This window comes from Mirounga leonina, unplaced genomic scaffold, assembly GCF_011800145.1.
Source record: "Mirounga leonina isolate KUSES-001 unplaced genomic scaffold, KU_Mleo_1.0 Mir_168, whole genome shotgun sequence".
Classification (NCBI taxonomy): domain Eukaryota; kingdom Metazoa; phylum Chordata; class Mammalia; order Carnivora; family Phocidae; genus Mirounga; species Mirounga leonina.
The window spans coordinates 36,476,748-36,601,129 of record NW_023270426.1 but is presented as its reverse complement, the minus strand read 5'-3'; the positions used below and the strand labels follow the sequence as shown (position 1 = coordinate 36,601,129).

The following is a 124,382-nucleotide window of genomic DNA, read 5'->3' as shown; positions in this document are numbered from 1 at the left end:
CCCCGTAGCTGTCTCCAGGAGGCTTGTTCTTACAGCCACCCAGAGAAACAGATGGATTGGATGGCTGGCTCTGCTGACCTCTGGCGGCCTGCCCAGTCCCCTGGGCATTCCAAGGCCCCACCTTCCACCTGGCCCGTGACCTTCGACCCTGGCCCTGTGGCCAACGCGAAAGTGGGGGAGGTGGGGGGGGGGGTAGTGTAGGTATCAGGCTGCCCGGGCCCAGGCCACAAATGAAAGAGTCACTTGTTTCATGCCTCCTGCTCACGTGTGAGGTCCTCGGAGCCGCAGAACTGGTATTTCTCCAAGTCCTGGCAGCTGACGTGGCTGTGTAGACAAGCTGTACTTACACTGGTACATGTGTATGTGGGGTGCATGGGAGGCGGCAGCCTGGCTTCCGGTCCCAGCCCTGCCATCGACTCACTCTGGGACTTCTAGGAACTGCTTTGCCTCTCAGGAGCCTCAGTTTCCTCATCTGTGAAATGGGACAGCAGGATCCCTGGAGGTGCTCGGGCAGGGGTGGGGACTGAGGTGCAGGGCAGGGGGCTGCTGAGGAGGCAGACAGCAGGCATCCTCTATCATCCTCCACGCCACCACCCCTACAGTCAACGAACACAATCCCACATGGATCTGTCTTATATTGTGTACATGCACAGAAGATTTTCTTTGAAAAAAGGTTTCTCTTGCTTCTAAAAACCAATAGAGTAGGCTCTCTCTAAGTGACCTTCTGAATTTATTATTCTATGATTTCATGATTCCAAAACCAAAGTTCAGACTTCACCTTTTTGAAGGATTGCGTGCTCCTTGGGAGGGCGAGACATGGTGATATGTGATGAGATGTTTCTGTTACTGAAGACTCTTCTGCAACCTCCCAAGGGGACATATAAAGTTTCCAGAGCCCAAGACCCCTCCTTTGTTACACCTGATAAAGGCTCACATGTTAATTATTTAGCCACAGGTGCTAACTGGAAGGAACATAGCTGTATAATGAAACTGCCTTGAAAACATTTCCGCATTGGAACATAGGCCTCTTGCAATTTAAACATATTTTTTCTTCTTTCCTATCAGCAGTTATTTTATGGACTGGGCTTAGCCGACTTAGCAACAAAGGGCACTGGATTGGTGAATTATTCATGTAATCTACATTTCCTGGCTGTTGTGGATAATTGACAAGTGTCATGTCACCTTTTACGAACGTCCCACAATTAGGGACTATATATCAGCGTTTGACTTCGAAGTAAACCTCCCTTTCCAAGCCAGTTTCATATTTTATTTACAGCTTGGTGGAGTTTTTGACTTGGCTGCCTATTTCTCTCACTTTCGATTCCAAGCCTTTTGCTCCACTTAATATAACCAGGAACATTTAAATAATAAGACTCCCTCTCAGTTTGCTGAAGGCAGTCTCATTGCTGCTGTGTTTTATTCATTCAGCCATTATGTTAGTAAATTTTTTGATTTAAGAAACCTAGGATAAAATGCAGCTGTAAGAAAACCATGATATAAATCTGTTTTTATGACTTGTTTGGTTCACAGGGAAAAAACTAAAAGCAAATCTTCCCAGGGTCTGACACAAGCTGGAAACTGCAGGGAAAGTTAGCTAGTTAAAGAATATGATTTACTTAATAGGAGCAATGGAACATTTCAGATCTCCACCAGAGTTGGGAGTTTTCTAGCATTAGGAATAAAGCCAAGGTGAGTTCTATTTAGGCCCGGTGAGAAAAATCCGGTAAGAAAATAAACCTGGAATTGATAACCCTGAAGACTAACGAGAGGACATAGCCGTACATTAAACACACTGAGTGAAACAGAACCTTCGAAATGCTCTAGGCCCACCTTTCCACTTTTCCTAACAAGAGACGGAGGCCTACGGCCCGCAAGGGCTTGCCACCATACCAACCCTCGTGAGTGAAAAGCTGGAAGCTGGGTCAGCCCATTCCGATTCCAGCACTTTGCTCTGCGATGCCACGGATCATTCTTGTTACCTCTCCAGCATGCACGCCCCTCTTCTGCTGCCCACTGGTCCTTGGGAGAAGTCACCTCATTCTGAGTTGTGTGATTTGCTTGAAATTATTTCAGGCCGACTCTAGGTGTGAACATGATGCACCAAGTCCATCGGTGAATCCATTTTCCCAAATGGATGCTTGGAGCATGGCCAGGTGACCTAAATCACATCCGGGAGGGACAGTGAATCCCAGCACTCGTGTAGATGCTCCTGGAAGAGATGTTCTGTCCCGCCAGACTGGGGAGTGTAGGGCTCTGAGGTCCACAGGGGCTACAGATCTGCTCCCTCCGGCGCGAGGCTGAAGCCACCCAGAGGGGGCGGGGAACTGCGCCACGGGACGCCCGAGGGTGACTCCCGCGACACAAAAAGTACTGAGCGGCGAGCGCAAACCTTGGTTAAGTAAACATATCATTCATCTTCTGAACTGGGACAACTTTGAGAGCCAAACAGGGCAAGACATACGCCAAACCAGGTCGGATGCATGAACAGGGCGATGCTGGGCAAACAGGAGCCTATGTTCGTCCCTGCTCTCGGATGGCGTCGTCTGACCTGCTGGATTTGGCCTCGCCCCTGGAACAAGCTGGCTGAAGTAAGTGGGCACTCTCTTCGGGCTTCTAGTTTAGGTGGCCACGAACTCACTTCAGCGTCGAAGCCCCGTGGAGTTAGGGGTTTTGTACCTTGCACGTAACTGACACAAAGACGCTGCTTCCTGTTCTGCTTTCTGCAGTCTTGTCCTCTAGCAGGTTTGAAGCTTGTGATGAAAGGTAGGAATTTTATGCTTTCCTCTTAGTAAATGTTAAACTTTATATTTAACATTTCACTTCAAATAATAAACGTGAGCACTTGCAGAGCCTTTACAGTTTGCAGAGGGCTTCCGCGTTAACTGTCGGATTTGCACGAACACCCTTGTGAGACGAGTAGCACCCCGGTGCCCCTGGCTCACGCGGCGTATGCGCAGGGGTGACTTCCGGCAGCGCCCGGAGCGCCCCCCACCGAACTCGCTTGCCGGCTCCCGTGCTGGGACTCCGCCAACAACGGCCAACTTCGGGGCATCGGCCTGGCGCCGCGGAGCGCGGGGCTGGGGGAGGGGCGCTGGCTCCAGAGGGCCGCCTCCAGCTCGCCCGCGTGGACGGCAGTCCGAGGCTTCCGACTCGCTTCCTCAGTTCATCCCGTTGTTCCGTTCCGGGGCTTGGGGTGAGGCGCTCCGCTCCCAGTGCGGTCTCTTCACACCGGCAGACGTGCCTCAGAGCCCGCGGCGCTGTGAGCCTCCGAAAGAGACTTCCCGGAGCAGAGCTGCCATGGCCAGGCCCGGCCAGACGGTGCGCGTCTCCGGAGCCTGTCGGCCCCGACACCTGCCCTCGGCACGAAGCTTCTCGAGGACTCCAGCATTTGCGGTGTTCCCCGCTTAGATGCGGCTACGTGCCGCGCCCTCCCTGGGCCCCCTCACGGCCCCCCGCCCGCCGCAACACACACAGCTCTGCTTCTGCTCATCCTGCAGCTGGCTTCCGTGACTTGTCCAGGCCTTTCGCTCCTCGAGGGCCCCTGTATGGCATAAAGGTACTGCCTCCCTTTACCACGGTGAGAAGCGAAGGCCTTGGAATGTCTCGTGTCCTAGAGTCCTGTGGGCTGGCCCGGTGAGCACTGCCTGTGCTCTTCTCTGGTCACTGCTGTCAGACCTAAGCTCCCACAGCGCAGGGGACACCGACAAAGCCTGTTCCCAATTATGATCTCATTTGAAGGCACTGGCTGGATGGCGTGCTAAATGCTGTGCCTCAGCAGAGAGAGCTTGGAGAAGGGTTGAGTCATGTGAAAACCCTGGTGGCAGCAACCTAATTTCCAGTCCTGGGGCTTAGGGGAAATTAGCCTGGCTTTATAGGGCTTGCCTTCCAAGCTTAAACCCACTGGCTGTGAGCAAATGCCACAATCACCTTAACTGTCAAAAAGCATGGAGCCACTGAACTGCACGATAAAAATAAATTTGCATCTTTGATATTCAATGCATATGGAAAAATTGAGAAAAAGAAATTCTTCTAGTAACATTTCAACTCAAATACTTGGAGACCGCTTTTCTCCTTTTTCAACTTTTTATCTAAATTCTAATTCACTAACATACAGTGCAATATTGGTTTCAGGAGTAGAATTCCGTGGTTCATCACTTACACACAACACCCAGTGTGGAGACCGCTTTTCAGTTGCAACCGCTCTGACCTCCTGTGAGCTGGGAAGGAAGGGAGCGGTACTGACAATGGTGGGTTCTACTGAGGCCAGGCTGCACTGTCCACTCTCAAAAGAATGTCGTTTTGGTTTTCTTTTTTTTTTTTTTAAAGATTTTATTTATTTGAGAGAGAGAAAGAGAGAGTATGAGAAGGGAGGAGGGGCAGAGGGAGAAGCAGACTCCCTGCTGAGCAGGGAGCCTGATGTGGACTCGATCCTGCGACCCCGGGATCATGACCTGAGCCAAAGGCAGACGCTTAACCCACTGAGCCACCAAGGCACCCCCAGAAGAATGGTTTTAAGAATCATTTAGGCTTCATTTTCAGGTAGGTTTTCATACTTGTGCTTGAATATGGGCCACGTCAGAGCATCTGAGCATTCCCTTGCAACAACTTAATGAAGCAAGTTGATGGTAGAGCTGGAAAGCTGCCCTCTCTCTCCAGGCTGCCCTCCTGCAGTGGCAGCTCCTGGGGGGATAAAGGGTCCTTTTCCAGGAGGATTCAAATCTGCAAGGGGATTTGTGCCCCCCCCCCCCCAGTTTTTCCAACAGAGGAAATTACGGTGACTGTGCTTTGTATTGCTTTCCCACGTGCGAAGAAAATGCAGTTACAGTAAATCAACCAAAACTTTCTTTTTTTTTTTTTAGTATCAGGATGAATGTGCTCAGGCAAGAGGTGTGGAGCATAAAGTCATAGTAAAGGCCACAGTCCCAGTTCCATTTCTGAGCTTGTGATCTGGCTGCAGGTCTGATCTGACAAATAGCAGGAAACAATCCACTGCAGTTTACAATAATGAGTTAGATTGGTAAGGATGGCTAAGGCTGTGAGAGTTCAGAAGAACTGGAAAAATCAGAGAAGAATTTGGAACGAAGGGGAAACTTAAGCCGGGCTCCAACAGCTGGACAGGAAAAGGAGGACATTCCAGCTGAGTAGAATGAGAGCATTATGGGCCACAGGGTGGCATGAATGCAGGGGCAGGGGCGGCGTTGCTGCCTAAGTACCATTAAGCAGCTAGGGGTCTCCCATAGAAAGTAAGCAAGAGGTTTACCGAATAAGCTTCTCAATAGAGGAGGTGTGAACAGCTCATAAGGTTAGGAATAAGAGGACCCTGCCATAAAAGATAATGTGGCAAATCCGGCCACCATGAACTGGGACTCAGCCGTAGTTAACACATATCAGACTGTGACTCAGAATCCTACTTCTTGGAACATCCAGCATCCACACCGAGTCAGACTGAAAAGTCCTGATATTTTCAGCTGAGGCGCAAACTGGATTTTGCACAACTGACTTGATTGCCATGTCGTCATTAAGATGACCCCCAAAAGAGACTAAACATTGACAATATGTGAATTATTTAAAATTTTGGACTCTTTGTGGCAGGTATCCTAGGCCCAAAGAATACAGAAGTAATGAAAACGCGAAGCATTAGGGGTTTAAGGGCTGCTTATTTCTGAAAGCCTGAGGTGGCTCGGTTCTGAGAACTGAAGGACAGTGGCTAACATGGTGACTTAAGAGACAATCGATTATGGTAGAACCCCCATGGGGTCTACGTTTCCATCAAGCTAATCGCCAGTCTTTCCTTTGCAGGAGGTGGAGTGACTGAATGTTGTGGATCTCTCTATAGCAAAGTCTGTCAGTTTGACCATGTTTAACATTTAAAAAGGTTCAGCTTCACATATAGAAAACAGGTGGACATGCTCCAGCCATCCCACCCCGATAAATCGGCCTCTGGTGTGGGGAACCGAGCCCTAAAGAAGGAAGCATTGTGTGGAGACGGGCCATGTCTCAGGCAGAAGTCAAGTCAAAAAGCCAGATATTCTATCCAAGGCAACTTGAAAAAGTGGAGAAAGCCCCAGCATATGCAAATATCAGACGGTGGGGCCTCACAGCAAATGAGTTCCAGTACTTGCAAGAAGAGCAAGCAAGCCATTGGCGGAAGGTAGGAAATCTCCTTTCATAAATATTAAGGAATTTTTAATACAGTATTTAGAGACAAGGAAATGGGAATAGTTAGCCCTTTCTGTTGGTTTCTTTTAAACTTCTGCTCCCAAACGTCTTTCTATGAGACAATAATTTTTAATATTACTGGAAAAACAGAAAAGCCCAAAGGGACCAAGTGAAATATTTACAACTGAGTGAAAACAGGAAGAAGAGAAAATGCTTTGACACATATTGAGACTCTTGGCTGCAAACAACAAAGGTTCTGTCAGGTTTCCTGGGAGAAACAGGAGGCTTACCAGGAGAATGCACGTGGAGGGCAAGCAGATGCTGAGCTACCAGGAAGGACGGCAGGTCAGGGGTCTGGTGCTCTCCCCTCTCTGTCCCATAGGCCCCTGATTCGGCCTCTTCTCTCCCCTGACCACCTTCACAGCTTCCTTGTAGTTTCTGCTCCCTCAACCCGCATGCGCAGGCCGCTAGCGCTCTCAGGCCCCTCTCTAAGTGAGACCCTTCCGTCTGAGCTCTCTGCTACTAATGAGCACATTCTTGCTGCACTTTAACTTCTTAGAGGACTGAATCTGCCCGGCCCCAATCACCTGTTGGTGCCAGGTTACGTGATAGGCCATTTTCAGCCAATGCAATGGTCAGGTGTCTGCCTCTGGTCCAATTCCTAGGAGCAAATGAGCGGTGGGAAGTTAAAGGATGTGTTCAGGGCATTTCTCATTAGAAACGGCTGTGGTGGAACCAGCTCTGATTGCAGTCTCTATTAAAAAGTAATGATAACCAGCTCTTCTTCAGGACTAGCAAATGTGCTCTTAAACTTGAGCTTCAGGACATTTCTATTATTTTATTCCTTCAATCATTTATTCATTCTGACTCATCTTCTATCATAAAAGATTTGAGGTGGCTTACAAATCTATATATAATAAATAGGGATCAAATAGTTGAGAAATGTAGGCAAATTCTTATTTTTCTAAGAATAGAAAAATAAAAACCCAGGGACAAAATTTTCACCACATAGTACATAAAACTCAACTTTGGAAAATTACCAAAGGTAGGCCTTGAATTTGTCTCTAAACCTGAAACCTGCCAAGCTTAATAGCAATTGGCTAGATACAAGGCCAAAGTCCTGGCAGAAAATGTCATTTACATTCAAATAGGTTACTAGCCAAGCCTGTGGAAGCCTACCCCTCCAAAGAGACAATCACTCTCTCGCTCTCTGTCTCTCTCTTTCTTTTTTTTTAAAGATTTTTTATTTATTTGACAGAGAGAGAGACAGCGAGAGAGGGAACACAAGCAGGGGGAGTGGGAGAGGGAGAAGCAGGCTTCCCACCGAGCAGGGAGCCCGATGTGGGACTCGATCCCAGGACCCTGGGATCATGACCTGAGCCGAAGGCAGACGCCTAACGACTGAGCCATCCAGGCGCCCCTGTCTCTCTCTTTCTAATAATTTCTGGGCCACTGTGATGGGAAAGGAGACTCCAGATTAGGTCTCAAGGCTTCCTCTGGTTCTGATCTCTTAAGGATGGTTGAGATTTCATTGACCAAGCAAGAGAACAAATCACTAAGATGGCAAGATTTTATGTAGCTAAAACCAAACTCCAACACAACTTCAGTACATTGAAGGCTTACCCCTTTCCCTCCTCCCAAATGGAGACATGGTTTGAAAGTTCAAAAGGCTCATCATAAATTTCTCACTTCTTTTTTATTGTTCATTGTAAGGCAAGAAGTATATAGGACGGCTGGCTCAGTGATTTTTCCACTCTCCAGTTTTTTGCCTATAGCATTTCTGACATTCTCAGATCTTCTGAGGCTCTTTATTTACTTTTTTCTTTTTCTTTTTTTTTTTACTTTCTTTTGATTATAGAGCAGCAAAAAGCACTAGAAAGCTTGGCCCTGGTGCATAATGGACGAGTTCTATCCTAGAGTACCAGGCCTGATATGTCCGGGTGAGATGCACTGTGGGAGCTCTGGAAAGGGAAAGGGGATGTTCCTTCACAGGCTGGACTTGGGAATCATTCTATTTTAAAGGACAGCTGTTGTTCAATACTCATTGAGCGGTGACCATGTTCTAAGCGCCACAGAAGCATGTATATGACTTGACATTTGAAAAGAGGAGACTAGTTTTTATAGGAACCGGTTATTTGATACGATGATTGTATGGAAAGGGGTAGAAAGGGATTCTTGGTGCTTTAACTCTTGCTAACTGAGAAAAATGTCACATAGATTGCCAAGATGGTGATCCTGAAAAACCATTTACAATATTCAATTAACAATAATTAAGGAACTCAGTGGGAAGCTCCTTACTGACTTGCTAAATAGCAAAAATTTGTACTTGGCATTCCCAGTGGGTGAGAGAAAAGATAATAAGTACCCAAAATGTAAAGACAATCGAAATGAAACCAATTATGACAAAATTATATTACTCAAATAGAAACACAAGTCGAATCAGGAATATTTAAGTTTTTGACAAGAAATATTAAAAAGAGATACAGTAACGTTTTAGCCATTAATTGATCATCTAATCTAGTGTAGTTCTGGGAAGGGAGCTGCTTTATAAACCTCCAAGTTTTACATATGCTGATAAGGGACCACAGTCTATTATAACAACCTCATATCTTTAGGAGCTAGTAAAGGCTAATTTTCTGTTAATATAGTTAATAATGAACCATAATTGATTCTATTACCAATGGTCTCGAAAAGACAGTTAGCTAGTCATTTAGCCCATCTTTTGACAATCACAGACTCAAAAATACTAATGCTAATTTGATTTACTATATTCAACTTTGCAATTTTCAACTATTCTCCACCAGCTAATTTCCTAAGGCATTACAACAAAGACTCTTTTTTTCTCCTACCTTTTTATAGGTTTTCTCTCCTGCTTTGTTACGATCCTTCGCTTCCCCAATAATTTCCCCTCCTCCACATATTTGAAATGGTACAATCAACCTCAGATTTGAAATAATCCTCCAATATCCAATCCAGTACAAGTCAAGGGTTGTCTACATATGCTTATCATGGAGGAAATCTAAAGCATGGAAGACTTCTTAGGTTTCATTTAATCCAACCTTCCCATTCCTCCATGCATATGTATTTATATGCACATTTCGCACTGACAAATACTTAACTCTACAAACCTAACCTAGTCTGATCTCTGGCAAGGAAAAAAAACAAACCATAGTATATTCATCATTAATCCAGCAAGCATCTGTAGAAGTTTTCCTCTGGTGGACTCTTGTGTATGTCCAAACCTCTGTCGGGCGAACTGAATCTTTGGGTTTTAAATATTCGGTTTAAGTATTTAATACTTTAATATTTTTAATATTAAATATTTTAAATGATTGGTTTGAAAATTAATAAATGAATAATAAATAAAACCTTTAAGTATGTTTGAACAAAACCCTCATATTTATTATCACAGAGCTAAGCTCAATCAATCTTTTCATATGAAAATAACTCTGAGGAAGGCATAAATCACAGCGATCTTGCAGAGGTAAACCTATCTGTGTGTATGCGTGTGTGTGTAAATATAAACAGATGTGTATATATATATAAATATGTTTTTCAAAAACTTGATCATACTTTTCTGTGGCTTGCTTTTTTTCTTAATATGTTACAAATATCTTTCTATTCCAACTAATAGATACCAATTTTACCAATTTAATGGCTACATGATGGTATGGTTGTAGTTTACCTCATTTATCTTCTGTTGGTCAACATTTAGGCTCTTCTGGTTTGCTTGTACACACATTTTTACATACTTATCTGAGATCTACTCATTCAACTGGGATGAATTTCTGCAGGTCATAGAGTTAAACCTTTAAATATATATTGACAATTCGCCCTCCAGAAAGGTGGTTTTATTTTGCATGGGTAGTGTATGAAAGTGTCAAATAACCCATCCAGTACAACTCAGGTTTTTCTTTATATGATAGATGAAAAGAGGTATCTGGTTCCATTTGTATTCTTTGGTTACTAGTAAGGTTGAAAATGCTTTCATATGTTGAATAGTCATTTCTCATTTAGTAAATTCCCAGATCATGTTCTTTGTTCACTCTTATATAGTAAGGAGACCCTTTATTATGTACATCTTCAGTCTTACAAATGCTTTTCCTGGTCCGTATTTGGCTTTTAAACTTGTTCCCAGGATTTTTTTCTGGCTATTTTTGTATGCTAGTTTTTAAAAAATAAATGTTAAAATCAGTTTTTAATACATTTCAAAAAATAATTCCATTTGGGGGACTGATAGAGGTTTTGTCAAGTTTTGAAAACAGTTTTAAATGTTGGGTATGGAGGGCGCCTGGGTGGCTCAGTTGGTTAAGCGACTGCCTTCGGCTCAGGTCATGATCCTGGAGTCCCGGGATCGAGTCCCGCATCGGGCTCCCTGCTCGGCAGGGAGTCTGCTTCTCCCTCTGACCCTCCCCCCTCTCATGTGCTCTCTCTCATTCTCTCTCTCTCTCAAATAAATAAATAAAATCTTAAAAAAAAAAATGTTGGGTATGGACTCTGGGCAATGGAAGCTCCTTTGGCCGTCTATCATTCATTGAGTGCCTCCATATGGCAAGTGCTAAGCTAGCCGTCATGGGGGCTACTAGAATGTTTACACCTGATCCCTGTCTTCAGATCTATGCAGAACAAACAAGCAACACAACTCCTCACAGTTGACTATGAGTAAACATGAGAGGATAGGATAGCGGTAGCTTTGGAGTTGAGAGTCTGACAAACTGGTTGTTGAGAGGAACTTGGGGGGAGATGTGTGGTTGCTGGTGAGCCAGTTGGTTTGCTTCAGTGGCATGACTGGTTTAACTTGGGGATTTTGTAGATGAATGTGCCACCTTCAATTACACCCTGTGTCTCCTTCAGGGTATATATCTATTCTGATCCAGTAATGGATTCTCCCTTGGAGCAGAGTGCCGACTTGGTCCTACTAATCCTGGCCATCAGGATATTTTCTTCACTCAAACAAAAGCAATGACCTGATCTAAGGTACTTTACTAGGGAGAACGCCTGCCGATCTCTAAGATTTCCATCAAAATCATAGTTTGCCAAGGTGTAAGCTGACCGCATCCTTTATAGGCGTGTGGATCAGCCAGCTGGCAAGTCCTGGCCACTACTCTCGCCAGGCAATCAGCCAACAACACAGCACTCTGAGCAAGATTCATTCCCACTGCAACATTTATTCTATTTTATTTTCTGAGGTGTTAGCTGCATTCTGTTAATTGGGACCTTTTGCAAAGTCTTTCAGACACTTTGAAGTGTCCGTTCTCCCATCAATTTCTGGTGAAAATTTATAGTCCTGTCACATGGGTCTTCAGCAAGAAATCTGTAAAAAGAGTGAAGGTGATTTTTTTTTTCCTTTACCTAACTCAGTGTAGCAGAAATGAGGCAGTGGAACTGTCAGTCATTTCTAAGGATGCCAATTTTCACTGCTTGACAATCTGAAATGTAAAATTTCAGCTATTTGATGATATGCCTGAACATAGCCCATCCCCCGGATCCGATGATAAGTGTTGAACAGCAGGTTTGGGGCCCTTTGCTTAGGCATGATAATTTAGGGAAATAGTTAGCTCATCAAAATTGGCTGGGTGCCCTGTTTTCATATTATCCAGACAGAAGTCACTGAACCACAACTTTGCTGCTTAGAAACAGGCAGTAAACGGGAGGGAGTGGGGAACTATGAATAGTTACCATAACCAGTCATGAAGTGCACTTTACACTCAAGGATGAACTATCACATGTTAAGTTGTACCCACAGATACGTCTGGGAGAGCACTCCACAGATCTGCTGGCCGAACTCTGGTCTTTGCCAGCCAGCTGACCTGAACCAAGACCGAGGACGCAGGGAACCAGAGGTTCTTCGCATGTGAGAGAGAAAGCCAATTGATGGCTTCTAAGTTCTCAAGCTCCGTGTTCTGAGGACTTGGTTGAAGAACTACATTCATCATGTCTCCATTTGGTTAGACTCTACTTTTAAAATGTCACTCTTTAAAACGAGAAACCTAAAACTCATGAAGCAATGACTATTTATTCAGTCTCCGCATGTGGTTCAGCAGAGCATGCCCTCTGTCTCACCTTAAGAAGTTCACGTGCTCACAGTGGGTGAATAAAGGCCGGGCACAACTACCCATGGGCTGAGATAAGAGAGGTGAAGAGGACTGTGGGGTTTGGAAAATCACAGATGTGACCCTTTCCAGCTCCTTTGTTCGAAGACTGAGCCCGTGAGAGCTGGCTGGAGACTGCAAGCGGGTTTCATGGAGTATTCGGCATTTGCTGAGAACCTTGCACGAACGTGAGATTTCCAAGAGATGAAACTGAGGGAATTCTAGGCAGAGAGAACAGAATAAACACAGATGCAGACATAAGGAAGTTCAGACAATATTTAAAGAATTCCTGAACTCAAACACCTAGAGACAACAAATCCAATTTGTTTGCAATCCAGGTTAAGGTATTAATTTATCTTTTCTGCAAATATTTATTGACTACCCACTGTGTAGGACACACCACACTTGGCGCTGTAAGACATCCAAAGATGACTCAGGAAGTTCAAGTATAGGTTTAAACTAGGATTTTAAATAATAAAAGAAATATATGCATATTTTGCATAAAATATGGAAAACAGAAGAGGACAAAGAGCTAAATTAAAAATCACCTACCTTATTTAAGTTTATAGACTTTGAAAGTAATGTCTCATCTAGCACACAGAAGCAAAGATATAAATTTGGATGAATACAGAAGCAATCACTGATTAGCTCAAAGCAACATTTAAATTGATCTTTCCAGTGAAAAGGCATTAGAAAAAGCAATCTAAAGAACACCTGTTTAGATGCAGTAGAATCAACAATTAGGATCTTCAGGGAATGAGGAGTTTTCAGCTGCCTTTACTCCAACGAGAGGCAATAGAGCTTAGCATTTTTATTACTGTAATCAAGAACATTAAGGGGACCAGAGGAAAATATTCACACCCACCTCTTAATCTTCAAGAGGAGGCAAGTCCCTTAAGCCACTCACTTAATTAAGCACAGGCTGGGGTTGGGGGAAGGGGTCCTCTGTAGGATTCTCCGTGTGACTCTTCCTCAGAATCTGGGCTCTAGACTTTAGAGTAAAAGAAAAAAAAAATATGGTTTCAACTTCCAGACCCAAGGAGACCCAGGCAGTGAATGTGACTGGCGTAGAAGCGGAAGAGGTATGCTCAGTGCCTCCATTTGGCCTCTAGTCTAGAGTGGGGGGTGCCATCCCCCAAGTGTCCGTGTTCAGTGGGCGCTGCATGACTCCGGGGAGCGGCATTCGCAGAGACCCTGATGGGCGTGCCAAGCGAGAAAGCGTGGCTTCACCCCTTCCTATCCCCTCTTCAGATGCCTTCCTAACAGTAACAGAAATAATGGTAATAACAGCTAGCATCTATTTAGCGCTATGTGCCAGATTCCATGCATTTTCCGTGCAAAATCCCACTGATTCCTTGCAACCACTCCATGAGCAAGTAATATAAAGATCCCCATTTTGTAGATACTAGAGTGATCACCCAATAAATGTATTATCCCAACTGGGACACTTTTTGAGAGCAAAAGGAGGTGCTGTTACTGCTGATAGTGGGACGACAGGTGTAAACCAGGACTGACCCAGGTGAACCAGAGCACGTGGTCCCCCTGCAGATAAGGCTGCTCACGTGCAGAGTCAAGGCCAAGGATACTTGGCAGTGTTAACCTCAGAATGTTTCCACTGAACAGCTTTCGTCCTTGTGCCAGGCCTTCCTGTGCTTCAGTGTTTTTATCTGTAAAATGGGGGTGATGAAACGACTTCATACAGTTATGGAAGGATTTAACCAGGGTGAAGTACCTACGGGATGGATAAGAACTCAAAGCAAGAGCCACTAAAAACCTCAGTTCCCTCTCTAGTGCCCCTGCAGAGTCCAGGCCTCCGGAAGCTCAGGCAAGGCCCTTCACTTCTGTGGCCCTCAGCTGGTTCGGGCAGGTAAGAATGGGGCTGAACTGAGGGCAAACATTCCTTTCCGCTCGGACATTCCTCCTTCTCTGATTCCTCTGGAGTTCATCTATGTTCACCCACATGCAAGGAGAGGAATGCCCCCCTCTCTTCTGCTTTTAGTTCAGAGAATGGAGTCCTTTTGCTTATGCTTACTTTCATTCTCTAGTGCTTTCCCTACGTGGTGGAAATGGTGAACCTGGGAGACCTTTCTCTCCCTTCTTCTTTCCGTTACCTTTTGCTTGTGCTGGAGCTCCTGATGTGGCTCCCTTTTCAATGACAGGGAGCAAGCTGTCAGGCTGGTCAAGGAATCCCGTTTGGATCACGCCTATGACCTTGTCCTTTCTTGGAGTCACAAAATGTCTGTATGAGAAAAAATAGGCTACAAATTGCATTCAAAGGTCACATTATAATGCCTATGTGAGGACCATTTTTCCTAAGAACAAACACTGGAATTTCATTGAGAATGAAACACAGGAATGAATCAAAGGCAGTGGGCGGAAGGAAGAGCATGCAGGCTTGTGCTTAGGAGATGGTTCCTCGCTGCCACCACCACAAACCCTCGGGGCAGGGTGGCCTCCAGAAAAAGGCAAGGACACTGGAGCATGCTTTTTCCTTTCCTCCTGCCCCCCCTCCCTTCCATATCTCAAAGATAGTAATGGAGCACCAATGATGTGGCTTTCAGGAACTGTGCTAGGCTCTGAGGGTTGGAGTAGAGGAGAAAGTGGATAGACACAGTCTCTGCCTTCACAGAGCTTCCATCTTCGGGATGAGAGAGAGGAAAATCTAATTACCACATGAAAATGTGTCAGTGGGACCCTGAGAAGCACCGTGGAGGAGAACTACATCGTGCCATAGTGAGGTCTGACCTAGTTAGGGAGGCCAGGCAAGGTCTCCCTGAGGAAGTGGGGAGGCTCCTGCGGAGACGGGAAGGATGAGTCGGCATTCCGGGCAGAGGAAGCAGCTTGTGCAGAAGCCCTGAGGTGAGAGGAAGCTCTGAGGGTTTGAAGAACTGAAAGAAGGTCAGAGTGTCTGGAGCTCTGAGAACAGGGGGATGGGGTACAGGATGGGGCTGGAGAGGGACAGAGGGCCTGTAGTCCTCTTTCAGCATTTAGGATTTCCCTAAAAGCCACGGGGAATTTCTCCAAGTGTTTTCAGCAGGAAGTTGAAGGATCAGAGTTTATTTGAAGATGATTGCTCTAGGAAAATAGGTTCAAATGAGTCAAGAAAGGAAGCGAGGGAATAAGGAAATAAGGAATCACGGTAGCTAATGTTTATGGAACATGTTTTACTACGGGCCAAGTATTGGCCTATGAACTTTATACACAGCTCATTTAATCCTCACACAGCCCTATGGGCCAGACGCTACTATCCCTCACTTTTCACGGAAGAGGAGATTGACACACAGGAAAATTGGGCCAGCACTGGTTAGCTAGAAAGTGCTGGAACCAGGCTGTGACCCAGCGGTCCATCTCCAGATCCCACAGCTCAGCACTCAGTCCCGACAGCACAGATGCTCCTTCCTGTCCTCAGGCCAGGCAGGAGCCGAGGCAGTAGCAGGGGGCTTGTCCCTGGCTAATAGCTGTGGACAGACAGACCCTACAGCTATTAAGTGGCAAGAACTGAAAAGACTCAGGCCGGCAGCTGGAGTGAAGAGAATCCCAGGTTCCTGTGTGGGAAGAAGGTGGGAGGGGTTGCAGCAGAGGGGGCTCCGGATGGGCCCAATTGGAGGTGGGGAGCTTGGGTGGATTGTAGGGACCTCCTTACAGTTCTGGACCTAAGGAAAAGAAGACAGCTTTGGAAACCCAGTGTGAGCGCTCAGGTTTTCTTACCTTCTTCTCCTCTTAGTGGGAATTCTGTGCGGTCTGCTAAGACTGAACCACTTAATTCTCTTCTTTTAAAAGCTAGGCCTCCGCCATTTCTTTCCTGCTTCATTTATTCAACATGGTGTTTAAATTCTTTTAGTTGGTAAAAGGTTTGCTTTCGCTCTGACTGCATTCCTAGAAATTCTGTCTGAATTTTGCTTGGATTCACATGCCCCTGGATTGCATCCCCCCTTCTCAGAATTAATCTGAACAAATAGCCATGTTTTCTAGCTTCCAAACACTGTTCCAAACGACGATTGATGCTCCTAATTCTGACGCTGGTCAGCTTTGAGCCTCAGAAGGTACACACTGTTTTATCTCAGCGGTGCACTTCAGGTATCTATGTGCTCAAATTTAAGCAAAATGAACTGTTCTTACGTACAGCTGCCACTAAAATACATTTTTAAATACACAGTTCCTACTCTCTTGCCTCAAGATTAGTTTTGGAAAACTTGCTAAAAAACAATCTTCTTACAGATTTTAAGTTCAAACTACTGGACCACACAAACCAACTTGGCAGAGCTGTTCTCTGATACACATATGTGCATTTACACACACACACAGTTTTAAAAAGGAAGATGAGGGGATGCAGTATTGCAAAATTTCTGTAAATTCTAAAATCTATCACCAGACAGACAGTTTTAACAAATTAGTCAGAATTATAATTCTAACTTTGTAGGGTACCTCTGGCTAAGCTATCTCTCCCCTAATGATTCCACAAAAGCAGCTAGACTCCATTTAGGCTTCTTTGTTAAAATGCATTGGGAAGTGGGGGTAGATCGTGCATTCATCAGTTCCTGTAATGATTACTGGGTGCTTACTAGTGCCAGAGACTGTGGGAGGGGGCACAGTGATGTGCTAGAAGGGGCATAAACTCCATCTTGAATTTCAATCTTATTGGGAGAATCGGACTAAAGAAGCAATCAAATTCAGAGTTCCTGGAGGAAGAGAGCTGTAAGCCAAGACCTGAAGGATGAGTAGAAGTTATCCTGGAGAAGAGAAGAAGGAAAAAGAAGAGGCAGAGGGAATGCCATATTCAAAGACTCAGAAGTGAGCAAGAACGGTGGACATTAAAGAACTGTGAAGTCCAGTAGGGCTGGGTCTTAGAATGCAAGAGAGGGGTTGGTGAATGAGACCAGGTCCCAAAGGGTCTTATAACCATGTTAAGGAATCTGGAATTTATCCTGAGGGTAGAGGGAAGCCCTTGAAAGGGTTATAGCAGGGAGTGTGGAGAATCGAATGAGGAGAAGCTATTTTAATGACCCAGAGAAAATGGTGGCCTGAAATAGGATAGTAGCTGAGGGGAAGATTCAAAGGGTTACTGGGAGGTTGGCCATAGGAGAGCAGGGGAGGGGCGAGGTGACAGGACAACTCCCAAGTCTCTGGCGTGGCCAACTGGATGGATGACAGAGCCATCCACTGAGAGAAAGAGGGCATGGGGTACCTGATGGGGGGGGGAGGGGGCAGAGAGAGTGGTGTCAGGTTTCTGCAGGCTGAGGCTGAGGTGCCTATGGGACACCCAAAGTAGATGACCACTACCAGCAAGGTAGTTATTTAATTCGCTAGTTAGTTATTGAGGCATCTAGACTAAAGATAGAGACATGTAACTGAAGCTAGCTGAAGGAGCAGATGAGAATGTTCAAGAAGAGGTGTCCAGTGATTTTAGCAACATGGAAGTCACTTGTGATTTTGAAGGGGCAAGTTCAAGGAGGGTGGTGGAGACAGAAGGCTGGTTGCAGGGTGAGCACAGGGAGAGGAGCAGGTAATAGGCAGCGTAGGCATCTCTTTCAAGAAGTTTAACGAAAAAGGAAAAGAAGGTCTGGGGCAGCTGCTGGTTTTAGATCTGGGAGACTCTGGTGAATTTAAGTATCAATGCTAAAAATTCAGGAGGGAAGAAGGGGCTGAGAGCTCAGCAAAGAGAGGCATAGGGGAAGCTGGGGATGACATCCAGGGACTGGGGAAGGTAAAGAAGGTGGAAGGATAAGTGTGGGAGAGGAAAGAGCATAGGCTTGGCTGTGGGGACGGGCTGAAGATGTTCTCACTGAGGTTTCTATTTGTCTGTTAGCGCAAGGCAAGAAAATCTGTTAAGATGGAACTTATTCTTTTCCTCACAGTTAAAAAAAATCCCAAGTAAAACAAGATTTCATTTTTTTACCTATCAGATTGGCCAAAATAAAAATATTCACTAAGTCCACCCCACTATGAAGGATACCTTCTTTAATCTATTTCTCATGCATACACAAGAGTGTCTACTAGGGAAAATGAGGGTTCATTTTACTGATCAAGGTGAGTGGCCACAGGGGCCGGCCGAGAGGAAGCATTACTTCTGGGTGTGTCTGCGAGGGTGTTTCCAGATGCAATTAGCATTGGAATTGCTAGGCTCAGTAATGTAGATTGTCCTCCCCAGTATGGGTGGTCATCACCTAATCCGGTGACAGCCTAAGCAGAACAAAGGCAGAGGAAGGAGGAATTTGCCCGTTTTTCTTGCCTCACTGCTTGAGCTGAAATGTGTCATCTTCTTCTGTCCGGGGACTGAGATTTACACCATCAGCCCCCCTGGTTCTTAGGCCTTCAGATTTGGGCTGAATTACACCACTGGATTTCCTGCGTCTCCAGCTTAGACAGCGTATCTTGAGACTTCTCCATCTCCTTAATCGTGTAACCAGTTCCTCATAATAAATCTATGTGTCTATATATATCCTATTGTTCTCTTTCTCTGGAGAACGCTGACTAATATAATGCCCATGCCCATTTTTCTACTAGGTAGTTGGTCTTTTCCCTATCGATTTTTAAGAGTGGAGAAGGTTTGAAGTAGGCTTTACGGAAGAGAGAAGACATGAAGAGGGTTGGTGTTTAGGGCAGCCACCAGGCTGCATCCGGAGCTAAGTACAGAGCTCTGCAGGCCTCCTCACATTGAATAGCTTTTCCCTCAACTGTCTGTTTGCAGCCTGGCCTGTGATTTCTTTCTCCTAAAGGTTTACAATTCCCTGAGGCCATTGCTGACCAACAGGCCTGCAGTCCGAGTAGGAAGGAAGGAAGGCCCTATTCTTTTGAGTTCCCATTGTCAGCCTGTGGGTGGGTGGGAGGGAGGGAGAAGTGCCTAAATCCCTGAATCAGCTCCAGGAATGGACTCGGGGCCTCGTTGCTGGGTTTTGGTGTTTACTCTGGGCACCAGTTTCCCCTACTTGATCTAAAGGGTGTGGCCTTCCAGACCCCCAGTGAACCAACCCACATCAGCTCTACTGGACACTGGCCTTCTGGAGGCAGATCTTGATGCTGCCTGCCCCAGCTGGGTGCCTTCCTCCGTGTAGTGACAGCTGCTCTCTTTGTCTACACACAGTCCTAGGCCCAAGGGCCAGACAGCACAGGGCTGAGGATGCAGGCAGGGTGGGACTGGGCTTCCTCAGCAGGTAGCTGTCTCCCTCCCGCCCTTTTGCATTTTCCAGAGTCCCACAGATGGGAGTTCGGAGCCTGGAAGGCGTGAGAGGCCAAGTTATGGAAAAGTAAATGGAAAGCCCAGCACGTACCCTCTCCCAGGGCAGAACTTCGAGCTTCCGGCTACTCAGGAAACCTCAAAGTGGTGTGCAGTGTTTTGTAAAGCTGTCATCACAACATTCAAATCACAGAGTTAAAAATGGCCTAAGTAATAAAAGGATAGAAACACATTTCAATCATTTATTAGCACACGGGATGTGCCAGGTGCTGTGCTAAAAGGCTTTACATACATTGGCCCTTAAACAACCCTATAAGATAGTGACCATTATTATCCCCATTTTACAGATGACAAAAGTGGGGCTTAGGGCTGCTAAGTAACTCTCCCTAAATCACAGGGCAAGTAAGTGGCAAAGAAGGCATTTGAACCTAGCGCTAATGTGGAAACTCGCAAACCCAGCATTAGGCTAGGGCATTGTGCGTCCTGCTGATCCCATCAGTGCAGATGTGCCCAGGGAGGCCCTAACTGACTGGCGAGTATACTTGACGTTGCTCAATGCTCTGCAGATTCCTCTTTTCCTAAGAAAGAGCCCTGCCTAAGAGTTCTGCCCCAGGAAACTCAGTCACATCACAGGTTTTCAAAAACAGACCCACCTTAATAAACAGACACTTTCCCTGAGTCCACCTGAGCCTCTCTTGTTTGGTGACCAGATGAAGGACGTGCCCTGGGTGCATGATGGCTCCACCCACTGCAATAATTACAAAAAGGGAGATTCACATCACAGGTCCTAATATTCAAATGCATTAGAAAGGCTAGCATTTTTCAGCTAACCTTTCATAACCATTGCTTTTAGATTCCACTTCTTTATTTTTTTTATTATGTTAGATTCCACTTCTTTAATTAAAAATAATTTCTTGTCCCCACCTCCTATCCAACCCTTTTGCTTGTGAGTGGAGGTTGAAGCTTGGAATCCTGGCATCCATGGAGATTTGACTTTGAGCTAACAGGTGCTGGGGTGCAGACCCATAACTAGAATCCAGAGGGACACATTATTTTCTTTTGCAACCCTCTTGATGGCTGAAGGTGCTAACCATGTCACTATGTAGCAGGTGAAAAGGAAATTGAGCACAAAGAAAAAAATGACACACCCCTCAACCCACTGTTTAAAAAGACCAACATTCAAAACATGTGGACTGTGGAATTTTTTTTTAAACTTTTTACTTTTATTGTTTAGGTTGACGCTGATCTGAAAGGATCGCCTTTCTCTGTAATATGCACTGCTGTAACAGACATTTATGAAGACTGAGCCACATGGAAATGAGAAGATGCTCCTACCAGCAAATTATTATAGTCGGTTAACTCCTCCAAAAGATAGGCAATTTTGTAAAATTGTTCCAGTATCTGCTTCCCCTTTGTCTCAAGAACCCAACATTTAGAAAATCCCTTCAAAATTTCTTAAGCCACAAGTAGTACATGCCTTCCGAAATGCTAAAAATGCCAAAGCAGTATTTTGATTTTCAATGCTCTCTCTCTACTGCAAGTTCCTGCGTCATTATTGTAAATGTCCTCGGGGTGGGGAGAAATGAAGCTTTTTTTCCATGGGTAGCGGAGGTGACTCCAATCATAATTTTTGGTTACTAATAAAGAAAAGTGCAGCCAACTGAAATGGCCCAAAATAAATTGTTGTTGAAACTAGCATTTTTAAAATTGGTATAGTTGGAATCTCAAAGGCTTAGAACTAATTTACAAATGGTAAGTCACAGAGGAAGCTCAAAGAGGCCTCACCTTCCAGGTTGGGATCAAGGAGCACAGCTTGGCATCCGGTGGGTCCCTCTTTGAGCAAGACAACAGGGACTGCCCGGATGGGGTTTCTAAGCTTGAGGAATACACTTCTTAAAGTCCTTTATTACTTTCTGGTTCTGTTTTCTATCTTGAGGGGGATAGGCGTACAGGGGCAAACAAGGAAGGGAGGAGCAGAAAGGAAAATATATCGCCCAGTTAGAGAAACTTGATGGCATAATATCCCAATGGATGTGAACTAAATTTAATTGGCAACTGTGCCCAAAGAAGGTCACTTCAAGAGGAAAATTCCAATTTGTGGAGTGCCAGGATTATAGAGGTCAATGGCAACTCCTCTCAAGTTCTAAGAGCTGTTCCTTCGGTTCTCTGCCCTGCCCCTCTGTCGCCAGCCCATCCTCACTCTTAGGCTACACTGTGATATGATGTAAAAGAAAGCTATGTCTGAAGAACATGTCCTCCCCAGGAAAGGCATTACATTGTCTGTGATAGGGGAGCCAACAGTGTCTTTGGAGACAGGACCAGGTATGAACCCTGGCTGTCCCAGGTACAGCTACGTGATGCAGTCAAAGTACTTAACCTCTCTGAGTGTTAGAATGCTTGCACGGAGCACTGGGTGTTATACGCAAACAATGAATCATGGAACACTATATCAAAAACTAATGATGTACTGTATGGTGACTAACATAACATAATAAAAAATAAAAAAAATGAGTGTTAACACCAGTCAGAATGGCTAAAATTAACAAGTCAGGAAATGACAGATGTTGGCGGGGATGCGGAGAAAGGGGAACCCTCCTACGCTGTTGGTGGGAATGCAAGCTGGTGCAGCCACTCTGGAAAACAGTATGGAGGTTCCTCAAAAAGTTGAAAATAGAGCTACCATATGATCCAGCAATTGCACTACTGGGTATTTACCCCAAAGATACAAAAGTAGGGATCCGAAAGGGTACGTGCACCCCGATGTTTATAGCAGCAATGTCCACAATAACCAAACTGTGGAAAGAGCCAAGATGTCCATCGACAGATGAATGGATAAAGAAGATGTGGTATACATATATACAATGGAATATTATGCAGCCATCAAAAAGAATGAGATCTTGCCATTTGCAACGACGTGGATGGAACTGGAGGGTATTATGTTGAGCGAAATAAGTCAAACAGAGAAAGACATGTATCATATGACCTCACTGATATGAGGAGTTCTTAATCTCAGGAAACAAACTGAGGGTTGCTGGAGTGGGGGGTGGGGTGGGAGGGATGGGGTGACTGGGTGATAGACACTGGGGAGGGTATGTGCTCTGGTAAGCTCTGTGAATTGTGCAAGACTGTGAATCTCAGATCTGTACCTCTGAAACAAATAACGCAATATATGTTAAGGAAAAAAAAAAGAAGAAGAAGATAGCAGGAGGGGAAGAATGAAGGGGGGAAATCGGAGGGGTAGACCAACTATGAGAGATGATGGACTCTGAAAAACAAACTGAGGGTTCTAGAGGGGAGGGGGGTGGGAGGATGGGTTAGCCTGGTGATGGGTATTGAGGAGGGCACGTTCTGCATGGAGCACTGGGTGTTATGCACAAACAATGAATCATGGAACACTTCATCTAAAACTAATGATGTAATGTATGGGGATTAACATAACAATAAAAAAATCTTCAAAAAAAAATGAGTGTTAGAATGTTCATCTGTGAAGTAAGTACAGTGGAACCTGCCGTGTATATTTTTGAGTGTGACTGTGAAGGAGTACATAAATGCAAGCTTTTGGAGTCCCACTGCCCGGGTTCTCATTTTTCCCTGACCATTTTCCCACTGTGTGACTTCATATAAGTAACTAACTTACATATGCCTTATATAAACATTTCCTCGTAAGTTCTTTTAAAAATTAAATGAGATGTTGGTACACCTCTTGCAAGTAAGTATCTCGCACAGAGTAAAATGCTTAATATATATTAGCAGTTATTATTATTAAATAACATGTGTAAAGTGCCTAGGATTTAGCCAGGAAGGTATGTTCTATAAATGATTAATTATACTTACTAGTTCAGGGGCACCTGGCTGTCTCAGTCAGCAGAGCATGCAACTCTTGATCTCGGGGTCATGAGTTCAAGCCCCACGTCGGGTGTAGAGATTCCTAAAAAAAATAAATAAGCTTAAAAAAAATTATACTTTCTAGTTCAAAAGCTGTAACTGGTGTATTTTGAAACATCTTCAGTTATTCAAGCTAAATACACAGGAACATCTCTCTGTACTTTTTAAATGTTGTATGGAAGTAGATAACACACATACAGTAAAAGTGCAGACATCTCAAGTATAAATTTAATTATATATTAACCCATGACTTTAGAATCGAGAAGCTTTCTCTGCTGAGTCTGTCAATTAGAAGAAAGATTACTTTATCTAATTAAAATGACAGTTTTAATCAGAGAGAGAAAAGCAGAAATGTAACACTGAATATACACAATTTTTCTTTTTACCAAGAAATAGCACACATTTTATTCACATAATTATCCACCATCCTCACTCATATTTACAGATTCCTATACTCTGGTTTCTCTTCAGATCGTATAAATCTTTCGCCTTTTTTTACGTATTCCTTGGATTCACTGGAACATTGGCAGTTGCCAAGCAGAAGTGACCCTTTCATAAAAGTGCCTGTGAGTTTGACCTGACTTAGAATATTAAAAATTTTTTTCTTTAATTGATTACATTTTACAGGAAGTTCAACAGCTTCTCTTGAAAAGCTTGACAGACAGATGTTTTGCAACTGAGTGAAGCAGAAACACCAATACTTCCTGGCTGTAAATATTCTTTATTCTGAAAGATCTGTCTGAATTCACCCATCACAGGCAAATGACAATTCCTCTTAGCGACTCCTATACCTAGCAGTTGACATATTTATTTTGACAATGATTCTAAAGCTCATTCTGATTTCCAAAACATTCAAATGTGAAAAAGCAAATGTCTTAAAACTGAGGAAACATTATTTTGATACTTTGCAACATACATTTCACTAAAAGCAGTATTAGGTTGTCTGTGTGTAAAAAAAAAAACAAAAAGAAAACTGTACCGGACACTGTGATTAGGCCTCTACTTGGCTTCAGATTTTGGGAGCTAAGTTGTACGAGGAGCAGGAGATTCAAAGTGACAAGTCCTGAGTGTTTTCTCCAATGCAAATATTACTCGAGGCAACTTATCTTTCATATTAATAATCATCATCTCTTTGGAGTGCCTACTCCGTTCTAAGGCACTATGCTATGTACATTATCTCCCCTAGCCTTTATAAGAGTTCTATACAGTTAGTATAATTATTTACAGACAAAGAAGGCTGAAGGAGATCATTGTTTAAGCTAAATCCTCTAGATGGAAGACCCTGAATTTGAACCCAAGCCTGTCAGACTCCAACACTTAGACTCTTTCAAGTACACACAAGCTTCTTCAGTTGTAACCTGTTAAGTACATCTAGTGTATTCAGGATACCAGAAATGACTCCAAAGGGGTAGAAGGAGTGGAAAAAGGATAAATGTTTATATCCATACGTGTGTGTGTGTGTGTGTGTGTGTGTGTGTGTACTGGGGAACTTCCTTTCACTGAAGCTACATAAAGCTTAAAAACTTCACTGCCGTAGACAGTTGGACAGAAGGTCAGGTTGAATTAGTGAAAAGTATAAATTGCAAATTCATTTTAAAAAACATAGAGTTTCGTAATACCATCTGAATTTCAAAGTGGATTCCCACCCATTGTCTTCTTTCATGTTCCTACGAAGCCCTTGAACTAGGCAGACATGGTGTTATCAGCCTAATGGTACAGGTAAGAAAAACAAGGCCCTGAAGAAGTTAGGTGCCTTGCCTATGGTCACAGAGCTATTTGGTGATAAACCCCCAGCTCCCTCCTCTGCAGGGTGACCTAACAAATTCCTTCTGAATTACCAGATAATTATTGGATAAGAATGATATGTATTCTTATATTAATTATTCATATATGAGATTGCCTCAAGCGCTCAAAGATGTATTTCAAACATTCCCCTCGTAAGCTCATTTACATTGCTCTTCTGTACTACTTAGGAAGGCAGAGTTTGCTAAATGAAGGAAAATTTCTGCCCAGATCCCAATCAAGTTATTATAAATTCCAAATTAATAGGGCCTAAATAAATAAGAACTTATTATGGGGCTAAAAGCTGATAATGTTATTTGTTTCTGATATCTTTTTTCATTTGCTTCAATTCCAATTCGAATATTTTATCTACTGCCTATTTTTTTCTGTTTCCTCATTAGAGAAACAGGGCAAGAGAGGCACATGAGGAAAGAATTACTCATATATGAATAAAATTAATAACCTGAAATTATAGAAGGGGGCGGAGAGGCATCTTTTTGGTAATTTATCTTAATGTTTAGTAACAGCAATTTGCAGTAATGCAATAACTGATCTTCACTTCTCCGGAGTACGTGTTGCATTTATCCGTTTATGCTTTACTTACATTTTCTCATTACTCCATTTGTTAAATTATTTAAACTTAGAAGACAACTTCTAACTTATTTTTTTTTTAATTTTTATTTATTTATTTGACAGAGAGAGACACAGCGAAGGAGGGAACACAAGCAGGGGGAGAGGGAGAGGGAGAAGCAGACTCCCAGCTGAGCAGGGAGCCCGATGCAGGGCTCGATCCCAGGACCCTGGGATCATGACCTGAGCCGAAGGCAGACGCTTAACGACTGAGCCACCCAGGTGCCCCGACAACTTCTAACTTATTAACAGTAAAGCAGTCTTCTGAAATGGGAGTCACGCAAATAATTACTTCATTTTTTTATCCAGATTTTTGGGAACCAAGATTTTTTTTTTAAGATTTTATTTATTTATTTGAGAGAGAGAGTGCACACAAGCAGGCAGAGAGGTGGGCAGAAAGGCAGGCGGAGAAGCAGACTCCCCGCTGAGTAGGGAGCCCCATGCAGGACTCGGACCCAGGCCCTTGGGTTCACGACCTGAGCCAAAAGCAGACGCTTAACCTACTGAGCCACCCAGGCGCCCCAGGAACTGAGATATTTTTGTCACTTACCCTGGGATTTATAGGCACTAAAAAGCTCGAGATCATTTACCACCCGGCACAGGGAACTCAGCTTTAAGGGCTGTGAGAACTTACCTCTCTAAACTAAACTTTATATAAAAGTCATCTGGGTGGAAATGTGGTTTTCCTCATGCTGGCTTTCCTTACACTTCTGAAGAAGTCCTAAGGGATTAAGATGAGTGAGAGACAGACCGATAGCATGAAAGGCCCAGTGCTCTCAGAGCCATTTCTTCCCTGATTAAAAAATAATGAATTTTTTGTTTGCTTGGTGCAAGGAATAAACACTCCTGGATTCCCTCTGTTCCGTGGCTCTCCCTCTGGTCTACAGACGCGCCACAAAGGCTTCTCTGTTCCTTCCCTCAATCGCATTTCTCATTCAGACGTCCTTCCTGTTTGGGGTTCTATTTCTTACTTCCATTTGGTTCTTTCCTTTCCTGTATGGGCTTCTAAGTTTGTGTTCAGGTTTCTCACATTTTTCTATTTTTGAATTGTTTCTTTCTGCAGGACCATCTCTGTGTCTCACTTCTTTATCACGTTGCTCCCTATTTTGTATCGGGTATTATTCATCGTCTTTGTTTCTATTTATTTCTCTTCTTCTAGCTCTGATTTCTTTATCTCAGGGCCCCTTGTTTCCTCTCCTTGATTCTCCTGTTCCCATCTCGATGCCCTTTGACCAAACATCCCTTCCCTACCCCCGACTTAGAGCCACTAAAGAAGCACTCCGTCTAGACTGGAAGAGAAAGAACAGAATAGCAAGAGAATAGAGAGGTGGTGGACCGAGACTGGGAAGGGCAAGTTTAGTCATGCTAACGACTTCCCCATCCTCCCAGGGTCCTCCACCGTCTGCAAGTGTCACAGCCAGGGACCGAGGCAACACAAAGGATAGGAAGCAGGAGGAAGTCAAGGTGAGTGCTGGGGCAGCGACAAACTCGAAGCTGTTCCTTAAATACCGCCAGGTCAGCATTCATCCGAGACTCTACAAAACAGGACTATGTTTAAAGTCTGGAGCCACTCAGATCAGCTTCCCGGCAAGCTAGAACCCAAACTCTCTAGAACCTAAAACCCAAGGTCACTATAATCTGATACTGAAGGTAAGTATAATCAATGTTTCCACTTGATCCTAAGTTACTTCAAAACCACCTCTAGCGGGGTGCTAATGCCCCCCTCCAGAATACACATCTTCCTTCTCAAGACGGCTGTGACCTAGCCCCACTCTTGACACTTTTTTTAATTTTTAAAATATTTCCAGATATGTTTATAAATAAATCACGCCTTTTAGAACCGCCTTGCTGCCACTCAGTTGTATAGTGGAGGAAAACTCCGTGACAGTCACCACTGTGGGAAGTTTGTTTCTCTCTTATCCTTCAGGAAAGAAGAAGACGAAGACGAAGACAAAGAAGACGAAGACGAAGAAGAAGAAGAAGAAGAAGAAGAAGAAGAAGAAGGGGAAGAAGAAGGAGGAGAAGAAGAAGAAGAAGGAGGAGGAGGAGGAGGAGGAGGAGGAGGAGAAGAAGAAGAAGAAGAAGAAGAAGAAGAAGAAGAAGAAGAAGAAGAAGAAGAAGAAAAGGAAGCATAATAAATTTTTAAAAGCCAGATGAACAACAAGCTCTCAGAAAAACAATTTTACCAGCCCAGTAGTAGTAGTAAGATGACCAAATGTACAAACAACGTGACCTTTCCTCCTTCCCCTCCCGACACCTGGGGTGACGAGGGTGGCCCAGGGTGGCCAGGGCGGGTCCTGAAGCATTGTGTAGTCATTAGTTTGGGGGCAGCAGGGGCCAAGGAGATGCTTTTCATTTCACTTTGGAGCGCTGCTGGGGAAGGATGATGACAGAGCTGACTTCGTTTTTCCTTTTTCAGGCAGGTGTCACTGTGTTGATTTTGAAACTGAGCACCAAGGAAAATACCTCGCCTGTTCAAAATCTTCAAAACAACAACAAACCTGCACTTTTCACATGTTTTTTATTTTGACAAAAGAAGTTTTTTTTTTTTTCCTTTTTAGGGTGAGGTAAATAGGGGAAATTACCCTAAGTTTGTAACACTGTTTGCTAGGATCCTCTCTGATGTCAGTCCTTGGGCTCCTCCCACCCTGGCCTACTCTTAAGACAAAGGAGAGAAGAGCTGGGTCTTAAGGACAATGAAAACAAAGGTTCAGGGCTGAGGCCTTTGTCCAACTTTGCACAGATCGAGGTTGGGTGTGAGGAGAGTGCATCCCCGGGCAGCCAGCCTTCCTGGTAAGGCAGCTTTAGGCCTGGGTCTGCCCGCTCAGGGCTGCCTTCACAAGGGGACCCTTAGGTCCAGGGGCTTCTCTTTAATAACATCTGAGGATTTTTGGGTTTGTTTCCTGGCTTCTTGTAAGAAGATAACAAAAGGATGAGCGGAGAACTGAATCCATATAACAGAATGACACACACAGTTAGGAATAAATTATATTCCCACAAATATACATACAAAGATTAAGCACTGGCATTCCAATTTAGTGGTGATGCTTCCCAAGAAAATTTTAAAGTAAAATAAAAAGAGAGAAGAAACAAAGCAAAAAGTCCTTGGCCAGATAGGGTCCAGTTCCTGGTATTCTTGAGATTTTCAGTTCTGTTTTGCTTGTGACCCTCTTGCCCCTAATTCCTGTCTCCATGGTTGGCATTAGATGGGTCACTGCCTGGTCTTAGGACTTTCATTCCCTTTGGTGAATCCAGCGCTGTCTCTGTCTCCATTTGGTAAAAAGGTGTGCTTTTTATTTTTTTCAAAGATCTTATTCATTTCTTCGAGAGAGAGAGAGAGAACATGAGTAGGGGGGAGGGGCAGAGGGAGAGGGAGAGGCAGGCTCCCCGCTGAGCAGGGAGCCCGATGCGGGGCTTGATCCCAGGACCCTGGGATCATGACCTGAGCCGAAGGCGGACACTTAACTGACTGAGCCACCCAGGCATCCCTAAAATGTTGGGCTTTAAGCATCTGTGTGCACAGTGTTGGCTCCTTGACTCCTGCACAGAGCCAAGCAATGGTCCAAGTTAGGACCATATGCTCCCTCCCAGCCTCTACACTGGCCTCTGCACCTCTCCTCTCTGCCATGCTACAGAGGGAGGGTTTACTGGCTCTCTGCACTCCACAGAAAGAGGACTATCTCCAGGCTGAGGGTTCCCAGAAAAATCTACCACCATAGTGGAAAAGCCACCCCTGATACTTATTTTGTCACACAAATATCCACTGCTGGAATGGGCTGAGGTTTCTCCCTTCATTTTTTCCGACCATTGTTAAGGATTCGTGACTTGAGCGGATCTATTAGTTTCCTAAGGCTGCCATAACGAAGTATCATCAAGTGGGCGGATATCTACTTAATAAATAGAAACTGATTGTCTCACGGCTCTGAAGGCCCAGAGTCCAAAATCAAAGTGTGGGCAGGGCCGTGCTCCCTCTGGAGGCTCTGGGGAAGAATCTGTTCCAGTGGCTCAGTCGTTAAGCGGCTGCCTTCAGCTCAGGTCAGGATCCCAGGGTCCTGGGATCGAGCCCCGCATCGGGCTCCCTGCTCTGCGGAGAGCCTGCTTCTCCCTCTCCCACTCCCCCCTGCTTGTGCTCCCTCTCTCGCTGTGTCTCTCTCTGTCAAATGGATAAATAAAATCTTAAAAAAAAAAAAAAAAAGAATCTGTTCCAGGCCTCTCTCCCAGCTTCTGGTAGCCTCAGGCATTCCCCGGTTTGTAGATGCATCCTCACTCCAATCCTCTGTCCCCTCACCATGTTCTCCCTGTGTCTTCATCTTCTTCCCTCTGTGCATCTGCCTCTGTGTCCAAATTTCCCCTTTTTATAAGGACACCAGTCAACGGCCTCATTTTCACTTGATTAAATCTATAAAGACCCTCTTTCCAAATGAGGTCACATTCTGACCTTTGCGGGTTAGCACTTCAGCATATCTATTTTGGGGGACACAATTCAGCCACCATCAGTAGACAACCTTACCCTATAAATATTGTCTCAACCTACAAGGAAAACTGCTCTCTCTTGTTTGGTGCACCAGCACGTAGAATGTTCTGAAGTAGAGTAATAACAAGATCCAAAAAATAGGGGTACCTGGGTGGCTCAGTCGGTTAAGCGTCTGCCTTCGGCTCAGGTCATGATCTCAGGGTCTTGGGATCGAGTCCCGCATCGGGCTCCCTGCTCAGTGGGGAGTCTGCTTCTCCCTCTCCCTCTACTGTTTCCCCCACTTGTCTCTCTAGCCGCCCCCGTGTCAAATAAATAAAAAAAAACTAAAAAAAAAAAAAAGAAGATCCAAAAAATGGTAAAGAAGAGCTGCGCGGTAGGTTATATCGTCGCCTTGGCTGGAGGAACCTCCGCTTGGCCCCTTGCCCTCGTGGGCTCTGCTCAGCCTCCTCTTCCAGTTTCCCTGAAAGAAGCGGTTGTCTGATGGGTCCTTTCACCTGAGGTTTCTTTCCTCAACTCCCAGCGCCTGGACGCATCCGGGCTGTTTTTCCTTGCTGTTCCGGTTGGCTCTCACCAGTAACAAGGAACTTCTCCTCATTATTAACGGGGATAGGGAGGAGTGCTGAAAAATGTGTCAACACAAGTACTAGTGGTGGCCCAGGAGCAATTCACACTCCTTATGGTACAGCTGTGATGTAAGACTGAAAGGGACATTTAATTGTGCTGCGATCCTGAAATGAAAAATAATTAAAAAGAGAAATCGTCGGGATTGGATTATTACTGCATTCTCTTCATAAAATGAGAGCACATTTGTGTTAATGAACATCTTGGGTTCTCCTAATTTTCTAGGCAATATTCATACCAAACGCACGATACAAATCTTATCCTCCAGGGCTCGCACAATGACGTGGTTAATCACCTTTTCTTTGCATAGCACTCCTCCTGCCTCACCAGATTCTCTTATCGGCCTCCTAAGTTAGGGCAACAGATATGATGAGTAGGTGAGAAAAATGACAGGGTTCAAATTGTGGGGGGATGCATGGGGGCCTGGGTCTCCAGCCTATGTCTCCCATCCTTCCAGCAGGCTGCACAAAGTGATGGTGCATGGATAAGACATGTTGATTTCATTTACAGGTTGGGCTCGTTTTCGGTCTTATTTGAACGTTCTGTTTTTGATTTTTATTTTCCAGTTTTTCTAGTTGGGTCAGCCTTGGGTAGATAAGTTGGATCAGAGGAGAGATCCCAGTCTGACTACAAAGGCTTCCCTGGCAGGTGGAATTTAAAAGGGAAGGCGGTGAGAATAAGCTCGGATGAGCCAGGTGAGAGCCAGCCAAACCCTTGTTTTTGCATCGAGCAGACGGGAGCACTTCATGCAAAAGGGAGGGGGAGGACTGGATTTCCTTTCTTTTTTTTTTACTTTTCCCCTCACTTGGAAAAATTTATGTTTTTCTTTCTGATAATTCACTAGCACTGTACAAAAGTAAACAGTACAGAGAAAGTGAAGGTTTCTACAATGTCAGTATTTCTCCACCCTGGCTATGGGCAGCTACACCGACAACGTTTCAAGTTCTTTTCGTCCAGACTTCTTAATACAAACACTGTGGGGGCGCCTGGGTGGCTCAGTTGGTTAAGCGACTGCCTTCGGCTCAGGTCATGATCCTGGAGTCCTGGGATCAAGTCCCGCATCAGTCTCCCTGCTCACCAGGGAGTCTGCTTCTCCCTCTGACCCTCCTCCCTCTCATGTTCTCTGTCTCTCATTCTCTCTCTCTCAAATAAATAAATAAAATCTTAAAAAACAAACAAACAAACACTGTGTAGGTCTACAGCTTTATCTAGATATAAATAGGGTCATTACCAGGGTCATAACATTCTGATTTTTCTACACTTTCTCTTCTTACAGTGCAGGGATTTTCCCATGTCAAACCATGAAGATGTAACCTATTTAAACAAACAAACAAACAAACAAACAAACAAACAAACTACATTTCATCTCTTAAAATAAAGCAATTCTTGGGGCGCCTGGGTGGCTCAGTCAGTTGAGCAGCTGCCTTCGGCTCATGTCATGATCCCAGGGTCCTGGGATGGAGACCCACATTGGGCTCCCTCCTCAACAGACAGCCTGCTTCTCCCTCTCCCTCTGCCCGCTGCTCTGCTTACTTGTGCTCTCTCTCTCTGTGTCAAATAAATAAATAAAATCTTTTAAAAAAATAAAATAAAATAAAGCAATTCTTGCACAGATTCAAACCATACATAAAAGTATAAAGTGCAAAGCAAAAATCTGCCATCCTTTACCTCGAGTCCTTTTCCCTGAAGGTAACCACTATTTAACTACTTTAACAGTTTCCTATATTTCCTTCCAGAAATGTAAAAATGTAATTATTAACTCCCTATACACGGACATATAGATAACTCTTACTCTGTTCTGTACCTTGCTTGGTGTATGTAATACATCTCGAGATTTTAAAGACTCAGTGTACACAGAGATACCTCATTGTTTTTGACAGATGTCTAATATTCCATTGCATGAATATACCATTATTTAACAGTGTTCTGTTAATGGACATTTAAGTTGTTTTAAAATTTTGTATTAAAACAAATGTGGTCCTAGGGGCGCCTAGGTGGCTCAGTTGGTTAAGCAACTGCCTTCGGCTCAGGTCATGGTCTCAGGGTCCTGAGATCGAGCCCCGCATAGGACTCCTTGCTCAGCTGGGAGCGTGCTTCTCCCTCTCCCTCTACCTGCTACTCCACCTGCTTGTGCTCTCTTTCTCTGTCAAATAAATAAATAAGAAATCTTAAAAAAAAAAATAAAACAAATGGTCCTAGAGTAAACATCCTTATACATACATACATCTCGAGATTTTAAAGACTCAGTGTACACAGAGATACCTCATTGTTTTTGACAGATGTCTAATATTCCATTGCATGAATATACCATTATTTAACAGTGTTCTGTTAATGGACATTTGTTTTAAAATTTTGTATTAAAACAAATGGCCCTAGAGTAAACATCCTTATACATACATACATCTCTGTATACAGAATAAGACATCAGTGCTCACGTCTCCACCCTCTCACCAGCCCTGGGCATAAGCACTTTATTTACTGATTTATACTTTTAGAAAAACTTTTGCCGATTTGTCCGTTGATATCTTGTTTTAGTTTTCATTTCTTTGATTGTTAAGGAATCTAACCCTATTTTATATGATTTGTTACCCTTAATTGCCTGTTTATAATGTTTGCTTGGGTGTTTATTAGAATAGTTATCTTTTATTTATTTATAAGAGGAGGAATGTATTCTCATGAAAACATGACTACAGAACTCCAAGGATGGATCTAAGAAGGTTTAAAAAAGCGATTATTCTTTACATATTCATAATTCTCTCATAAACTCAGCACAAACCAGGCTAAAGTTTACACCTGTTAAAGAAAAAAAGGATGCAGAAGGAAAGAAGAGCTTGTTTTCCAGTGTCTCTTGCCATCTGAAGAGCATTTTTTTTTTTTTAAGAGAGAGAGAAAGAAAGAGATAGAGAGAGCCTGGGGGGAGGGGCTGAAGGAGAGGGAGAGAGAATCTCAAGCAGGCTCCATGCCCATTGTGGGGCCCCACTCAGGGCTCAATCTCACAACCCTGAGATCATGACCTGAGCCAAAACCAAGAGTCGGATGCTTAACCGACTGAGCCACCCAGGCGCCCATGAAGAGCATTTTTAAGGAGGTAGTGAATATGCTAAGGAAATCATTCTTACCAATTTAACACACGTTCCTCATAAGCAAGTCTCTGCTATCCTATCTTAACATACATGTAAGTAAAAGTAATAAAACAATTCTATGTGATAGACTTCTACTCATTCTGATTCCTCCTCAGTTCAAATTACTGAAGTTGTCTTATAATACTTAAAAACAAACCCGTTTACAGAGCCAGTGACATCATAATGATTAGAATTGCATTCATTTTCACTCCCTCACACATTTTCCTACTGGATGAGTGGCTTTCTTGTTTAAATATGGAATTCAGTGATCATAAAATGGATTTCATCCAGATACAAAATATGAAAAACTGAACTCATGGGAAATGACCCTTGCAGTGCACACCACCCTCAGGCTTGAAGGATTTTCTATTTCATCAACTGTAGAGGAGTCATAATAATAAAACATAAAATATTATACAAAGATTAGAAAATCAGGCGTCGCATACCACATAATTCCTCCCCAGAATTGTTTTCTTAGCCTAATGCATTCTCACTCATTCTCGGCACCCACAGCCAGTCCACTTGGCCTGTCCCCAGGAATCACACCCCTCGGTTGAGCTAAGGGATCCATCTCCGTGCTTCCAGAGCACTGCATGCCTTTCTCTTATCACTTTCTATACAATTTTGAAATGACATGGGATGCACTGTTTGCTTGCTAGCTCTGCAGGTCAAGGACCCCGTGGTGCTCATTTTTGCATGCCTGCCAGCTCCCATGGTACCTGGCGCTTAATGGGTTTTCAGTTATTACTTGTTTTGTTGTGTTACTGTTAATATTTTGAACTATGTGGAGAATCATTTTGCTCCCCATTTTTGCTCACTCGTGGCAAACACCCCTAACAGCGACCACTGCCCCTCTCCCCTTTATCCTTGCTGGTAGAACCTTGATTTTGTTTGAAGTTTCACTCTCCACAAAGCTCTGTGCTCAGGAAATGACTCCTCTTGTGGGGCTGAAGTGGGGGACACGAGTGCTGACTGATCTGCACAATCCTGGCTGCCCCTTCCCCTGGCCTGTGGCCCGATTCTAGCCTATGAGGTCTGAGAGAAAGTCCCCTGGCGAGTATGGGGAAAAGGCTTCTCTTATAGTATAGAGAGACTCATGGGAGGAGACGCCCTCTCTCCCCCAGGCATTGCGTGGGCTATCCGAACAGTTGCAGAGGTCTTGCAATATGGGGGAGGACATGAGACTGCAGAGACATTCTCCATGGTATGCTTGAGCTGGAGTCATCTGCCTACAGACTGTCACTGAGAGAGAATGAGCCCCTGAATGCATCCTAACTACATCACCACACAATAAGAATGGGAAGACACTGGAGGGGATTTAGGAGCCCCTATTGGAGGAAACAGAGTCAAAATTGAAAGTTAAAAGGAATCAGGGTTTTATCTCACAGTAGAGAAGCCTCTGGATAAACCTGGTTGCTGTTTTCAAATTCATGGAGGCTTTCAAGGATGGGACATCAAACAGTTATTCCCCGTGACTTCTGAAGACCTAACTGGGAGCGGAAACTGAATTAAAGCAGGAGAGACTCTGCCTGGATTTAAGAGAGAATCTGCCTGTAGGAATGATAAAACCCTGACATGGGCCCCTGAGGATGAGAGTCTTTCCCTTCGGAAAAAGACAAGAGTGGAAAACATGAGTCTTTTGGGCAGTTTATTATTTTTTTTAATTTTCAATTTTAATTTTTTTTTTTAAAGATTTTATTTATTTATTCATGAGAGACAGAGAGGCAGAGGGAGAAGCAGGCTTCCCACGGAGCAGGGAGCCCGATGCGGGACTCGATCCCAGGACTCTGGGATCATGACCTGAGCCGAAGGCAGACGCTTAACCATCTGAGCCACCCAGGCGCCCTTTTGGGCAGTTTATTATTCACCTACTTAAGGCAATGGGAATAACCAAATGACTACCTGAAGTTTGTAATTTTATGCTAGTTTAGAGACGATAAGTTACTGAAATTCAGGTGGGTGAGGAATCAGCTACAGACCTCCAAAAGTGTTCATTAGGCTCTAAGTTTGACCTGACAGAGCTGGAAATACCTGTTTCAACACTCTAAGGCCAAAACATCAGCATGACATCCAGTTTATAATTTATGTTGAACACACACTACTTATCAGAGCTTTGAGATTAGTCATATGCCCAGAACGAGGACACTGCATGAGAAATGTAGCCTCAGGGAAGGTGGCTGATTATTTCCCGAGTGTTTATTAGTAAAGCTGATCCTAATCTGAATTCACTTTTCCAGGCAAGAATGTAAAAGTGAGTATTGGATTTGGTCAGTTCCTCTGACCACATCAACACTCTTAAAGTACACCCAGCATGCAAGTCACCAGGCAGCCGGTGGGGAGCAGCCCCGCTCAGGCCTACCCATTCCTGAATCCAAGGCCTGGGTTCAAGGACCGATGCAAACAAATGATACTGCAAATTGAGTTGCTAGCTGTGAAATTACGGCATGGATCCTAAGTAACCCGAGACCACAACTACTTCTCCCCTTAAAGCCGATTTTATATAAAAGCCATTATTAGCAAGACTCTCCCATCAACCCTGGAAGCTAATGTAAATACAATAAAGGCATATCAAAATCGGTTTCAAAAGGTTCGTCTTGTTGATGTGATTATGTATGTGCCCATCAGCCCTTCACTTCACTGGCATTACAACTGGAGCATTTCTTTTCTTTCTTCTTTTTTAAGATTTTATTCATTCATTTGACAAAGAGGGAGAGCACAAGCAGGGGGAGCGGCAGAGGGAGAGGGAGAAGCAGGCTCCACGCCGAGCAGAGCGCCCGATGCGGGGCTCTATCCCAGCACCCCGAGATCATGACCTGAGCCGAAGGCAGACGCTTAACCGACTGAGCCACCCAGGCGCCCCTGGAGCATTTCTCTTCTTTATAAATTTGGCAGGACAAATCTTAAAATGCGGGTTCTGTGTATTGAAAACCATTTGCTCACAAATCAACAAATGCTCTTCGGTCCCACCAGGCATGTCTCCTCTGAGGCTTTTACTGGAACAGCAGGAGTTGACAGAGACCGGGCAGGACCCCCTCCTCTCCCTCGAAACGGACTCCCCGACTTCTCTCCTCACTTCTCCTTTCATCTAGTTTTTGAAAAGCCCTTCCCACCCCTGCCTGTTTCTCTGCTGCACTGGGGCCCACGCTCCCTGACTGCCCCGGAGCCCTGGAAATAGTGTCTGGGTTTCGGAATCTTCCTGACTTCAGAGGAGAGGCCCAGGAGCTGCGAGGCGCTCCGTGTGGGCTGCTGCCGTCCTGTCCCCTCCTTCCCACCTCCCTGTCCCGGCCGCCTGGTGCCGGCCGCCGAGGGCGGGGTGGCGGTGCCTTTAGCTGGTGCTACCCAGACAGTCTGTTCGGGTCCTCGCTCTGTTCCTTCAGCTCATGAGGTCGAAGCACAGAAGCAGCCCTTACACGGGATGCGGGCACCGTACATCTAGGCTCTGAGGTCATCCAGAGCTGGGGACAAACCCCGTTCTGTCATCTAAGACCAGCGTGTCTCTGGGCACGGTACTTAATCTCGGGGACTCCTATAAACAGTTTCCTATGGAGAGGATGATAATAATACCTGCTTCCAACATTGTTGTAAGGATCAAGTAATAGACATTTAAAAAGCACCTATATGTTACTCAGTGTTGTTAGAGAGAGGGATACACCACTTTTTATAGCAATGAGACTTCTAAATCCTGCACTCAGAATACAGCAATAGATAGTATTTGCCACTGGCCCTCCAGTCATTCGCCTTAAAAGAAAACCTCAGTCTCAGGCCCTCGGTCACCCAGCAAAATAGCTGCAGATCCGAAGGACCTCATCTTGGCGCTCAGAGGAGGACTCTTTTCCTAGAGCCACGGAGGCTACGCAACATTGCATGTAGCACATGCCGGCCTGGGACACGGGAAGGTTAATGAGATAACATCTAGGCGGAAAGTGCTGAGTGTGCTAAGTATTACCATGTTGCCATTACCCTAACACTGGAGCTAGCTCTCCTTTGTCCAGATTATTCGAGAGCATTTGGCTCTGAAAGAGAAGGTACAACAGGTGAGGCATAAATGGACGCAAGTCAAACACATCCTCACCCCAGACACACGTTTCAGCAGCACAGGGAGCTGCAAATAGGGAAAGGACTTTGGCCTCTAGGGTGCTTCAGTTCAGTTGTTTGACTTTCTGGGTTTAGAATTCTATCCTGCCACGTTTCTGCATTGCTTCCTAGGGGCCACTGATGCTGGAGCCACGGTGCACCTGCCCATCAGCCCTGTGACCTGGGGACGAGCCATGCCACCTCGCTGAGCCTCAGTTTGCTTGCCTGGAAAATGGAGATAGTAATCCCCACTTATTTCACACGGTCCTGAGGCTACACAGCAGGAGGGCTTCGGAAATTAGAAAGCGATGCATATTAACTTGAATTATGAGATGCTAGTGTCTGTTTTCTCGTTTCCTATCTGCCCATAACCAATGTTAAGAAATAAAGGTCTCCGACTCTACTGGCAGGTGACCAGCCCTCATGCATCATAAACTCCAGCTGAATTTCCACGAGGTTGAATTATGGATTAGGTAAAATGGTACTCTTGGTTCTATTTTGAAGGACCAGCTTATCCACGGCTCGGTGCTTATAGTTTGTGGATCCACTAAGACATGCTATTATAGAGAAATAGTATTAACTTTTATTTATGTAGCACATGGAATTTTTCAAAATATATTCACATATATTATCTTATGATGCTATTTCAGGTCTACGGGTAGGTCTCTGTCTCTCCCAGTGAAATCTTTAGGGATATTTGTTCCTCTCCTTCCTGTTTTCCAGCACTTCACCCTTAGGGGAGGCAGAAGCCCGGGGCCTCAAGTAGTCAGGGCGTGACCCCAGGAGTCTTACTGAACACAGCCTCGGTGGCAGCGGTCACTAAGAAAAATGAAGACAGCTCCGGGCTGCCCAGTCGGGTCTCATGGACTATACACACGGGCCGGACACAGACAGCCCTGTTCACAGGGAGAAAGTGTCCCTCCACGACCTGCGGTCACCAGTGTGGTTTCAGGAAAGGCTCCCACGTTCCCAGAGCCTCCGTTGCTACTTACTGACAAACCAGCCCCTCAATAATCTTATTGTATGTTTTCAAAATAATTCTCTGTAATGCCCCAAGAATGTCTGAACTTCTGTGTGAACTCACTGGTTTGCATATTTTTCATCTTATTAGTGGGAACTCCGATAGACAAGGCCCATGACCTTGCCTTTCCATGAGTCTCCCGGGCGGGTGCAAAGGCAGTCTCTCCTGCTGGTGAACTCCCAGCGCCCCCCACCCTGGTCTCCTTCTGATTCTCCTTCACACCCATTCCGGCCTCTTTCTTCCTTTGCTCCCTTCATAACCAATGTTAAGAAAGAAACAGCTTTGCTTTTGATTACAGGTTACTCATTAGAGAATGCCACAAGATTCTGGTTCTGAATTTTTAAGAGGCAAGATTCTGAAAACAGAAGGAGAGTGCAGAGAGGATGCTGCCTTTGATGACCTGTTTACCCCAACCCTATGCGGCTGGGAAGGGAGCATTCAGCTTTTGATTTCAGGATGACTGCACACGACCCCAGTTCTAATATCACTTGTCATTCATAAATCCCCAAGACATCATAGACCCAGCCAGATGTGATGTGGCCTGGCCTAATCCTTTTATGGAGATGCAAGGGAGAGTGGAAGTTAAGCCTTAATTAAAAATGAGATCTGATATTGGAAAATTAAGGTTTAAAAATGCTTTGAGTGGACCTATTTGAGAGTACATTCAAGTGTATGGATACATCAATTCAGGAGATACTGTTATTTTTGCTAGATGCAGCCAATTTTATAAAATCATAAAATACCAAATTTATAGCTATAGGACAAAGTGCTTCCCAGTACCTCCACCGAGGTTTCGACTATATGTAGCATGATACATTTTGATATACATATGCCAATTCCTCTCTGGATTTCCAGTTAAAGGTATCTGTCACACAAGGACAAGAGACCACACTGGTAAATAAAATTTAAAAGTAATTCCCCAATTTTTGCTAAGTCATCCATTCACTTATATTTTTAGTCTTTTTTTTTTTTTTCAAGAAATCTTTACTAATGTTTAACTTTGCTTACCGTACATTGTATACATTCTATATACAGTGAGATGTAGAGTCATTCTGGCATTCAAACAATTAAAAATCATGATCAAGCAATGAGAAACTTCCCTCTCAAGTTAAACCCCACTACAAGAAATTTCATTACAAGTGTATTTGTAATAACCAAGCGACTGCTATAGAAAATGAGGCCTGGGAACTGCCTAAGACAGACTAGCCGGAGGAGTCAGGCACAGATCAGAACTGAGGGGAATCTTGCAGGATGGAGAGTGAAGGATTTCAACTGTGTTTCCACCTTTCCTTCCCAGCGACAGGAGGAATGAACTGTGCTCTTCTTTCATGTACTCTGGACTATCCCTAGTGGGAAGTCTAAAGGGCAGTAAACAGCCAAACAGTGAGATCTACAGGGAGAAACAGCAGATTTGAGGATTCACACCATATCATCACCCCCCAAAAAGTTAGAACTGACTCTAGCTGGGAGAGGTAAGCCCTTTAAACTATTAGGCTACAGAAAAGGCCTTCAGTAATCATTAGTTGAAAGAATGACCAAGATGATCCCCAGAACTGCCTCAGTTCCACCTTTCATTCTCTTTGCAGATGCCCTTGCAGCTGAACAAGAGACAACTTGTCCCTGGGCTTTGTAATGGCTGGACTCGTATGTGTTCCTTTCTTGAAGAATGGGAGTATGCAGTAATTTGCAAAACAAAACAAAACAAAACAAAAAACGACAAAACAAACAACAAACCAAAACCTCCAAAACAAAAACTGCCAAACTGCTTTCCAAAGTAGTTGTTCCAACTTACACCCCCCACTAGATACTAAAATACTTCTTCGTTATCTAATATTCTTGCCAGAACTAGGTATCATGGATTTTACCAAGAGGAGAAAGGTAACATGGCATCTCATTGTTTCACCCTGCATTCCCCTGATTACTAGTGAAGTTGAGTCTGTTCTCTGAAATTAGTTAGATTCACGTAATATCTTATCTACTCTCTAAGTCTTTTGACTTTCATACTTCTTATCTCTTTGTCTCCCACTCTCATTATTCAGAATATTTCTTTCTTTTTTTTTATTGTGCCTATCTTCTGTTTAACCAAGCCATTGGTTTTTATTTCAATTATATATTTTTTATTTTTAGAAATTCTACTTGTTTTGCAAGTTTACAAAATCATTACTTTTAGTCTTTTTTCCTTGTATATTAAAATCCCCTCTATTATTAATTTTTGCCAATTAAAAATACACTTATCTTATGTATGATTATAATATTCAATGTTATTTGGTGTCTGGTTCTCCTATTTTGTTTCTTGGATATCCCCCATGGTGTCTTGATTGCTTGTGTGTTTTGTGAGTTTTGACATTCAGGGCAGATTCTCTTGTGTTTAATTGTGGGAATTTTTTGAGGCCTGATTTGAAGGTGGGTTCCTCCAGAGAATATTTCTTTTATTTATGCCATGTGTTTGGAAGCAATTAAAACCTGAAGCCACTTGAAAATAAAATTTTGGTTTTTTTGGGTCCTCGCAGATAACATAAATTCTGGACCACAAATCCCTCTGTGGGTTTGCTTGTGGTTATAAATTTTCAAGGGAGATTTTTCTCCCTCCTCTACCCAGCACAATGGTCAAGATAAGCAAGTTTCCTTGCTATTCCCATTATGGAAAGGATTTTTTTTTTTAAGATTTTATATTTATTTGAGACAGAATGAGAGAGACAGAGAGCACATGAGAGGGGGGAGGGTCAGAGGGAGAAGAAGGCTCCCTGCCGAGCAGGGAGCCCGATGCGGGACTCGATCCTGGGACTCCAGGATCATGACCTGAGCTGAAGGCAGTCGCTTAACCAACTGAGCCACCCAGGCGCCCTGGAAAGGATTTATACCTAGTTCACCTGTATACTGAAGGCGTTACCCACTGGGGTCCTAGCTTTATGGGGGGGGGGTGTCTCCTATTAGACTTCACCTTGATGGGGTTCTTGCCTTGATCTCCTGTCTGCGTTACCCCCACGCCATCATCAAAACCTAAGGTCACTCCCAGCAGGGCTCTTCAGATGCCTCCACGGACAAGGGTAAATTCAGAGCACAGTTCCCTTCCAGGGTTCCTGCTCTCACTTTATTTGCCTCTGAATATTTCATAGTGTCCTACCAGCCCAGTGATGCATTTAAAAATAATTTTTAATTCTGATATTTTATTTAGCATTTTTAGTTGTTTTCAGCAAGGGATGTTCAGGGTATCTCATTTGTCATACTGAAGCAAACAGGAGTCCTAGTCTATTATTTACTGTATTTTTCTGTACATCTGCAGTATTTTGTATTTTTAAAAAAACATAACAATACTAAGACAAACTCCTGGAAGGAAACAGACAAAAAAATTTGTTAAATTAGGATGGTGTGATTATTGGTGAGTATCCTTATCTCTATTTTTCTGTACTACACACACACACACACACACACAGAAATTGGTAACGAAATGGAAATCTTTAGGATCACATCTTAAATAACAGTCCATTTCCATAAACTGAATTGTCAAGTAATTCTTAACTGATTTTAATCAAGTAAACTTTAAAGAGCAAGTTTACCCTTTCCCTGAAAAAGACCCAAGAAGTAGGTAATGCTGAGTATTACCAAAGGTAGTGCATTCACTACCCAACTTTCAAATACACAAGATGGTCTTATCTAGAACTTGTTTTGAAAGAGCTGGATACATATTTTCTCCTTAAAGAACAGTAAGAGATGGTTCTAGTAAAAACATCTTAGGAAAATTAAACTTTAATACTTCCTCATTAAACAGTATAACTCTTTCAAATCTCTTTTTAAATCTCTTAAATATATAAAATGGCTTTGGAGTATTTTTAAAATAAATAATTCAAGTCGATGTCACATTGATTATAGTGTCTCAGTCTCCAGAATATTTGTGGACTGGCAAACTTGATCGTACCCAAAACGACCGCCACTCCCGGAGACAACCACCCAGCGAGGAAGTGTTGTATGTACTTAACCCACAGCACTTCTGACCCCCTCATTACCCCACACTCGTCGACAGGAAGTCAACAAACTCACAAATTGTTGCCTACATGGTAGGTGAAAATGGTGTCTCACTTTCACTCTTTTGATAGCAGTGTAAACTAAACATTGCACGAAAATGGAATAATGTCTTTATTTAAACTTCTCTTACTGACCTCCCTATTTTGGGTTCCTTTCAACTTTTTGTTATTACAAACAGGGCTGCAATTGATTTTTTTTTTTTTTTTTGGTACATCCATTTTTACACATTGTCCTCTTATATTCTTAGGATAAATCCAGTATTTTGCTATGTCAGTATTTTGCCAGATCGCCCTACTTTGCGATAGGCGCAAGTTCTTACTTTAGATAAAAGTTGTTTAAAAAAAATATAAATTCTTAGATTAAATTTCTAAAACTAAAAATAGTTCATTCATATCTAAAATGTTTACTTTGTATTACTAATGTTAGTGTCTTACTGTCTGTCACCATTTATCTTGCTGTATCTTGTTTCTAGAAAAAAATGTAAATACAACAGCCCAAACTTAAAAAACAAATAAGTTAGGGAGTGACTATTTGCACTACCAAATTATTTGCTTTACAAAATGGTACCAGTTTAAATTGAAAGCACCTTGAAAATATTTGAAATAAGGCCAAATTTGCAAAAATCCAATTTACATATAACTTTCCCAGAATATATCAAGCACAGAAAATGGGATATACTTATTTTAACACAAGTTTATGACTCCTAGGCAGTCGAATGAATCTGCTGCTGCTTTTATTGAGAGGCAAATTGTGTACAGCGTAAGGAATCCATGAAGGATTAACAAAACTGTAATTATGTGGTATTTTTTTCTCAAAACTCTTGGGGTTTTGTGTTTTGTTTTATTAAAGCCTGTGCTTCAAAAGCAGAAAAAATATCCACTTCCCCTCCCTTGCTTTTCAGGCTTTCCACTGCATGCCAGCCAACAGAGTGGCACATGACACATAACATGCATGGTCAACGTCCCACCGGCCTATTTGCAGAACCAACAGTACATATTGAACGAAACCACACCTCATACAAATGACTTTTAATCACCCTTTACCCTTCGGTGTAGGAGAATGGTGGAGAGCTGGGTGGAAGGGAGAGCTGGTTGTTGGCAAGACAGCTCAAGGAATGGAAATACACCATTACGGGGGGGTGCAGGAGGTGGCCTTCTTACTCACTGGCTCTAATTCCCTCGCCACAAATGATATGACAATGCTGTAGGGCTTAGAAAAATTGGGGCAATGCTGGGGCCGTGGGCAGCAGAGAGTGTATTAAGGACAGCCTGCCCGGTCCTCTCAGTGGCAGATAAAACACACAGATACACGCTCCCCACATTTAACCAGCGCCAGTCCTGTCTAACAGAGGGTTTCCCACTCTTTGGCTCCAGTCGCTCACCTTTTCCAAGCCTGACTCAGAAATACGCAATATCCCATTTAAAAACACTTCTGTGGAGGCTCCTGGGTGGCTCAGTTGGTTGAGCAGCTGCCTTCAGCTTGGGTCTTGGTCCCGGGATCCTGGGATCGAGCCCCGCTTCAGGCTCCTTGCTCAGCAGGGAGCCTGTTTCCTCCCCTGCCTGCAGTTCCCCCTGCTTGTGGTTGCTCTCTGTCTCTGTCTCTCTCTGTGTCAAATAAATAAAATCTTTAAAAAAATAAATAAATAAAAACACTTCTGTTTGTGAGAAGGGTCTCACACAGAAGCTTGGGGGAGGAGGGTTACCTGGCAGTTTTCCAGCACATTCGGGAATCCCTGCCTGCACTCCAACCATGATTAGCGTGAGGCCTTCAGAATGTAGGCCTGCGAGGAAGAAGGCAGGCATAGGGCAGGCCCTCTTGGCACTTCCCTCTTTCTTCTCTTCACTCTCTGCCCCTCTTCTCCCACCAGGAGTTGGGCCCCCGGCAGCTCCTCACCAGGAGCCCACCTGTCACTGCTAGAACCACCGGAAGGCCAAACAAGGTGCAGTGCCCAGGGGTCTGTTTGGCACTTTCAGAGTTTATGGCCTTTGGACTAGACAAGGATTGACCCATTTTATTTTAGGAGATGAGTGGGAAATGAAAGTAATTAGTGGGAGAAGGACTGGACTGGGTGTCCAAAGACCTGGGTTTACTTCCAGCTGGGCCACTACTGAGCCCTGTGACCTTGGACTAACACTTAATCCCTGCAGACCCATGTTTTATCGGCTGAAAAATGAGGTTTGAACTGAGTGAACTAGGGAGTAAAACTGAGCCAAGTGATCGATTTTGTGCATATTCGGGTGGCCGTGGCCATGTGGCTGTGTGTGTGTGTGTATGGGTGGAGGATGAGAAGATGAACCAAAGGAAAAATGGATTAACACAGCACAGGGTAAACACTCAGAAGTGAAAGTAAGCAGCTGGAATGATGAGGTGTGTCAAAGGAGAGAAACTTCCTTCCCCTTGGCACCGAATAACAAATTACCCCAAAACTTGGTGGCGTAAACCAAAACCAGTGTGTTAAAAACAACTTTAAAAAAAGGATTTTGTGGGCTATAAATTCAGGAAGGGCTTAGCTGCTTTTTTGTCACATGGAATGTCTCCTGAGGTTGCAGTCAGACACTGGCAGCGACGGCAACATCTGAAGGCTTAACTGGGCTGCGTGTCCAAGATGGCCTGTCCACGTGGCCAGCAGCCATTGCTGGCCACTGCTGGAAGCTCAGCGAGGCTGTGACCAAAGGCCTGCCCAGAAAGATGTTCTCAGGGGAGGGAGACTCCTTCCATAGCGGCCAGCTTCTTCCAGAGCAAGCACCCCAGGAGGAAAAGTAGAAGCGGCATGGCCTTTTCTAATCTAGCCTCAGAAGCCACAGAGCGAGGCTTCTGCCACACTTTATTGCTCAGGGAAGTCACCAGCCCATCCTGATTCAAGAGCAGGTTCAGGGGTTCCTGTTCTTGATGAGAAGATGTTAAAGAATGTTGGGGTCGAATTTTAAAAGTGCCCCAGGCACCTGACAAGAATTTGAAATAAATGTCTTGATAATTTTTATAATTTAATCAGCTTCCCGAGGTAAGAGGCTTCCTGAACAATCTGGTTGGCTGGGTGCTCATGAATTGAGTGTACTTAAGGAATCCCTGCACTTTTCAAGTAAATGATACGGTTCCAAATCGGAGATCACTTTAACCTCCATCGCTGTTTGATGTGAATAAAGTTAGCCACATAACTCCTCAGTGCAGGAAGAAGGCAAAGAACTTGAAAAATCAAATAACTAGACTATTATTTCTAGATTGATTTAGACGCTTCAGAAATAGGCTTCTCCTTCTGCGGATCTGGCAGGTCACTGTGGACATGGGACAACCACGCCACATGACATGTGGGAGAGAGACACCAAGTCACCAGGAGTGACTTGGAGCAAGCTATTCTAAGGGAAAACACTCCAGAATTCATCTGAGGTCAAATGTATGCTCCTTGGACCTGAGCTGGTCTGACACTGGCGCCTGAGAGCAGGCACACTTCGTGCATTCTTCCTTGGGTCTAATTTCAATGATTATTCCTTCCCATTTTGTGCAGCCACCATCAGACTGATTTTAGTTCCTGGGGATTAAACAGTTTCTGAAGGTTGTTATCACTCCCCTTCAGTGGAGCATATCTTCAAACACCTTCCTGGATAATTACCACGGCCCAGTGATTGGACAATCACCACAGAGTGCTTTTAAACACACACACACACACACACACACACACATCTCAGTGTGTTCTTTTGTGTTTGCTTTGTTTCTGCATTTTCAAAGCCCAGCGGTTCTTGAGAGACAGTAGAAGGACAAAATAAGAAGACATATGGTAGTGCTTAAATTATTCCCCAAAAGGGAAAGTTCCAATATGAAATTATTCACTCTTTACTATTCTGGGGTGGGGAGGGAGGCATTTCAACCAAGAAAATCATAGTATACCCACAATGCCCAGAGGAGAACTGAATTATATTATCAACTTCCAAATACAGTCAGCAATATTTCACCAGAAAAGCTGCTTTGCAAAAATTAAACCTCTAATGTTTACACTGGGAAATACCTCCAGGCCTTCTCTGCCTTCTTCCCCATTGCCCTGCACATGAGTGTGGGACACACACAGACACACACACACAATTGCTTTTTCTTCCCAGGATCCTCGTTGTTTTGTTGACTTCTGTTATTTCACACAGGTGATTCTGTAGTGAATACCCAAAATGTCTCCCAAAGGAAAAATTACCCAAAGTAGAATTTTGTCTTTTATTTTTCAAAATGTTCTAGGAACCTACAGACTCATCCGATATAAGCCATGGAAAATGGCAGCCAGAAGGAAATCTCTTAGATAATTATTGGAGATCTTTTTTCATCCAAAATGATAAGTATAGGAAGGGGGAAGTGGAGATTGAGCTCCAGCTTCCTGTTGTTTTTATTCGGTTTATGCAACTCCAGTCCATTCAACCTAGCCTTAGGCATGTTATATAAAGGTTTTATGGAAAGAGATAAGCTTTGAGAAATATTTTTTAACTTAAATTTTAAAAATAGGTGATGCATTCACATGGTCCAAGATGAAAACACTATAAAAATGTATATGTTGATAAAGATGGCCAATAGACACATGAAAAGATGCTCAACATCACTAATCATCAGGAAAATGCAGATCAAAACCACAATGAGATACCTTCTTATTCCTGTCAGAATGGCTAGAATCAAAAACACAAATAACAAGTGTTGGCGAGGTTGTGGAGCAAAGGGAACCCTCATGCACTGCTGGTGGGAATGTAAATTGGTGCAGCCACTGTTAAAAACAGTATGGAGGTTCCTCGAAAAATTAAAAATAGAAATACTATATGATCCAGTAATTCTACTCCTGGCTATTTACCCAAAGAAAATGAAAACATTAATTCAGGGCGCCTGGGTGGCTCAGTTGGTTGGGCGACTGCCTTTGGCTCGGGTCATGATCCTGGAGTCCTGGGATCGAGTCCTGCATCGGGCTCCCTGCTCAGCGGGGGGTCTGCCTCTCCCTCTGACTCTCTTCCCTCTCGTACTCTCTGTCTCTCATTCTCTCTCTCAAATAAATAAATAAAATCTTTAAAAAAAAAACAACATTAATTCAAGGAGATACACGCACCCCTATGTCTATAGCGGCATTATTTACAACAGCCAAGATATGGAAGCAGCACAAGCAGCCCTTCATAGATGAACGCATAAAGGAGATGTGCAATATATACAATGGAGTATTACGCAGTCATAAAAACGAGTGAGATCTTGCGTGGATGGACATAGAGGGTATTATGCTAAGTGAAATAAGACAAAGACAAATACCAAATGATTGCCCTTATACGTGGAATCTAAAACATACACACACACACACACACACACACAAGCAGACAGTGGGCACACACAGAAACAGACCCATAAGTATAGGAACAAACTAACAGTTGCTAGCAGGGATGGGCATAAGGGGTCAAAGGGAGTCGGAAGCACAGGCTTCCAGTGACAGAATGAATAAGTCATGGGATGAAAGGCACAGCAGAGGGAATGTAGGCAATGGCATTGTGATAGCATTGTATGGAGACAGATGGGCACTGGTGGTGAGCACAGCATAAGGTATAGGGAAATTGCATCACTATGCTGCACGCCTGCAACTAATGTAACACTGTGTGTCAACTACACCTCAATTTAAACATGTTGAGAGGTGTGTCCCCATGTATCCCAGGCCCTCTGCACCCCCATCTCTTGTCCTCATAGGTAACCATATTGCTAGTTTCTTACATATGTTCCCAGTGTTTATGCTGACACAAGCCAACACAAACATATCCATATTTTGCTTCTTTTCCCATTGTTTTTGAGAAGGAATTTAAGAGAGAAGGAATTGACCTTGTTTGTCCTGTGGTGAGAATCGATGAGCAGAGAAAACAATGGAATATCAAAAAGAATGGATTTGATTTCTCAGTTACTTAGATTCCCAGAATCACTTTCTCTGACTTTGGTTCTTTGGGGCTTTTAGTTCTTTAAATTTCCCAAATCCTTATGATCTGCAGAAGCAAAATTTTAGGTAATTCACATAGCTCATCTCTTTTGCCTGACAACAAATACATGTATATGCCATCCTTCAGAAGAGTGGAAAAAGCACAACAGGAAAGGTTGTGCTGGGTCCCCTTAAGAAGGGCTCCTCATAATCCAGAGGCCTGAACATGGACATCCAGTCAGGACGCTGACCCTGCCTGAGGGAAGAACATTTATTCTGAGCCTGAAGTTTTCTTTATCTTACGTGTACCCATGCATAGAGCAAACACAGACCTTATACAAACATCTTACACTTTGGACCCTTGGAAGTCTAAAATAGAATACTTTGTAGATTTTAGAAACAACCGCAGGAATGTGGATATGACCAGATAATTGACTGTGGGCATTGTGTGGGACTGTGCCAGACCCCAAAAACAATTAAATAACTTTAAACTCATATTTTGGAAATGAACAGGCAATGGCAACAACCTGTTTTTCAAATAAGTTGAAACATAATAAATGATGTAATTTGTTGTCACTGCTTGGTGTGTAATATTCTATTATATGTCAGATGAATAAAGACAAACTAAATTGTGAATGATACAGAGAATAAATTACCGAATGGGTGTGTATTATATCAAGCACTTTACATGGTCAATGTCTTCCTGAAGAGTTACAGAATAGGTGAGTTTGTGAAAATTAAATAAAATTTGGTTAAATATTTATTGATTTTATTGTTTTTTTTTAAAGTTTATTTATTCTTCAGTAATCTCTACCTGCAACATGGAGCTTGAACTCACAAACCCAAGATCAAGAGTTGCATGCTCTACTGACTAACCCAGCCAGGCGCCCCTGGTTAAATATTTAAAGAAATCCTTAGGATGACTCGTTTATTTTAATTTTTCATTTAAAGGGAAATACATGATCATTTTAAGATATTTGAGCAGTACAGAAAGTATCCAGTAAAACTTGTTTCCCTCCCACCTCATCCCAGCTTGTCAGGCTTGTTCCTCAGACACAACCAACGTACCACTCTCTTAGGTTTCTGACAGAAAGGTTTTGCATTTTGTAATATGTAAATACCTCTATTTTTAAAACACAAACGGGAGCATGTTGCAAACCCAATCCTTACTTGGCCTTGGTCTTGATCAGCACCTGCACACCAGTGTTGTTGAATATCTCCACTGGAAGGAAGGCCTGCAGGTTATTCAGCCAGTCCCCACTAGGTGAGGAGTCTTTTGTGAAGTGAATAAGCATCCTTCATGGGGTAAAAGAAAATCACATCCTAATAATCTCATCCTGTAGATGTGATTATCACGCACCAAGCGTTGTCTCGCTCTCTTTTCCTGAGATCTGGAAAATCATTTGTTGCCCTCTCAGGGATCATCATCCCGTACTGCCTGATATCCAGGGTCTGAAAGCCGTTCTTTTATACATTTTGTTGCCATTTTTTAGCTGTTTCAGGCAGTAGGATAAATCCAATCCATGTTACTCCATCTTGGCCAGAGCTGGGGTGTCATATTTTTTCAACACCAAAGCGCTTCCTAAACTTGGATGTATACAATCATCTGAACAACTCATGAAAAATAAAGATTCCTGGGCTCCCACCAAGAAATTCTGATTTGGAGAGCTGCCTGGGAATCTGTATTTTTCACCAGAACCTCAAGGAGTGTTGATGCAGCCCGGCCATGGGCCAGACTGGTTGTTTGGGAACCACTGGCTTTAAGGATTATTGTATTTATTTGTCAGCTATTCTCAAGTGATGCTACCATATGGACACTTTGTTTTTCAGATGAACAAAATAAAAATAGGTGGTGGGGTTGATTTCTTGCCAGACTTTGAACTATTGAATTTTGGGAAATACACTGCCACCTCTGAAGGGCATCTAAAGAGGCCAGGGTTCTGTTCTAAAGAGACAGCTCTGCTTAGCATGTGACGCAGCAGACCCAATGAGCTTGAAGGCCAGGTTGGGAATCTAGTTGGAAGGGGCACATTTACTTGTCTGCAAAGAGAGGGCACAAATCCCAGCAGCTTCAGCTTAGTTAAACTCATTTTGGAAAATATTTTTGGCTTGTGTGGTTTTATGCTTTTGGAGTTCCATTTTTAAGCACTGGACCCGTCCAAACCCACTGAAGCTGAGCTGAAGCATCCAAGGAAGACGCTGAGTTTCACACCGATCTCTGCTGAGTCTGTAAAAATTTCTCAGATTTGTCCAAATTGCTTTGTTGAGAAACCAAAACAAAAATCACTAATCCCAGTGGGGTTTGTAGGGTCCTGTGGTTTTCATCCAAAACTATGGCTAAAGTAGTGATTGGTCATGTGACTTACAAGTCTAAAGGTTTCATTATGAAACCCGAAAGAAACCCACAAGCTTCAGATTTAAAATATACTCCCAAGAGACTAACCCCCTCTCCCCCGCCCCCCCCGTTTTCTTAGTTTTGGCCTGGAAGCATAGACTAAGGAAACATGTCCAATCCAAACCAAATGTTGTCAGGACTCACTACATTTTAAATCCAAAGCTGAATTTTATTCCATTGGGATGACATTGTTTATTAACACTGTCTGAGGCAACTGAATTGTCTAGAAAAGTTCAGGAGAGCTGGAGGCCTTCTTTTGTTTGTATTATGGTCAGAACTGTCCAATAAACAAAATGAGTTCAACATAAATGATGAGATTTTATTTTACCATATATTCCTTCCCTTAGGATATATAAACAACAAATTGTGAAGTGAATTATATTTTCTTTTCTTTTTTTTTAAAGATTTTTAATTTATTTATTTGACAGAGAGAGACACAGCTAGAGAGGGAACACAAGCAGGGGGAGTGGGAGAGGGAGAAGCAGGCTTCCCGCAGAGCAGGGAGCCCGACGCAGGGCTTGATCCCAGGACCCTGAGATCATGACCTGAGCTGAAGGCAGATGCTTAACGACTGAGCCCCCAGGCGCCCCTTTTCTTTAAGATAAAATTTTACTCATTAAGTGTCAGATCCCTTTACAACAATGACTCAAATTCTAAGATATACAAGAATAACCTGGAGAATTTGTGACATCTGCATATTCTTATTATCTACAACTGTGTAACAAGTTCTCACAAAACGTAGAGGTTTAAAGCAACAACCAACTTATTCCACTTCATAATTTCGTGGGTTAGGAATTCTGGCAAGGATCAGCTGGGTGACTCTTCTGCTCCAGGTGATCACCTGGGGTCATCCACTGGTTTTCAGCTGGTGTCTGGTCTCATCCGGAGGGTCCAAGACAGCTTCACCCACACACCTAGCAAATTGGAGGGGATGAATGGAGAGCTGGCTCAGCTGGACTCTTCTTCCTCCTCATGCAGTCTTAGGGTCCCTCCATATACTCCAGGCCTCCCAGAGACCAAGGCTGGGCCTAGAACTGGCATAGCCTCCCCTCATTGTTCAGAGTAGCCATGGGCCAAGTTCAAGGAGAGGAGAAATAGACCCCACCTCTTGATGGCAGAAATGTCCATCTGTGGCCATCTTCTATCCGTTACAAGGCAACCGCCACAGTTACACTCTCAGAAATTCTGATTTAGTCTGTGTGTGGTGGGGTCGGTCCAAGCATGTGCATTTTAGAAAACACCCAATGAAGGGCGCCTGGGTGGCTCAGTTGGTTGGGCGACTGCCTTCGGCTCAGGTCATGATCCTGGAGTCCCGGGATCGAGTCCCGCATCGGGCTCCCTGCTCGGCAGGGAGTCTGCTTCTCCCTCTGACCCTCCTCCCTCTCATGCTCTCTGTCTCTCATTCTCTCTCTCTCAAATAAATAAATAAAATCTTTAAAAAAAAAAAAAAAGAAAAAAGAAAAAAAAAAAAGAAAACACCCAATGAAATTCTGGTGCAAAGGATCCTCCCAGCACTCTTTGAAAAACACCACTTTATATGATGTGATGGAATGTGTGCTTATAATCAATCTGTCCATCAAACAGTCAACAAACATTGATGGTGTGATATGTGCCCAGAATTATGGTAGGTGCTGTGGAGAGTGGAAAAGGTACATCAAGAAGGGATCTCAGCCCTAGAGGTGCTGAAATACATTCCACAGGAGCCAGGGTGCAGGAAGTGGAGCCTGAAAGCCAGGATCCCCCTGTGGGAGAGGGCCAGCTGCTGGGGGTGGGGAGGCCAGCACAAAGTAGTCTCCTATAGCCAAGGTGACTGAGGCAAGCACCTGGAGCTTAAGCCGTAGAAGTTGTGTTGGAATGACTAGGTGGCCAGAATGAATTATGGGGGAAAGGGGAGCTGGACTGTTCATAGTTTCTGGTCAGATATGGGGCTGGGGCTGAGCAAAAGAGCTGGAGGCATGATGGCTCCCAAACACGTTTTTCTTTTTCTTTTAAGATTTTACTTATTCATCTGAGAGAGCACAAGCAGGGGGAGAGGGAGAAGTAGACTTCCCGATGAACTGGGAACTCCATGTGGGGCTCAATCTCAGGACCCTGGGATCATGACCTGAGCCGAAGGCAGATGCCTTAACCGACTGAGCCACCCAGGCACCCCTCCCAAACGTATCTTTCTTTCTTCCTTAAAAATTTATTTATTTATTTTATTTATTTATTTTTAGAGAGAGAGGGAGTGTGTGTGAGAGCAGTGGTGGGGAAGCAGATGGAGAGGGAGAGAATCCTCAAGCAGACAGACACCCTGCTGAGTGTGGAGCCTGATGTGGGGCTCGATCCCAGGACCCTGAGATCATGACCTGAGCCAAAGTCAAGGGTCAGATGCTTAACCGACTGAGCCACCCAGGCGCTCCCCAAACACATTTTTCAAAGTGTGATCTTTTCTCCCAGGATTCTGACAGGATCAATTTCCCTGATCTTTTATTCCTCCCCGCTCCTGAGTTTCTTTCTGGTCCTATATGCCTGTGTTGTTCCTATCCTAGCAAGTCACGCAGCTTAGCTCCAGGATGGGACAGCCAGTCCTTCCAGTAACAACATGGATTTTCTTTGCAGGCTTCTGACTCATCCTGCATATGGCTTCAGCAGCCAAATAGTCTCTGGACCCTAAATCCAAAGCAGGCTCTGTGGGTCTGTGTGTATGTGTGCACATGTACACACACTCACATGGCATGTATGCATGTGTGTGTGTGTGTATGTGGTGTGATGGGGTGACTACTGGGGGAGGCACAGGTTGGGGAATCTTGGGAGATGTGTCAAGGTATGAAGGATGTTAGTTGGAATTTGAGCACATTGCTGCAAACAATACTGAGAAAGATCATCTGTAATCTAGAGAGATACACGTGATTAAGAGATTAGAGTGGAATGAACTCTGTGGTCATGGACCAGAAGAATGGGGTAGACGTATGCCTGGAACAGAGGGGTCTATGAGGCCATCTGTAAACAGGGGTATGTATAGAGTGCACCAGTGGGTCAAGCCGGCTGTTCAACGATGTCTTATTGGGCTGGACAGAAATACTTTACTCGGTGGAAAACAATCCCTTCTTGTCTGGATCTGAGGCTACTGTGAGTGCTAAGCCTTTAAGTTTTGAAGCCCAGAGTCAGCACGGAAAGCCAGGACCAGCAGCATCCAGGGATGGCGTCAGCAGCCAGGCAGGGGCCTGGGCACAAATGGAAGCTCGGGGCTAAGCTGTGAGCCAAGAATCAGCCAGGCAAGGAGCCAGAACACAGGCGGCCAGCAGGCTGGGCAGAGGATGCTCACAGATAGGCAGGGATCAGGAAGATTCAAAACTCTCAGGAGCAGGGCTGAGAACACAGGCCACGATCACGGCCCTTCTGCAGATGGTCTCATTCCCAGCAAGAGCAATCGCAGATCAGTCCAATGCTTTTGGGTCCCTCCTAGGGACAGGATGGGAAGGCAGTACTTATCTCTGTGCCCATTGGGTGAAGGCACCCCTCTGGGCAGCCGAAGCCCAGGCTGGATGCCCCTGATAAGAAGAAAGAGCTCCCTCCTCCAGGCAGGTACAGGATGCAAACCCTCCCTCCAGGTTTAGTGAGCAAAATGTAGTCTGGATTCAGCTCCCCTTGCCTCTCAGCAAAACCTTTGTGCAAAGCACAAAGCACATCACTGCATGAGGTGATCCCAGCGTGGAGGCAGGAATGAGAGACAATTGTTCTGAATGCTGGAATACACTGACCAGATCTTGGCACTATTGACCAGAAGTCAGGAAAATTTCTCTGAATGCTCTGTACCTCCTCAGACACAGGGGTGGTAAATTAGTCATCGCCAGAGGGATACAAAACATTAACACCGGGCTAATTGGGGAAACCAGGCCCAGGGCATTATGCTGCCAGCCAGCCCATCCACTAAGGGGCTGGCTGGTGCAGGGGATGGCTGAGAAAAGCTACTAAAAGGCCTTGCTGCCAAAAGTACTGTTCCAGTTGAATGGTAAGCCATGTTCCCCGCCCTGGCAACTGAAGGACAAAAGCTTCTGCTGTGCTCTTTTTAAGATCAAGAAAACATCACCTTGTTGTGGAGTTATTGCCGAAGACTTTAGGACAGACACTTGCATCAAAAAGCAAGTGTCCTATACACTTTGCTGCTCTGGAGTACCAGTGCCCCTGACCAGTACGCTCTGGTTTTGCTAGCCAAAGAAAGCCCTAAATGCCTCTATTTCTTGGTTTGTCATCTTCCCCATTTCCTTATCTGTAGCTACCATCTTTCCCAGTGAGTGTGTTGATTCTGGCAAAGAGGCTCTTGACCTGATTTCTGTTTCTGCTGGGTCTGACCAGTTAGGTCTTTCTTAGACTCATCTTTTGTTCGGTATTTCTTGAATACTTGAGATGTGCCAGGTGCCATGCTGGGGGAATGCATGGATAATGACGACATGGCCGCTCCCCTCAAGGAGTCTGCAGCGGGGCAAGAGGGAAGAGGTGTCAACCAGCGCTACGGTCTCTGACCTACAACCCAGGTGGACACGACTTTCCAGCTTTATGATGGTCCGAAAGCTATACACATTTAGTAGAAACTGTACTTTGAATTTTTAATTTTGATCTTTTCCTGGGCCAGCCATATGTACTACGATACTCTCTCCTAATGCTGCGCAGCTGCCTCGAGCAGCCAGTCCCAGTCAACCACGCGATCACAAGGGTGACCAATGATACACTGATAATCATTCTGTTTTTCACTCGCAGCACAGTGTTTCATCCACTGCCTGAGACATTCAACACTTTATTACAAAATAGGCTTTGCGTTAGATGATTTTTGCCGAACTAATGCCTAATGGAAGTGTTCTAAGTATGTTTAAAGTAGGTTAAGCTGTGATGTTTGGTTGCTTAGGTGTATTCAATGCATTTTCGACTTAGGATATTTTCAGCTTATGAGGGGGTTATCAGGATGTAACCCCACTGCAAGTCCAGGGAGATCTGCAGTGGACAATGGCTGCCTATCTGAGGTCCATTCTCTCCTTCCTCTTCCTGTCAGAAGCCTAACACTGTTCACAAATCCTCTCTTAAGTGCACGCGCACATACGCGCGTGCGCTCGTGCATACTGAGCCTAGTTTAGGGGTGAGGTCCAGGGAATGTGAAGCCAGGGGCAAAATGAGTCAGAAGCTGAGTTTAAGGAGAAGGAAAAAGGGCTCACACTGAAAGTCCACGTTGTTGCCTGAAGGACTGGCTATTCTGTCCTAGAGCTGAGCTGCGTTAGCTGCCAGGACAGGGGCAACACAGGCCAATAGGACTGGAAAGAAAGCCCGTGTGTAGTTGTGGTTCATTTACTTTCACTGTTCTAAAATATTATATCATATGATTTTAATACAATTTATTTACACAGTCGATGGACATTGGGTTGTTTCTAACCTCTTAATTCTTGGAGGGGAGTTGTTTGATTTTTGTTATTGTAAACAGTGCTGTTATAAACATTCCTATACAGGTCTTCTGGTACCCAAGTGAATGTTTACATTTAGAGGCCAATACCTAAATGTTTTCCCCATGAGGGCACCAAGTGGTATTTCCACCAGCAGTGTGTATTGCATTTGCTCCATATCCCCACTCACATTTTGTATTATGACACTTTTTAATAAAAACAAAAATCCTGTGATTTCCAATGCAAATTTGAATTTTTCTGATTACTAAAGAGATTAAGTATATTATCATGAATATTGGTCATTTGTGTTTCTGCTGTGAAAGCTTGTTCAAGGCTTTGTTCATTTTCATTTTGGGATATTTGTATTTTTCTAACTGATTTCTAGGAGTTCTTTATATATTCTGAATAATAATCATTTGCTTTACAGTGTCTCTTAATAAACAAATGTTCTTCATTTTTATGTACACAAAAATATTTCAATATTTTCTTCATGGCTAGCAAATTTTTGGTCATTTCTAGCAGGTTCTCTACATTGAAGTCATAAAGATAATGATCTATTTTCTGCTAAAAATGTTGAAGTTTTGTCCTACACATTTATGTGTAATTTATCTGGGATTAATTTTGTGTATGGTGTGAGGTAGGGATCCAATTACATTTTTTTTTTTTTGTTATGGATAACTGACTGTTCCAGGACAATTTATTGAATTATCCTTCCTTCCTCCAGTGATTGCAGAGCTGCCTCTGTCATATATTAAGTTGCCATAATGCATAGGTCTGCTTCAGGGTTTTCTATTTTGTTCTATTACCAATTTGTTTAGTCCTCAATCAATACCACCTTGTCTGAATTACCACAACTTGATGAAAAAGTGCTGATATCTGGAAGAGCAGATTCCCCACCTTAATCTTCAAGAGTGCTTAGCAATTCTTAGGCTGTGCTCATTAATATATGTTTAGAATTGTCAAGTTCTTTGAAAAACTCCATTGGGATTTTTATTGGAATTGCACTGAATTCATCAATTTGAGGAGAACTGACATCTTTATAATGTTGAGCTTTCCTATTTAATAAAACCATGTATCTCCATTTATTTAGGTCTTTTTTAATGTTTTCATTTCATTCAAAATTCAACTGCTTTATGCTGGACACTACTCCAAAGGGCAAAAATCCCTGCCCTCGTGAAACATATATTCTGGTTGGGAGAAGATAATAAACAAAATAAATAAGTAAAAGAATAAATAAAAGTAAAATAAATAAGTAATAAATATGTAAAAGTTCAGAAGATAGTGGGGAAACCAGCTATATGGCTTTCTAGGGGAAGAGCATCTCAAGCAAAGGGACAGCAAGTTTAGGCTGGTTTAGTCTGTTCAAAGAACTCTGAGGAGCCCACAATGGTTGGAGTGGAGAAAATAAAGGCAGGAATTATAAATGAGGTCAGAAAGGTGATAGAGACCTATCACGTAGATCAGGGTGAGGCTGGGCTGATAGCAGAGGAGGGACATGATCTGACTGTGTGTAACAAGACTGCCTTGGCTGCTGTGTTGGAACTGATGAAGCAGGGAGAAAGCAGGAAGGCCATCCGTGAGGCTCCTACAATAATCCAGATGAAATATAATGGTGCCTTGGATCAGAGTAGTGGCAATGGGGTGGTGGAAGAGGCCAGCGAAAGGTAGTACCAAGAGAACTTGCTGACAGAGCAGACAGGAGGTGGGAGAGGAGGCCAGGACTGATTAGCCTAAGAGATATGTCTGAGCATCAGACATATTTACCAAGATGGGGAAGAGTGGTGGATGAATAGGTTGGAGGGAGAATGTCAGGAGCTCAATACTGGACATGATAACTTTGAGATTTCTGTTAGATGGCTCAGAGGAGGTGCTCTGTTGCCTGCTACATATGGAAGACTGGAGTTCAGAAGGAAGACTCCAAATAAAGTTATAAATTTGGAAGTCATCTGCACCAAAACAGTCAGAGTCCCAACAGAAAACAATGGCATACTCAAATTAGGAATATTTCAGGAGGGTTTATTTACAAAGGGATTATTAGAGGTGAGCATGCAAAGAAATACAAGGAATCGCTGAACATCCTGAGGGTTCCAAATTCTAAAAGAATAGGAGAGGTAGGTGTTATGGGAACTTGGAAACAGAAAGTTAGGTGGAGAAGGGGGCCTTGAGAGGAGTCATCTTGGTTAAGAGTCCCCACAAAGAAGGGGTTGAGGAAATAAATATCCCAACATCAGTCTTCTCTCTTCCCTGACTATGCTGCCACAGCTTGTTGTTGGTCACAACCAACTAGAAGTGAGAAGGCACAGAGGCCTGTCAATAAAGTACAGACAAGTCAACCACCTGAGGCAGAGACCAGGTTGGAGAAAGATGGAGAAGAGATCTGGAGGGAAAGAGCAGATACCTGAAACAAGCAGATAAGATGGTATTTGAAGACAAGAGATTGAATGAGATGACTAGGTAATGCATATAGACAGAAAAGAGAAGAGGTCCAAGAAGCTGAATAGATGAGGAATCTGCAAAGAGTACTGAGTGACTAGAAAGCAACTTTAGGGAATTAGGAGGTCTTGGAAGTCAGATGAAGAAACCATTTCAAGGACAGCTCTCATGGGTCTAGTGCTGCTGACAGGTCTAGTAAGATGAGGCCTGAGAACTGACCACTGGATGTGGCAAAGCAGAGCCCGCTGGTGGCACTGACAAAGAACAGTGGGAATGGGTAGGGGCCTCACCAAAGCAGGTCTATCTTAAGAGTGAATGATGAGAGAAAAGAATTGAGAATAGATAACTCTTTCAAGGAATTTTGCTATAAATTATAAAATTATATATAAAGGGTTTGAGGTAAATGGGTGGTCACTAGAAGGGAATGTGGATCAAGACAGGTTTTGTTTTTGTATTTAAGATAAAAGGAAATAGTAGTGTATCTGTTTACTAACAGGAATGATTCTGTATTAAGGAGAAATAGTGGATGACACAACAGAGAGGTCAATGACTAGAGCAATGCACTGGAATAGATAAGACGGGGTGGGACCTGGGGCATAAAGAGGGGGCTTAGGTTTAGTTAATAGCTTGGGGAGTTCATCTATAGGAACAGGAGGGATGTGGTGTGGTGCAGAAGCTAGCAGGTGTGTGCATGAAGTTGGTGGTTTGTGGATGTTCTCTTTTGATTGCTTCAATTTTCTCAGTGTAAGAGAAAGCAGGGTCATCGGCTGACAGAATCTGGGAAAAGCCGGCACTTTGTGCAGAAAGGAAAAAATATCAAGTAATCAACTAACTTAGTAGTCATCAAATTTTTTTCTTTGCATACCTCCTAAAATAATTTTGAAAGATGGTATCTCCTCATACATTTTAAAATGACATCTAAAATGTTTCACCATAAATTTATCATTGCATAAGATATAAATTCACTTATAACTAGTTGGGAAGAGGAGTTTTATTAAAGCAAAGTTATAAAATTTTTGAAACTCCTTTGTTATTTATCAAAATCACAAAGATTATGATTGAAAATTATTTTTATAAATATTTTATATCTATTATCAAAAATTATTTTTCAGTTCAGTTTAAGTAAAAGCAAAGAGTTCTTATATGAATCTTATGTGTATATTCCTAACTGAAGGAATAAACTATTGGAACTATACCAAATTAAAAAGCTTTTGCACAGTGAAGGAAACCACCAACAAAAAGAAAAGGCAACATACTGAATGGGAAAAGATATGTGCAAATGATATACCCAATAAAGGGTTGATATCCAAAATATATTAAGATCTACAATCCAATTAAAAAAATGGTCAGAGGACCTGAATAGACATTTTCCCAAAGAAGACATACAAATGGCCAACAGACACATAAAGAGATGCCCAACATCACTAATCATCAGGGAAATGCAAATCAAAAGCACAAAGAGATATCACCTCACACCAGTCAGAATGGCTAAAATCAAAAAAGAAGAAATAACAAGGGTTGGCGAGGATGTGGAGAAAGGGGGAACCCTTGTGCACTGTTGGTGGGAATGCAAATTGGTGTAGCCACTATGGAAAAAAGTATGGAAGTTCCTCAAAAAATTAAAAATATAAATACCATATAACCCAGTAATTCCACTTCTGAGTATTTCTCTGAAGAAAACAAAAACACTAATATGCATGAAGAGACATATATCTCTATGCTTATTACAGCATTATTTAAAATAGCCAATATATGGAAACAACCAAGTGTCCATCAATAGATATACACAATGGAATATTACTCACACATCAAAAAGAATGAGATCTTGTCATTTGCGACAACATGGATGGACCTAGAGGGTATTGAGGTAAGCGAAATAAATCAGACAGAGAAAGACAAGGAGCATATGATTTTACTTATATGTGGAAATCTAAAACAACAACAACAATAAACAAACAAAGGAACAAAAACATTCTTAAATACACAGAACAAACTGGTGGTTGCGAAGGGGAAAGTGGGTGGGGGGATGGGCAAAATAAATAAAGGGGATTAAGAGGTACAAACTTCCAATTATAAAATAAATAAGTCACAGAGATGAAAAGTACAGCATAGGGGATATAGTCAATAATATTGTAATAATGTGTGGTGACAAATGGTGGCTACACTTACTGTGGTGAGCACTGGGTAATGCACAAAATTGTTGAATCAATATGTTGTACACCTGAAACTAATATAACATGGTATATTAATTATATTTCAAGAAATGATTATCTGTATAAATATTTTATATCGATCATTAAAAATTATTTTTAATGATCTATCTGCTGACAACTCAATTAGTTCTTTTTCAGCTTAATTAAAAGTAAAGAGTTGGGGGCGCCTGGGTGGCTCAGTTGGTTAAGCGACTGCCTTCGGCTCAGGTCATGATCCTAGAGTCCCAGGATCGAGTCCCGCATCGGGCTCCCTGCTCGGCAGGGAGTCTGCTTCTCCCTCTCCCGCTCCCCCCTCTTGTGCTCTCTCTCTCTCTCAAATAAATAAATTAAAAAAAAAAAAAGTAAAGAGTTGGAATATAATTGAGCTGTAGTAATAAATATTTCCCAACAATGACTCATTCATTTTCTCAACATGTACAACAATATTTCAAATTATTTCTTTATCTAGTTTCTTACACACCAGGGCCATGCTCCATAATAAGATTCATAATAGATGAGATGCATGATTGAAAATATTTTTTTCATAAAGAAGAGAAGAGCAAACGTGAAAGAGGACCCCTGGATCTCAGACATTCTTAGGCACATTAGTTTTGGGAAAGAGTATATCTACAAAGTGACTGCCTCAACCACGAATCTCGTAAGAAGCCTTCATATGTTCTTTTTTTATTTTTATTTTTATTTATTTATTTTTTTAAAGATTTTATTTATTTATTTGAGAGAGAGAGAATGAGAGACAGATAGCAAGAGAGAGAAGAGGGTCAGAGGGAGAAACAGACCCCCTGCTGAGCAGGGAGCCCGATGTGGGACTCGATCCCGGGACTCCAGGATCATGACCTGAGCAGAAGGCAGTCGCTTAACCAACTGAGCCATCCAGGCGCCCCATATGTTCTTTTTTTAAAGTTAATTTTTAAAAAAGATTTATTTATGTATTCTAGGAAGAGAGAGAGAGGCAGGAGGGGCAGAGGGAGAGGGGGGAGAGTTCTAAACAGATGCATCGGTGAGTGCAGAGCCAGACGTGGGGCTTGATCTCATGACCCTGAGATCATGACCTGAGCCAAAACTAAGAGTTGGATGCTTAACCAACTGCACCACCCAGGTGTCCCGGATATGTTCCCTTTTAAAAATTGTGGTAAAATATATGTAATATAAAATTTACCATTTTAACCATTTTTAAGTATACAATCAATGGCATTAAATAGATTTACATGGTGGTACAATCAACTCTATTACTCATCTCCAGAACTTTTTTCACCTTCCTAAACTGTAACTTTGTACCTGTTAAACAACTCCCCATTCCTCCCTCCCTCCAGCCCCTGGTGACCACCATTTTACTTTCTGTCTCTATGAATGTGACTATTCTAGCTACCTCATATAAATGAAATTATACAGTACTTGCCTTTTATGTCACTCAGCATAATGTTATCAAGGTTTATCCATGCTTAGCCTGTGTTAGAATTTCACTTGTTCTTAAAGCAAAATCACATTCCATTATACGTAAATACCACATTCGTTTATCCATTCATCTGTCAAAGGACATTTAGGTTGTTTCCACTTTTTGGCAATTGTGAATCATGCTGCTCTGAACACGGATATACAAATTTCTGTTTGAGTACCTGCTTTTAATTCTTTTGAGTGTCTACCTAGGAGTGGAATGGCTGGATTCTATGATTCTATGTTCATGCACCCATTTTGAAAACACTGGTATAGGAGAATGGGAATAGAAATGGACCAAAAAAAAACACAGCATAATTTCAGGGAAGCAGTAGGGCCCAGTTAAAATGAGCAATCCTAAATTTGAAGTGAAACCAGCGGGCATGTTTGTGTTATTTTACTCTAGTCACATTCAGTTGCACAGGTGCGGGGCTAGGGTGGGGGGAGTGTTGGCTATGACTATGATTTTGGCTAAGCAGGCCAGCATGCAATGAAAATGCAAGGCAGTTGAAGATCTGCACATAATTCTTAGTGATTATAGTTATTGGCCATGAAATATATGCTGGGTAAGGACTTCAAGCAAATTTTATAATCTTTTCCATACCAACCTGGGGAGTCCTTTGTTAGGCTAATTTCTAGGTTCTTTATAAAAGAAAATCTTTTAAAAGATGTTTCCCAACTGTTTGTTGTTTGAGTATACAAATAAAATGTTGGTTTTAATATATTAATCATAGAATCAAACTAGCCTGAAAAACTCTCTTATTATGTACGTAGGTTCCTTGGGGTTCTCTCCAAAGTGGTCATACCCTCCATAAATATTATCAATCATGTTTCCTGCTTTTCAACCATTATGCTTTTCTTTCTTTTCATATCTTGCTGTGTTGACTAGTAACTGCAGTATAATGTTAAATACAGAAGTGGTAATAGATGAGTACTATTATCTTTGGACTGATTTTAAATGGAATGCTTCTAACATTTCATTAATAAAAATGTTTACTCTAGATTTTCGGTCAAAACCTTTATCAAATAAAGGAATTTCCTAAGAGTTGGCTATGAGTTTTTAATCATGATTAAATGTCGAAGTTTTTCAAATACCTTTTCTTCATCTGCTGAGATGATCCCATGGTTTTTCGCTAATAATCAGTTAATAGGTTATACTTATGTATTTCTTTATATTAAATGACTAGACCATTCCTTGGATTCCTAACTTGGTGATAATGTAATATATTTTTTATGTGATTACAGTCTTTGAATATTCATGACCTAAGGAGCTAGAGCTTATTACACCCATTTTACAGACAATAAACGAGACTTAGAGAAATATGTAATATGCATAAGACTCATACTCAGGAGGTGGCAGAACAGTAATTCAAACCCAGGTCTCGAGAATTTGTGCTGAATTAATATTGAATAGAAGCTTCAGGACCTTATAGACTCTTTAAACATTCCTTAGCTGGGAAAAAAAAAAATGCTTTCCCATCAAATTAGTTCACCTTAGGTATTGGTCACGAAATGATGTTAAACGTAATTAGAGGAAAAGATGTGTATAAAAGTGGGCCTAAAAGATAATCCTAGTAGTTCTTCATTATTAAAGTTCTTTAAATACTTTATCACATTGGAATTTATTTAAAAAGGACCAACAGGGGACAGAAAATAATGAAATCAAGATAAAATTTCTTAACATGTAGAGTCTCTCTTGGTCAATGTTTCTACTAGTATTGCATACTCAGGACCAAAGAGAAATTGAAACCATCAACATTCAAGTCTTTGTTAGAGCTTCCTCGTTTCTTTAGTGAAAAAAAAGTGGTATTTCCTGGGCAGAAATGTTATGAGGAGATGGGGAACGAGCCTCTCCAATTAGAAAAGGAGGAGTAGCATGTGAAGGCCTATGTGAGAGCAGTGACAGGCAGAAAAACTAGGTCACAAAGGCTCTGAAAGTGGATCCCCCATCCTGCAAGACCCTAGCATGGGCCTCTAGGGCATAAACAAAGGCAGGAGACTCTCTACATAAAACTTTTGCCAAAATAGAATGAAGGAGTCAACAGTTGTCGCCAAAATAATATTTCATTGCTTGTTGAAAAACAGGCAGGAAAAACTACACTGTCACCTCTTCTGGGAAAAGCAAAAATAAAGTTGTATTTCAACCTTAATTTTCCACCTTGTGGGCAAAAATAACAGGAAAATTACTTCTGGGCAATACTGCACATATTATAGAATAATGAGCCATCTTAGGCAGTTGAGCAAGAAGCAAAGCAACCAGGGTGCTGCTCTCTAGAAAAGAATAACACAGTAAGTTTCTTTAAAGGAAACCTTAAAGAAATGCTATATGAGAAAGGAGACACAATAAGATACACCAAGGGCCATCTAAGAATGCCACATTTATCTATATTAAAGAGACAGTGTGACACTTGGAAATAAACCGGAACTTCAGCATTTGGGATGCTGATCTGATTCACGTGTGGCTCCTTCACCACTTCATGGCCATCTCAACTTGATGTCATTTCACATCGGTTTCCTTCCTCCCTCCCTTTCTCCTTCTTTTTATGTTTTGGGTATTGATGCACTGAACAAAACAACAAATTCTTCTGTAAAGCCAGCTATTAAGATGGTCCCAAGCACTACCAGCTTGCAAGACTGGCTTCTAATTGCACAGATATGGTCCCTCTATGTCTCTATGTTGGAAGAATTCTAAGACGGCCCCCAAGGTTCCTGTCCCTCGGTGTATATGTCCTGTATAATCCCCCTTACCACTTGAGTGTGAGAGGAACCTGTAAATATAATGGCATTTATACATCACATTATGTTATAATTACATTATGTTATATGGCAGAGGTATTTGTAGATGTAATTGAGACCCCTAATTAGTTGACTTTGAGTTAATCAAAAGAGAGATTAACCTAGGTGGGCCTGACCTAATCAGCAGAGCCCTCGAAAGAGATCAACAAAGTCAGAGAGCTTTCTCCTGCTGACCCTGAAGAAGCATCTCCTGCTGACCCTGAAGAAGCAAACAACTGTGCTGTGAACTGCGTCTAGAAGACGCTGTGTGGCAAAGAACCTGAGTGTGACTGCTAGGAACTGAGAGTTGTCCCTGACCAATAGCTAGCAAGAAGCTAGGGACTTTACTCCAATAACCACAAGGGACTGAATTCACCCAACAACCAGTGAGACCGTAAGAGGAACCTAAGCCTCAGATGACATGGAGCCCCTGCGGACACCTTGATTTCAGCCTGATGAGACCCTGAGCATAACACCCAGCTAACCCATATCCAGACTCCTGATCCATGGAAAGTACCAGATAAAAATACAGATTGTTTTAAGCCAATAAGTTTACAGTAATTTTTCATGCAGCAATAGAAAACTAATAAATGTACCCTCGAACCTTAAAGTTTGATGACAGTATCTTTAATCTGGGGTTTTGAGGTATGGTAAGTATTTATTACGTAATGTGAGAAGAAAAGCTAATGAGCTCCTTCATAATCTGGAAAAAGGTAGCTCTATTGTTTTGTTTTTAAAAGATTTATTTACTTATTTTGGTGGCGGGGGGGAATGGGGCAGAGGGAGAGGTAGGGAAAGAATCTTAAGCAGACTCCCTGCTAAGCACAGACCCTGACTCAGGGCTCAATCTCACGACCCTGAGATCATGACCTGAACTGAAATCAAGAATCGGTCACTTAACTGACTGAGCCACCCAGGCAGCCTGCTCTATTGTTTTAACTGAGGGGATGTGATAGTCATTCATGCTGGTCACCAAGTGCTTCCAGCTCTCCCTTACTCCAGACCTATAATAGCTCTGTACTGTCTGTTCTCTCTGGTACAATCCTTGTTGGATGGAATATGAGCATCATGTTGGTCAGTGTGTATCACTTCTGGGCCAGAACACTTGACCTATGCAGGACTCCCCAGAGCTCTCTTTTCCACTGCCCCAGGGCACAGCAATGCTCCTGATAGCCTGGGTCCTAAAGTGAGGTTATGTGGGGCAGAGCCTATCCCGCTGACCAATACGCTCACCTCTAGAATGAAAAATAAATGTTATTTTAAGACACCTCAACTTCACAATTGTGCGTTACTGCAGTGTAATGTAGCCTGTGCTAACTAAATGTGGGAGTTACTGAACTACACACCCAAAAGGAACAGCCCTCCAGAGACCCAGACATGAGAAGGTCAGAGATAGAAGGACACACAGTATCTTAAAATGTGTTCATATACCTAAATTATTTCCATTGGTCAATGTGAAACAAACAAACAAAAAAACCCAAACCAAAACGAACAGCTTCAGTTATGTTAACCTTAAAGATAAAACGCAGTTATTTTGCCAGCAAAAATGGGTTTATTTGGGAAGAGCCAAGAATTGTCATTTGGGACATGCAAGCCATGTCAAAACCACAGGCAACTCAAGAGAACAAAGGAGAGGAACACTCTTACAGAGGAAAGGGAGGAGCTGGGAGGGGGTCTTATAAACAAAAAGTCCATTGGAGTAAACTAGGAGTTTGAAGTGCAGTGGCTTTTCACAGGCAGAGCTGTGGCAGTTTCTCATTGGCTGGGCTGTTGCCGGGCGAGGAGAAAACCTTTCTTCTGCCCGCTAGTAAAGCAGTATTCATTTGGTCTGGGAAGGTTCTGCTCTTCCTGTGGGTTCTGCATTTGATAAGGAGTGGTAGGGCACGAGAGCTCCCCCTTCTGGCCTCCTGGCTCCATTTTAATGAGGCCTCCCTTCCATAATAAGTGCAAACAGAAGAAAAAACATGAGAACACCAATCATTACTGATCTATGCTGATCCTCACCCAGGATCTGTTAACATCTGCAAAGATCAGAACCAATTGAGTAGCTGGCTCTTCACTCCAGGGAGAAAAGTTGGGGGAGCTCTTCCTGGACAGCTCTTCTTAGTACAAATGTCATCATCAGTCTTTGCGAGTTCAGTGTTCCCTTAATTTTGAGAACGTAGGGGGCAGAGCCTTCATATCTTGCTGTGCAAGACTGTCAAAGATAATTTAGAAGGAGTGTGTCTGTCCAGAAGAAACAAACAAACAAGCAACACAAACCAAGGTCTGATGAAAAAAAACAACACTGCCATCATAGGAGAAAAAAAGAGATGAGCAGTAAAATCCTGTTTTTAAAAGGGCAAGAAACAATATCAGATTAATAGGAAGATGTGTGTTCAATAATCAGTTTGATCAGTTTTAAGGTCCTTATGAAAACAGTCTGGATGGTTCCTGTGACAAATACTAAACCTAAATCTTAAAGATAGAGATTCTGGTAAAATGTTCTTTGGGAAATTAGAAATTCCATTCTAGCAGATTTGGATTTTGAAGATAAAAATACCACTGGCTCTGTGAGTAGTGGGATACTTAAAGCAGGAATGAATAAATTAAGCTAATCCTATGTATATCTTTGTTAGAGTGACATCAATAACGTATAGCCAAGGATGTGGATTGAGGAGTGAAAGAGATCTCCTGACCCCAACACCCAGGGCCTCTTGACCAATGATTATAGAAGTGACTAGATGATACTTCTCAGATAGTGAAATTTCATCAAAAACATACATCACCAAGAACTACAGTGGACACTACTACTTGTGGAACATTTTTGAATTTGAATATATTAGCTGTTTCTACATAGCAAGAGAAAATGGAATGCTGAGGCAATAATTTGGTAATTTGGGCCATAAGCTTATATTTACAATGAAAACATAAAGTAACTATGACAAAACAGGTTGTTGAATTGAACTGAATCATGTAAGGTAATTGCTTCAATTCCCTATCCCACCTTTTTTCATATACACGTAGTCATAGCCTTTGGGAGAGATATGGATATTGTGGGTACTTGATTGTTGGACTTATATGCCATGGGACACATTCCTAGTGGTAGTCCAAGAGCTATTCTAGCTGCAAAATACTTGCCTGCTAGTCATATGCTCTTCTCACTCCAAAGCTAGCTGATATTACCAGCATATGGCTTCCATAGCAAGCTGGTGGCTATATTTTTCGGGTTCTATCTATATTTCCCTGGACCTGTGCAATGAAGTCATCTGGATGAGGAGAACAAAATGCAGCATTCTTTAAAGAAATGTCATTCTGCTCTCACACATTCTCCTCTCACAACAGAGAGAGGCAACAATTTATGGTACATTTAAATATAAATCAATACATCAGATTTAAAAACGAATGATCTTATCGCCAAAGTGATGTGAAAATAGGCACGTGATGACTTTTCATGTTCCACCCAAAATTGTAAAAAGTTGGCATAAAAGAGGTAGTTTGGGTCCTTCAAAAGAATCACTTCCTTCTAGAACCAGAATTCTCCCCTGGTTTCTCAGCTTTTCTTCTAAATAGAAATGCTGACGCTTTATTAGTTAATCAATAAGACATGATACAGAGTATGGTTATCATAAAATAATCATACCCTGGAGCATTTTGAGGCATGAGCCACTTGCCTCTAATCAGATTGGGTTGAGATTACCTCTGGATAACCACACTCTTGGGAACTGTCTCATTTCTATTATAAGTACATTTTATAATAGGGAAAAATGTACATTTCTGTGGGGGGAAAATGAAGTTGGCAGCTTCTACCTAGCAATCATTTCAGTTGAGCCGAGAAACATTCCTCTTTTGAACCAAGTCAAACTATGCTTGGTCTATTCAAGTAATGTCAGAGAAAAGAGGCAGCTCACATGCAGCGTGGGTAATGCAATACAATGGAAACTGTATTTTACTTTGGCATTGCAAGCTTCAAATTATATGCAAACATTAAAAAGGGCATTTGAAACTTGGCATGCATGTTTATAAATGGCACATTTTGAATCTGGAGTGGGTTTAGGTGTCTAGGTTACAATAACAGATGATCTCCAATGTAAAAATGGAACAAAGCCTTTCTTTAACTTCCTACAGAGAAAGATGTTCATTTCTGCTTCAATTATAATCCCAGGCACACTGCAGATTCCGTTAAGAGCAATTTCCCTCTATTTCTCCTTATCCCGACCAGCCAAAATTTTTAATCAAATTACATATATTGTAAAGTTAAAGACAGAAAAACCCAGTGAGCCATGAAATACACTTTACAACAGTGTGTATAGCAGTTACCCTATTGGTTTAGAATGATGGAAAAATCCATTTAAAATGTTAGATGAACACAGTGGGCTGCAGAGATGATTATAAACTCTTAGAGCTGTAGGTTTTAATCCTATTTTTCTATGAATAGTATTTATATCCAGGAATTTTTAACATTGAACAAATGATAAAGAAAAAAAAAGATAACACTTATGTGAATCGCTTGGTGATGGAAGTAAGGATTTGTAACAAATAATGACAGTGAGATACAAGAAAGTCCAACATTATTGCCATATTGATACAATCAAATGACACTGTGTTGGTCTTTGTTAGCTACACACCTCTCATAATAAAAACAAAATTATTTCAGGTTGATCTTTTGAATGAAAGGAGACAGAATGGAACACAATCCTGAGATGCCATGAAGAGAAACTGCCTCATTTATGGATTTCCTACACTGGAATTAAATTTAGCTTTTATATGGCAACACTGCATTTGATTAATGAGACAACCTCTCCAATACTGGTTATTTCAAGAGTCTCAGAATATCTGTCTTGGGCCCCAAAATTGCTTAATGCTTCCTATTATTTCATTTCCTCAGAATTCTACTTGATTTCTGCAAAACATCTAGGGCAACTGGGCTCCTGACTTGAAAGAAATGCGGCCTGGCCAAAAGGAAACCAAGCAAGGGATTTTTACTCATCATTAAAAATTCAAGTCACGAACTAGATGGAAGAGTCTATTTTTAATTATTCAGAGAGCAGAAAGGCTCCCTACCTCCGATTCCCCAAGTTGGTAGGTGTTTTCTCCTAAAAGTCTCATTTGTCTTGCCCAGGAGAGCCCCCAAACAGCCTGAAGGCAAACTGTGGTGTTACCTCGCACTGCAGAATGAAAGTCAACAGAGGGCGGTGTAGGAAGAGCTAGAGTAAACAGGCCCCGGTGGATAGAGTAAACAGGCCCCGGTGGAAGCTCATTCTCTTGCAGAAGCAGTGACTCCTGACCCAGCCCAGCCCCTGACGGACGTGGGAGTTCTCAGAGGCCTCGACCCAACACTCCTCCTCCGCTACTTTACCAGCCCCTGCTTCACTAATTCCCCGCAGCCTCGACTCTGCCACCACCACAGCACCACAACAGTGTTCTCTAAGGTCACTGCATGGTCAAGTGGATGGCTTTGCCAGTGTTCCCCTGCAGGGCTGTGACCTTCAACTCTATTAATCTCCCAGCTCTTGAAATTCCCTCCTGTTTATGTGAGAGTTCGCTCTGAGTTCCTTTCCTCTATTTTGCTGATCTTTCTCTTCTTCTCTAGGTCCATTTCCTTTCCTAAATAGTAAACATCTTCCCAAAACCTAGAGTGTCTTTGTCCCTTTGCTTTCCTCTCTGGATAATAAACCTTCTCTCCTAGTACCAACTGTGTCCAACCCACAAGTCCATATGACCTTTCACCCATCACTGGCTTCTTGTCTCCCATTAATATTCAAATGTGACAAGGATGGAGCTGACTTACTGTGATCTGTAGGATTCCAGAGTGGCTCCCTGTGATTCCTACCCCCTGGTATCTACACCTTTGGGTTATCTTCTCCCATTCAATGTGGGTAAAGCCTGTGATTTGCTTCTAGCCAGTGGAATATGGCAAGGATGAAGAAATTGAGCAGATGTAATTAAGATCCCCAATCAGATGACTTTGGGTTAATCAAAAGGGAAATTATCCTAAGTGGGCCTGACCTAATCAGGTGAGACCTTTAAAACAGGGTGTATCCCTTCCATGAAAGAAGAGACCTGAAGAAAGACATTCTTCTATTGACCTTGAAAAAACAAATGACGATGCTGTGAACTACTTAGGAAGAAGACAGCCACTAGCTGCTGAGCGGCCCTATCATCACAAGGAATTGAATTCAACTGACAATTTGAACGAGTTTGGAAGAAGACCCAAACTCCAGAGAAGAGTATCAGCTTTGGCTGACTCTTTCATTGCAGCCTGTGAGACCCTAAACAAAGGACCTAGTTAAACTGTGCCCAGATTCCCCACCCAACAGGTGTATTGTGCATCATTTTAATCCAAGGTTAGTCGTTCTGCAGCAACAGAAAACTCATAGACTTACCCTTCTAACTTATTAATGCCCTCTCAGGCTCAAAGCTTTAAAGTTATGTCACTCTTCTCCTTCATCAGATACCAAGACTTGTCATTTATTCTTGACCAATTGAATTAAACTACATTCCTCTATTTTATTCAAGCTCCTCATTTATTCAGCAAATATTTGCTGGACACCATGGTGTCTACCTCTGGATATGCAATAATGAATAAGACAGGCATGGTTCCTGCCCCTATGCAAAGTAATGTTTAGTGGATAAAGTGAACACTGAATGTGTAATTGCAAGATGCTTTGAGAGACTTCTGCAGGGACTCTAACCTAGTTTGGTTGAGGGAAGCAGGGAAGGCCTTACTACCTCAAGTCTGATCACTGTGTCAGCTTTTAGTCTGTCTCTCTGCTTCTCACTCTTCCAGGCAGTACCCCCAGTGTTACTGGCTTCACCTTTCTTCAAGATACTTTAAACCAAACGGTCTCTGTTGGAGGACTTTCAACAGCTCCCTATTACCTTCTAAAGAGAATAAGCAAATATTAAGGTTGTAGCAAATGTCAATTATCCCTTATCTAATAAGAACCCAGACAGGTTTAAAGACTTGGCCGAAGTCACAGAAGTTGTAGAAACAGGACTGAATTCCCTGAGAGCTAACCCTGAATGAAATTTTCTTTTTACACTGTTATTACTCCTTCCATATTTTAAAAATCATCCAGTCGTGAGTATGGACCTTACAATGCTATAATCAGGTATAGTCCCTAAAGGCAAAGCACATTACCCGTTTGTGGTCTACAAGCTTGAAGATAATCTAAGATCAATATTTGGTGAGTGTGGCTAGCCTCAAAAGCCTGAGACTATAAAATGAGGGTCACTTCCCATTTATACCTAGATTACAATGACTCAGAGACCCCCACCTGTGAAAGAGGAAGCCCCACTCAGCTCCCTTTTATAGGCCATGCACCCACTACTCTAGTTTGGATTTTAATAAGACACAGCTTCCTTTTTCTCCAAAGAATTGCCCTCTTCATTTGGAAGGCTGTTCCAAACCTCTACAGCTGGTCCAAACTTCAGCCAATGACTGGCTGATAGAAAATTATGGAAGACCAACTCCCTTCACCTCAGGGACCAGTTGTGAGGTGCAATCTACTCTCCAGAGCTTTTTGTGAGGTCTAATTGAAGCTAACCTCTACCTAAGACCTCATTTTGGGGTAGCTGTCTTCCCCTTGCCCCATCTTGCTTTCCTCACACCCTTCTCCTGAGAACAGTTCTCAAATGAATTACTTGAATAAGAATTTCCATCTCAGGCTCTGCTTTTTAGGGCACTTATTCTCAAACAATAAATGTACTCAAAGCATCCCTCATTTGTTTCCATCAGCCACCAAAGGGAGACTCATCTCTGTCTACTACCCAGTCTGGCACGGCAGTCTCACGTGGGTCCACCACCTTTTCCTCTTCCGTACAGATGTCCTCATCACTGCTCAGGAACCTAGTTGAATGAACCCCACTGAGGTCTTTGCAGAAGGCTCACACTCTGAGAACAATGAGGTCCAGGCCAAGGACCTCTAATTCTCAGCCCTCAACATACCACAGCTGACCTGACTTCCATGCTAGTTGGCAGAATGGCCTCCACCTTCACTCTCTGCACATTGGGACATGTAAGCCCCACATGGGCTGGTGCCCAGAGTTGCAGGAGGTCTACTTTCTGACCTTTACTTCTCTAATCCTGAGGGGCCAAACCCATGCTATGGGCAGGTAGCAAAGATACCATCATCACTTTACAATCTTCTTGAACCTATGCCCCAAACACGTCCCTCCTGTCACAGCTGAAAAACAAAACCCTATTGTAGGCATGAGTATGTGGGGAGGGAATTGTCTATAAAAGCATTTTCTGGCACCCAGTTCAAAAAAATTTTTTTAATTTGATTTTTATTTTAAGCCTGTATCAAGGAAACCTCCTTCCTGAAGCCATTTTGGACAGAGAGCTTCCATGAATAACAGATACAACCTGTTTTAAAGAAATTCTTCCTTCATACAAGTTACAAAAATGTGCTTAAATACACACAGAAGAAACTTTCAAAGTATAATTCTTCTAGCTCTTACAAACTTTGGTTTTAAATAAGGATTCTAGAGTGAAATCCAAGGTATCTTCTACTTCACTTTCACAGAGGTTTAACATTTATGATATTTTCTCTAATACTTCATTACAAACATTTTCAAGCATACAGCAAAGTTGAAAGAATTTTACAGTAAACGTATCTATACCCATCACTTAGATTCTATCATTAACTTTTTTCTGTGCTCACTTCATAATGTATATAAACATCTATCCATTTTTCTATCCATCCATCAATCTGTGATGGCGTTTAAATAATTTTTCTAAGACATTTTATACTTTGATTTACAACAATAAAGTCTAAGTGAAAATAAATTCTACTGAATATTATCTCTTCAATAAAACAATGAGAGGTGTAATCTGTTATGGTCTTATGAGGCTCTACTTGACAGAGTGGCCTAGTCAAGGAATCTTATATTATCTTAAAAAGCTCTAGTTCTGAGTGAATATTGTTGTATTTATTTTAGAAATTATTTATTTTTAAGCATACCCCCAACATGGGGCTTGAACTCACAATCCCAAGACCAAGAGTAGCATGCTCTACTGACTGAGCCAGCCAGGCGGCCAAGGGAGTGAAGATCATTTTAAAGCCATTGGTAAATCAATCGCCATATAAATCCCATGGAAAGTTGAGGAGACTGCCAGGTAAAGGTTTAAGTAATAATTTTCTAAAGCCCTAGTCTGTTCAGCCATCAATGTGGGGGAAGCTGTTTATATTTAATCAGTAGGTAAATGTGTCTATTAACACTTGTGTATGAAGTCAGGAACTGCACTTCATTTATAATATTAATGCACTAACGGAAACATATATTTTAACACAATGATTTCCAAAGATCTCAACACTTCTCTAACATTTACATACATATGATCTAACCACCCCAAAAGTGTTAAATTAGGAACAATAGATTCCATTCTGTGATGTAATTTTTGATAGGGCTCCAAGAAAAGAGACCCAGCAGTGGGGTTTGGAAAAAAGCAGATGTGCATTTTGTTTCACTCGTGTAAAAATAAAATTTGATCATCTTGGCACACCCGAAGTAGTTTTATCATTTACAAAGAATAACCATATAGTTGACTCAGAGAGAGACTTAGTTGATTTATTTTTGGCTTAAAATCACTAGTTTCTTGAGAATGCTATAGGAGGATGGAGTGGTACTGGAAACCAAACCCCGAAATAAAAAATGAGCAAGTTGACACTACAACTCAAAAGCTATAGACTACATTTACAACCAAACTTGGTAACAGAGTATCAGCTCTATAAAACCCAAAACATAAGTGGGTGGAGACAACCACAAGATCTGCCCAGTATCTGCATCTGTACAAGGGGAAGCACAGAAAAGCTATAGGATATCTGCCAGATATGAAAACAGAAGATACCAAAACTGCCTACAGGAATTCACTGAAAGCACAGCAGGCCAACTACAAAACAGCAGCTAAAAGTGGCAGGATTTTACCTACAACCACAGGGCCAAGTGCACAAGAGCATCTGAAGCGGTTAGAGTCTATGAACTTTTGGAAATGATCAGCCAGAGTTCCCTTCCAGGCCAGAGCCCTACATTGTAGCAAAAAGGCTGTTAGTGGAATCAAACTTGAGAAGGATATGGATGACAGAGACCATGGAAAGAGATGGTCCAGATACAAGTGGGAGAGGGAAACAAAACCAGGAAATTTAAGAACACAAGCCCTCATATTTTGTTAATACTTTACGAAAGCTACATGAACCAAGCCTCCTTCTAAAAGTTAAGGAAAACTAATCTCATATAAAAAAAAGCAACATGAAAGTATTGAAGTCAAGTCCCACACTAAGTTATTATTTTTAAAAACAGAATAAGGAGAATAACATCCCTAAAGTCAATGAGAGCATGCCAGAAAGAGATGTCCACAAAACACACAGACTTTAATCTGCTATTTCAAAATGATCTAAAAAAAATTAAAAAGTAAGAAATAAAAGAATAGCATAAATCAAAATTAGAAAATGAGATGACAGAATTCAAGAAAGAATTAGAAATAAAAGGAGAAAACAATTTTAGACATGAAGGCCAAACTAGGAGCATAAGAAAGAAACAATAGGAAAATAAAAGGTCTTAAGAGAAATATTTACTTTTTTTAAGTAAAAAGAGATAAAAAAAGCATTTGGAAAAAAGTGACAAATGTTAAAAACAATCAAAGATCTACTATATGAATAATAAGAGGTTCTTAAAGAAAAGTAGACAAAATAAATACTAAAAACTAACTTAAAAAAATTCCTAGCTCCTGGCTAGCTCAGTCGGTAGAGCATGAGACTCTTAAAAAAATTCTTAAAATAAATATTCAAAGCTACATTTTTAAAAAAAGATTTTATTTATTTATTTGAGAGTGCGCGCGCGCACACACCTGCACAAGCAGGAGGAGCAGCAGAGGGGGAGGGAGAAGCAGACTCCCCACTAAGCAGGGACTGTGGGGCTTGATCCCAGGACCCTGAGATCATGACCCAAGCCGGAGGGCAGCTGCCCATGAGCCACCCAGTCCCCTAAAGCTACATTTTAAACTCAATGGATTTTAAATAAAAACTTATTTGGGTGTCCAGCCCAAAAGGAAAAGAAAATTACATTACTATCAGACATTCTGATAGCAGTGCTTAAAGGCAGGAGAAAATCAAGTAACATATTTAAGACACTCAAGATAATATGAGCCACAGATACACATTGAGCAAAACCTATCTTCAGGTACAAAGCGCATGAAGTATTAAGGTTACATGAGAACTCAAGGAATGTTGTTTCTGTGAGCACTTCTTCAGGAATCTACTCGAGAGTAAGCTTCACACAACAGATATGACTCAGAGATGTTATATAAAGACTGATAGTCAACATTAACTATATAATTACATGTAGAACTGAATACAGGTTAAAAAGTATGTAACAGGGGCGCCTGGGTGGCTCAGATGGTTAAGCGTCTGCCTTCAGCTCAGGTCATGATCTCAGGGTCCTGGGATCGAGTCCCGCATCGGGTTCCCTGCTCAGTGCAGAGCCTGCTTCTCCCTCTCCCTCTGCCACTCCCTCTGCTTGTGCTCTTCTGTCTATCTCTCTGTCAAATAAATAAAATCTTAAAAAAAAAAAAAAAGTATATAACAGTTACAACCTCCTAAAACTAGAGTGCAAGCATAAAAAAATGGGGATACTATATATGCCAAAAAAAATTTTTTTAACTGCTTCCAGTAATCATAATTGTTGGTGGTATTATTAGTAATATTAGTATTAGTGATATCAATGTTATTAGCATTGTTCCTCTGAGACTGTTGTGTGTGCAGTTGGGATAAAACAAAGGAATTATTATGGGATATTGTAATTCTATTATTGCTTATGTCCTTGAGAAGCAAAATTCATGACGTGGAAGAAAGGAGATACAGATATAACATAGAAGAGGGTAAGTAAAACCCTTATAGTCATGAATATGAATTACATACAGCAGTATAAAAGCAGAATCTCAAGAGATATTTTATGATTAAATAAATACATATTTCTTTTCTAGCTCCCCTGAAAAGCCTAGAAACAATGACCAATCCCCCAGACTATGGTCTTGATATACCACTTCCTACTGAAGGAAACCAGAGCTTCTTGGAAAATTGGCTGATGTCAACTGTGATATTGTGATTTATAATAAGAAATATATATTTGGTCTTTGTCCCTGTTTCTAGCACAGAGCTTCTAAAACCCTTGGAATTTCCTAAGTGGTAAGAGTAAAGGTGTCTTTTGTTATGTTAATAAGGTGACTTTTAGAATGCAGCCAGGTCACCTACAGATGGGGCTGGTTGCCAGGGGAACCAACTCAGTGACTGGAGAGTTGAAACTTTCAATCCCACCCCTCAACCTCCAGAGAGGGGAGAGGGGCTGGAGGTTGGACTGTCAGTGGCTAACAATTTAATCAATCATACTTATGAAATGAAGCCTTCAAAAAATCCAAAAGGACAAGGTCTGGAGAACTTCTGGGTCTGTGAACACATGGGAGAGTGGTGTGCTTGTAGACCATGGAAGCTCCCCACCTTTTTCTCATACCTTGTCCTATGTATCTCTCCATCTGGCTGTTGATTTGTATCCTTCAGTATCTCTAGTAGTAAATCAGTGATCTAGTAAGTAAATGGGTTTCCTGAGCTCTGTGAGCTACTCTTGCAAGTTAAGTAAACCTACAAAAATGGTCAGAGGAACCTCTGATTTATAGCCAGTTGGATCAAATGCACAGGTAACAAACCGGGCTTGCAACTGGCATCCGAAGGTGGGAGGGGCAGTCTTGTGGGATTTGCTACTATCTCTGGGCAGACAGTGTCAGAATTGAGTTGAATTGTAGGATGCCTACCCAGTGTCCAGAGACTTGGTTGTTGGTGTGGGGAAACCCATCCCCCACTCACCTTGGAAATGGGTGATAAGAACACTCTACCAAGTCTGGGGCAAGAAATGTTTAAGATGAATCTGGTACGTCTTGTCATACCAGAGTAAGAAAGCTAACAAATCACTGGGGTCATGTCTAAAGGACTCAGGAGGCAACTTAAAGAGGCTCCTACTGCCCCAAATGGAATACTTTGAGCTTCGATAAATATAAGAATTGCAGTGGATCAAAGCCTATCAAACGTATATAAACTCAAATGCTTATAATAATCTAAGTATCTCCTCCAGGGGATGACAGGGAACCAATTCATTATCTTGAAAACTGATAAATTAAGGAAAATCATTTACCTTGCCTTTCCTATATAAACTGTACTACTGAGTTATCAAATAGTAGATAAAAAGAAGCATCTCTTAAAAAAAAATTCCAGAGAGTAAAATGAAAATGGCTAAAGTAGGATGTCACCAATTTGTAACCCCATGAAGTACCATATCTAGACAATGATGTCATTACAAAAGAGAGACAAGAAAATCAGCTGCAATCCTACTAAAGGGATCTAACCTGAATTTGATCAAGTGTCTGGACCCAATTTGCAAGAAATACATTAGAAAAAGAACATGATAAATGGCACCATGAAAAAAATCTAGACTGCCAAAAACACTACAGGTCAAAATTGCCCAGGTCCTTCAAATTGTGAGGAAGTCCAAAAATATATCAAAAAATTCAGGCAAGTGTAAACAACAGAGTCTAAAGATGCACACTTGGGTGATAACATCATAAACACAAGAGGTTACTACAAAGTCAGGAGAGTGGTTACTTTTGGAAAGAAGCATGGTGGCATGAAAGGGTTGGAGAAATACACAGTAAGGCTTCTGGGTCTATTTCTTGATATGGATAAGGATTACGGGGGTATTGTTACAATAATTCCCTAAATGATGAGATGGAATGAGACAAGCAAATAATTAAATACACAGTGTGGAGTTCTAGGGCTAGATTTGGAAGTCAAACAGATGATATTTACATTTATGGGGATGAATAAGGTCACTTAGAAAGTGTCTGGATTTTTAAGACCAGCAACTCCAGTACAGAGCCATGGGGAATGTCAACATTAGGACATGAAATGGAGAAACCAGAAAGTAAGATGGATAGATACTTGATAAGTGTGGTGCCAGGAAGCTCGTGACTCCTTTACATCTTCTCAGCCCTAATGTTTACTCCAGTCACTGATGCAATGACAAGTCCCAGGAAGGCTTTTTACTTTTTTTTAAAGATTTATTTATTTTTTCAGAGAGAGGGAGAGAGAGAGAGCATGGGGCGGGGTGGGGGGGGGGAAGGGGGCAGAGGGAGAGAGAGTCTTAAGCACTCTGTGCTGAGCAAGGAGCCAATGTGCAGCTCCATATCACAACCCTGAGATCACGCTTGAGCTGAAACCAAGAGTCGGGACGCTTAACCAACTGCACTACCCAGGTGCCCCAATGAAGGCTTTAAAGGCTTCACGCAGGTGCAACCAGGCAGGTACATCCCTAGAAACCAGATACCTCCCTCTTCCTGCCTTGGAGCTTCTCTGGCCCATGGAGTGGGAACCCATTTGGCACTTGGTGAGGACTAGAAAGATAACACATGTAGGAGCCCACCCCTAAGCTAGAAGGGATGAGATCTGACAGACACATGTTTCTTCTCTTAAGCTCCAAGCAGACAGTTCTAAGGCATATTTTATAAGACTCTTCAAGGTCTTATAAATCTGAGTCTTCTGAATCAAGTACTGGCTGCATCGGTCACCCATAGCCATGGCCAACACCAGAACACAATCTTGTTGGCTTTTTCTCTTTGTCTGGGATCTATCATGTGAGCTCCCTGGAATCTTTCCCCCAAATAAACAAGTCTGCATACAAGACTTTGTCTCAGGCTCTGCTTTGGGGAGAACCAGTTTTTAAACAGAAGATTCAGTTGTACTGAACACTGCCAAGAAGTTAAGGGTACACAGGATATGACTGATGGGATTCCTGGGAACCCTTACAAGAGCAGTTTCAGGGGAGTGATGGGGCAGAAGCTTGGTGAGGCGAGGCTGAAGACAACAGGAGATGTGGAAATGGAGACAGTAAAGTATAAATGCTTCCTTGAGGGTCCAAAACTGTGGATCCCGGACTCCTCAGCAGCATTCAACACAACTGACAATTCTCTATTTGAAATACATACCATTTACCAGTGACTGGGGAGAAGAGAAATGGGTCAGTAGCTAGAGTGATAGGTAGGGTCAGGGAAAGGCTTTTGAAAACCAGGAGACAGTAGACCATGGGGATGACGAGAATGTCCAGCAGAAAGGGAAAGAGGGGAAAACCACAAATGACAGGTAGGAGGATCTTGAGCCTAAGCATCAGGTTGGCCTTTGGTACCCTTCATTCAGGGAAGTAGAAGGAAAGACAGATTCAGAGGCAGAGAAGTTTGGTGGTTTAGATGGTGAGGAAATAATGGAATTCATGTCTGGTTGCTTCAAGTTCCTCAATGAATTATACTGTCAGGTCAAAAGCTGAAGGAGAGCAGCAAGGGGTGTAGCAACTTTGAGAAAAAACGGGGAGTGAAATGATTTTGGCAACTAAGAACACAGACATATCAGGCAAGTGATAGCTGAGCTGTACTGAGTGTCCATTTATTTGACTGGAAAGATGGCCAACTCATTTCTATTCCATTTTGAGGGTAGTGGGCCCAGGGCTATACCCTGGTACTGTTTATTCCTTAAAACTTTTTTTTTTTTACCAATGTGTTGGAGTTGGAAATAAGATTACAAGGAAGAAGACCAAGTTAGAGATCTGGCTTCTCAAAACAAAAGTAAGGTGGTAGGTAAGGGATGGTGGCCAATGGAAGTGAAGGCCAGTGGAAGGACGACAGCTCAAAGGAACGTGGTCCAGGCGGAACATTAATTTGGGTCACACAGTTGGCTCAATGTTGCCAATGTCTACCAAAAAACTTTTGCTGCCAATGCACAGATGATTTTTCAGAAACAGTACACTTTAGAATACATATTTTCTTCCAAACTACATTATACAGAATGATCCTGCTTCCCCTATTTTCCCCTCAGAAAAATAAAAGTTTTATCAATTTATTACAGAGGTGGAGGTGAGACTTATTAAATAACTGCAGGCTTCCCAAACCATGAGCCCAAATAGGGACGTTACTAAGTACCATGCTGAGCAGTGACATCATTGTTTCCCTAGTTACCCAATGTGGAGGCAGAAATGAATAAGCTAGATATAAATGCAATATCTAATAGGGTGGGAGTGTTAGAACTTTTTATGGCCATGAGGTTGGTTAGCCTTGTAACTCAAAATGTGGTCACTTAAAACATGTAACCAAAAAATGTCATGGGGCTTGTCAACTCATTGCTTATGGCACTGGCAAAAGATGTTCTATATTCATTTACTTTGGCGGAAGCTAAATGAGCTGGTTCTTTGGCTATACCTAAAATCCTGACTTAGGGCTTTGTGGCTATATCAACACAAAAACATACAGATACTCTGTATTTTACACAGAGCTAGTAGATAACAAATATCTAGTAAATATCACAAGATTTAAAAATATGTATGTGCTTGGGACGCCTGGGTGGCTTAGTTGGTTAAGCATTTGCCTTTGGCTCAGGTCATGATCCCAGGGTCACGGGATCATCCTGCTCCTTGCTCAGTGGGGAGCCTGCTTCTCCCTTTCCCTCTGCCCTTCCCCCTGCTCATGCTCTCTCTCTCTGACGAATAAATAAAATTAAAAAAAAATATGTGCTTATTTATATAATACACATGATTCACTCCTTCTCCTTAAATGATACCTACTCACATAAGACATTGAAAAGCAGAAACAATCCCCTTACTATCGCGATATGAAACTCAATGTCACTTTTGTGTTTATCATACTATCTAACAATTAAATAGTCCTTTTTTTTTTTTTTTTTAAGGTGATGTCTTTGACAATCAATCACCTTAATTCTTTTTTGGAGCAACCCTAACAGGTAAGCTAAAATGATTATTCCCATTTTAGAGTTGGCAAAACTTAAGTATAAAAAGATTGAAGTTCTGTGCAAACTCAATTTGTACTGCTTGTTATAATCACTTTTGTTTCAAATTGGACGTAGGATCAGTGACCAAAGAAGGCTTCTGAATTGTGCTGCTCCTCATCCTCAGGTCTAGGATCTGGAGAGCTGTATTTCAGTGCCAAGCTTGATACATAGTAACTAGAAGACAAAACACACAGTCTATGACTAACAGACAACAGAACCAAAAATTCAGCCTAGGCAACTAATAAACATGCCTGAACAAAAATACATTTCCATCAGAAGTGTAGAACAGGATTTTTAAATTTTTTTTTTGCAGTTTTGCAGAAATCCTCATTTTTCACAGTGTTTAATAATGTCACATCATTTGGACAATAATTTTTCTAGTTTTTGGTTTATCAAATAATATGTTTTCAATTATTTTTATGGAGCTTTTCCTTTTAATCAAGATAATAGCTAAGCTGTCTTTTCAGCTCGTGATTTCCAAATAAAAGCTTAACTTATTTTCAGAATTTTAGGGCTATGCACATATAGCCATCAACCTAATAAAAATCCTTGCAGATGAACAGCACATACTTTTAAAGGTTTTATTTTTCTTTCTCTCTCCTTCTTTCTCCTCTTTCAAAATTAAAAGCAGGCACAGCATGCCTTTACCATGTGGAAAAGGGCAAAGGAATTGGCTAAAAGCCAACTGTTTGAAATAATAAATCAACTGATACTATAAGTTTTAGTCAAAATATCTTCAAGTATTCCATTATTTTCTACTATATGTTTCTTATATTTTTAATTAGCTCTGATAACTTTTTTTAAATTTGAATTTTACAGATTTTATTAACAGTTTAAAGGGTCAAACAGCTCTAAAAACCATGTTATAAATATCAACTTGATTTCTTACTCCCAACTCACCACTACACCTCTAGTCAACCATTTTGAACTCTTGCAGCAGATTATTATTTACTTTCTCAGTTCCAAATAATATGATCATTTTGTGACTTTTTAATTTACGCATTATGTATTTATTTCCCAACATAGAAGATGAAGATTTAGCTATCTTTTATTTCCTGCTCCTCCACACAAATACACTTCTTTAAAAAAAAGATTTTATTTATTTATCTTAAAGACAGAGAGATGGAGAGCACGAGCAGAGGGAGGGGCAGAGGGAGAAGAAAATCTCAAGCAGACACCATGCTGGGTGCAGAGCCAATGCGGGCCTCAATCCCACAACCCTGAGATCATGACCTGAGCCAAAATCAAGAGTCAGACACTCAACTGACTGAGCCACCCAGGCCTCAAATATACACTTTTAATCCCCAAGTTTAGCCCATCATAATTTCAGTTAGATCACTATTCAGTACTTAAATTACCCTCATCTGTGCCACACTAATATACTATGATTATATTTCCTTTCCTACATAATTTTCTTCTTTTTTTTTCATTAAACATGAGGTAAACAGAGTAAGATTAATTGTAATTCATGACACATGCTTCATTGGGCTATGCATGGCCCTTTTTTATTTATTCAATTAGCTGTTCTTAATAATGTGACTAGCTCCCTTGAACTGACACTTGAAACAAAAGCTAGAGGCATGAGAAGAACCTATATCTAACAATGTTCTCCTCATCTACAACCAATCCATCTTTCAGTATCCCCTTATCTGAATGAACCATAGTCCTAAATTTTGTGTTGGTCTTTTCCTTATTTTCATTTTTATATAACTTTGTTGCATCTACATGTATTCCTACATATAGGAATACATAGAGATAATAGATAAAAGCATCTTTTGGGAGTTCATTTTAGAGGTAAACTTTGTAATTTGGACCAATCCTTTCACTAAACAAGTTGAAAAGCTAGAGAAAAAAAAATACATATATGTTTAATCTGCTTGTAATTATCAGAAAGATAACACAAGAGTAAAGAACTGTGAGTTCACAATCAGGGAGAAGAAACCCTGAGAGGTGAGGCAGAAATTTGGGGCTACCTTCCCCTTAGTCATCTGCTGTTTTGGACGAGGTGATGACAAAGCTGCTGGTAAACTCATAAGGCCAACAAGACAAAATTGGAGTTCCATGTTCACCAAGGAGGAGGATGTAACTCCCAGGTTTTAGATTGAGATCATTAAAACCTAAACCCTAGGGGTAAAGAGAGGACTGGAAATATATTAGCCCTTACAAAGATAGAAGCTCAGTTGAAATTTTCTCAATCTTTTAAGGGATTAAGGTGATCTAATATTGCTGATGCCTTTATAAGTCTTTTGGAAACAAACTCAAATCTTCACTGGAGTAAGATGGCCTCATCTTAGACCTCAAAGTATCTGTACAAGTTTTCATTTAAAATGCCTGGCATTCAAAGATATCCAAGTATATGACAACATAATAAAAAAACAAGAAAAACAACAGAGAGGATCAATATAAGGGAGTTACCACACATAGACTTTAAAATAATTATGCTTAATATGTTCAAAGAAATAAAGGAAGACGGAGAACTCTGGTAAACAAATAAAGCTATCAGAAAGAACAAAAAATATTCTAAAACTTAAAAGCAATAATTTTATTAAGATCCCAGTGAACAGATCTAAAAACAGATTAAACAAAGCTGAAAAGAGAATTAGTGAATTGGAAGACAACTCAGATAAAAACATCCTAAATGAAACAAGAAAAAAAAAAATGAATACTTTGTTCTGCTTTTTCTTGTAGATTTCTTTCTGTAAGGAATCTAGAGAACACAAAGGGGGGGAAGGAAAATTGGACAGCAGTGATATTTGAATAGATAATTTTTACATTTTTCTAAAAATCAAATATACCAAGCCTCTACTCCCCTCCCATACACACACCTAGACATGTCATAGTATAACTACTAAACACCAGGAACAAAGAGCAAGAGAAAAATGAAAAAAATGTCTTTAAAGGAATATCCAATTCCAGGAGGCTGGAAGACAATGAAACAATACTTTTAAAGTGCAAAAAGAAAATAAATCCCAACCTAGAATTTTATTCCCAGAAAATGTAATGATCAAAAAAGTAAGTAAAATAAATATATTTTCAGACAAAAACTAAGAGAATTTAAGTATCTTCATCAAGCAGAAAGAAAATTATTTCAGGGAAATTAGGAAATGTAAAGAGGCACGAAGAGCAAAAAACCAGATAAATATGTAAGTAAACCAAATCAATACTGACTGCAGAAAACAACAGTAATAATGTTTTGTGAGATTAAAAAATGAAAATTAAAATATATGACAACAATGGTAAATAAGTAGGAAGGGTGATAAATAAGTGATAAATTGAAAGTATTTGAATTTTCTAGGAAAACATGACTACTACTTTGTGAAGGATACAAGGTATAATCTCTAGGATAACCACAAGAAGAAAAGTAAAAGAATATATGACTAATAAATAAAGAGGAAGAGGATTTTGAAAAAGATTTTAAAATTTTATATAAAGTACATTGTGATGCATATATTTGAAAATTACTTTTTTCACTTATGATGAAATATTTTTATAAATTTTTTTAAAGATCTTTTATTTTTTATTTTTAAGTAATCTCTACACCCAAGATGGGGCTCAAACTCACAACCCTGAAATCAAGAGTCACATGCTCTACTGATTGAACCAGCCAGGTGCCCCATTACTTTTTTCACTTATTATGAAATCTTAGGATAAAGTTTCATTCATACATTTATTTGTTTTGATTGCTGTAAACTGTCATCCACTCTCTCACCGACAGGCAGGTTTTTGGGTCGTTTCCAGGCTTTTGCTGAACAGTGGTGTGTTGAAACTTCTTGTGCATTTCTCTTACTATATATATTTTAACTTTCTTTTTCCACCAAACAAAGAAGATTGCTGGGTCACAAGTGTGTTTTTTTCTCCCCCAACTTTGGAATGTAATGCCAAAGCATTTTTATTTTTTTAATCTCACCAGCAACACATACAAGATTTTATGAGCCTACACCTTATCCAACATTTGGTATTATCAGTCTTTGGAATTTTTACCAACGAAATGGCTGTATCATTGTGATCTTTATTTGCATTTTCTTGCTCACCAAGAATGCTGACCATCTCTTTGCATTTATTGGGCATATGTAATTTCCTCTTCTGTTAAATACTTCTTCAGATTTCCTGGCTACTTTTTATTGGGTTGTTTGTGGTTTTTTTATTAATTTTTAGGAATTCATTATATATTCTTGGTATTATTTGTCACTTATGTATATTATGAATATCTTAAGATTCTATTTTTTTCACTTGCTTTTGATCAGTACAAATTCTTAATTTTAATAAGCCCTGAACAACTTTTTAGTTCTCTCTTAATTTAACAATGGTCTTTTAATAGATTTGCTTACTTCTTGATGGGCTTGTTGCTAATTTAATCCAAATCCTTCCCAAAGTGTCCAGCTTTTCTCTTGAGATATTCAAATTAGGTAATCCAACAATTTCAACTTCCTGAAGAATTCCTTCCTGGAAACTTGTGACCTGTTCCATCCTGGACATGTTGCTTTCTAGGCACAGCTGTCACCTTGAGGTCTCCAATCAATCCATCCTACAGACTCTCCTTTTCTCTGTTTCTTGGATCCTAGGTCTTACTCTTTCTCACTTCACTTCCTTGTTTTGGTGGAACATATCCCCCTGTAGCTTCCTGAGAAGGGGTGCAAGGGAGATAGATTTTTAGAGATCTTCATTCTGCCCTCACACTTTTGGATGGGAATGGAACTGAAATTGGAAATGATTTCCCTCCAGAAGTTTGAAGGCTCTGTTCCATTGTCTTACAGCTTCTACTGTTATATTTGGAGGAGTTGGTGCCATTCTGATTCTTGATTCTGGTATGAAACCTCCCTTCCCCACCCCCCTGGAAATTGTAGGATTTTCTCTTTTTCCCCAGTGCTTTGAAATGCCATGATAGGATACAATGTGGGTCTATCTTAGACCACTGTGCTGGGCAAGCATGCCCAGTTTTAAGAAATTTTCTCGAATTACTTTCTATAATTTCCTGCCCTCCATTTTCTCTGTGTCCTCTTTCTGGAAACCCTATTATTTAGGTATTGAATCTTTTGGATTGGTTGTCTTATTTTCTTATTTTTTCTCTCCTACTTTCTGTATCTTTGTCTTTTTATTGTACTTTCTGACATAAATCTTAAATTCTATCTTCTGTATTGATCCTTTAGTTCATCTAAACTTCCTTCATATCTGCTATCTTCATTTCCAAATGCTTGTTTCTTTGTACTCTGATTTTTTTTTTAAACATAACAACTTGTTCTTCTTTTATGAATGTAACAACTTCTCTTATTTTCTCAACATTTCACACACTCACAGCAAAGGTTTTCCTTGTTCTTTGGGTATTCCCTGGCTGTTTGCTCAAACCAAAAGCTGTCCACCAGAAAGCAGATTAGTAACTCTGTGCATGTATGTGTAGCTTGTTTACTGTAGTCTTCATTATAGGGCAATCGAGCTGGGCCTATTCCTTGGGAGATTCTTAATGTCAAGATCTTAGTTCTATTCCTTGGGGACTTCCTGATGTCAGGATCTTAGTTCTTTTCTCTCCCCCAGAGAAGATTTCTATTTTTCTGCCAGCTGCATGTTGGTTGACAGCCAGCAGTCTGGGAGCTGAGAAGGTCAGGGGAAGTTGCTGTGCAAAGTGGGAAAGGAATAAAAGAATAATTGCTTCATTAACACACTGTCAGAGAAGCCTTAACCCCATATTCACCCTTGCTTTCCAGAGATACCTGTGTCTTAGGGGATTTTGCAATGTAAATTAAGTTTCTGTTCAGCTTTCCTTATTGCAAGTTTAGGATTGCTTTCTCTAGTCCGCTAAGTCAATAACCATATGCTTTCCAGCCTTCAGAATTTTGAGACAACATTGTCTTCCTTCCTGTTTTCTCCGTTATTTTAGGTTTGTGCCTTTAACTGGAAATTCAACTCAAGCTTTTTAAAGGATTGTCAGATCAATCCAACAAGCATATACTGAGCACCTATCATGTGCCAAGTTCACAGATTCATCACAACATTAATGGATCTGTGAGCTTAGGGCTGTTATTAAATGCTGAACTGGAATGATAGATGCTTGTCAAGTCTTTATTGTTCTTGCAACCACTGGGCTACTTTCTCCAGCTCTGATGTCTTTTGTTTATTCTTTTATCTCTAGGGTACCATTAATTCTTTTTCTCATCTTCTATTGACTGGAAACATCTTTTCTCATCTGAAATTTCCTTTTAGATTTAAGCACATAACCTATTTCTGAGTCTGTGTCTTCTTCCTAAATAAAAATGTCTCCTTTACCAATCCAGAATAAATAGAGAGGATTTTAAACTCTGTCTAGTAAGAAAAATTACTTCTAATTTGTATTTAAGCTAAAAACACATCATCCTCTTCACTCTCACTGGGCAGTATCATGACTCTTTCTATGCCACAGACCTGGCAATAGTGATTCAGACTATTATAGTTAATCACTTTACACATTAAAATGCATTATTATTTACAGTGGTTCACTACTACTAGGAATTTCCGTATGTGTTGGCATAGCAGCTAAATTCCAACTCTACCGGTTATTAGCTACATGACTTTGAGTGAATCTTTTGTGTGTGTGCTTCATTTCCTCATGTGTAAAATGAGGAAGATAATGGCACCTCCCTCAAATGACAGCTTTCTCTTTGGTAAAATGAATATAATAATAGTATTTCCTCCAAAAAACCATTTTGAAGATTAGATGGCAAGCCCTGAGCACAGCACCTGGTGCACACAGTAGGCATCATGTGTTATTAACATCATCATTGTAATTATTTCTGTCCTCATCTAACAAATTAGGAAACAGAAGTTCAGAGAAGTTTACTTAATTTGTCTACAGTTGCACAGTTAGTCAACAGCAGAGCCAGAATGCAAACTATGGCAATTCTGTTACTACTAACACGTTTTTCAGAGTGTTGATATACCATGTGTCCATTAAAAATGTAGTTCTTTTTAGACTTATTAAGTATTTATTAATTGCCAATTATGTACTAGACAACATGGAGTTTAAATGGAATAAAACGGACTCACTTGGCAGGAACAATTTCACAAGTGAAGGAGAAGAGAAAGTAAGAAATGTCCATGCAACGGGGTAGCCTGGCACAGCTGTCAAAGCCTGGGTGGGCTGAGGAGGGCATCCACAGGGGATGGGGCCTACGGGAGGAGGGAGCAGATGCGACCCTGGGTAGGGTGACAGAACCCAAGCGGGATGAAGAGGGCATTTGCATGGGAAAGGGGGCAACGCTGGCAAAGGGGATGGCTTACTACATAGAGGGGAGTTAATAAAATAAATAAATATATTAAAGATAATAGGAGATAGATTGTTCATTGTTGGAGAAGGGGGTTACAAAATACGGAAAAGATGAAAACTAAAATTGACTTTGTGGTATTGTAATTATAATAATCAATTACTGGAATAATCAATTACTGGAATTGAGGGTAATGATATAAACTGTAATCTGTTCAGGAAACAGTAGTTTACAACCTTCCAACAAAGACAATCCCAAACCCAGAACACTTCAGGGTAAATTCTCATAACACTTAATGAAGAAATAATAATAATTCTACTCAAATTACTCTAAAAAATAGAGGAAGAAATACTTCCAAACTCATTCTATTAGGCCAGCATTACAATGACACCAGAAATCAAACAAAGATATTAAGACAGTAAGAGGCACTTAGAAACTGGGGGACCTGGGTGGCGCAGTTAGTTAGACATCCAACTCTTGGTTTTAGCTCAGGTTGTGATCTTGGAGTCATGTGAGATCAGGCACCAGGTTGGGCTCTGCGCTTAGCCAGGAGTCTGCTTCAGATTCTCTCTCCCTCTGGCCCTCCCACGCGTGTGAAAAAAGAGATAAACTTAAAAATTGATATCCCTCATGAACACAGATATAAAAATTCTAAACAAAATTTTAGCAAATCAAATCTAACAAAATATTAAAAGTATAGTACATTATAACTAAGTGGGATTTATCCCAGGAATGTAGGGTTGGCATAACATTATAAAACCAATCACTGGAATTCATCATGTGAACAAACTCAAAAAAGAAAAACATGGTCATCTCAACAGATGCAGAAAAAACATTTGAAAAAATCCAACTGAGATTCTGCTACTACCTTGTCAAGGGAAGCCTCTGTTGAAAATCACAGTTTTACAAAGATTAAAATATAGACAACTGTGTTCTCTTTTTGAGGCTATGCAAAAGTGGACTCATACCCATTCTCGTTACACACTGCTAGTGTATATTCTAACTTCCAATTATCTCCAACCTAAATACATTATGCTGTAGTTTAACTCAGTATTTCCCAAACTCTATTCTGTAAAACATTAGCATCCTTTGAAATATAAGGCTCTTCCTGTACCTTCAAGATGTACATTAATATACTAAAAGTTCTAATTCCAAGGAAGAAACCACATTCAGGGTTTTTTTTTCATGTGAATTTTGATCATTGCTTTCCTATCAGGGCAAATTATTCTATATTTACTGCTAAGAGCATTTTATTTTGACCCACCCATCTGTTCTTGCTTATATACTGTATAATTATTCACAGAGGCTGAAAAATCAGCAAGGTTATAGCAGTCTGGAACATCATGGAAGGGCAGATGTTCCTGACTTTGGCCTGTCACTGGATGGTCTCCTTTAAATACCACCTTTATTATGGCATTCCTCTACTCACAGACCTGCCTACACACACTATACCACCATAACTCTATACCACCAACACAGAAACTGGCAACTTTTCTTAGCAACTGTCCTAATTCTTTGATTTCAATATCTTTTAATTTCATTTTTCAAAGATTTTATTTATTAATTTGAGGGAGAGAGAGCATGGGGGAGAGAGAGTATGAGCAGGGGGGAGGGGCAGAGGAGAGGGAGAAGCAGACTCCCCTGAGTAGGGAGCCTGATGCAGGACTCGATCCCAGAACCCTGGGATCATGACCTGAGTCGAAGACAGACACTTAACCGACTGAGCCACCCAGGCGCCCTAATATCTTTTAATTTCATAAAAGAATTGAAAATATTTATCCTAGATGAATAAAAACAATAAATTAAATTGTCAAAAAAAATTTAGAAATCACAAAAATATCGATTAAAGCCACTTTCACTTGACTCATAGGAGCACTTTAAGGAGGCTTGTCTCCATACCCAGAGAAAGCCAAGTGATAAAAGTGAAATTTCTACTGGTGTTTCTAGCTGCTACAGTGAGAATGGTTGTGTCCCCCTCCAATTCGTATTTTGAAATCTTAACCCCTAAGAAGATGGTATTGGGAAGTGAGGCCTTTGGGAGGTGGGTAGGTCATGAGGGCAGAACTGCATGAATGGGATTAGTGCCTTTATGAGAGATCCACCTTTCTGCCAAGTGAGATGATAGCAAAAAGAAAATGGTTTATGAACTAGGAAGCAGCCCTCACTAGACAGTGAAGCTGCCAGAGCCTTGATCCAGAACTATGAGGAGTAAATCTCTGTTGTTTATAAGTCACCCAGTTTATGATATTTCGTTATACTAATCTGAAGAGACTAAGATACTAACACACTGTTTCTTTCCATAAGCATGGAAAACACATTAAAGGGAATTGTGTCCTGTGAGAGGTGAATCTATAAAAAAGCTGGGCATCAAGTCATAAACCTACCACAGAAAACCAAAATAAAACGGGAAACCCAGCAGAGCATTTTCCTTTTGTGTGCCCAGGGGATTAGTGACTTACTCTTTGTGCAAAGTACTGCACATCTTGGAAGCAAATAGTTTAAATAAGGTAGTAATATATTTAAGAGCGACTTTTGAAAGTTACAATCCCTAAGGAAGACAAAAGAATCTTTTCATTGCAAAAAAGAATTCCAACACATTTGTTGTAGCAAAGGAGCAAAATGAATTGTGGTGTGGGTAGGATGCTGAATTCACAAGAAGCAGCATTTTCTCCCAGCCTGATCCTGGATAAGTAATTTTTAAATTAAAGTGACTTTTCCTCACCACTTGGAATAGTTCTTGAATGAGTTATAAAGTGTTTGTGCTAACTGCATTAGACCAATGGTCATTTCCTATAAACAGGAACAAGATTTCAGCTAACCAAGAATAGTGTGAAAAACATTATTTTGACTCTTCCGCAGAGGCTGTAGTATGAAACCCATAAAAACAGGAAGATACTGAAATCAATTTACCATGATCTGACCTTACTGGTGAAATCAGGACAAGCCCTAAAAGACATATGCTCTGAAGCACAGGACCATCACAAGTGACACACTTGCATTGTACTGGATTGTGTATTTTGTCTTTCATTTCAAAAGGCAAAGGACCCGTATTATAATTAAGAAAACAAACAAACAAACCTCAGAAATACACTAATATTAGTTGTACTTAGGGCTAGTAAGAATGCAGTAGGAAAAATTATGGAGAAAACAGATTATTGCACTGACTCATCCAAACTATTATTTTCTGTTTCAGGAAAGAGGCTTTCAAAACAGACACAGTTTTAAGTTAAACTAACCTACTCCTGCCTCCTTTTTAGGGAACTGTCCCTTGCAAATTATATCTACTTATAAAAAAAATTTTACTCCAAAGAATACTTACTGAGGAAATATATATTTAGTGGGGACTTAACATCTTTTTAGCAGTGCCATGGTCTCTGTGAAGAACACAGAAGAAATTTAAGATACATTCTCTGCTCTGCTTCACCCTGTTAATTTTAGAGTTCTAGAAATAATACTAGAGGTTGTTTAAAAATGAAAATGTTTTATTTTCTTGATGAAACGTACTTGCAGATATGAATCTTAAACAAAGGTAAAATCCTGGATACTCTATTTTTTATTTACCTAGATGGAAGTTGTGATCTCTGTGTCTAGACAGCACCTATCACCCTAAAATAACCAAAAGAATGTTTTCTTTTTCCTTCATTAAATTACTGGCTCATTAAATTTGCACCTAGAAAAAGATAGTTTAATTGTCCACTGTTACATCATTAATATTTATTAACTAGGACTACAGCCAACAGAAATACATGTCCTATGTGCACCAAGAGAGGGCCTAAGAATAGTCATAGTAACACTATTGCAGAAGGTACAAAGTTCAGACAACCCAGACATCCAACATAACAGAATGGATAAGTAAACTGTGGTACATTTACACAACAGACTACTACAAAGCAATGAAAATGACCGAACTGCACCTACATTCAACCACATGGATAATAAATGGAAGAAGCAAGACTAAAGAATATATCAAGTATGATTGTATTTTTAAAAAGTTGCTAAACATACAACACAACTATTTAGATGTATCTGGTGCATATAGCTGCACACTTAAGTGGTAAAACTATAAAGAAAAGCAAGGAAATGATTACCGAAAAAGGAAAGCTAGAGCTTTCTCAGAGAAGAGAGGACAAGTGTGGGGAGAAGGTTGTGACTGCCAAGGGACCCACAAGGCTTTTGACATGTTGGTCAAATTCTTCCACATTTTATTTATTTATTTATTTTTTACCCATGGATGGCAGTTACAAGTGATGCTTATTCTTACAATCACTTGTAAACTGTAGACGTCATGTTACCACTTTTTAAAATAACATTATACTTCACAGTAAAATACATCTAAAAAACCCATGGGTTACCGTGCTAAATATTAAATACATACAATATATACATATATGCGTGTGTATAATATACACACTAAAAGCTACTGGTTTCAAGGGGAAAAAAAGCACAGTGATTCTATACTAGACTTCTCTTGTTCCTGTCCTTATCTGCTGAGCAAATATTAAAAGAGCGAATGAACTTAGAAAATGAAAGAGATAGGGTGTAGAAGTACACTACAGAATACTATTCCCTGTCATGAATGTTATTTGAGAATGTGAAAGACTTATGTGGCTTTCTGGCTGATGGTGGAATTGCATGTATATTCTTAGTCTCTCCTTTGTCTATGATATAACTTGCTGATACAACTATGCAGAAGCAGTACTTGAGAAAAAATGAGCATCATTCTGTCCTTATAGTCGTGACACAGAAGCAGCTGTACTTTGATTTTACACCTAATGGCCTGCTCCTAAGTTTCCTGCTTCCACCAGTAATGTTGATGCTAATCTTTACAAAGTCTGCTTCTTTGAACAACAACAACAACAACAACAAAACCGCACTGAACTAACTCAGCCATGTCTGCTTATAAGTTATTTGACTTGAGTTTGGTCCAAATCAACCTATTTTTCCTCCATGCTCCTGAATTAGCTGGGTAATAGGTTATTATGTTAACTTTTCATCTGGCCTGGAAAAAACGTGTGACATCTAAATACTGGTGATACGATGATATCCTCAAAGCCTCCTTCATCAATGATCCCAATACAAGTCTTGGTTAACAGACTGACATTTTCAAACTCTGATATATCACACAAGAAAGAAAATGGGGGGCGCCTGGGTGGCTCAGTTGGTTAAGTGACTGCCTTCGGCTCAGGTCATGATCCTGGAGCCCCTGGATAGAGTCTCGCATCAGGCTCCCTGCTCGGCAGGGAGCCTGCTTCTCCCTCTGACCCTCCCTCCTCTCATGCGCTCTCTGTCTCTCTCATTCTATCTGTCTCAAATAAATAAATAAAATCTTTAAAAAAAAAAAGAAAGAAAGAAAAAGAAAATGGGTTGACCAACTGCCCACCTTTATGCTCCAGAATGGATTTCCTGAAGGGAACACAGAAAAATCCATAGGGCAACTTTATTCTCCCATCTGTGATCAGGATTTATTCTATAGCTCTTGGGTAGGTCAAAATCAGTTTTACATTTAAGAATACCTGAATCTGATCTGTGCTCTTAGAAGTTAAATGTCATTTTTCAAAGTCAATCCCACCAAGTAATGTTGTGGTATAAACAACGTTGAGGGCAATATAGGTCACTCTTGATCTCTGCCAAAGGTTTATCCACAGCATAGATTTCTTCAAGCAAACCGTGATCCAAAGCTTGGTAAAATAACCAACAATACTGCTTAAGTCACATGTGGTCAACAGTCTGTCTACTTAATCTAACACTCAGACTCAGTGCCTTCAAGGCAAAATAATTATTTGTCTATCACCTGGCAAAGATAAACACTGAAGGAAAATGGGCATCTCTTTTTACACTGGTGTGTTATTTCCTCCTGAGTTAATACTTCCTCTCATATGAGGGATAAATTCTGCAAGGAGGAAAGGAAAAAGAGCTATAAAGCAATCTTATAATGAAGCTGCATTATTCTACCTAAGTAGTATCTACATTATAGCCCATTACATGGCTCAAAAATAGTATGGGTCAAAGGATATTTCCCCAAATATAACTAAATACTCTAAGAACATGATACAACAGAGTTATAAACCATAACTCCTGTTCCCCAAAATCACTGTTATATATGGGGTGACACCGAATTAGAGTTCCCCAAAATATCACTCATGTTCAAATATAAATTCTAAGACTTATTTCAAAACCAAATCTCATTGTGTTGGGATTCATTACCACTTGGCTTACAGAATACCATGGCTGTCCTCACTTAAAATGATAAAAACTGACAGTACAGAATATACCTCTTTTTACAGAGCAAAAGAAAATATATTCTAGGACAAAATGTAAACTTCATATATTGAGAAAACATTTTAACAGAGGAGGGATAAAAATATTACCTTACATTTGTGAATAACTGGAATTCAAATTTGGGCCTTCCGATTTCATGGCTGGTGTGCTTTCAGTACAACACAGGTGTCCTTAGCTTCCTTGATAATGATTTATCCAAAATCTTCCTATGAAAAAAAGTGATTTTAGAAAGTAACTGCAACAGTTCAGTCTTTTGTTTTTAAAGATAAACATGTGCTCTCATTTATTTCTACCACCTCTCCCAAACAATTCCTTATAGAATAAAATCTGAGGGGGTGCCGGGGGTTGTTGGTTAAGTATCCGACTCCTGATTTTGGCTCAGGTCATGATCTCAGGGTTGTGAGAGATCAAGCCCTGTATTGGGCTCCGTACTGGGCATGGAGCCTGCTTAAGATTCTCTCTCTCCCTGTGCCCCTTTCCCCACCTCTCTCTCTCCCCCCTGCTGTCTAAAAAAAAATAAAAATAAAATCAGAGGGGAAAAAACATATATTTTCTTAGATTCTTTTTTTTTTTAAGATTTTATTTATTTTGACACAGAGGGAGTGAGTGAGAGAGGGAACACAAGCAGGGGGAGTGGGAGAGGGAGAAGCTGCTTCCCGCCAAGATGCGGGGCCCAATCCTAGGACCCTGGGATCATGACCTGAGCCCAAGGCAGACGCTTAATGACTAAGCAACCCAGGCGCCCCTAAAACCGTGCATTTTCTAAGCAAACATTTTCCCTTAAGACTCCCCTCTAGCATCTGAGGAATTAGAAGATCACAGCCATACGCCTCTTTCCCCACTGCTCAGCAGCAGTCAGTGACCAAGCAGCAAGATAACCAAAGCAAGAATAGGGTCTAGAGACTGCAAATAATATTACAGACGATTTTAATTGAACACTAGACCAGAAATTAAGTATAAACGGTTTCTAAATCAAATATGGTTTAAAAGTAATTAAAGACTTATAGCAAGAAGCTTACTTGTTAATTCATTAAAGTCAAGATCACACTTATTCAGATAATTTCAACCATCCAGCAGCTTCAATTGCAATTTTATTTCCTTTAATTAATCTCTCTCAAGATACATATAGACACAGCACAATCTTTATTTTATTGGGTTATAATATTACTTTAAAATTTTATAGGCCAGCATGGTGATTTTTGTACAATTGCCAAATTCTGAGTTTTGATAAAGGGTGTCAAACATGTAAATTCACCACCAATGAGTAAACAGTTGTTGCTATATTTAAAATTAAGCTTCCCTCAGTTTTTGGACAGTTTTGGATAGCCAGTGATTGCTTATATAAATAAGTAATGTGCTGTATATACAGAAAATAAAATTTTAAATGCTTATCTTTGTGTCAAACTGTGTCTCTTTAAGCAAAAATAGACAATTCTCAATCAATGTATACCAACTCTGCATTAGACATTTTAAAGTTGACTAACACAAAGAAGGAATTCTAAAACAATCACCCAAAGCATTAAAAAAATGTCATCCTGGTAGACCAGTTTCATTAAACTAACTGCATAAGAAGCTGTGTGTCTGAAAATGGAACAGAGAAATCTGACACACAAAACTCATGTTATCAGGAAAAATTAAAAAATAACTTAAAAAGTTGCTATCAAATATTTCATATGCATCTGTGGTTTTTGATTAGTTGAGTGTTGCCTTTCAATGATTGACTTCCCTCTCATTCAATGCCCCTGCTTAGGTTCAAAGTTGACAAAACTGATACAGTACTTGGTTGGACAGCAGAGAATCTCCCACCAACGGCTAGGACAGGAGTCTAGGGAGAAGCCACAGCTGTGTTTTCTTGCAGTCATGATGTAACAGACTGTCTAGATCAGTGATTTCTGAGCTTGTCTGCACATTGGAGTCACCTGGGGACTCAAAACACTATTGATGCCTGTATTCCATTGCTAAAAAGTGTGATTTAATTGATCTAAGTGTGGCCTGGGCTTTGGAATTTTAAATAGATCTTTAGGTGATTCTAACATGTAGACAAACTTGGAAAGAAAAAATGGTCCATGTTCTTTTATATTCCTAGTTTATAAATTTTTGACTAATTAGGTTCATGTCTTTTTTAGCACTCTTCCTTTATCAGTCTTATGCCATTTGGGGAAACCTACCAAAGCACAACTTGTTCTGGAATACTGTCAAAAGGAGAATAAAAGGAAGAATAAGAGGATGAATAAGCTAAATTTCATAAAATGTTTCTTCATGACAATAATTACTAGTGTATGCATTTTTTCCCCCCAAATCCAAGCCCTAGAAACTTTGTTTGACATCCTAAAACCATACTGAAGAATTACAGAATACTGCCTACAATAATCTGGAGTTTTAAGTAATGATCTGGATTTGTATGACCTATCCTAGCTTTCCACTTTATCAGATGGAGCACGGGCAGCTGCTGGAACAAGGAAGAGGAATAAGGAATTGGGTCTTATACATGAATAAACCTGTGGAGATACTAAGTTCATTAATGTTCTTGTTGGCAGGAATCAGAATGGCTTAGAGGCAGCCAAGTTGAATTACAGGGTTGATTTACTTAAGAGATACATGTTATGCGGACATCAGCTTTTTTTTTTTTTTTGCACCAGCCTCAAGGCAGGCTTGAGATGAGACAAAGTGCAGCCCTTCCTTTCACAGTAAGATTCAGTTGTATTTCCCTGTGGCTTCTCTGCCTCCTGAGGGGGTATATGAGCTGTCTAGACGAGAGAAGAAAGAAAATAGTTTTAAAAGTTCAAAAGTGTCAGTTTATCACTAGCAAATAATGGGCATAACTAGATATCTTTACTCCTTAAAAAAAAAAAGTACCCACAACACGAGTAAATTGAAACTGGAAAGCAAGTATCACAATGTCAGGGATTCAAAATAACAACATGTAACTTCATTCTGATACACAGGATTAACATGCTCTAGGTAGACTGATGTACTGAGCGGAATGTACTGCTCCTTTGAAATTAAAACAAATGACCAATGGGTGCTTGGGTGGCTCAGTCGTTAAGCATCTCCTTCGGCTCAGGTCATATTCCCAGGGTTCTGGGATTGAGCCCCAATAGGGCTCCCTGCTCAGTGGGAAGCCTGCTTCTCCCTCTCCCACTCCCCCTGGTTGTGTTCCCTCTCTCACTGTCTGTCTCTCTGTCAAATAAATAAAATCTTAAAAAAAAAAAAAGCAAAAAAACCCAAACAAACAAAAAAACACAAATGACCAATACGGTCAACTAATATTTGACAAGGAGCCAAGAATACTCAATAGAGAAGAGACAGTCTTTTCAATAAATGGTGCTGGGACAATTGGATGTTCACATGTAAGAGAATGAAACTGGACCCATATCCTATACCACTCAACAAAAATTAACTTAAAATGAATTAAAGACTTAAATGTGAGAACCGGAGCAGGGCAGAACTTCAAATTAGTTGAAACTCCTAGAAGAAAACATAGGAATAAAGCATCTTGACATTGGTTTTGGTAATGAATTTTTGGATATGACACCTAAAACACAAGCAACAAAATAAAAAATAAACGAGTGGGACTACCTCAAATTAAAAAGCTTCTGCATAGGCAAAGAAACTATCAATAAAGTGAAGAGACAACCTACGGAATTGGAAAAAATATTTGCAAACCATCTATTTGATGATGGGTTAATACCCAAAATACACAAAAAAATTCATACAACTCAATGGTAAAAAACCCAATAACCCAATTAAAACATAGGCAAAGGACCTGAATAGACATTTATTCATTTGAGACAGAGAGAGAGAGAGAGCAAGAATGAGCAGGGGGGAAAGGCAGAGAGAGAGGGAGAAGCAGACTCCCCACAGAGCCAGGAGCTCAACGCGGGGCTCAATCCCAGGATCTGGAGATCATGACCTGAGCCTAAGGCAGAAACTTAACCATCTGAACCACCCTAGGACCCCCTTAATAGACATTTCACTATAGAACATATACCAAAGGCCAACAGGCACATGAAAAGATGCTCAACATAATAGCCATGAAAGAAATGCAAATTAAAACCACAATGAGATATCAACTCATGCCTGTGAGAATGGCCATCATCAGAAAATAGAGATAACAAAAGCTGGCATTGTTGTGAAAAAAGGGGAACCTGTGTGCACTGCTGGTGGATTGTTAGTTGGTGTAGCCACTATGCAAAAACAATATGGAGGATCCTCAAAAAATTGAAAATAGAACTACAATATCCATCAGTTTCACTTCTGAGAATACATCCAAAAAGAAAAAAACACTAACTCAAAAAGATGTTCATAGCAGCATTATTTACAATAGTCAAGACATGGAAACAACCTAAATGTCCACCAGTGGATAGATGGATAAAGAAGTTGTGGTATATACATACAATGGAATATTATTAAACCATAAAAAAAATGAGGAAATCCTACCATTTTTGCAACAACGCCGATGGACCTTGAATGCATTACACTAAGTGAAATAAGTCAGTCAGTTAGGTGGAATCTAAAAAAGAAAAAAAAAAAACCCTTGGAAAAAGAGATCAGACTTGTGTTTACCAGATGCAGTGGGTGGGAAAGGGGTTAAGTGGAGGAAGGTGGTCAAAAGGTACAAACTTGCAGTTATAAGATAAATAAGTACTAGGGATGGAATGTGCAACATGATGACTGCAGCTAACACTGCTGTATGAAAAATATAAAAGTTGTTGAGAGTAAATTCTGTGAGTTCTCATCATAGGAGAAAATTTTTTAACTTTTTTCTTTCTTTTCTTTTTATTGTATTTACAGAACATGGATGTTAGCTGAACCTATTGTGGTAATCATTTCACAAAATATTTAAATCAAACCATCCTGCTGTAAGCCTTGAACATACACAGTGATGTATGTCAATCATTTCTCAATAAACTGGAAAAAAAAAAGATCAGATCATGATGAGGATATGGGGCTGTCACCATCCAAACCCTTTCCACTTCAGGACACAATACAATCTGATGTCAGCTCAAAATTCTAATAACTGGGCAAAGCAAGATATTCCTAACCTAAATGGGAAGAGGGGCAAAGGCATCTAAGGAGAGGAGTGTGTTGTGAGTGAACTGCAGTCAGTAGACACAAATGGTGAAAAGCAGCTTATACAGCGCAATTTTAAAGGTTTCTTTGGTTTAGTGAAATAGAAAACTTTCTAAAAGTCAATATAGCTATTCTCAAGATCATTCCTGTCTTAGTGAGAGCTGACTGCACCAAAACACATGGAGACAAAACAGAAGCTATGTTCTCGATTATTTCCAAATACACAAAATCATCCCCAAGATGTGCTCTTTTGGCAAGTGACATGGCAATTTGGTTTTCATTTCTAGTGCCAACTGCAACCAGTTGTTTCTTCTGAAGCTTTAAACTTAGGTCTAACACTGAACTGTTCATTTCCTTCTGTCTTCTGCTTTTGCTTCCCCCATATCTGTTGCCAAATTTACAGTCTACCACCCACACAACTGCCAAGCCAGAACCCAGGAGTCATCATGGGCTCCTCCCTTTGCATTTCAGTGCATGCTTCCCAGTCTTACACATTATGTATCCTAGTTAGCAAATTAATCCTCCCCTCTCCTCTTCATCCCTTCTGCCACCACTGCAGGGCATGTCATCATCCTAACTGGTCTCCATAACCCTAAATTTGTGTTCTGTCAACACTCCCCCTACCCTTCTGGATCTTTCCGGCCCTATTACTCAAATATGAACATACCACCACCCTGCTTATTCTCAAAAAACTTTGTCCCTTTACTCTTGTACTCCTTTGCCTGCAATGTTTATCCCTCCATGTTCTTATTCCAGATGACTAGCTTTTACATTTAGCTTCAGAAGAACATTTTCTATGTCAACCCTTTTCTATCAGGCTGTGTTAGGTGTTTCCTCTTCTGTGTTTATATCACCTTGTAAATAACTTTACTGGAGCATTGCTGTCATTGTTTGTTTACATGTTTATCCTCTCTTCTGACCTATGAATGAAAAGTGAGCTCCACTTCCCATTCAATGTTATAGCTCCTACATCTGGCACCCAGAGGGGGCTTACTAAATCAATTTATGCTGAATCAAAGATTCTTCATCTACTCCCTGGAATTACCTAGGGAACTTTTAAAAATACTGAGGCCTGGACCCATCCCAGACCAATTCAAATTGAATTTTTGGGGGTGAAGCCCAGGCACTTGTTTTAAAAAACTGCCAGGTGATTTTAATGTTAGTGGTTGAAAACCACTGTGCTAAATCATTTATCTGGAAATGCTAAAGCTGTATCAAAAAAACACAAAGCTTGAGGGTCTTTTGTGATTTGTTTTTTCAAGGGCACTGTATTAGTTACCTCTGGCTGAGTAACAAATGACCCCAACATTTAGCAACTAAAACAACCAACACTTATTGCACAGTTTCTCATGGTCAGGAATCTGGCACAGTGGGGCTTAGGCCTTCATGGTGTCAGCTGGACTGTTGTCATCAAGGCTTGACAGAGAGGAAGAGGAAGAGCTTACAGCCAAGCTCATGCACACAGTTATGGTAGGATTCGGTTCTTCACTGACTACAGGCTAGAAGCCCTCCCCAATTCCCCTTCCTCTCCATAGGGAGCTCACAACATGGCAAACAGGCTTCCATTAAAGTGAGCAAATGAGAGTACAAGATAGGGTGAGCCAGATGGAAGCCAGAATCTTTCTGTAATCTAACCTTGGAAGTGACATCCTATCACCTTTACCCTGTTCTATTAATCAAAAGTACGTTATTAGATCTAGCTAAACTAAATGAGAAGGAATAAAACAAGGGTATGGATACCAGCAAGTGGGTATCATTGGGAGCCATCTTAAAAGCTGCCTACTACAGATGTTTAATGATACCTGACTTAAAAAGTAACCTACTTTAAAGGAATCTCAACCAGAGTGTCTTAACATTAGGAGTATACATACCATTGATTTCTTTGTAAAACTGACTGAACTTGCTTTGACAGAGATGAACCAAAAGTAAGCTGACAGGAGTATTTTTTAATAAATTTATATTTTTTCTTTCATTATCTAAGTATAGATGTATTAATTTAAGGCCATTTAAACAAAATAAGGTCAAGGCAAGTCAGCTTGCATAACTCCAACCTTCACATGGCTTTATGAATTAGGTCAATGTGCTTTTCAAAGATTAAAAGCGCCCCTTTTTTCCCCCAAACAGTTCCCCAGTTATTCAAGTTCACCAAAAAACAGGCCACTTTAAGGATTTAACATATAATTTCTTTTTAGTGAAAGGCAGTTAATAGTAAATCTAAAGGTAAAATACCAAGCAAAACAGGCAAATTAACGTACGGATGATGTTAAGCTGAAGAGACTAATCAACTTTAAGTTTACCTCCCATTTTAGAGGAAAAAGCCAATGTACTGCACAACACTAAATACTGATCTTAATAACCAAAATTTAAGCATTCCTCAAAGATATTATCAATACAAAAGGATCTATTCATCTTTGGACTGCTTACTCTTCGGTGCTAAGGTGGAAAGTTGAAGATGCTTAATGATATCTACCAAAACTACACAAAGTAGTAAAAGCAAAAAGAAATTGATATTAAAGCACAAATGGCTTGCATACTTGAAGTCTGATGTTAACAGCACATTTACACAAAATCCTAAACTCTAAGTTTCCAACTATAAAATATCATCTCCCCCAAATCAATTAATTTTTGGTGTAGAAAGTGCTAGACTCCAGATTAAGAGTACTGCATTTAATAACACCTTTTTCCTTCAATCATTTCCTAAAAATATTTGTTAAAAATATCAGTAGGTCATAAAACCGGATGTGATTTTTTTAAAGAATATAATTGTTAACAAAAGGTTATAAAAGATGTCACTGAGAAATTGTGCTTTATGTGTGGCAGAAAAAGCTTAAGAACAATCTACTGACGTTTGCTTCTAAAAAAGATTTAATTGCACCGTCAAGGGGGAAATCTATCCTTTCCTTCAGCTGAGGTGCCAATTCTTAGTGCCATGATTATACTTGCTAAGACCTGGTGGATAGAGCCATGATCAGCTACTATTGCCCAACATAAACATTTCTGTGAGTTACAGCTGACGTGAAGTTTGAAGCTACTACCCTAGACTGTTGAAGCTCTATGGCTCTTTAACAACCCCCTGGGCCATCCAGGTCTCCTGGCCTATACACACTTATCTGGGGCTTTAGTTTGAATTTATTAACCTTATTTAAGAGATGACTTTTCAGTAGCCTGAGAGTCTGGAAACAGATGGGTCACTTAAAAATCTATATATTTTTTTCCCCCCCAAATACTATGAATTAGCAATGCTAAAAATACCTTCCATGTATTTCAGCCTTGAGCAAATGAGTAAGTATATTAAAGAGAGTAGCAACAACTGAGGGTTACAGAACGGAGGAGGGGTGGGGGAATGGGGTAACCAGGTGATGGGTATTAAGGAAGGCACGTGTTGTGATGAGCACTGGGTGTTATATGCAACTAATAAATCGCTGAACACTGTATCAAAAACTTATGATGTACCATATGCTGGCTAACTGAACATAATTTAAAAAAAGAAAAAAAAGAAAGATAGTGGCAGCCAGGAGTCTTTCTGTTGAGGGAATTACAAATAAGGAAAAGGGAAAGAAGAGAAAGTAGTGATAGACTGTAACTGAAGGTATTGAAATAAACCCATGGTTTTTAACAGGTGTAAGTATAGCTATTTGTATATGTGTCTATCTGCTAAGAGGGACCACAGCCAATGACACACCAGCAGTGGGAGCAAACCTAGCACTTCAATCTTGGTTCCCGTATTCCATTGTCCATAAAAAGAAAGCAGGGCTCCTTGAAGAAATGACTGATTCCAGGACTAGGGCAGGGCAAGTACAAGATGAACCTGGAATATCTGATAGTACCAAAAAGAAAGAGCTCAAATTATGTTGAATACATGACACAACTGGGACTTCTGACACACACAGGGAACATTCTGGGGCCCCAATGGTCAAATGTGGTACAATTAACAACATCAAAATAAATAGTAATGGATTTAATCTGTTAACTAAGAATCCATGAATCCATCTGTTAAGAATAAATGAACAGGTTAAATACTTGCTTTTATTACAATGTCAACAACTAATAAATATAGATGGAATGATGGACTTAGAAAATCAGTCACTCACTCCAATAGGGACTTGGAGGAAGGGCAGGTTTAACTGTCCCATGGCCAGACATCGTCTTTCCGGGGCTCAGTGACATGCCAAGAGCTGTTTCTCAATAGCCATCCAATTACCTGCTGCAGATGGCATGACCTTACTCCAGAATCCCAGGGGCCTGTATTATGATTCTCCCACTGAATTTGCTATAAATTCCACACTGCATTTTTTCTTACCACAGACACCACTAAGGTCTGCTGGATCACAAGGTCCAAATGTCTGTCAGGGCTACTTACACCAAAGCTTGCAACTGTCCCAGAGAACTCTCCTGCTCTGGGCCCCATTCAAAGTTGGCAGCCTTCCATGTTTCTTGGTATAGGAGCCAGCATTGTTCCTAGTTGTGGAATGCCTTGTCTCCAGAAGGAAAAGAGGCCAACAAAATGTTCTACTTCTTTGTGGTAGGGGCTGCACAAGGCAGCAATTTGACTTTCACTTTGGAGGAGATATCCTGCATTCCCCTGACAATTAGATCTCCAAACTTTACTCAAGTGACCGGTCTCTCAGTCTTCTTAGTGTTTATCTCCCATCGTCTGGGGTACATGTATCTCACCAAGGTCTTCAGGATAGTAGTCACCTCTTGTTCATCTGTCTAACCACATGATATTGTCAACAAAATGGACCAGTGTAGTGTCATGAAGGGTATTCAGGCGGTCCATATATCTTTATATTATATTATGACTGAAGATGGGAGAGTTAACATAGCCCTGAGGAAAAACTCCGTCTAAATGAATAGTGTTGACTGTTCTTTGTGAAGGTGAAGTGTTTCTGATTCTTTTTTCTAACTGGAATGGAAGAAAACACATTGCCAAATTAGTGACACACCAGGTATCTGAGGTCTTACTAATCTGTTCTAGCAATGAGGGCAGCACAGAACAGCAGCTGTACTAAGAGTTACTACTTGGTTAAGTCAGCAGTAGTCCATAGTAACTCTCCAGGATCTGTCCAGTTTATTTAGGAGCTGGACTGGTATATTAAAGAAATAGAACTGGGACCAGCACTCCTGTATCTTTTAGGTCTTAAACGGTGGCACTAATCTTCATTTTTCCCCCAAAATACAGTATTATATCTGATTTACTGTCTTGGTGGTGGGGGGGGGTGGGCAGTTTCAGAGGGCTCTGTTTGGCAATCCCCATTATAACCCCTACTCCACAGATCAGGGACCCAATGTGGCAGTTACTCCAACTGCCACATAAATAGATTCTAATTATGCACTTGGAGCCACTGTGAGACTAACTTGAGCCAGAACACCTGGTCTGGTAAATGTCCATTTTAACAGGAAGGCTGTAAATGTTGCTTTAAATTTCCAGATACCAAAATCAACTCAAATCCTATGACCGATAGTCCTCAAAATACCTGATTATTACCCTTTCCCTAGTGTAGTCACTTAGAGATGGTCACAAAGCCCTTTTGAAGAAATGTCATGTATTTAGGTACTTTCTGTGTTGCGGTAGGGTTCTTCTTCCCTGGGACTCATCCACATACTCAGTTCTAGATCTGGAAATTGTTTTAGGTCTGGAAACTAAGCAAGGGATCATGTCTTTTTACTGCTGTCACTGCCTGTCGTCAGTCTCCTGCTCCTCCATTTTTGCTTTTTCAGGGTAATAGATGTTAATCAGCACCCTCACGGACTGCCCATCTATTTTGCCCGTAGGGAGACTATGCTCTATTAGTGGACTCTAGAACTCCTTGTGGGTCAAGCTCTTTTGGATGTAAGAATGACTTTGCCAGTTATTATAACTGTGGTCTTCTAGCTTCTGGCTGTTAAGCAACAGCACCTGGCTTCCCTTACTTCAGGGCTCTATTATTCCCATGGATGTTAATGAGCCTGCTCTGTGGCTGCTTCGCTTCCCTCCATCCCAGACTTGAAGAGGACAGCTACCACCAAACTTCTAAGTGATGTTGAAGTTTCTCTCACCAGTGCTCTCCTGATGGCCTTGGGTGAATGGTGTAGATTCTAGGCCAGCTCATGGAGTACAATCCTCCAGTGAATCTTCTGGCCTTATGCAATGTATCCATTCCAGCATGCCCATTTGCTCAGCCTCTTTATTCCTTCCTCCACAGTCTGCCAGGGCAACTCAGACGTTTTTCACCTCGCTGAGATTTAACCCATTGAAATCTTGGTTACTGGTTAGTTATTTGCTTGGCAACTAGGAAAGGAGAAAGGGAGTAAAGGAGGAGGGCTACTGCCTTGTGGGCAAGAGGCATCTGCAGTATCTCCAGCAGAGCAAACATACTAGTTTTTACTAAAGAAGGGCTACCTTTGCAAGCCCTGAGGGTCCAGAGGGAAGAGCAGGGGAGTCCATTGAGATGACCCCATCCCTTGGGGCACCTGGGTGGCTTATCAGTTGAGTGTCTGACTCTTGATTTCGGCTCAGGTCATGATCTCAGGGTTGTAGGATAGCGCCCTGGTGTTGGGCTCAGTGGGAACGTCTGCTTCTCTCCCTCTTCCTCTCTTCTGTCCCTCCCCCTGCTCATGCTTCGTCTCTCTCTCAAATAACTAAATGAATCTTAAAAAAAAAAAAAAAAAGGACTCCATCCCATATTTAGGACCTAGATTTCCCCACCTTCACATTAACAAAGCCATGTTAGCTAAACATTCAAAGCTTAAATGTCTCTGGAGCTCTGTGACGTCAACATTGGCTAACTCTTCAGCATGTAGTTAACGGACTCTGACCTTCTAGGTTATGAAGGCTACCACAGGAGGCCTCCAGCTCTAACACTGAGCTATTCACGACTTGTTAACAGCTATTTCTATTTTCCTTCTGCAGTACTTCAATACAACTTAACCGTAATCAGCCAACTCTATTGTCTTTGTAGATGTTATTCCTCCCGTATTTTTCAAATGCCTGTACACTTACCACAGTTCCCCTTCACTGGGACATTATCCCAGGTCAACACTGGTGAAATCTTTAATAATTAATCTGCAGGCTTATGCCAGGGGCAATGAGTGTCCTACCTACCAATCACGGTGGCCTCTTTGGCCAAGAAATGGAATGAGCCATTTCTAAATCTCAATTTTACCATCCCAGAAGCCAAGATGGAGTTAAGTATATAAGATTTTTTATTAGGGGAAATATTTGTGAGAGAAAATGGGGCGGAGGCCAGGAAGACTGGGTGAACTGTCACACGATGATGCAAGTCTGACCCTAAGTGAAAGAGAGAGGGAAGGCAGGTTGGGTGGAAGTGTTCTAGATGGCCATGTAGCCTAAGGAAGGCTTGGCAAGGCAATGGAGGACTCCTTGAACCCCTGCAGGCCATCAGGGAAGTCTTGCATCTGCCAAAAACAGGCCTTAGTCTCTGCCATGCTCTCAGTGAGCTGCAAAAGAAACAAAGTCTTGGCACAAACATAATGATGGATTTCAGAGCACAGCAGCTGGGTCCTTGGTCAATTAATTAAGCTCCTTGTAGTGAGGGTCTGTGAGGTGCATTCTCATAGTAGTCTCATCATCCTAGCAAGAGGGAGAGCAGAAATTCAAATTAGGTAGTTTGGTTCCAGAATCTATACTCCAACCACTACACTAAGAAGGCATCTCTTAGAGCTGCGGAGGACTGAAATAAATGGTCCTCTATCATGTTGGAAGATTTATATGGCAGGCTGGACCAAATTGGTAAGAATCATTAGGCTCCTCTAAAGAGTTTGTACTTCATTCTACAGACAATAAAGTGGGGAAAGGGGGTACATCACAGATTAATGTATATGAATATATTCCATATGCATTGCATACACACATGAATATTTATAAACCCATATGTAGCTTTAGTTTCCTGTGGCATAACTATGGCATAAGTTTAGCAGACTTGAAAACAGCTGCAACAAACAGTGATTCCTGGACTGCATATACGGTAAGATGTATCACCCTGCATATATGGTAAGATGGTCAGAAAGTATTGACAAATCATTCATACCAGCTAGGATGTAAAAATCTGGGGGAAAAATGGACTCAGATAAATTCATTTTCTATCTCTCGGTATAAGATCTTACCATGGCACCAAGCTATCAAAAATTCATCTAATTTTTACTACTTTATTAATAGTTTTGAAAATTATATTCTACCATTTTTATGCAAAGGCACTCTTTTCACTTATACTGTGTGTCAAATAGGCATTTACAGGCTAAATGAAGAACATAACCACTATCTATAACATAATTCCCTGGGAATCTGTGTAAGCTCCCAACAATCAATTTACAGATGAATTCTATAAAATATAACCTTCTATAAAAAGGAGATCACACAATTATTCATTAAATAGTTAGTGTTGCAAAAAACAGGTAAGTCTTAATTCTATTTTATGGACATGGGAACCGAGCACAGAAATAGATGATTTTTTTTGCTCCACATCATGAAATCAAATATGAACCTAGAACTAGAGACTAAGGCAGATTCTTACACACCTATATTCATTAATAATACAAGTGTACAACTGCAGTATAGCCCTGCAACAGAATATTAAAACCTAAAGATGAAAAGAATCTCAAGAGAACATTGGTCCAACTTTCTGTAAAATGGCAGGTATTACTATTACCTGCTTATTACAAAGAATGAAAAATTAGTTGATCAAGGTCAAATCTAAAAATTAAGTAAAAATCCAAATTCAAAGCCTCTAGAAACTCAACATACACACCACTATTATTTATTACTTCAAGAGTACATATGTGAATCTGAATGGAGTTTTAAGATTTCAGACTGTTTCACTTCCTGACTTAATGCCTAAAAACATAAACTGTAAACTCAGCAAGAGCAATTTATGAATCTGGGACTAGGATATCTCTAAGTGATGATTTAGGGAACATAAACCATATATATTTATAGCCTGGCACAAGTAAATTTTGTTTATTCTTTAAACTAGGTTCCTAGTATACACATTATACTCCAAGGGCTATTAAAGGCACAAACTAGATTTTAGTATTAGGCTTTGGGATGCAATTCCACACAATGATTTCCTATGTTCCCTAGTTTTAAATGAAACTCTGTCTATCCCAAGTGCCGCGGGTCACGGGTGCCGGCACCTGCCCTCTACCTACAGGGAATTAGTTTGCTGCATGTTCATGTATAGCACATTTTGAAGATAAAGAACTGTAAACAGTTTCAGTGTTAAAAAAAAAAAATACCTAATTTTCAGCATTTTGTGAAAAAATTCTATAAATTACCCAAAGCAGCAATATGTAACCAAACACACTGAATGTTATAATACAAGATTTTAAAATAGACATAAAATTAGAATCAGTGAAAGAATTTTACAAGCAAATAACTACTTGTTACATACTGAAAGTTTCTGTTTAAGTCTTTGTTTCAAACACTTGATAAACAGGCAACTATATTGTCCCTTATTTCACCAAGGACTTATCTTACTACATTAACACATACGATAATTATAGATAGATAATACCTGTCCTAGGAAAAAGGTGTTTAAAAAGAAATCCAAGTACGCAGGTCAGGATAGATGTTAAACATGAACTTCAAATTTGGTTCTTGAGCTTCCTGACAGTCAAATCAGAAAGAGGCAAAACTTTCACTATCAGAAAGTGGTTTCCAAAAGTTTTTTAGAATCACATTCTAAAGTATCTTACATGGGATTTTATATAAAGGGTATTCTATGACATGGAGAACAATGTCCCTGACAATTATCGTTGAACAAATATGGTTAAAATGTTTTATATGGTTACTCTGAGTAGCTTGTTTAGGTGAAGGTACAAATTAAAATTCTACCCAGTGAAAGTGATATTGCTAGGGGGTGCTTTTGCAATACACATTTTTATACTGAAAGATTCTTAGACATGGATTAGTTTTCCCAATTGGGAGAGCAATTCTTATTTAATGGCTAGGAAACTCCAGTACAGACATCAAAAGTAAATTAACATGGTTAACACAATTTCATCATTTAGGGGCAGTCCCAAAATTTGAACCTTGGGATTCAGCAGGGAAGTTTAGTATCTCACAACTTCAACAGCATTGACTGTAACCCAAGGCTTCATAAGGATTTACTAGAAATTCTACCCTTCCCAAATGATGCCCTCTACCTACAGGGAATTAGTCTGCGGCATGTTCATGTATAGCACATTTTGAAGATAAAGAACTGTAAACAGTTTCAGTGTTAAAAAAACAGAAATAACTAATTTTCAGCATTTTGTGAAAAAATTCTATAAATTACCCAAAGCAGCCGTATGTAAGCAAACACAATGAATGTTTCTAAATGTATGCAAGAAGCCATGGGCAGCAAGGAATAATCAACGAGAGATGCAGCTGCTGTTCAATCGAAGTATTTCTCCTGCAATCTGCTTTGGGAATAATGAAGGTGGAAAATATCTAGAGAGAGCATCTAGTCTGCATATACACTTCTGCCCTATTTTCAAAGATCTCTATATAGATATCTACTCCAGTTTGTTCTTATCGTAAATCTTAGCACCAACAGTTTCTGTACCTTGTTACATACTTGGTAATTATTAAGCAACTAGTGTTCTTTCATTAACAAGATAATCACAATTACCCTACCTTTCTCCAAACACCTTACCCACTCATCTTTAGACCTCTTACTGGGGCATCCATTATTACCCTGAAAACATACTACAACTGTTTGGTACTTTATTTATTTATTTTTAAAAAGATTTTATTTATTTATTTGAGAGAGAGAGAGAATGAGAGACAGAGAGCATGAGAGGGAGGAGAGTCAGAGGGAGAAGCAAGGGAGCCCAATGCGGGACTCTATCCCAGGACTCCAGGATCATTACCCGAGCAGAAGGCAGTCGCTTAACCAACTGAGCCACCCAGGCGCCCCTGTTTCGTTCTTTAATACAAACCACAACTTCCCAGGATTTAGGTTATTTCATGATTTGTTCAAACTACAAATTAAAATAAAACTAACAGTTTTATTTATAAGGAGCAATGCTCTATCTTGGAATCAATTATTCAAAACAATATTCTTAGGTACTGAGGTAATTGATCACATAGTTTACCTTCTAGCAGGAAAAACAGACAACAAACTGGTAAACAAGTTGTCAGATTGGAGTGCTATGAAAAAAAAATTTAAGTGATAAGGGGCAGAGAGGGTTTTTGTGAGGAGGTAGCATCTGCCCTGCAAAGATGAGAATAATATTCCAAGCAATTTTTGGCTGAAGTAGGTTTAACTAGTTATTCTGCTATATATGCATTCATTGTGAATTTTATAACCTTGCACTGCTCCCTCCTGAATGTTCTTTTTCTTAATTTGAAGACTAATTCTATCTTTTAAAAGCTTTTTATTACCTCCTTAATTGGTGTATCCCATAAGTTTAAGAAGCATGCCTTCTAATTTAAACAAGTATTTTATAATATTAGTTCATTCTTTTAGTATATGTTGGAAGACCAAATTACCTTTAACAATGTGTGAAAAATAACAATATTTGAAAAAAATTCTTTGTGTTACTGGATAAGTCTACATGAATATTCTAAAAAACAGTAATTTTGTGATTCTTTCAACGTCGAACAGGCTGAAAGCAAACTGGCAGAGTAGGACCCATTCAGAAGATGAGGCTGATGGGAGGATGGAAGACAGAGTTAATTAATGATGGCTTGGTCTAACAGTAATGAAAGCCCAAAAGAGAAGTTAGTTGACAGAGATCACATATGTGAGATGAAGAGGCAAAATCAACTGGCAAAGTTGGAGAGAATCTTTTGCACCATACTAGCTCTTTGAGACATGCTGCCACCACCTGGGCAATAAGAAATTCTAAAGTATGGAAAAATTTTGGTTGTGATAATCAGTTAATCAACAATTACAAAATCAAAAAATATACTTTTATTTTATGAAATCAGCTTTTGACAAGTCTTTGGATATTAAGGAAGAGCAGGGATTTTGGCAAGATGTGTTTAGAATCCTGCTCTACTTTTCAAGTCTCTGATTCCTTATCTGTTAAATGGGTATAAGGGCATTATCATTTGGGGTTGTTTAGTCTCAGGATTAGTAATAATAGATCTGAAGCATCTAGCCCAGTACCTGGTACACAGTAAGTACTCAATAAATAGCTTTTAAGAAATTATTATTCTTCAGTATGACCTTGCAAATACTGCTAAGGCCTGATTATTACTTTTTAAATCAATAATTGTGCCCTTTAAGAAATGTATTTTCAGGGCGCCTGGGTGGCTCAGTCAGTTAACTATCTGATTTCGGCTCAGGCTGTGATCTTGGGGTCCTGGGGTAGAGTCCCATGTCTAGCTCCTTGCTCAGCGGGGAGGATGCTTATCCCTCTCCCACTACCCCTCCCCCCCACTCACGTGTGTGTGTATGTGTGTGTGTGTACACGCGCACATGCTCTCTCTCACATAAATAAATAAAATCTTAAAAAAAGAGAAATGTATTTTCATTATGTTTCAATGAAAGGAAAAAACTAACAATAAAATTCAGGGAAGAAACCAATTTCATCAAATTAAGTCAAATATGTGGCAGGTAGGAAAGTTCTCAAGATCTTTAGTCAAGTCTAGGTTTTTATAATAGAATCTTATTCAGGTTTTACTCATTCATGATGTTTTTTTTCATTCACAATTTTGACATGAGTCAAGGGGAAATGCAACTTTGTACTATCAAAAGACTTTTTAAGCAAACAACAGAGTAGGACTTAACTTCTTAAGAGAAAAAAAACAGCTACAATTTTATAATGTTCTTTTTTTCAAGATAACTAGTGTGAATGGGACAGGAAGTGTGATACACTGCACAGGAATTACGCAAAGACAAACCCTCCTTAACAGTGTAAGGCTTTGTTAATTTGGTTAAAGTTACATGAATAAGATTTCTTAAAAATAAATACAAGCAGAGCTTATTTCCTTGTTATTCTAAGTTGGCAATTCTTAAAGACATTTGTGAAAGAACAAAAATCCAATTAAGGATCTTTTCAAATAAAGGATAAGACCTTAAGAAAATGGTCTATGTTTCCACTAAATTCCTTGTTCTGCTGCCACTTATGAAGCCTAAGTTAGAAAAATGGCCAAGCCCAGTCCAACTGACATAATTTTAAAGCTGAAAGAACACCAGAGATGACCCAGTGTACGTTCCACATAAAGAAGAGGAAACAGGCTCAGAGTGACTTACAGTGTATACAGATCAGCAGAGACAAGGCCTGTGAAACTCAACTCACAAGCTAAGACTCCTCACTACAGAAAATAGTGCACAGTATTTGAACCAATTTTGACACCATCTTTCATGAAGGCAATGCAAGTTGCATTAAGGGGCTCAGCTGTGGCAACCCCTATGCTATTCCTGGGCTTGCATCCTGTCCTGGAACTGAAAACTAGGTCAGTATTAGGCTGTGAAGGCAGGGTCTAGATGACAGCCAAAGAGCTACAGAGGCTTCTGTCTTAGGCACCTTTTCTTGTAGCCCAAGACTGCAATGCATTTAACTAGAGAAGCAGCAGAGCAAACTACTGGGAAGGCAGTAACTGGGTATACTGTGTATCCAAGATGCAAACAAAACACACACACCTTGGCCTGGGGAGTGAAGGATGTTAAAATACATTCTGACCCCCTCCTAGAATTAATATTTGAACAAGTTTTCAGAGATCACATAGTTACCTATAGCAAGTAAAGTTTTCTGTACACACAATCCAGTGACTGAGTCTGCTTTTTCTGGCTACTACAGGTACAGGCTAGGTCCAAGCAGCAAAAGCTTTGAAACCATCATCCAAGTTTTCAAACAAGAATGAGTAAGAGGGCGCCTGGGTGGCTCAGTTGGTTAAGCGACTGCCTTCAGCTCAGGTCATGATCCTGGAGTCCCGGGATCGAGTCCCGCATCGGGCTCCCTGCTCGGCGGGGAGTCTGCTTCTCTCTCTGACCCTCCCCCCTCTCATGCTCTATCTCATTCTCTCTCTCAAATAAATAAATAAAATCTTTAAAAAAAAAAAAAAGAATGAGTAAGAAAACAACTGCTGCTAATACAACATACAAACATTAACATATGCCCAACGAACAGTATTTTAGATCACTAGATTCTTTGCCAAAAGCCTGTTCCCTGGTAAATAATAGTTACTGTTGTTACATCTAAACTAGTTATGCATGTCACAGCTTGCTCCTCAGAGAGAGCATTCTATAGTCTCTCAAGAATAAACACCTGCTTTATTTGACACACAAAAGTGAAGAGGTCTTGCAACATTCGCAGTGGTAGTCAAACAGAGCAGTTCAGAGCAAGCAATCACAAAATTTGGTCACCAACCAAACCAGCGTTAATCTCTCAGTTCCTGTAGATTAGAACACAATATTAAACTCACTCTTTCTGCTTGTTGACTTTTGCATCCCTTTATTTGTGGACTGAAAGAACAAGTTATCTCTGTGGGAACTCTATGCCCAGTTTATTTACCGAGTTTACTTTGGGCAAGTATGGTTCATTTTGTGTGGGGGCGTGTGTGTGAAATGAGTTAGGTTCTCAAACTAAAAACAAACAACAAAAATCCCCTCTTCACACAGCATGGTTGCATTTTCCCTTAGTAATAAGGTTCAGTGGATCCACCATGGTCCATTTGCTTCATTGTCTCCAGTACGTGTGGCTTTAACTACTGTCCAGCCAGAAGATGAGAGGGGCAAAGGGTGGGGTGGGAACCGGGAGAAGGAACGCTCCGGAATCCCTCAACAGTCGCTGTGTGACCCTCACCTTGGCTTCGGGCGGTTTGCGGAGACCCACTCCTTTCTTGCCGCCGCTCTTTAGTCTGTTTCCGGGGGCTACATACATCACCCATCGGGGCCCTCCATCAGCGGTCTCGCTCCAGCAGGGCAGGGGGCTGTCTCCTGGCTTACATCGGGGGTAAAGGCAGAGGGCCCGAGGGTTCCGGACCGGCTCCCGGAGGCCCGAGTCCACCCGCGCCTCCACGCTGGCCCCTTCGTCCCGGCAGGAAGCGCCGGTCTCGGGCTCCTCGCCAGAGGCCAGCCGGGGCGCCGCCGCACAGCGGCGCGGCCCCACCTGCGGCTCCCCGGGAAGCCGGGCGCCGCTCTCCCCCGCCCTCCCGCCCCCGCCAGTCTTCGAAGTCGAGAGCCCGGGACCCACACAGCAATGGCGCAGCCGGAAACCGGCCCCTCGACTTCCTCAGGCCCACTCGGGGCTGGGGCCGGCCTGTGGGCGGGACGGGAAAGCCGCGGCTTCCGCCTTCCTGCTTCCGGCCTGGAGGTGAGTTGGGAGTAGGGGTCTGAGCCCCCGTTCCCGGCCGTGACGTAGGGTGGGCTGGTGGCGGCCGCTGGGGTGGGTCTGCCCGCGTGCCCAGAGGAGGGGCCACGGCGCCGGGCGGATCGAGCTGTGGCGGGATCAAGCCTGGATTCCCGGGAACCGCCCGCCGAGGCCGAGGGGCGCCTGAACGTGGCCCCCGGGGGCGGACGGCCGGATGGGCTAGGAAAGCAGGAATGAGCAAGGGCGAAAACAGGGATGGACGGGACGTGCTGATGGCGGTGAAGCACCATCCGCTGCAGCTCCAGGAGCCGCGCAGGTCTGGTTTGGAGATCAAGCCCGGTCGACCCGTTACGGAAAGAAGAAGGGTAATACGGATTCCTCCAGGTGTGGAGACACGGGCCTTTGGGTCCGAAATTGAAGTGCACGGGAGCTGTGTGGCCTGTGGACGATAACTTTTTTGCGTTAATGAAAAACTCAGCCACAAACCGGATCCTTCGCTCCCGCGTTACTCTTTTTTGCAAAGTTTTTTTCGCTTATCACTGAATTTTGCCTTAGTTAATTCATTACCGTGCTAGAGAAGCTGAAGGGACAGATGGGATCTCTGTGTGGTCCTAAGAATTCAAGGGCAGGGGGCGGAGGCTAGACTAATAATATACTACTAGAGGCGCTTTAACTAATGTTTTCTGTTGAAAATACGAAGAGGCCGGTGGAAGGATATTAAAGCCAGTGGTAGTTTCCTTGAAGTGATGGGATTGTGGGTGATTTATATTTTGTTTTGGTTTTCTGTAAAGAACACGAATTGTATCATAGGGAGACCAAAAAACCTTTAAAGAATAAAGTGAGATGTTTGATTTTGTAATTACATACCTAACCCTATAAATTAATATTTTTAGCATTAAAAGCTCAAAACCTAGGAATGGATGTGCTGTAACTTATCAGTGAACTAATTTGTCTTTTTATATATCCGTGAGCTTCATAATTTTATTTTGGAAGTAATTTAGTAAAATACTTGTAATTACTCCAGTAGGATTTTCTTAGCATTTGCAATTGTAGTAATGATTTCTTTCTTCAAATTAGGAAGAGATAGATATTAAATGTCTATAATATGCCAGGCAGTTTTACAGGTTGCATATATACGATTTCGAAATAGTCCATTTGAAAGTGTCTTAAAGTTATCCTGAATGTTGTGACTTAAACTTTTTTTTTTTTATCTGTTCTTTTCAACCCACCCAGTATATAAAATTTAAACCTTCTCTCACAAGTGTATGGTAGAGCTAAAGAAGAAGACAAACAAGTAAGGGTCATCTGAAATTGTAATTGGCTCACTAATAATCCCAGGACTAAGTTGGAAAGAAGTACTCAAGCATAAGGTAGATGACTTTTTAAATTCCCGCTGAAATTGTGGATGTATGTACACCCATTCCTACCCAAGTATTCTTAATTTTCACCTTTGAATAGAGGTTGACACAAACACTGAAAGGTTGAAAAGCCTCTGGGCAAAACAGAAAATGTCACTCAGATCCACACCATTCTTATTTACCAGATTGCCCTCCCATACCAACTCAAAGTGGAACAAAATGCATGGCACCTGTTATGGGTAATTTTCTCATTTATTAAATTATGTCCTCAAGTAGGAGTCTTCAGAGCTGAAAGAGGGCATAAAATAGCATGTCACTTTTTTGCTTATATTTCTTTGCATATGAATATGGATATTTCATGCTTCCCATACTCTCTCCTTTTCATTCCTGGAAACAGCTCTCCATTACCTTCCTTTCTCCAAGCATTTCATGTACTCTGTGGCTTGTCCTTTTCAAACACCAAATTTGATGAATCATACTTTTGTTAATTGTACTTAATACTAAGGATGTGTCAAAAAATAACAGGATTCCTCTGTTTCCTGGAAAGAGTGCTTAAGACTCGAGATTCTTATAAAAATGTCTGCTGCTAAATAAAATTTGTCTTGATTACGAAGAATGCATAGTCCCTATGACAGATTCCACATGGTTTTTAATCTTCTATACCTTTACATCTTTTAAGTGTTACCTAGTTTAATTATTTCTTCTTAACTGGAGATAGCAGTCTGTATTAAAATAGTACTAATTGATGCTTTTTAAAAATAAAAAACTAATGATAACAGAATTCTGAGTTAACTGATTGTATGATGTAACTTTTAAAAAAATTTGATTAACCACATAGTCTTTTCTTTTGTTGCCCCTCTCTTCTCTTTTTCAAAGACAACTACAAAGATGTTTGATATAAAGGCTTGGGCTGAGTATGTTGTGGAATGGGCTGCAAAGGACCCATATGGCTTCCTTACAACAGTTATCCTGGCCCTTACTCCATTGTTTCTAGCAAGTGCAGTACTGTCCTGGAAATTGGCCAAGATGATTGAGGCCAGGGAAAAGGAGCAAAAGAAGAAACAAAAACGTCAAGAAAATATTGCAAAAGCTAAACGACTAAAAAAGGATTGAAGGAATGAATGAACAGGCTATATAACCGGAGGAACATCATTTGGAAAATTATTCAGTGTTGAAAGGACCCACTAAGGTTTCTTTTCTGGTTTTTCTGGTTTTTATGTCAGTAATTTGTTGTAAACAAAGTCAGAGCACCTGTAAGAATCATGTTAGTTGTGACCTCTACTGCAGCAACTTTTAGGTTTTGGTGTAGAAGTCTATTGAGAGTTAACTGTAAATTGGCTTTTATTATGCTATAAATTCTTTATAATTGACTTAGTCATTTGCCATTTTGCAGATTGTGTTCTGAAATGAAACATCCTGTGGAGAAAAATGACTGTACATTATGAACTCTATTCAAATAACGGCTTAGAATGGGGTCCTGTTCTGGACGAAGGGAATTGAGAATGTAAAAATCACAACTGTCCAATGGTGAAAACTGTGCTTTGGCTTAAAGAGGCATATAGTATATTATTTACATCTATCATTATTGCTTATTTCTTGGCATAGAATCATTTCTGGCTTTCTCAAAGCCACATATTAACCAATGACTGTGTTCTGCATTTTTCTCATTTTAGTCTTTGAGATAATTAACAGACATTCTATATTTTTTAAAATCTCATTTTATAAGAATTCTCTTACTGGCTATTTAGAATACCACCTACCAGATAGAACAGTTTTTGTACTTATGAACCTGCCATTTTCTTAGAGATGTCTTGAGTAGAATAACACTATGATCTAAAGCTTGCAGTAAAAATGCCAAACCTTGTGGTACCTTGGAACCAGTGTATTCTTTATTGTGCTATGTAGAAATGTAAAGTAGTTAAAATGTCTTATCACATAATTTGCTCATTACATAGATGGCCACTTTTGTGTTTTTATTCATTTCTTCATTTTAATTTATCTAGTAGTGATGTTCTATACTTTCTGATCAAACAGGTTCATGTGAAAATTAAAACTTCATACTTCTCTTAAAGAATTCTTAAAAAGTAATAGTTAAGTACTATTTCATAAGTGGTAAAGGTTTAACATTTGGAAAAATTTTGTTCATCATACTAGTAATTGGGTGAAAAAGACAAATTATGTCAAAATGAGGATGTGTTAAAATTAGAAATAAAGAGCTAAAGGATATTTCCTTCAGCTAAGTAGTATAACTGGAATTTTTTACTGTTAAACATGGCTTTTATAAATGCGTAGTCTAATAATTTTATTCACTGTCAGTATATAATAGCTTATTAACGTTTTCCTCACCTCTGATAATGAATTTTAAATTACAAAAAAATTGTCCACCAGCTTTAATTTAAAAATGAAACTAGATATTGAAATAAATTTGATACTTTTTTATAAAGAGGTCCTGGGTTTTTTTTTTTTTTAAAGGGGGGTTAATAATAAGGTAATTAAGTTAGATGTGTTACAGAAGTTAGACTTTTAAGAGGGTTTTGAGTTTCATTTCTTTTTTTTTTTTTTAAGATTTTATTTATTTATTTGAGAGAGAGAATGAGAGACAGCACAAGAGGGAAGAGGGTCAGAGGGAGAAGCAGACCCCCCGCTGAGCAGGGAGCCCGATGTGGGACTCGATCCCGGGACTCCAGGATCATGACCTGAGCCGAAGGCAGTCGCTTAACCAACTGAGCCACCCAGGTGCCCCGAGTTTCATTTCTAGCCAAAAGTCTACTTAAAAAAGTTAAGGGCAATGTTTCTCAACTATGAAAACATAAGGACTCCTGAGAATGCTTATGGATTGGTCTAAACACTAGTACTTTCACTTTAGGTTGTCAGTTTCTACTTGGTGCCAGTGGAATGAACATATTGCAACTCCAGGCACTAAGATAATTCAGTGTTCCGTTCCGTTACTTTAGCGATCTAGGATATCTAGTGATCTTTTTATTGTCACTGAACGTTTTAATAGTTGAAATTATCATTGGAATTAAAAATATGCTTCTATGGATCTACTGGCCCTCCTGGGCCCACAGAGCACAGTTTAAGAAAAATGAGGTTAAGATATATCTAAAATGTGTTTGGGTTTCTGCAGTCAAGCTGTTCGTGAAAGGAATTTATATCCATAAATCTTGCTTATGGCCACATTTTAGAGTCAAATATTGAAGCAAAAGGTATATTCACCGTAATTCTCAGTTATTTACTAAAAGCTGTGTTTTCATTGGTTCTCTTGTTACAATTTAAAGATAGTTATTTAACTGAAATCTGTTTTTCTATCATTTCTTTTAAAGTCTAACACATGCCAGTTTTGTATTTGACATATACCATTTGTTGTTCCTTCAGCTTTAGCTTTTTCTAACATTTATGAAGCCTTTTTATATATGCGAGATCAATAGGTTTTATAATATGTATGTCTGTATACTTATGTGTATGTGGGGGTGGGGGGATGTAAAATAGAGAGTATTGTGAGGGTTGGGATTCTTCAGAAAAATCAGAATCTCATTTACTATTAGCTATAATACTTTTTTTTTTTAAAGATTTTATTTATTTATTTGACAGAGAGAGACACAGCAAGAGAGGTAACACAAGCAGGGGGAGTGGGAGAGAGAGAAGCAAGCTTCCGGCCGAACAGGGAGCCTGATGCGGGGCTCGATCCCAGGACCCCGGGATCATGACCTGAGCGGAAGGCTAGACGCTTAATGACTGAGTCACCCAGGCGCCCCTAGCTATAATACTTTTAAAAATTGCCTTTTATGTAGTTTCTGAAATTTTGAGAACTAATATAATCAGTTACCTTTTTATGGCTGGTTTTGGAAAACACACAGGCTGTTTATAACAGACATTTTACCCAAAAAGAAAAAAAAACGTTTGTGTGTCAGAATTTGATCCATACTATCCATGTGATAAACTTCAGCATGGTATTACTGTATGAGTTTATACTTTTTAGTATAGCATTTTTTACTTTTATTTCTTGAAATTATAGTAAGCAAGCAAAGTAAGCTTACCATGCTGTGAGCTGGAAAACCAGTGTTGAGATAAATTATAATTAGCAGGTCCTGACCCATTCCTTCTCTCCTTGTACATAATGTAAAGGGGCAAGGGGCACTTACACCTCATCTGGTATTATGTTAGAGGATGTCTGATTCCTATTCATGATTGTTTTTATGTTTGCAATTGGTTATAGCATCACTCTGATTTACTTCATATTTGGAATATATACATGTATATATACATGTAACCTCTGGTAACCCTCAAACATATTAAAACAGATTCCATGTTCAAATACCACAAGTTTGGAAAATATAAAATAGAACTTAGGATTTATTCCTAAGAGATTTCTTGAAGTCTTTTAACGTAATTTGACTATCATAGACTCTTCTCGCTTCTGTTTTTTTCCCTAAGGAACACAAACACAGTTTGAGAAAGCCTGTTCTATATAAATTCAGGTTACATTTTATTTTATTTTTGTTTTTGTGTTTTATTTTTTGTTTGGTGAGATCAGGTTACATTTTAAATAGTAAGGTTAAAGATAGCATTGAAAAGATAACATTAAAAAATATAATGGTATTGGTTCAAGGCTGATTAAATTAAGAAATGAAATAAGTGACAGCCAGAAATCAGTTCATAAAAGTAGAAATGGAAAAGAGTAATATAATAATGGGAAAATTTTTTTCCTCCATTTTTGTTGATTTCAACTTCACATATCCAAGCCATAGCTAATAGGCTAGATTTGTATGATTAAACCCATCAGGCAACAAATTTTCTGTACTTGAGCGGTCAGAAATCTGCTACATGCACATATAGCACAGGCATGGGAAATCAAGAACAATTTACCTCTGAGAAAGTATGTAAGGTATATACAACACTTTCATTACTTTGAAATGAACATTTTTACTTTTGGAATTAAAAAATTTTGCATAGGTCTGAAGTCTTGAAGAAAGATATTTTCACTTATTTTAAGGCATTTTCACAAAAAAAAACTTGTAAATGTCCAAAATATAACTATTTAAAATATGACATATGGTGGACAAACTAATACTTTATTTAATGCTTTAATTGTGCTTTGCATGTGTCTGGCATAAAAGCCAAATATAAAAAAGGTTGCTTATAAAGGTAATTTGAATTAGGCCAAAGTTATAATTCAATTTTTAGGTAGGACATTTAACTCTGTTTTGATACCATCTAACAGCGCCACTAAAAAATGTTAGTCTTGAGAAAAGGAGTGCGGATGGATTACTATAAATGTCATTTCCACTTCTTGAAATCACTGTAATACTGCATGCTCTAGGGGTATCTGGTTGGTTCAGTCAGTAGAGTGTGCGACTCTTGATATTGGGGTTGTAAGTTTGAGCCCCACATTGGATGTAGAGATTATTTAAAAATAAAATCTTTTTTTAAAAAAAGTGCGTGTTCTACTAATAATGGTGGGCCAGTATCATAATCTTACTTGAGGTATTTTTCCACAAGGACTTTTGGTTAAGATTTTCTTTTGCTGCTTCTGTAAAACAGGTATTTTAATTTAATTTATTTTACTTTATTTTTTTATGCCTCACCTACTTAGTATTTATTATCTTTAGGTTTTTATTTAAATTCCAGTTAGTTAAAATACAGTGTAACATTAGTTTCAGGTGTACACTTTAGTGATTTAACACTTCTATACATCACCCCAGTGCTCATCACAAGTGCCCTACTTAATCCCCATCACTTATTTCACCCATCCTCCCACCCTCTGGTAACCCTCAGTTTGTTCTTTATAGTTAATAAAACAATGATATTAAAATGAAAACAAAAATTAAAATGAATGTAAATTCTGTCATACATTAAGATATTTACAGACTGTAAGGCAAACATTAAAAGATATGTATAGAATACATTTATTTATTTATTTTTTAAAGATTTTATTTATTTGACAGAGAGAGACACAGCCAGAGAGGGAACACAAGCAGGGGGAGTGGGAGAGGGAGAAGCAGGCTTCCTGCTGAGCAGGGAGCCCAATGTGGGGCTCGATCCCAGGACCCTAGGATCATGACCTGAGCCGAAGGCAGATGCTTAACGACTGAGCCACCCAGGCGCCCTATAGAATACATTTAATAAGCTAATAGGTATTTGGCAGTAGAAATATTCTAGCATGTTAGAACATTTGCAATTTTTCTTATAACCCAGGACTCAAGAACATCTTAATTTACAGTCATTTGTACCTCTGTACTGCCTGGTGACTAGTTCCTTTTTTAAACTGATAAGAACAGATACTACACTTGATCTTAGCCAAAAGGCCAAGAAGCAATGATTAGTTCCTTTTTTGCCTGCATGGTAAAATGTAATACTATTGTACCTCTGAAACAAATAATGTAATATATGTTAAGAAAAAAAAAAAGAAGAAGAAGAAGAAGAAGGTAGCGGGAGGGGAAGAATGAGGCGGGGGAAATCGGAGGGGTGGACGAACCATGAGAGACGATGGACTCTGAAAAACAAACAGGGTTCTAGAGGGGAGGGGGGTGGGAGGATGGGTTAGCCTGGTGGTGGGTATTGAGGAGGGCAGGTTCTGCATGGAGCACTGGGTGTTGTGCACAAACAATGAATCATGGAACACTTCATCTAAAACTAATGATGTAATGTATGGGGATTAACATTAGAATAAAAAAAAAATGTAATACTATTTTGTAATGATAGAATGGTTAAACTCATATTA

At 40.9% G+C, this 124,382-nt stretch overlaps 2 protein-coding genes, 1 long non-coding RNA gene and 1 other non-coding gene across 11 annotated transcripts; 1 reads left to right on the top strand and 3 right to left on the bottom strand.

Annotated features, from left to right (window-relative positions):
- Positions 1–10,644: 10,644 nt before the first annotated feature.
- LOC118017127 lies at positions 10,645–44,808 on the bottom strand. Its single transcript, XM_035015060.1, has 6 exons — positions 44,760–44,808; positions 21,211–21,317; positions 20,079–20,173; positions 14,363–14,490; positions 12,223–12,472; positions 10,645–11,473 (listed from the first exon to the last, which is right to left on the bottom strand). Exons 1-6 carry the CDS (start codon positions 44,806–44,808, stop codon positions 11,392–11,394), a joined length of 711 nt encoding a protein of 236 aa, XP_034870951.1. The 3' UTR covers positions 10,645–11,391.
- Positions 44,809–50,662: 5,854 nt separating this feature from the next.
- Positions 50,663–115,966, bottom strand: LOC118016821. 5 transcript variants are annotated; one of them, XR_004680921.1, is made up of 3 exons: positions 115,797–115,966; positions 96,077–96,193; positions 50,663–52,271 (listed from the first exon to the last, which is right to left on the bottom strand). It is a non-coding gene; the product is annotated as an uncharacterized LOC118016821 (long non-coding RNA). The 5 variants fall into 5 exon arrangements; XR_004680923.1 differs by having other exon boundaries at positions 96,082–96,193; XR_004680920.1 differs by lacking the exon at positions 50,663–52,271 and adding an exon at positions 82,373–82,650.
- Positions 115,967–116,264: 298 nt separating this feature from the next.
- On the top strand, positions 116,265–120,045 carry SMIM15 (small integral membrane protein 15). 4 transcript variants are annotated; one of them, XM_035014496.1, is made up of 3 exons: positions 116,265–116,306; positions 117,537–117,673; positions 118,538–120,045. In XM_035014496.1, exon 3 carries the CDS (start codon positions 118,550–118,552, stop codon positions 118,772–118,774), a length of 225 nt encoding a protein of 74 aa, XP_034870387.1. In that variant the 5' UTR covers positions 116,265–116,306; positions 117,537–117,673; positions 118,538–118,549; the 3' UTR covers positions 118,775–120,045. The 4 variants fall into 4 exon arrangements, with proteins under 4 accessions (XP_034870387.1, XP_034870388.1, XP_034870385.1 ...); XM_035014497.1 differs by lacking the exon at positions 116,265–116,306 and adding an exon at positions 116,313–116,619; XM_035014494.1 differs by lacking the exon at positions 116,265–116,306 and adding an exon at positions 116,313–116,668.
- Positions 120,046–123,790: 3,745 nt separating this feature from the next.
- Positions 123,791–123,978, bottom strand: LOC118017242. Its single transcript, XR_004681098.1, has one exon. It is a non-coding gene; the product is annotated as a U2 spliceosomal RNA (small nuclear RNA).
- Positions 123,979–124,382: the final 404 nt, after the last annotated feature.

Coding starts and splice junctions, on each gene's coding strand:
- SMIM15 (XM_035014496.1), top strand. CDS start 118,550: ATGTTTGATATAAAGGCTTGGGCTGAGTATGTTGTGGAATGGGCTGCA.
- LOC118017127 (XM_035015060.1), bottom strand. CDS start 44,808: ATGGTTGGAGTGCAGGCAGGGATTCCCGAATGTGCTGGAAAACTGCCA. Junction 21,318..44,759: donor ATGTGCTGGAAAACTGCCAG/GTAACCCTCCTC, acceptor AAGGACTTTAAG/AAGTGTATTCCTCAAGCTTA. Junction 11,474..12,222: donor GAGCACGTGAACTTCTTAAG/GTGAGACAGAGG, acceptor CTCTTTTTACAG/ATTTCTTGCTGAAGACCCAT.